Source organism: Bidens hawaiensis, unplaced genomic scaffold (assembly GCF_021521415.1).
Source record: "Bidens hawaiensis isolate Kalapana, Puna unplaced genomic scaffold, B.hawaiensis_p1.1 tig00006534_1, whole genome shotgun sequence".
NCBI classification, from domain to species: Eukaryota; Viridiplantae; Streptophyta; class Magnoliopsida; order Asterales; family Asteraceae; genus Bidens; species Bidens hawaiensis.
In genome coordinates, this window is record NW_027491439.1 from 620,520 (window position 1) to 724,358 (window position 103,839).

Consider the following 103,839-nt stretch of genomic DNA (forward strand, 5'->3'; position numbering starts at 1 on the left):
GCATAGTTAGATGGATTTTATTAACTATTTAAAGGTGTATAAATGTCATGTTTATAATCACCATTCAAGAAGAATTGATGCTAAATATAATCAATTATTGGGTTGGTTGTGGTTTTTCAACATCGCATAAAGTATATATTTAGGTGTTCATATATGTAATCTGATAACATTATACTCAAGATTATTGCCTATATGCACATTGATCATCATCTTTTAAACATTGTTACACGAAAAATTATATTAAGTTCACATTATCCACCATGTGTAGTACATGTAGTGAAACATGAAGAAAATACATTTTATAAGTCGTGAAACGTGAAAATTGTGTAACATCACGTAAATTTCGGGCCAAAAATGTCAATTTCCAAAGTCAAGTGACCAATTCTGCCAATTTTTAACCTACAAGGACTAAAAGTATAAATTCTGATTTCCTGACCTATCGCGGTACGCGATGGGCCAAAGGAGACACCCATCGCGTACCGCGATAGGGTAGTCTGACACGCGTGACACGTGTGCCACGTGGCAACGCCTGCCGCCACGTCTCACCACGTGGCTCGGCGCCTGCCACGTGTTGACACGTGGCAGGTCTAGGGGATGACTGCGCAGGCCTACGGTACGCGACGGGCCAGCCAGGGGACTCATCGCGTACCGCGATGGGGTCCGATTTCAGCCCTATAAATAGCAGCCTCCGGATCTTCATAATCTCACACCAATTTTCACACACTTACTCTCTCACTACTCTCTCTCTCTACACCTCGTAAAGCGTTCCCTCGATTCGAATTGAAAACCGTGTTCCGTTGCCTCGTTTTCCGTGCCCTACACCTCGATAAACGTGCCACTTTCCGACGACGTTCCGAGTAAAGAGGAGGTGCTGCCCAGACGTCCCGATAGCTACTTCGAAGTACGTGCTATAAGAGTTGGTGTCTCGATAAGCGTGTCAAGGTTTGATCAAAGCGTGTGTTGATAAGAAGGATAGAGTCGAAGTGTTGCCCGAGTGTGAAGGGTATTTCTAAGCCAAGCAAGGTAGGCATAATGCCCGACCAAAATAATAATAAAATATTATAAAGGCTTAATACCCAAGTCGATATTATTCTCGATAAACAAATAAATGAATAACAAAGAAAATAAAGAAAGAGAAATAATATATATATGAGTATATATATGTGTATAAATATTCTTTGTTATAAAATATATTATTTAAGTATAATGAGTATACTTAAATAATAAAGAAATAAATACGTTTCTTAATGAAGAATAAACATCGGGTTTTTTATAAATAAACTAAAGGTTTATAAATTACTATTAAAACTAAAGGTTTTAAAGTAAAAAAAAGAGAGAGAATGAACTAAAGGTCTTAAGCCGGATCGTGTATCTGACTAATGAATGTTATACTCGTACTATAGGTGCGAGATAGCGAAGGAAAGACTAACGTACGGTGTTGGAAGCCGATCCCATTGAATGGTGAATACGCCCCACTTTTACAAACTTGTTTTCAAACAAATAAACGTGTTATGTGTAAAACTTTACATGAGGCTACATGTCTCTAAAAACATTATAAATAAGAGTATAAGCCAGCACTCAGGCTATGGTATAAGTTTGTTTGGATCCTTACATATGTGGAACGCGGTGGGCACATCGCACCACGCTTTGTCACGACCTCCAGCCACAATGGGCCGGACCTAATTTACGTCCGAGTGGGGAATGGCCGTGTGTATATTTATGGTACCTAAGTTATGTCATAAACGTTGCGGTGTTTCGCTGAGGTGACCTAGTGCAGAGACTCAAGTTTATGATGATTGTTTTAACTTGATTATTCCTAAGCCAAGATAGGCCGAGACTTACGTGGTCTCGAGGGGTAATTAAGTAAAGAAAATATTTTAGCGTCAGCATATTCACCAGCATTCGTTGCTGACGTATTTTATTTAACATTTTGCATGTAATCAGGAATAGAGCTTGCAAGACGAAGAAGCTCAAGAATCTGATGGCTCGGATAATTTTGTGTAAATATAAAATATGGTGGTTTTGTAAAACATATAAACAAGTAAACTTAAAACGAGACTTTCGTCTCGTCTTTTGTATTGTAAATATTTATAATATCGATCCTTTGTTTTTATAAAGTCTTCCGCTAAAACCCGTAACTCTTATTTATTTACAAATACGATACCAACTATGGATCATACCCCTAGGCCTAGAATGGGGGTGTGACAGGTTGGTATCAGAGTCATCGATCTTAGCGAACTGGGTATCATAAAACAATACCCAAGCTTTGATTCAAGCATAGGAAATATTTACTTGCTTATTTGAATATGGATAAGATTGGTTGGTAACCTTTTCTTTCCCTCTCCTCAATCTAAACCACCTATCAAAGATGTCTTATGAGAAGTTAATGGAATATTATGATAAGGAAGCAAGAAGAGCAAGGAAGTATTACAAATTTCCACAAAGCATCATGAGTAAAGACTACTTCGAGTCATTTTTCAACAAGGAACATAATCAAAATCCCAATCCAAGTCCAATCTACCACCTTGACAACACTCCACACGAAGTATATCAACCACCAAGGCATTCAAGCTATCGTCCATCAAGTCTACCTATGTACCAACCATCGGAAGTTCCGATATATTACCCATCGGAGACTCCAACTTATCAACCTTCGGAAATACCACAACAATTCCCGACCGGATATGTACCACCAAATCCGCATCCTTCGTACGCTTTCCTCTCAAACTTACCAATAAAAGAGGAACCAAAATCTTCTTTATCCGACTGGATGCAATGCCACTCCGATCAGCGAAAGTGGCATACCGGTAATTCAACCATGGATTCCGCCAGCTCACAACACAACAAGGAATGATCATCTAGCAAGCCCAAGATGAGGGTGACTATGCCATACGAGAAGATTCATATGCCCGCAATGACCAAGGAGGAACTGGAAGATAAACAAGAAAAGGAACCGGAGGAAGAAACCGACCCCGAGGAAGAAATGGAAGAGGAACCTGAGGAGGAGATGGATCCTGAGGAAGATGAATTTCCCGACAACCCAAATGAAGAAACCACACCGGAAGAGGAACAACACTCAACTCCAAGCTATGGGTCTGTGGATCCATACATTAAATTTCTCCAGGAACTCAAGGGTAAGGCGTCATCAAGCTTCCCACCATACCTAGGTGAGATTCCATCCATTGAAGAGCAAGCAAAAGAAATTCAAGAGCAAAATGAGGCTGCCAATGCTTTCTTCAATTACCAATCAGATGAGACGGCAACTCCATATCCTGATCCCAAGAACCACTACGACATTGTGATGATGGGTTACCGCGACCCACCTCCAAGATATGGGTATCCGACTGACATGCCTCAGTCCCAGGAGGAGCATTTGGATCGAGCCTTGCACGAAACTGATGACCTTAGGAAGAAGATTGTTGTGGATGAGAAGAAAAAGAAGAAGATAGGAGACAAGCTTCTTTGCAAATGCAACAAGCTCACCAAAGTTGTGAAGAAGTTTATGAAGGATTGAGAAGAGAAAGTTTATGTGTGTAAAATAGTTTGTATGATATGTGTATAATATGTATCATAAGGATAGGATCTTATATATCGTTTTAACGATATATAAAGTATGCTGTAAAATGATATACGTATCATTTATGATACGTATATGGATGTGAAATAAATAAAACTTGTATAATAAGAAAAGAAATGTGTGAAATTTCAGATAAAAAGAATAAAAGATAAAATATGTCTCGACAAAGTGATAATAGAGAGGCCTCCCGAAAGGAAGCCGAAAGACATAGAGGAACCAATTCCCGATAAGTGTATGAATCAAATACAACAAATGATCAGAAAAGTTGTTCGAGAAGAATCCAAAAATAGAACACGATCTAGACAAACAAAACACACTCAATCTGAAAATCCTTCTCGAAAATCTCTTTCTAAACCTCGTACTCGACCTTCAAGAGAGGAAGAGAGCGAACATGAATCAAACGCTGATGTAGGGGTTCGTAAAAAATTTAAGAAACTCAAGATAGGAGGATGTTCCTTTAAAGACTTTAAGTATTACGGACCGAAAGAAATCCACGGTGACAAGGGAGCCATCAATACCGTAAGGTGTCTTGAAGAGATGGAGACGATTGTTATCACGAGCAAATGTACGGAAGAGGAGAAGATACAATATTCGGCCTTGATGTTCAAAGGTGAAGCACTGGAGTGGTGGAACACATTGATCATGAGTTGAGGAAAGGAGGTAATGTATGGTTTGACGTGGAATGAGTTCAAGGAGTTATTGATGTCCAAGTTCTGTCCGATGCACGAGACAGATCAAATTCAAACTAAGTTCTTAGCTCATAAGGTTGTCGGAACAAACCTTCGTGAGTATAACATGAAATTTCACGAGTATTGCCGATTAGTTCCCCAGCTGGTTACCCCCGAGTCCAGCAAAGTTACACGTTATATATGGGGACTACCTCGTGAAATTCGTGATATGGTGAGATCGCACTTGCCACAAACCGCTAACTCCGCGATGGAGTTGGCTGGGTACTTGATGGGCAGAATGATCCGCAACAAGGAGGAAGATAGAAAGGTTGTACCGACACATGACTCAAGAAAGAGTGGAGATACCCATTTCAAGGGTAAAGATCAACGAAGGTCTAGCTCCAATCTCGGCATCCCTCAATGAAAAATTTGCAAGAAATATCATAGAGGTAGATGCAACCTTGCTTCACGAGTCTGTGAATCATGTAACCGATCCGACCACGCTACGGCCGACTGTTGGAAGAAGAAGATGACCTGCTACAATTGTAAGGAGATGGGGAATCTTAGCTTCGAGTGTCCCAATAATAAGCCCACGACGGGTGGTGCGGGAGGTAGCGGTCAAAAGAATAAGCCCAAGAAGGGAAATGCAAGGGTCTTCGTCCTAGACACAAAGAAAGCGGCCGACATGCCGAAAACTATCACCGGTACGTTCCTTGTTAACAACGCATATGCTAGAGTCTTGTTTGATTCAGGTGCCAACTTAAGTTTTATAGATTATAAGTTTTGTAGTCTATTAAACGAACCTTTAATCAAACTCAATAAAACTCTAAGCGTCGAGACCGCTAACGGCGTAACTGTTAAAATTACTGAAGTTTTAGAAAACGGAAAAATCTTATTAGCCGGTTATGTTTTGCCAATTTCATTGTTACCCATGACTCTTGCTGGTTTTGATGTTGTATTGGGAATGGATTGGTTATCCGACAACCATGCTCGTATCCTTTGCAATAGCAAGACCGTTGAACTTCAAGCCCCTGATAAACGAACTATTAGAATTGAAGGGGATAAAGACGCGGGCCGAGTTGCCCTAATCTCCATGATAAGGGCTAACAAATGTTTAAATCAATGATGCTTAGCATTCATGGCCTACGTCACCGAAGAATTAAAGCCCAAAGAACTTAAAGACGTTCCCATTGTTTCCGAATAGGCCGATGTATTTCCCGACGAATTCCCCGGCATTCTTCCCGATCGAGAAGTAGAGTTTAGGATCAATCTCATTCCTGGTACTGCTCTGATCGCCAAGGTTCCGTATCGCCTCGCGCCAACCGAGATGAAGGAATTGAAGAAACAATTGGACGAACTTCTGGAGAAAGGATTTATACGACCAAGTTCATCACCGTGGGGAGCGCCGATACTATTCGTCAAGAAGAAAGATGGATCCATGCGTATGTGCATCGACTACCGAGCTCTCAACAAAGTTACAATCAAGAATCGATATCCACTTCCTCGAATTGATGACCTTTTCGATCAACTTCAAGGTGCTAGCTTCTTTTCAAAAATCGATCTTCATTTCGGCTATCACCAACTTAAAGTTCAATCCTAAGATATTCTGAAAACAGCCTTTCGAACAAGGTATGGCCATTATGAGTTCACCGTTATGCCATTCGGACTTACTAATGCGCCAGCTGCATTTATGGACATGATGAACCGAATCTGTAAGCCTTACTTAGATAAATTTATGATCGTTTTCATCGACGACATACTCATTTATTCTAAGTACAAGGCCGATCACGAAGTCCATTTACGAACTTTACTTGAAATTCTTCAAACCGGGAAGTTGTACGCCAAGTTCTCGAAATGCGAGTTCTGGTTGCACGAGTTACAATTTCTTGGTCATGTTATTAATGTCAATGGAATTCAAGTGGACCCCGCTAAGATTGAAGCCATCTCTAAGTGGGAGATCTCAAAGTTGCCAACCGAGATTCAAAGTTTCTTGGGATTGGCCGGCTATTATTGAAGGTTTATTGAAAACTTCTCTCGAATCGTTGTTCCCTTAACTTCTTTAACTCGCAAAAACGTCAAGTATGAATGGGGAACAAAGCAACAAGAGGCGTTCGATATACTTAAACAAAAGCTTACCCAAGCTCCTATTCTGGCCTTGCCAGAAGGTACCGAAGACTTTGTTGTCTTTAGTGATGCATCTCATTCCGGCTTGGGATGTGTGCTAATGCAACGAAAAGAAAGTTATCGCTTACACCTCTCGTCAACTCAAGGTGCATGAGAAGAACTATACAACTCACGATCTAGAGTTAGGTGCCATAATCTTTGCACTAAAAATATGGAGGCACTATCTTTATGGAGTAAGATTCATCATGTACACCGATCACAAGAGCTTGAAACACATTTTTGAGCAAAAAGAGCTTAATATGCGCCAACGACGCTGGATGGAAACTTTAAACGACTATGACTGCGAAATTGTCTATCACGAAGGTAAGGCCAACGTTGTGGCTGATGCCTTAAGTCGTAAAGAGCATGAAAAGCCAAAAAGAGTCCGAGCGTTAAGGCTAGAACTTCAAATTGATCTTATTGACCAAATCAAATATGCTCAAACTCAAGCTATCCACGAAAACAAGATCTCCGATGAAAAACGTAACGGCACCATTGACTCGTTAGTTAAAGGTGACTATGGTATCCTTAGAATGGGAAACCGGATTTGGGTACCAATCATTGGGGACTTGCATGAGAAAATCATAAATGAAGCACATAAAACCAAGTACATGATGCACCCCGGTAGTGACAAAATGTATCAAAACCTCAAGTCGAACTACTGGTGGAATGAAATGAAAAAGGATATCGCTTCGCACGTTGCGAAATGTCTAACTTGTTTAAAAGTCAAGGCTGAACATCAAAAGCCTTCGGGAATGCTTCAGCAACCCGAACTTCCCGTATGGAAGTGGGAGTTAATAACCATGGACTTCATAACCAAACTCCCGAAGACGACTCGACAACATAATGCTATTTGGGTGGTCGTCGATAGATTAACCAAATCCGCACACTTTATTCCTATAAACGAATCGTACTAAATTGATAGATTAGCGTGTATCTATGTAAACAACATAGTTGCTTTGCATGGAGTACCACTATCAATAATTTCCGATCGAGACAGGCGTTTCACGTCTCACTTTTGGAAAAGCTTCCAACAAGCACTCGGCACAAAGTTAAACCTTAGCACCGCCTATCATCCACAAACCGATGGGCAAAGCGAAAGGACAATTCAAACTTTGGAAGATATGCTCTGAGCATGTGTGATAGACTTAGGAGGAAGTTGGGATGACCACTTACCCCTAATAGAATTTTCGTATAACAATAGCTATCACTCGAGCATTCAAGCCACACCATTCGAGGCGTTATATGGTCGAAAATGTAGGACGCCCGTATGCTGGTCTGAAACTGGAGATAATCAATTGTCTGGACCTGAAATAGTTCAAGAAACCACCGAAAAAGTTCTTCAAATCCGCGAACGACTTAAGACGACACGTGATCGCCAAAAGAGTTACGCTGACGTTCGTCGTAAGCCGTTAGAGTTTAGCGTCGGTGACAAAGTTCTTTTAAAAATCTCGCCATGGAAGGGCATAGTCCGTTTCGGAAAGAAAGGCAAACTAAGTCCTCGATTCGTTGGACCCTTTGAGGTACTCGAACGAATTGGTATTGTCGCATACCGTTTGCGACTACCCGAGGAAATGCAATACGTGACGTATTCCATGTTTCGAATCTACGTAAATGTCTAACTGACGAAACTCTTTCAATGCCTCTAAAAGATGTAGAAATTAACGAGAATTTAAAATTTATCGAGAGACCAATTCAAATTGAAGATTCAAAAACAAAGAAACTTAAAAGACGAACCTTGAAAATCGTGAAAGTAAGATGGGACTCACGAAGAGGGCCTGAGTATACTTGGGAACTCGAGTCTGAGATGAAAAAGAAATACCCCCACTTGTTCTTGTAAACAATCTCGAGGACGAGATTTATTTCAAGGTGGGGAGGATGTAACATCACGTAAATTTCGAGCCAAAAATGTCAATTTCCAAAGTCAAGGGACCAATTCTGCCAATTTATAACCTACAAGGACTAAAAGTATAAATTCTGATTTCCTGACCTATCGCGGTACGCGATGGGCCAAAGGAGACACCCATCGCGTACCGCGATAGGGTAGTCTGACACGCATGACACGTGTGCCACGTGACATACGGTGGCAACACGTCCGCCACGTGTCGCCACGTGGCTCGACGCCTACCACGTGCTGACACGTGGCAGGTCTAGGGGATGACTGCGCAGGCCTACGACGCGGTACGCGACGGGCCAGCCAGGTGACCCATCGCGTACCGCGATGGGGTCCGATTTCAGCCCTATAAATAGCAGCCACCGAATCTTCATAATCTCACACCAATTTTCACACACTTATTCTCTCACTACTCTCTCTCTACACCTCGTAAAGCATGCCCTCGATTCGACTTGAAAACCGTGTTTCATTGCCTCGTTTTCCGTGCCCTACACCTCTATAAACGTGCCACTTCCCAACGACGTTCCGAGTAAAGAGGAGGTGATTCCCAGACGTCCCGATAGCTACCTCGAAGTACGTGCTATAAAAGTTGGTGTCTCGATAAGCGTGTCAAGGGTTGATCAAAGCGTGTGTTGATAAGAAGGATAGAGTCGAAGTGTTGCCCGAGTGTGAAGGGTATTTCTAAGCCAAGAAAGGAAGGCATAATGCCCGACCAAAATAATAATAAAATATTATAAAGGCTTAATATCCAAGTCAATATTATTCTCGATAAACAAATAAATGAATAACAAAGAAAATAAAGAAAGAGAAATAAACTATATATATATATATGAGTGTATATATGTGTATAAATATTCTTTTTTATAAAATATATTATTTAAGTATAATGAGTATACTTAAATAATAAAGAAAGAAATACATTTCTTAATGAAGATAAAACGTCGGGTTTTTATAAATAAACTAAAGATTTATAAATTACTATTAAAACTAAAGTTTTTAAATTAAAAAAAAAGATAATGAACTAAAGGTTCATCGAGATGAATGAGACTAAATGTCTTAAGCCGGATCGTGTATCTGACTAATGAATGTTATACTCGTACTATAGGTGCGAGATAGCGAAGGAAAGACTAACAGACGGTGTTGGAAGCCGATCCCATTGAAAGGTGAACACGCCCCACTTTTACAAACTTTTTTTCAAACAAATAAACGTGTTATGTGTAAAACTTTACATGAGGCTACGTGTCTCTAAAAACATTATAAATAAGAGTATAAGCCAGCCCTCAATCTATGGTATACGTTTGTCTGAATCCTTACATATGTAGAACGCGGTGGGCACATCGCACCACGCTTGGTCACGACCTCCAGCCACGATGGGCCGGACCTAAGTTACGTCCGAGTGGGGAATGGCCATGTGTATATTTATGGTACCTAAGTTATGTCATAAACGTTGCGGTGTTTCGCTGAGGTGACCTAGTGCAGAGACTCAAGTTTATGATGATTGTTTTAACTTGATTATTCCTAAGCCAAGATGGGTCGAGACTTACGTGGTCTCGAGGGGTAATTAAGTAAAAAAAATATTTTAGCGTCAGCATATTCACCAGCATTCGTTGCTGACGTATTTTATTTAACATTTTGCAGGTAATCAAGAATAGAGCTTACAAGACGAAGAAGCTCAAGAATCCGATGGCTCGGATAATTTTGTGTAAATATAAAATATGGTGGTTTTGTAAAACATATAAACAAGTAAACTTAAAACGAGACTTTCGTCTCGTCTTTTGTATTGTAAATATTTATAATATCGATCCTTTGTTTTTATAAAGTCTTCCGCTAAAACCCGTAACTCTTATTTATTTACAAATACGATACCAACTATGGATCATACCCCTAGGCCTTGAATGGGGGTGTGGCAAATTGCCACACCCCCATTCAAGGCCTAGGGGTATGATCCATAGTTGGTACCATGTTTGTAAATAAATCAGAATTGTGAGTTAATGCGGAAGACTTTATAAATACATAAGGATCATATTTATAAATATTTACAATACAAAAGACGAGACGATAGTCTCGATTAGTTTTACTTGTTTATAAGTTTACAAAACCACCATATTTTAATATTTACACAAAATTATCCGAGCCATCGGATTCTTGAGCTTCTTCGTCTTTCAAGCTCTATTCCTGATTACCTGCAAAATGTTATAAAAATACGTCAGCAACGAATGCCGGTGAATATGCTGACACTAAAAATATTTTATTTACTTAATTATTCCTCGAGACCACGTAAGCCTCGGCCTATCTTGGCTTAGGAATAATCAAGTTAAACAATCATTATAAACTCGAGTCTCTACACTAGGTCACCTCAGCAGAACACCGCAGCGTTCCGACGTACTTAGGTACCATAAATATACACAAGGTTATTCTCACTCGAACATACTTTAGTTCGGCCCATCGTGGCTGGAGGTCGTGACCAGGCGTGGTGCGATGTGCCCACCGCATACCACATATGTAAGGATCCAGACAAACGTATACCACAGCCTGAGGGCTAGGCTCATACTCTATTTATAATGTTTTTAGAGACACTTAGTCTCATGTAAAGTTTTACACATAACACGTTTGTTTATTTGACTTTTAGAACTTGACATTTTTAGCCCGAAATTTACGTGATGTTACAAAAAAAATTTAATTCATAAATCGTATACTTTGTCTAATACATTAATTTACATGATAATTGAGACCTTAAAATGATGATTACAAATTCGAAAATACTTCTTTGTATACAAAATTTGTATCATATGTTGCGTTTAATATGAAGACACCTTTCGGACATGCAATCCTATTACCAAATTGTGTTTGTCGCATTTCAAACTACAATTGTATCACATGTTTCGTTCTGATTTGACATGAGGCAATCATTGAATACGTATAGGTCATTTTAAAAATGGTGACTTTGGTTCATTCAAAACAACTTCAATAAAAACTAATATAGCCTCAAAGGCTTTTGGAGGACCTTGCATTTAAAGCAACTCGGTTTATCATCATCAATGAATCTTTTAGATTTATTATATGGTATGTTAAGCTACACGTAATATCAATCATGAGAAACATTTTAAGAATCACAATTAAAATATCATACCTGATTTATTTAATTTATTTTTACCTTTCATTTTGTTTATTTTTTTTAAATAATAGAATTTATTTATTTTTGTAATTTGACAAATCCCGTTTAATACACGGATTCAAAAGCTAGTAAAATAATATATAATAAAGTTCTTAGTCTCACCAAAGTTTTATTAACAGCTGCTTCAATATAAATTAAATTTCTCACAATTCGATCTTCAATTAAACTATAATAACATTTCACTGTCAGATTAAAAAAAAAAACTACATTACATAAAATAAGGACTAACTTCACGCTACACACAAACAAAGACCATACACAATTACAAAGTTAGGGTCAAACTGAATGGATCTATTAAACCTGAGTCGTAGTATTTTATTTAGATGTGTAAGTGAGTATGTGTGTATGACATAAATTATATTACTATATTAGGGGTTTTTTTGCAACCTAGAGTATGTGCTGAACGCCTGAACCGATAAGAGATTTGAAGATTTGAATGGTTAAGAGATTTTTAGCCAATAAGTGTTGAGTACGCCGATATGGCGGTGAGGGGTCAAGGAGGTGATGCGCAGATGGCAGACCTAGGGTAACGAACACATGTGAAGATACAAATGGGTAAAATTTTCATTCAACATCAATTTAAAGCTTTAAATGTAAAATGTTTGCTGATTGATTCAGATGTTTCATTCTAGCAAACCAAACACATCTAATGCTAACTGATTGTGGTGCAGCCTTTTAATAGAATTATCAAAGAATTATTAAGAGGCTATCAGTTAGTAATGTGCCGGTCTAGTATGTAAGCATTCAACATTAAAAAATAGGTCTAATGAGAAAGTAAATAGTAAATATGATATAATAACATGTTTGGGATTGAGTTTGAAAAATGATTATGGTTTTTCAAAAAGTCATTTTGAAAAGCTAAGATTTGAGGCTTTTGAAAAACTGTTTTTTAACCCTTTCAAAAGGCTAAAATAAGAAAAAAAAATTATGATTATCAAACACATTTAAACCTTATTGTTTTTTTTGAAAACACTAACAAGCAAATAAACATTTTTCAAACTTAATTTCAAACATGCCCTAAATATGATACAATTAGATTGTTAATTAATGAATATTCATTATTAAATTGTTATTATCAGTGCAGGGTTCGTAAAACTTTAGCTCAAATTATTGAGAATGTAAAGGTTAGTGTTTATAGTAACACAATGTATATAAATAAATCATGACTTATTTTAAGACAAACTAACAAGTAACTAACTTTGAGTTGTAATTTTACACTTAAAAAGTTTTGTCATGTTCAAGATGTCTTTAATGTTGGCTTTGAGGTGACTAGCATGTCTTATCATTCTAGCTTTGTGATGAGTTGTGGGGTTTAACAACCCTAACTGGAGTCTTTCGACTTTATTGCAAAAGCATAAATCAGTCATCCGATCTTCATTGCATGACTGATGATTCTAGGTGGCTAGTTTTTCTTATCATTCTATCTTTCCAAAAGGTCATATAATTCAGTAACCGTAATAGGATTCATTTATGTATTTGCATTTTTAGCATCACACCATTTGTCTATTTTATTATATCATTGAGTACATGAAAGGGATTCGAAGCCAAAGTGATACTTGTCTTTGATTGAATACTTTTCAACCTCTTACGTTACTTATTTTATGAATAGTTATTTTACCACTTCATCGTCTACATTCAAAATTGACTAAACAATATCAAAAGTTAAGTATCAAGGAGGTGTCGTGTCCACTGGTTCGATACTTGGTTCTTATAATTACTAGACTGTAAATATGTAATATGATAGGTACACTTGCTGATTGTGTGTAGTTGAAAATACCTTTATATAGTTGTCGTATGTAGTCACAATGATCTTACGTAAACAACTTTAAGAAAACACCAGTCTAGCCGGGCAATTTAAAGGCCAATAGTCTAGTCTGATGCGGCATTCAATGGTGCCATCAGTGTAACCATAAAATTTTTTATACGAAAGAAGATTGACCAAGTTATCTGAAAGAAGAATCATTGTTGTAAACGTGTGTAGGAGCGTTCCAAGCAGAATCAGGGCACCCAACGGTTTTGGTGAAGGGATGACAATGTCGACAGCTGCCATTGTAGAATGAAAGGGCGATTGGGAGGAAAAGGTGAAAAAAATTTCAATATCAAATCAATAACATTTAAGATTTATAATAACAAAACGGATATGCTTTATGACATAGTCTAATTTATTCACCAGTAAGTAATCACAAATTAAGGGGCTGCTTGTTTACATCTTAATGAACCCATTCAGATGAAAACATCTGATTCATTCAGACTTCATACTGTTTGGTTTCAAACAGAAAAATATCTGAATGACTAAAATTATGTCTGAATCATTCAGACTTACTGTTATTGCTGAATGGGACAGATGCCCATTCAGATCTGAGTGAACCAAACAGCCCCTAAATGATGATACATAAAAATAACAAATTAGTCAAGTAAACTGCTTTACAAGTTTATCTCTAATAATTAATAAATCCAGCAAGTTATATTTATAATGCAAACTAGGTTATTGTCTCGTGGGCGCTACAGGTGGAAATATAGAAATCGTCTAATAAACACATATAATTTCAAACGGCAGTATTTCCCGTCCTCAAAAGTAAGTTAATAGAACTTGTCTAAATTCGAAGGAAAGACAAAGTCTATTAAATCAGATATCGGATATAATTAATTGTTAATTAGAAGATCATCAGAATTTATACATTTATCTGCCGTCATTTGAAACCCCCCCCCCCCAACATTCCCTTCACCTATATCTAATAGTCAATTCGCAAATTATTTTATCTCTTCAACATGTAAGGATTGACATCTAACTGTGACCCTCGTGTTTTTTTGATATTTTAAGTACCTTGTGCTTTTACAAGGTGTGGGAAGAACTACTTGAAGTGTAATTTAAAATAAACATAAAGAAAATTCTATGCAATTTAACTATTTATTTAACAAAAGTATCATAAATTTAGTATCTACAACTCCCTAAATACTTCCTTGTATATAAGGTTTATGCTTTAATTTGTAATTAATCAATTTAAAGGTTAAAATTAAATTAACTACGCAATTGATGAATATAAAGTAAGAAATTACCTTGTATTCAAATTCCACTGTCAAGTTCCTGGTATGTAATTATAATATCAAAATAGTTTATAAAGCTTTCGATAAATAAAGTAAAAAACCTTATACAACAAATACCAAATAAATTGAGGTTTTTACCTAACACCCGATTAGAGATTGAGCATGAGATGATAGTTTATACAGCCTTTTGATATCTTATTTTCCATTAGTAAGATACTAATAACGTATTCATTTTTTTAATACATCCAAAATGTGAATAAAATAATTTTTAGTGGTTCTTAAATATTTAGCAGTAATTGAAGCTTACTATTGTATAATAGTACTATTTCTCCTAATCATTATACCTCCACATGGGGTGTCATCACCATAAAACTGCCTCAAAAAAGCTTTTAATAATTCCTACAAAAGTCAATGATATAAATTTAAGTGAATATATTAAATAAATTAAATATGAAAATATGTTATTAAGCTTGGTACCAAATGTTGTGAAACTGAATCTCTTAATTTCTTAAAAATAAAAAAGTCAACACATTTTCCCATTTATATAGAGAATAGTTAAAGATTTTAATTACAATGAATTCATAAACTGATGATTTTGCATAATTATAGTAAATTGAATGATATGTGGTTTTGGTAATTGAATGTGATTTTAATCCGGTTATTCAAATGATTTTGAATTTTGGGATATTTAATGATATTAAAAAAGTTAGTCTCACCATTTCTATTATAGAAAGTAATTAATTTTGATAAATGACTATCATAAAGTAAATTAAGAAAACTATTAAATGATTTATCATAAACTAAATTATCCCTTCTTTATTAAACATCATTTTAATAAAGAAATATAGTATATACATAGGCTTAATTAATTGTATCATATCCCGTATAATAAACATCATTTGAAGTTAATTTATACATTTATTTTTAATTAGTTGACTCAATTAAAATTTTCAATATCATATCATGTCTCTAATAAAAATTATTTTAATATATAAGCTTAATTAGTATACATTATTTTTTTATAAAGCTAAACAAAGTTATATTTTAGGCTTAATTATTTATGTTATTGTTAACTGGGTCTAATTTTAGATGTATGGGAATTGACAATTAATACCAGTTACCAAAATTCATTGAATTCACAATAACTTGAAATATTTAGAAGAAACTAATATTTTTTTATTTAATACATGAATATTGAATAATTATGACATGAGCTTATATTTATGGATGGTATTCAAAAAAATAAAAAGGGTTGAAAAAAATTAGTCAAATTAGGAATGAAAATTATGTTTAAATATGTAAAACCTATTCAGTATAAATGTTCAAATTGAGTCAAATCGTTAATTTATTCAAATTGTTATTTAAACCAATTTAATATAATCAAATATGTAAATGTTATTTAAACCTATTCAATATAATTGAACTTTGACAAACAACAATATAATATTGATTATCTTACTATAGATAATTTAATGTATTATAGAATAATCAACTAAATTTCATTTCGGGATTATATAATAATCAATTAAATTACATAAATTATGAAAAATAAATAAATACAAGAATACTAACATAAATATAAATCAATATTAAACAAAAATAAAAGACATCTTATCAAACAATTCTCAATCCATGAAATTAGCTATACCAAGTTGGGGACAATAACCTGAAATGATAAAATTAAATATTAATATTAATATCACAAAATTAATATATTACAAATTATGGAAGATTTGAATCATGTTAAAAAATTTAAAATTGATGTTATAACTTACAACCGGAAAATTTGAATCGCGTTAGCGGAAAAAACGAAATAGTGAAGATCTCCATTGAATCTTCGATTTTTGTAACATCCTAAAATTTATAATGTTAAACAAAGAAAGTTACGTTTAGTGATTTCGCGTTATTAATTAATTAATGTCGAGTAAAGAATGGATCATGGGCTTAGATTAATTAAGATGGGTTAAATGAGAATGGGCCTTAGGTCCATGGGCTTTAAGGGATATAAATATCCCCTAAACCAACCTAAAACCCTAAACCCTCATTTCATTTCCATCATAATCTCTACACACTCAAAAACACACACATACACTACACCATATTCGGCCGAGAGAGAGAGAGAGACATCCGAGACCAAGAATCAAGCCGACCATTATTAGATCTTCAATATACGAGATAACCAAGCAAACCGCGACCACACCGAACGTATAAAAGGTATGTTCTTGACCTTTAAAGTTTACGTTTTATTGAACGTTTAGCCTTTTGAATGTCCTTAAGCTTAAAGATCCAAGCTTTATAGTATATACGGGATATATATACGACCGAAAATGGTTAGGGAACGTTAGTGGGTGATGTCGAACCATAACAAGGGTATTAAAATCGCCAAAATGCTTGATAAAAACCAAACCCGTAGCTGAACTAGGCAACTTCGCCTGCGAACTGGGCAACTTCGCCTGCAAACTGATAACTTCGCCTTCAAAGCTTAACTTCGCCTTCAAAGCTTAACTTCGCCTACGGCCAAGTTTGCCTAACTGGTAACTTCGCCTAAGGCCAAGTTCGCCTAATTGATAACTTCGCCTACGGCCAAGTTCGCCTAATTGATAACTTCGCCTAAGGCCAAGTTCGCCTAATTGATAACTTCGCCTAAGGCCAAGTTCGCCTAATTGATAACTTCGCCCACGGCCAAGTTCGCCTAACTGATAACTTCGCCTAAGGCCAAGTTCGCCTAACTGATAACTTCGCCTAAAGCTAAGTTCGCTTAAGGTTTAACTTCGCCTAAAGTTAAGTTCACTTAGAAAATAGATTAAAAACCTAATGAAAAATTTGTTAAAACAGTTAATGGAAATAAAATTTTTCCAAGCTGACCTGGCAGCTCGACCCCAGCCAGGGGCTCTGCCCCTTGGACCTTGCTAGGGGCTGCCGCCCCTAGACCCCGCTGCCAGGGGCGCTGCCCCCGGACCCCCGTTCGTTGTGGGTCATATAAAGATAGAAATACAACATGAGTAGTAGTAGTTAATTGATACGTATACTTGTTATACAGTCAGCCGTGCACAACTGAAGAAAGGGATAACTATTAACGGAGAGCGTAACAGGATTCAGGTGAGTTTCTAGCCCCATTTATGTGTTATGTTTTCGGGGCTGTGTGCATACTCGATATGTTTGTTAATACGCTTATCCTAAGAGATAAGTGTATGCCTTATGTGAATAATGTGATATGTATGAATGATGGCTTGACGGTACGTGAACGATCTTCGGATATTGCACGTACTGTCAGGTTGTAACGCTAAGTATAAGGTAAGTATGATATGTATGCTTATGTGTATGAATGTGATAAAGTTAATAAAAGAAGGAAATGATGGTTGTATGGTTACGAATAGGGTACCAGGCCATAATAATACTCGAGGTATGATGTATGGTTGTATGGTAACGAAGAGGGAATCGAACCCTACTAATATTCGAGAACTAGGGAACCGAACCCTACTAATATTCGAGGTAAGAGGGTACCGAGCCCTAATAATACTCGAGGTATGATGTATGGTTGTATGGTAACGAAGAGGGAATCGAATCCTACTAATATTCGAGAACTAGGGAACCGAACCCTACTAATATTCGAGGAAAGAGGGTACCGAGCCCTAATAATACTCGAGGAAGGAGGGTACCGAGCCCTAATAATACTCGAGGAAGGAGGGTACCGAGCCCTAATAATACTCGAGGAATGTAGGGCGTAATGCTCTTTATAACGTAAGATATGAAAGTAAGTTAATACAAAAGAAAGTATGAAAGTATGAATGAAAGAATATAAGTTTATGTGTATTGTATAGTGTATGATTAACTAGAACTCACTCAGCGTAGCTGACTTTTAGTATGCACGCAGGTGAGTAGGATGATGCAGCTCGCTTGAGGATACACGTGGCACTGAATAAGAGGCTGGCATCGGAAGACTCAAGACGTTTAAGTTTAATGTTTCGTTCATTTTGAAAGACAAAATGATGTTTTAAGACAAGACGTGTTTTGTTATGAAATGTTTTATGAAAGCTTTTATATTCCGCGAATGTTTTAATTAACTCTGATATTTAGAACTGCGTTTATGAGTAAATCCAACACGAAAGTAGGGCTACCGGTAACGGGGCCTTACAATTTTGATATATAACCTAAAAATATTATAAGAAAAAATCATATAAATATTAATATAAATACAAACAAAAATGGAAAATTATCAGTTTAATCTTGGATTTTGATATAGAATCTAAAGATATTATAACAAAGTAATATAAAAATTAAAATAAATATAAAACCTTACCGGAAAACTGTAATAACTTCAACGTATTAATTTAATATTGGATTTTCATTACAGCCTAAAGAGACTATAAAAAAAATTATATAGCAATTAAAATAAATATAAAATATTACCGGAAATCTTAACGGAAACAATAGAACCTTACCGGAAAAACGTATAACAAAATTGGCCATTACCGGAATATAGGAGACGGTTAAGGAATAAGCAGAGAGAGAGAGAGATTAAAATGGTTAGGGATTTGTTAGTGTAAGAATTACCGTATGAATGGACGCTACAAAAACAACACAAAATAAAAACCTTGACACAAAGCTAATCGTTTTTGCTAAAGAGGGTTTGATGGTGTAAGAATTACCCTATCAAATGTACGTATTTATGCGAAAAAAATTAGGGAAGACTAAATTATAGAAGGAAGGTATACAGGTAATTGATTAGAAACAAAAATTAAGGAAATTTCAAAATTTTTCAAAAAAGTTATAGTAAGAATGAATAGATGGGAAATCGTAATTAATGGATTTTCAAATTTTGAATTCTCTAAAATGCAATGTTACATAATTAGATTAGTATAAATGTAATATTATTTAATTTAAATTTAAATGTTGACTATATTTAAACATACCGAAATAAACTTATTAATGTAAAAATATAAGTTACTAATTAATTTATTTACAATAATATAATTAATCATCAATTATAACACCATATATTATGTAATGTAATTCATATAAGGTGTGAAAATAAAAGTTACTAATTTTGTTTTTATTTATTTACATTAACAGAATTTGAATACAATGGAACACTAATTATCAAATCCAATATAATCAATTAGAATATTTAAAACCAGCACCAATTATTTAAATCAGTCAATAGGTCAACATTTGTTTTTATAGTAAATCTTAAGGATGGTTAATCAAATATTTAATCAATTGAGACATTAATGATTTGAATATTGAAATTGATATATATATATATATATATATATATATATATATGTATATGGGTTAGTTTCATTACAGAACTCCAAAAAACTTAAGAACTTTGAGAACTCATAACAACCAACTATTTTTTTGAAATTTTTTTATATATTACTATTGTCAGAGAGTAGTTTTATTATATTTCTAAAATAAATTTTTCATTACATATGTAAATCACAAGTTTACATATGTGTAAAATTTATGTAATAACAAATTTACATATGTGTAAACAAAAATTTAAATATGTCTAAAAAACTAATATTCATAACTGTAATCGTAAAGATAGATATAAAAACTGATAAATTACACTCAAATAACATGAATATACAAAATTTTTTATAAAAAACGTTAGTTATTAAGAGTTCCTTCAAGTTCTTAAATTATTTAAGAGTTCTATAATGATATTCATCCACATATATATATATATATAATATTGGTTCCATCTTTATATTTATGTAAAAGTTATTGGTTCTAATTTTATATTTATGTAAAATAATGATTAATGTCTCGATTGACTGATACAACTTTTAAACATTGGATTTGTAACTCAATTGGTAAACAATAATAAGTCAATGGGTCAACATCCGTAATGATAGTAAAAATTAATGATTGTTAATCATAACAAATAATCAAATCAAAGAATTTACAATAATTAGTTCAAATTTAGAAATTCCGTAATTAAACCATTTCCTTAATCAAATGGGTCAGTCTTTTCTAAATTTAACATGAATGGTACAAACCTTTACAATTTTATGAATTTGATATATTTAAATAAATATAATATTTTAACAAATATACCAACGTTAAATCGGTAATCTCTCTATATTATATATATATATATATATATATATATTATCCGTAATCTCTTCTATTAATGAAATATCAAATAATTATCTAAATTTTATATTATATATTATCTAAATTAACAAAGGTTGTGAAGGAAATCAACCAAAAATAATAAAATATTCAAAATGAAATTTTGAATATTTGGTTTTCGAAACTATTACTACGACTATAAAATATTACATTAATTAGAATATTCAAAATGAAAAAATTAAACATTAAATAAAAGATGAAAAAGAATACTTTAATAACATTGATGAATCTTATTTTAATATATTATTGATTTATTTTATTAAGATGAAAATTAGAGAAACCATTGATATACATGAAAAGTATAATAACCAACCAATAGGAATGGAGAATTTTAACATAAAGTCTATTGCTTTAATAATATAGTTAGATAAAAAAAGATTGCCTACATTGAAGACTAACACAAAAAAGTTAATCCAAAAGAGATATATATGAACTGCGACACATGTGTCTAATGGGAAGTCGTATACTTCACTCATTTTCATTAATCTAGTTTTGCGTTCAAAAGTATCAAGGTAATTAATTACTTATTTGTCAACTTACATATCAAATGTTAAATTTAGTTTTTACATCTTTATTTAACTTTTACTATAACCAATATAGGTTCAATCAACTTGCAACCATATCAATTGAAAGGAACATGTCTAGTCGAATATATGAAATTTTAAATTTTAGCAGTTTTCAAATCAGTTAGGCTATTTTTAACAAATGGTTTGATTTTACTTAAACCAGGTTAAACTGTTTGGACCAAATTAGAAAAAGAGGAAACAAGATTCAAATAAGAAAGTGGGCTATCAATTCACCATCTTATATGTCAATTAGTATTAAGTTAAACAAATGATTATATTTACAAGAAAGTCAACACTAACTAAATAACAAATACATATACGTCGTATATGTGTACACGCCTAGATGATATATTGATAGTGATGAAAAAAGTGATTAATATTCTGAACTTGTTTACATTTATTTTTTATCTTTTCTATACATTTGAACTCTTTCGGTCTTCTCTATGTTTCTAAAATAATTATTTTGTTATCCGGATTTAAAATCCAATAGAATTTGATATTTAAAACCTTGAATTTTAGGATTTTAGTATATCTTAATTCTTAAGTCTCGTTTAGTTCATAAAGCAGTATTGGTTCTTTGGTTGGTCTATTCTCTACTTTACCTTTACAAATTATACACACTTGATAGTAAAAATATTAAAAAAGAAAAAAATAAAGTAAAAGGGAGCCGTGGATGTGAAGCATGGAACCTACCACCTCAAATACATGTTTACAAGTTAAGAATAAAGTAACAATATGAACACTTGGTTTAAAACATTATATGTCATATTATAATATAGTTTACTTTAGAATATTCGAAATTTTGGGAAGCTTAACCACTCTTTCAAGTTTCAACTATTTGTGGGCTAATAAATTTAGACATATTATCCACTTCGATTGTAACATCTTAAACTTACTATTAGAGCTTCCTCGACAGTTGAATGTAATCGAAACAACCACCAACAATCGCTGTCTATCATCACTAGTCACTACCATAGATTTCGTGACCACCATAATCACCACCACATGTACCATCGTGTTACACTACACGCCACATCTGTCTTCAAAATGATTCTAGCTCTCTATAAGACAATTATATTGGTGTATTTAAAAGCCCTACGAAAAACGATCCATCATATAGTTATCTTTCAACATTAATTATCTGACATCAATAGCATAATCACACAATCCAAAACTATCATAAATCACAACAGTCAATAAAAAAACCAAGCATAAATCATTAACATCAACCGAGTCACTAGTGCTGGAAACACGAATATGATAAGAAAACACACCATCATCGAAAAACATTTACGAGAGCACTTACTTAAAAGGAATCATATTACACATCAACTAAAGCAACACACGTAAAAAACAAAGAAAGATAAGAAAACATAAATAAATTACTAGTTTGTTATATTGTAAAATATATTTATGTTATCTAAACCTAACAAACACATGTAAAAATCTTTATCCAACAAATTTTTCTTTAAAAGAATTTAAAATTTTGGTAGCACATACAAACACATATATATGATACATCTACACATTATAATAAGAATAATAATATAAGGAATTAAAAGTGATATTAGAAAACAAAAAAAGGTTTGTTTAGTTTAGAGTTAGGTTTGATCAAAGTCCATCTTTCCTTCTAGGAAGCATCCATCCATTTATTTAACCACTTTTTATATAATAATAATAATAATAATAATAATAATAATAATAATAATAATAATAATAAGCCTCTTATTTACATTTACAAATTACAATACAATCCATGAAACCCTAATATCATCTAATCAAACAACACACACACTTGTTTAATTAATGGCGGTAATGGTTGATTCTGCACCAGCTACGGCATCTTCACTGGCTCCTGGCTTTCGATTTCACCCGACGGATGAAGAACTCGTACGCTACTACTTGAGAAGGAAGATTTGCGGCAAGCCGTTCAGGTTTGACGCGATTTCGGATGTCGACGTGTACAAAGTCGAGCCTTGGGATCTTCCAGGTCAATTCAGTTGAATTTTGTGTTAATTGTGGGATCTTAATTGTTGATCTGATGCTTTGTTACTCAATTAGTCAGTTATTGTTATGAATTTTCTGTTAATTATGTGAATTTGGTGTTAATTATATCAATTTTGTGTTAATTATATTAATTTTGTTGATTATATGAATTTTTTGTGTTAATTATATGAATATTTTGTTAATTGTTTGGATTTTGTGTTAGTTATATCAATTTTGTAATTTTTGGTTGATTGTATGAATTTGTGTTAATTATAGGAGTAATTTGTTAGTTATATGAATTTTGTGTTAATTAATTATATGTTTTAGAACCAAAAAAGGTTATGAATCTAGGAATGATCTTGAAGATATGGATGGAGTTCATGTGAACCTAAGCGGAATATTCTTCGAAAAGAACTTATATGTCATAATATACGTCTGGTCAGTGGTTTGAAAAATGCTTTGAATTGTTTTGTACCGAGATCTTAATCGTTGGTCTGATGGCTACTCAATTATCCAGTTACTTTTATGGATTTTGTCACTCGTATGAATTTGTGTTATTTTTATGAATTTTGTGTTAATTTTATATCAATTTTGTGTTTATTGTATGAATTTTATTCTTTAAAATTTTATGAGTTTTGTGTTAATTATATATGAGATTTTTTTATTAATTTTATGAGTTTTGTGTTAATTATATATGAGTTTTTTATTAGTTATATGTTTTAGAATCAAAAGAAGTTATGAATCTAGGAATGATCTTGAAGATATGGATTGAGTTTATGTGAATCTAAGCGGCGATACTTAGTATATCTTTAATATTCTTCAAAAGGAACTTATATGTCACCCTATACGTCTGGCCAACAATTTTGAAATTGCTTTGATTTTTTTTTTGTGTTAAACATAGTGTGTTTTTTTAACTTTGTAGAATCTGGCCTGATGATTCTATTATTTGGTCAACTTTGGTGTGCAGGTTTGTCCAGGCTCAAAACCAGAGACCTTGAATGGTACTTTTTTAGTGTTCTGGATAAGAAGTATGGGAATGGATCGCGTACTAATCGAGCAACTGATCGGGGGTACTGGAAAACTACTGGGAAAGACCGGGCTGTTTACCATAGGTCCCAACTGGTTGGCATGAAGAAAACTTTGGTTTATCATATTGGTCGGGCACCAAAGGGCGAGAGAACAAACTGGGTTATGCATGAGTACAGGCTCATTGATCAGGAGTTGGAAAAAGCTGGAATTGTCCAGGTGAGAGGATTATTTACTCTATTATAACGTAAATATGCATGCATACTGCATAGCATATGGTTGCAGATACCTTAACTTTTGGGGATTTGCATTTGCAGGATGGATTTGTTCTTTGTAGAATCTTCCGGAAGAGTGGTTCCGGGCCCAAAAATGGTGAACAGTATGGGGCACCATTTGTTGATGAGGAATGGGAAGATGATGAGCTGGCAATGGTACCCAAACAAGAGTTTGCTGAGGAATTGCCTGTTGATGATGATGCGTATCTAGATGCAGATGACCTTGAGCAGGTTTGAATATTTTCATAGCTGGTAGCTGTCATCTTTTATAACATGCCTTCATTTAATCTTACCTTAATTTTAAAATTTAGTTAACTGCTTAGGTTTGACAAATCTATTGATTTCTGTCTTCTGTTTCTTTATTTGAAGTTAGCGCTGGCTTATTTAACTTACGTATATAACTATGACATTAGTATGTCATACTATTAGCAAACTAGCTTATGTTGTAGTAGATTTTAAAGGCTAGTACTCAAAAGAATAGATTGAATGTTAACACCAAAGGCCACTTGATCTGTGTATGTAAATAAATAATTGATGTTATCACCAAAACAAAACATGTTTCCAAAATTGTTATCAGTTTTGATTATGTGTATTATCTTATGTATTCATAGTTCTTGTGTTTTGGATCAGATTCTTGGTTCAGAAATACCAGAGGAACAGCATCCTCTTCAGTTGGAATACCATCAAGGCGATGATGTCAGCAGTGGTGATGTATCCACAGAAGTGGTTGATGACCAACAAAACTTCTTGGTTGGTGAGGCTGAGGATCCACCTCAGGCTGACCAAGAAGACAAACCAAAGCTGTTTGATTTGCCAGTACAGAACGAGTTGGACCCCACATCCGTAAAACATGAATACATTAATGAAGAAAACAATACTGAAGATTTTGATGTGGATTACCTGCTGGATGAACCATTCTTTGATGCTTCTACCGGTGACTTCAAATTTGATGGAAATTCATTCCTTGAAGCCGATGACCTCAAAAATGAAGTCAAGACAGAACCCGGCGTTGACATGTTTGATGAAGTTAAGACAGAACCTGGCCTTGACATGTTTGATGAGTATTCATCGTATCTTATGCCACCAATGGATAACTTGGAATACAGTTTTGATTTATTAGATAACGAGAATATTCTCAAGGTAAACACACCATCACACTTCAGTTTCTTCTCTTATTTGGTTTTAATCATATGTTAAAACTAACTTGATTCTGTATTTCAATTATTAGAATCCAAATGATGAAACTCATAAACTGAGTGAAGTTAGCCAGGAATTTTTTGGAGTGCAAAACAGTGATTTTGCTTCCACTTCAAACCAAAAGCATCCAGATCCAGCAGAAGGTAACATGGAAGGAACTCAGGAGACTTATGAAACAAGCCAACAAGGACAGAATAACAACATTGTCCCGTCTTCAACTCAAGAGGATGCGGATTTGTCAACAGGTAAAGTAGAATTCTTGTTTCTTCTAGAGGTGGTGATTTTGATTTGTTTACACATGACTTGTCGATTCTTGTTATGTTTTTTCATTAAAAGGCCGAAAGTGCATCGCCAATGCGTAAAACTTCATAAATTGTTTTATTCTAAAGATCTGATTATTGCCAGTATAATATGATTTTTCTGTAACGCACTAAATATTTAAGGGCACACTGCATAAAACTGGAACAAAGCAAATATACTTTTTTTAGCAAACAACATCATTTCAACCGATTCTAGTATTTTACCTGTAAATTGCTGATGTGACACTGGTTAATCCTATGCTAGCTTAGCTTCCATATATGCATGCTACAAAATGTTATTGTGAAAATATATATATTATCTACAAGTTTGAAAAAAGGATCTTTGCTTGTACTGTTATATTTCCAAATAGTTATTAAATGTCAAATCAGATGCCACGTGGCATATATTAGTTAGCTCACCTGTTTCGACACATCTACTGATTTAGTACATTGTCTACTTTGTTTGCAGATTTTGCATACCCATTTCTTCAAAGGGCAAGTTACATGTTGGGAAACATATCAGCTCCACCCACATTTGCATCTGCGAAGTATTTGGCTGCTGCTTCACAAGCTTCTACCTCGGTCCGTGTTACAACAGGCATGATCAGAATAAGAGATATTACTTTCACAGGAAGCAAGCTGGACTGGTCATTGGGCAAAAATGGTCATCTCGACATTATTCTCTCATTCGGGTTGGAGCAAAGTGAGGCCGATTCAGTAAATTCTCATGACCGGAAGCCCAACTCTTCTGTTTCGCGAAGCTTGCTGTACTCCTTGTTTGTGTGCATCATGGTTCTTTCGTTGAGCTTCAAGATCCGCAGTCTGGTTTGTCCCAGGTCATACATGAGCTAAATGGTCAACAAAAACCGTCTGATTACAAGCGTATTTAACAAAATAATGTTATGGAGGTACATGATGCCTACGGACCGAGCTAATTGTGGTGATTGAAAATGTTGTTTTTGTTAGAAGTTGGTAAGAACATTAGAAAGACATTGACTACGTGTTGAACTGGAAGGAATCAGTACTTCACTGTTTCATGTCTCAGTTACTTTATTACTTGCGTTTTTAATTAACCGGTTTTAATGCGTGTGCGTGTCTAATTATCCTATCTAATCTTTGATGTGGTCGTGGTTTTTACCAGTTTGAACCAAGCTTAGAATTAAAAAGTATCATAAACCGAGAAATCGAGTCCAATGAACCATAAATTTTGTGCTATTTCAGACGTTTAGTCATTTAGATCATTTTTGGGTCTCATACTCTTTCAACTACTCTTTCTTCAGATATAATAAAGGTACTTTATATGGCGTTATTGTATTTTATGGAATCCAAATCTAAATGGAATGGTTGTGGCATATAGAGTGAGAATGAAATCTTAGGTAAAAATAATTACATGCAAGTATAAGTTTCTAAAAATCCGTCAAAAGAAAGAGGGCCTTTCCGTATTGGAGTGTGAAGAGAATTCGCTAGCACATCAAAATCTAGTGGATCGGGTTTCAAACCCATAAAAAGATTGGGTTGAGACATATTATGAATCTAAGACAACTATCTTACTAACAGTAAGAAAGTGTTAAGACGCCTCTAAAGTTTATAAATATAAGCTTCTTTCTGTCTGTATTTTCAACAAAAGAGATAGAAGTCATATAAGGTAGTAGGGCTGTAAACGAGCCGGGTCGAGTCGAGCCAGAGTGTGCTCGAGCTCGAGCTCGAACTTAATCGAGCTGGCTCGAGCTCGGCTCGTTTTCTTTATCGAGCTGAAAAATCGAGCTCGAGCTCGGCTCGTTTAAAGTTCGAGCCGAGCTCGAGCTCGTCGAGCCGGCTCATTTAATTTTTTTTTTTTATAAATTTTGATATATAAAAGATAAAAATTATAAATTTAATATACATATTATATAAAATATATAAACTACAGAATTTTATAACATTATATGTTTTTTTTAGCTATTCTTTTATAAAGTTTTAGGTATTTAATGGCATAATATATGTATAATTGTTATTTATTTATTTCTTGATATGCAATTATTATATATAAATATTAAAATTTAGGGTTTAATATAACCGAGCCAACGAGCCGAGCTAACGAGTCGAGCCAAGACCAAGCCACGAGCCGAGCTGACATTGGCTCGAGCTCGGATTGTTTAGAAATCGAGCCGAGTCGAGCCGAGCTCATTTAGAATCGAGCTTTTTCGAGCCGAGCTTTTTTCAAGTTATTTTAGAGCGAGTTTCGAGCGAGATACGAGCCGCGAGCTTTTTGAACAGCCCTATAAGGGTAGATATTTTTATTAAAATAGACCAATATGGTATTTCAATTAGTAGAAAATGATACATTTGTGAATTTATAAGTCGAAATATATAAATGATGAGTGTTTAAAGAGAAATATATAAAACATTTTCAATTATAGCCATAATAACACTTTATCTTTCATTATGGTCAATCCATAATAACACTTTCATAGAAATTTAAGTAGAGTTAGTGACTTACATCACATTTGTTAAAATGTATATTTTTGAAGAGTGAAGTTAACAATCATCCTACCAAAATTTACATTAACTTTTTTACTTTTTTTTCCCGCTTCAGACCCATTATTTATTTATTAGGTCGTGATATTGGCACACCCATTAATCTATTTTGGCACCCCCAATATGCTCCATATTGTCCAATATGGAGCATATTATGGCCTAAATCAAACACAAAAGTTCTTTATATCGTACATGATCATACCTACACATAATCAAATGCAAAGTGGATGGGTCCCACAAGTCTAATCTCTCACAATATGCTTCATATTGGCCAATATAAAGCATTAGGCTTTCCCTGTTTCCTATTTGGAGACAAAAGCGTATTCCCTCCTACCAACTCATAATCACATGCATATGGTCTCCAAAGCGTATTCCCTCCTGCCTACTCATAATCACATGCATACCACAAGTCAAGTTTGTCTTTCTGTCTATATGCTTTATATTGGCCAATATGGAGTATATTAGGTATTTATATAACACCATAACACCATCCATCACCTGCGAGAAACATTCATTCACATTTCAAAACCTTTTATTTTCACATGTAATAACACTCATTGTCAAAATTGTCACAATGTCGTGGTGGGACGACAACTATTTTTTCTTTGAAAATTTTTAATGAGTCGGTTGATCATGATCTACCACCGCCACCTCAGCGGTAGCCGCAGCCGCAACAACCTCAGTATCCTCAACACGTCTATTTGAATTTGCCCCCGGCTGCACGGGCACTCACTTAGAACTATGGTCGCCTGATCGACCACATTGAAAACTTGTTGGGGTGGGCGGTTGAGACGGTTAAAGGATTTGAGGCACCCCAACGGATTGCATGAACGACAACTACCATTGCCACGATAGTATCCGGCGGACAGTAAGGACCCGCCCGCCGCTCAGGATCCACATGCCGCTCAGAATTCGTTGGCAGCTCAAGATCTACAGCCACAGCTTAGGTTGTTGACTATGTTAAATTTCAAATATCAGTTGTAATTTTATTATGTATGTACAAATTGATTATATATTTATGCAAATTTTAGTTGTTCATATCTTTAATGTATGATTAACATGTTCTGAATATTTGGTTAGCTACATATGTGTCAAAAACGTAGTTTCAATTACTTCTACTTAGTTTCGATTACTTCTATTTTTTAGTGTAAAATTAAACATAATCACTCAAATAAAATATATTTTCATAAATAAAAAAACTTAAAAAAAATTAACAGTTTTTTAACAACAAAATGACCAATATGGACCATAAAGTACTTCTCACCATATAAGTAATTTTAACATTGACAAAAAATTATTACATTGTGATTTATATGGTCCATATCTACTAATACGATACATATTGATGCATCTCATCGTATAAGCAACTTCAACATTGATAAAAAAATTTATTACATTGTGGTACATATGATCCATATTTACCATTATGCTACATATGGGCATAGCCGCCCGACCAAAACTAACAATGGCTAGTTTTTTTTAATCTATTTGGTGGACTAATATGCCTCATAATAATTAATATGACCCATATCAAATATCATAATAGAAAAATGGGTGTCCAAATAGACGGAGCCTTGTTTTTAAGATGAAAATAGCTTCATGCTCTTGTTTCTGACAATTGTTATCACTTGAACATATTTATAACTAGTTTTGCACCCGTCGCTTTGCGGCGGTGCATTGGTATGCACTCGGTTGTTTTGAACTAAGTTAGTTATAATACCGACACTAATTTATGAAAAACAATCAGGTCGCCAACGCAGAAAACAGTACGTAATGACACTTTTTAGCTTTGTTATGGTACTAAAAAAATTAAATTAGTAAACGTCCAGAAGTTTATTATGACATCGGAACTAAAACAAAAGAAACTCATATTGCTTATGAGAAAAATATAATATACTTAAAATGACAGGTATTCGGTCAGTAACACCCGAGTATTACAGTGGTGTGTCGATGCCAATTCGATCGGTTTTGGTTATATTTGTTACGGTATATGATACAAAAAAAACGTAACCTATCTCCAATGATGTTTAATCGGTCAGTAAAACCTTGGCAAGTTAGTGCAAATTTGATAAAAGAAACATGTTTAAAACGACGTTTATTCAGTCAATAAAACTCAGGGATTGCAGCAGCAAGTCGACGTAAATTCGTTTAGTTTCAATTCGTTACAATAACGACACTAAACAAATTACATGTTTAAAGATTAAAATAACAATTAAACAATAAAAAATAATAAATGCCAAAAAGATGAAAACCATTAAAATAAAAAGAAACACAAAAAAAAACATGTAAGGCTGAGGGGTGTGGGGCTTCAACGGGGGCGCTAGAGCCCCTCCGCTCGCTCCCCCAGGCGCTAGCACCACACCCCCGGGGCGCGAGAGGGGCGCGAGCACGAAAAACAAAGCAGGCGCAAGCACCTTCGCGGGACGAATATGGCGTAAAGGGGCATGGGAAAACGTGAAAGAGCCGTTGGAGCTTAAAAATGAGCCGTTGGGCTCTTATTTAATAAAAAAAAAAGTTTTTTCTTCCTATATATAACCCATTTCATCTAAAACAATTATAACCCATTTTTTTTTTAATGTGTGTTTTTTTTAATAATTTATGAGTTTTTTTAATAATACGTTTTTTGAATATATTTATAAAAAAATAAAAAAAAAAATCCGCTGGAGCCCCTCCACACCAGGGCCAGGGGCTCCAACGGGGGCTCCAACACCCCCATTATCCAGTTTCTCTCTCTGCCACACGTCACAATATTATTGGCTGGAGCCCCCACTAGCGCCCCCCTTAGAGCCCCCCATACCCCTCAGCCTAAGTGGTAGTGGATGAGATGACAACAAAGTTGGTATAACATGATAAGCATAAAGAAGAATTGGGGAAGCACAATTCTCCCAATTTTATTATTATATAAATTATGGGTGAATGTCTGCTTCAGCTATTGTAAGTCATGCATATGTGTGTTTGTACCATGTCAAATGAAATTCATTGACACACACGTTGTCGCCGCTTACTGTTGCCGGGTTTGATTTTGAAACCCTAGGTGGCGGTGGTCTGGTAAGGGTATGGATATGAAGTTTTTCCTCTTTGTTTTCCACCGATTATGGCAGCAGCCTTTTTTGTGGTTCCTCACCACCGCCGTGTGGTGGTTCGGTGGTGTTATTTGCTGTTGGATGGTTCCATTTTTTTAACCCTAGGCGACGGTGGGCTTATGTGGCAGTGGTGTTGTCTCACCACTACCGTGTACCCGTCCGGTGGGGTTATTTGCTGTTGTTTGACGGTGTCGGTGGTCACCGCTGCCATGTACCAGTCTGGTTTGTTGAATCAATCATCATTCGCATGCATTTACAATTCTGATGGCTATCATTTCGAATATGCCACTAAGAATAATAGAAGAGGTGGGGAGGACGTACGAGTTGAAGAAATATCAATACTAAAAGTTGAGCTGAATACAAATTTGTGGTGGGCTACACATGCATATCTATGATAATGAATGTAAGCTACAGAAAAGATTTGTTTGCTTTGACGAGTGGCATGGCAGTATTGGAGGACGGTGAGTGTGTGACATATATTTACGTCGCCACTCGCAACCTCTGCTGCAGCCGTGATGGTGTAATCTTTCTCTGGTCACAAGACAGTTTTGAGTCTCGATAAGTTAATATTGATTGCTTGAACATAGCTATATTTTCATATCAGGTATGCCTCTTATTGTTGACAATTTCCTATTATTTTAGTTCACTTTATGTTTTAATGTTTAGTATGGTTTGGTTAATATTTTATATTTTCTTAATTTTTATGATCTAGGAAGCAGCTACAAAGCGATTTTGATGATGTTGTTTACAAGCAGGTATTTTTTCTTGGTTACTTTACATGATTATTAATTTTAAGTAATTCATGATTTTCACTTATTTTGCAAGCTATATGAGATTCATGAGACTTACAGGAGATGGACATACTAAAACATTTAACTCCACATTTGATGAATTACTAAACTATGGCAAATCTGTAAGTAACCAAATAGTTGTTGATGATTTTTTTTAATTATTGATTGTTAAATATATGCCATTTTTACATATTTTTGTAGTGTGTGGAGATATATAGGGCAAACAAAAATCTTTTAACTTTTTACCTAAAAATTGAAGACAAACTTTTTTAGTAATTTACGTGACTCCAATTTCAAGGTATTCAGGCAAACTTTTATTGGATTGAAATTGAAGCCGTTCTGTATGATGGATTCATACACGAGGTATGCTTTAGTAAATTATGTAACTCCATTTTCAAGGTATAAAACTTAAGTGTTTTAATTTAAAATGGGTCGGTCAATGTTTGTTATATTTCTTTCTATTGTGCCAAATGGGTCAACTTATTCATGGCTTATAACGCACTTTACGGTATTATTTGGCTAAGAAGGTAGCTGGTGTTGAGGAAAGCAGCAGGTGGCAATGGTAGCACCTTCGGATGTGGAGGTCATTTTCATTTTTCTTTGCTGTCTTGAGTTGATTGTTAGTTTCGTTATGATGGTATAGGCGTACAAGTCGGTTAATGAATGAGTTGTAAGTTTTGTGTTTAAGAAGCCTTTTGAGTTACCATAGTTGATATATAAAGGTGTACAAATCGGTCAACGCGCCCAAACTGGTTTAAAGATTATATATATTTATATATATGGTATATGCATATTCTTGAAGTTACTTTAGACCAATGGAAGGTAAATCCAACAAATTATTTATTTTGATAGTAAGTTTCATCTTGAAAACCATAATAGTCTACAAAAGTTTCAAAACTTTCAGTATGTTAGATTTTAAGAGTGACATCGATTTCAAAAGTTTCAATTTGTTATCTTGAAACCACAAAAGTTTCAAAAGTTTTAATATGTAGATTTTAAGACTGATACAGGATGCTGGACCAATATGCACATATTTACCTAATTACATATACTAAAATATGATGTTTGATTATTAGTTCTAATTCACTTTTGAGATAAAGTAGGAAACCTTAAAACTGATTTAAAATCAAATGCTTGACAAATATCAACCTAATGTGTTGGTTTCATTATGTGTCAGGATCTACCACAACTACTTGAAATGTGCTTGGCTTTTGACTACTCAACAAAAACGAGTCTCCCTCTTACGGTTGCTGGAGTTTAAACCAAAGATATTAGTGTGTAGCCGGAGGCGATTACTCATGTTTGCTGGGTTTTCGGGTCAAAATATGCTCTTACCTCACCCAGCCCCCCAACGCGGGGGGTTCAAAATACTAGTTAACAATAATTTTGTCCATACTTCATAATAATCCTCAACTTCATATTATTAATGGATTTAATAGTACTTGAGTATAAACTCAACTATTGTACTTTATTCATGCATACAAGGTAATTTAAAAGGTAAAGTTACTGTTATAACCATTTTCAGCAGAATAAATCATGATTCCAGTTTTTAAGAAATCTCTCAAGTTCTGATTACTTGACATTCAACTAATCAACTGAATCTACCTTGACCATGATACCTTTTGCCGACAACCATTACCATGTTCACTGATATTCCTAACCTCCGGTGATCACAATACACATATAAACACGCTGTACTTGCTTCCCGTATGACACTCACAAATATCACATAATAACTGTTATAAGGTTAGCAAAAATTCTCCAACATCAGGGCCACATAGACACCTTTGAGGACATAAGTGACCGATTTTAGGAAAAGAGGCTGCAACGGCGTTTATATATCATTGATCGAATAAAGGGACTCATAAAACATAACGGGTATTAATATAGAAGCTCAAAATTATAGCTGAAAGAAGCCGTAAATCGATGAAAACCAACCAGGAATTATAACCAGACCATTCTACAGTTCTACCATTTGCTTTTGAACAAGCCAGTCATTAATAATCAAATGAATAAAATTGTAACCGAAAAAACAAATAAACAATTTAATATAAAAGTTCAAAATGTAAAATTACCATTACATGGTGACAAAAAGCTGTTTTGTATAAGGTGAAACAGTTTAAGAAGTGTATTGGGTAAATATTTGTTTTTATAAAGATGGAATATTTAGTCTTTAAGGTGATTCTAAGCATGAAAATTTGAACCGTTTTCACCAAATCTATCCAGCTATCCACCTCCAAACACCACCCGAACCTTGGGTTTGGGTAGTTGAAGCAAGCTCCATATCCTGTTCGATAGCTGAGTTCTGTGAACGAAGTTCTTGAACCTGTTGCTCAATGGACTGCATTGATGATAGCTTCTTCTGTAGATCCACGATCTGTGCCTGAAGTCACCATAATCAATATGTTATTATTAGTTATCATCTAATGCACCGAAAACAATTAGCATGATTCGCAAAATGAAAGTTGCTATATCTAGGGGTGAGCAATTATTTGAAGTAGCCACCGTTAGAGAGAAGACACATTCTATGGGTTATGAATATAATACAGATTACAAAAGAAACAAAGAAAAAAATACCTCTAGATCATCACATCTTGATCTCTCAGAAGCAAGTTGATTTTGAACAGACTGCAATTCCTGCAGTGATTAGAAGTTAGAATGTAAGATTAAAACTTAAAAGAATTCAATTAGCAATCACTAGTGATGGCAATTTATATCCAATTACTTTATGAATGGTTTGATTTTGGTTATTATTAATCATAAATGGATAACACAAAAAGAAAAAAAATGACTGCTAAACAGGGAACATGTTGAAAGTAAACAAAATTGTTGTAATAATATTTAGCAACATCAGTTATTTATTAAACCATTTATTTAAGACAAAGAAAAAAGTCTTTTCGGGTCAACCCAACCGGACACGGTCCATACTAAAATTGGCCCACTTTGCCCGAACCCATTTTGATCATTTACCTTGGATAAGTCAACACTGGTACCCTTAAGGTCTTCAAGTTTTTCCAGCATCACAGAATTTTCTGCTTCAACCTCTTTAATGTTTGATTCCAATGTTTTTTTCTCTTCTTTTATCACACTAATTTCAACTGAAAGATCAACACTAGGTTTCAAACCGATATTTGTAAAGTCTATGCTTTCAGATTTGGCTAGAGCATATGCTGCAGTAACAGAAGCTGCTGCAGCTGCAGCTGCAGCTGCTGGCGACTGAAAGATCTTTGGATGTTTAGAATCTGTTGGTTTAGGTCTCATCACAAATACCTTTGTTCATAGAAAGCACGTAACGGTTATGATTAGAAACTGATAGTGAGATCAATAAATGATAAATGAAAAAAAAAAGAATAATTTTGTTGAAATCCGTAATTATCACGATACCTCATTGCTGTATTTCCCATTATAGCCCCCAAAAGCAACCAAATACTGATCACCGTCTAAGAATGCTGATGACACAGAGAGCCCCTTGTTTCATGTCAAACAAAGAAATTTTTCAAACAGAATAAAATCACAAAATACTGAATAAAAAATACAATTTATGTCAATTCTAACTTTAATGAAGGCATAAAATTCTAGCTTTGATGAAGGCATAAAATGGTTACCTCGCTGGCGAGCGGGTGTCTTCCATTTACATTTGTCAAAACTGAGATAACAAGCTTGTTCATATCCATCACCAATGTCTCTAAGGCACCTGCAACAGTAGGTAAAATGCAGGTTGTATAAATAAGTGAAATACAACTTATTGATGTATTCATATATACAGTAGTACCATTTCTATTATCGCCACCACCAACTATAAACCACTTTTCATCAATAGAGACACCAGCATGACCTGCCCTAGGAGACACCACATCACCTTGAATCGGTGGTTGAGACCATTCTAACTGCACTTTAGAAGATATTTTGTTATTTTAAAAGTAAGAGTTAAATTAGAACTAAACGCCTAAACCATAAAAAGGGGCTCACTGTCTCCAAATCCAGCACGTGGAGATCATTGAAGAAAATTGAATGTGTACATCCGCCAAATATTTGGAGGTAACGGTTTGCATGCACTGTTGAAGTATGATCAACTCTGGGTGCTGGAGGAGTCTGTCTATTAAAGCAGAAGATATCAATGCATGAACGTGTCAAAGCATGCAATTAGGTTTGAACTCCTACATACATTCAAATCAAGAAAAAAAGAATATACATACATATATGATATATATGTAAATAGAAAGAGATTGCTTGTGAAATAAACTTACATAGTCTCGACAACATTCCATGTCATTGTCTCCAGATCTAGAACATGAACATCATTCATAAGTTGTCTATGTTTGTCTTCTCCACCGAACATCACAAGTTTTGAACCAACCAATGAAACAGAATGTCCATCACGAGCTACCTATAAGACACAATACAAAGTAAGTAATGATATTGACTGAATTTGAAAAATAAATGATGTCATTTTCATAATGGTCATACTGACTGATACTGCAGTGTATGCAAACAATAACTAGTGAGTCAAAAATTTTGAGGCTTGCTAATTACCGGAACTTTTCCTGTGACTTCCATCACCCCACACACATGTGATTCAATATCGATAAAACGCACTACAAGTTAATCAACAACCACAAAGTTTCAGTTAGAACTATATACTTGTTCACACCAGAAGTCAGAACATCTCTGTGATAGATCAAACCTGTCACATTATCAGATGCATCCTTTGAATGACCACCAACTAAGAGGACTTTGTTTCCCCACTTAACCTACATTAGAGGGGTATTAAAGAGAGCACATTTAGTGAAAACAGAAACTAGTTGAAGCTACATGTCTACAACAGAGATGAATGAAAATAGCTCACCGTACTATGACCAGATATGGCAGGGAAAACTTCTGGTAGTGTACTATCATTAACATTTTCAGTATCCACCTTTGTGCTTAGTGCAACTGTTGACCAGCTTAAAGTCCTCAAATCAAATGCCTGCCACCATAAGTTATGGTACATAACCACCTTAACGAATATAGTATTTACTTGTAATAAGAAAATATACACTGACATAACAACATGATACCTGAACATCAGATAGGTATCGCCCGTTACGACTTCCACCAACAATGTATAGCTTTTCATCTACAACGACTGCAGCATGCTACATTGAAAGAAGAAAAGGGCATTGAGGTAAAAGAACACCAAAATAATCCTATAAGAAACGAGTAAAAAAATATAATACAGCTGAATACAGGTGAAACTGAAACTGTTGCTTTGAAAGTTCTAAAAAAAAGATTTGAGTGAACCTTATAACGGACTGGCGGTCGTTTCCCAGCTACTGGAAGGGCAACCCATTGATCATATTCTAAAGCTGAACGCCAATTTTCTCTATCTGTTTCCATATTAGCCTTCCTAGAGGTTAATCATCATAGACAATAGTCAGATTAGAGAGCTCAACAATCATTGAACAGACTAATAAGTAAGAAGTGCAACATTAAAATAGGACCTTCCTGGCACCAGAGATATTCAAACTTTTATCTAGTTAAATAGTTCGTAATGAGCGAATAAGTAAAATTAGCTTGAAATTAAACCAAAATATGCAATGTTGCAATTTGAATGGCACATGCTTTAGACAATTCATCAGTTAATTAATTCATTTTCAAATCAAACTTCCTATCAGGTCTTCAGCTAAACAATGCACATGTGAGTTTTCTCATCTATTTCACAATCAACTCAATTAGAAGAAAGACAGATCCTCAGATCCACTGCATTTTAAGTTTTTAACACAGAACATACATCAGTTTCCTGAATCCAAATCCAAAATATTTCTACAAGATTAGACATCTAAGATCTAAAGCCTTGTTGAATGTGAGCACTAAACTCGATACATTTCTAATCAGCGCCATCATTATCCTCTAACTCTAACTCATTCTCCACTAACATCTAAACCTAATAATCTTCCATTTGCCAGCACAAATCAACAACTGTTCAACATTTAATCCAACTGAATGGCACATGCTTTAGACAATATTTTCAAATCAAACTTACTCTCATATAATTATATAAACCAGTTTCCAAATTATGTCTTCAACTAAACAACATACATATGCACTTTCTCATCTGTTCACAATCAATTCAATTAGCAAATGAACAGATCATCAGAGATTCAGATCCATTGCATTACAATTTTACAATCAACATACATCAGTTTCCTGAATCCAAAGTATTTCTACAGAATCAAAGATCTAAAGCCTTGTTGAATTTGCACACTAATTTCATACATTTCTAATCAATTTAATCATTATCCTCTAATAAACCTAATTCAGTCTCCACTAACAACATCTAAACCTAATAATAATCACCAATTCTTTAAGTTCATTCGGTAGATCACACATACTGTATGTATAATATACAAACATAATCGTTCAATACTAAAGCCAATTGAACAGAGTTTCATCACTTACATTAACTACATACAGTAGATCACACATATGATAATATTATATCAATTGTTTTAAGCAATATATTTACCTGAATTGGTGTAAATATTGTTCGAATTCGAGTTACTGATGATGATAATGTACTGGCGTTTTGATCTGGTAGACGTCAAGTAGTAATGTAATGTGATGTAATGTAATGTAGTCTTCGGTTGAACTTGTATTGTAGTTTGGGTAAAAAACTGAATGATTTACAGCGCTGAAATTTAAGAGTCCAGAGTATGGTACAAGTTGGAGGATTTGGATTTTGAAGTAACTTGTTGCGTGCGTGTAACAAAATAGTCAAAAGAATTAGATTCATTTCCATTATTCCACGCGGAGGATTGGAATTTTACTGAGTTTTCTCGGAAAATTGAAGTAAAAATTCTAGGGAGATTTCAATGAGGTTCGTTCTATATGAGTACCTCAAGGGGTGTTTTTGAGATTTCATGTGTACAAAACGAGTATGAAAAACGAACCTTATATTTTTAAAAGATTGATAATAATTGTAATATTATAATAAATAAAACAAAGTTATTGTAGCAATAACATATACAAACATGAATCGGATGTGGCTCAATGGTAGAGCACTCATTTTACTTGTGGGAGATAGGGGGTTCAAACCTCACTATCACCATGGAGATATGCCAGGGTTCGAGTCCTGATCTCACCCGGTTCCTCGCTGTCGTGCCGTTTGGCGGGCGTGGGGGTCGGGTTTTATCCGGGGAATCCCTCAATAGGTGGACCGCTAGGGGCTCCGTCCGTCCGGACTCGTGGCCGGCTCGGGTTGCCTTTAGCCAGTGGGAGCCGCGTACGGAGTACCCGGCGTTACTTAGTTGGTCGTTCAAAAAAAATAACATATACAAACAAAAAATTATATTTCAATTATTGGGCCCAAATTATTTATCAATCAACTATAACTATTAGAACTTCGGCCCAGTTTATCAATTAAACAAATTATTGGGCCCATTTTATCACTAATCTATTAGAAATTAGTAGAGCTCAAATCCATAATTGTAATTATATTTAGACTTTTTGATAATTTATGTCCTTTATAAGCTCAGACGCCTATATAAACATAAGTTACTTTTTATACATATATCTTTTTTATAAAAATTTGTGTGTTCTTGTCAGAATCGGCTTGACACGATGGACAATCCCTGCACGGGGTGAGAGCCAGGCCTGTCAATGGATGGGGATAAACACGTTTATATGTTGGATGATGGTATAATTTGGTAAGAACCAAGGTGGATTAGAAGGACCATAATAAGTTTATATGGTCTATGTTTTAAATGCAAAACTGATATAGAATTTAATAACAAGAGGATATCAAGCAATAAAATCGTTGGGGGATAAAGGAACACTTGTTTTTGTTGTTTTTGTGGATGAAACGTAGATCAAAATTCCAAAGGTTAGACCATAAAAGTTGGTGTCATTCTAATTTTTATGATGTAATTTTGTAATTTGTATTTTTTTCTTGGTATTCCTAGCTTCTTGCTAGGTAACTGATTCGTATTACATAGTAAAATGCAATCACTAAATTAAAAAGCTTCTTTATCACGTTTGATGTAAATTTGAAGGAAATGATGATTGGAATTTCGAAAAAAGTTATAATTTTCATAACCAATGCTTTAAAAATTCGACTGATTGCACTCATCATGTAAGACTGATTGGATTGGCCAAAACATTTTACCTTTTGGTTTAGTTAGTAAGTTATGAGTCGTATAAGTTGAACAAGTTAGATTTATGTTGACATATTTAACCGCTCAGATGGTGTGTTTCCTTGCTTAACCCAGTCCATTTAACTGATTCTAACTTGATTTCTTTTAAAATAAATATTAAATTTATAACTTTTAATGTTTTAAATGGGTAATGTGTGAAGCACTTAAATATTATGCATTTGTTGTATTTATATTACACAAGATGTCATTTATAACATTAAATATAATGCGAACACGCTTGTAAGAATATTCTCTTTCTTCCAATACGTTTTTAGTGTATTTAAATCCTGGCATATACATTTTGATATAAGACTCTTATTTAGGTCAATCATGGTTTCTAAAATTCTAACTATCAATCAAATGGTTTGAGAAATTGTTTGAAAGATGAAACCAAAAAACGGACCAAGATTCAACAAAAACAACGTGCAACAAAATAACGATCAATGTATGGGTAATCGGTGGCATCCATTGTGAAGGCTCTTTTCGTTTTTATCAATCAAAGCTCACGACTTTCCGATCATTTATAGAATTATGGGTCATGTATAACTTTCCGGTCATTTATAGAATTATAGGTCATATTTAACTTTTTAAACATCTTCCAAATTATAAGAAAAGCATTAGTAAGTGATAAAAATGTTGTGAATGTTCTTATTGCAATTCTTTCAAACACTTAAGTTATAACTTGTGAGTGATGATCTCTATCAATATCAGGGAGAATTTATAAATGTGGTCTCTACATTGACTAAAGATAAAGATAAGTAATTGGTGACACATACAAATTGTATAACTATGATTTGTGGAATGTTGACTATACATCAAGTGGATATGTGAATGTTACGAATACGCATGAGGTGTGACTTGAACCCTCAGTGTTAAACATATAACAAACATACATATCCAATAAATCTGACTTTTATAAAAGTATTAGTCTAGTTTGCGAAAGATCAGGCAAGAACAACTTTTTTTTTCTCAATGATAGAGATGTTGCTCTACATCAGCTCAATACGGCTAGGCTAAACACCCCGTGTACATAAAACTACATGTATAGACTACATAGGCCTGATTATCAAGTGAATATAGTTTATCTCAAATTTTAGATATATTGTTACCATGATGATAGAAAAAGCTCATTTGGTTATTAAATTTTCCAAATTAAAAACCCTTCATTGTTACACACGTAATCAAATAGTAAAAAATGATTCTAAATTCTCTACATTTGCATTGGAAAATGTCAAGTCATTTAAATTATTGAGTACCAATAATTTAATTGACAAAGATGTAAGCACCAAGAAACTCTAGTGTAAAGACTTTGTTTTAATTAAACCCAAAGACTTGTACAAATTGCCAAAAGAAGACTTTGGGAACAAAACCCTTAACATAATGTGTCTTGTACGATTCATATGGATATCCTATAAATTCTATTGCTTTCCCACCATTTTACAATCTCACACATCTTCTCATTAGAGAAAATGGGTGATGAACTTGAAGAATCCGATGTAGTTTTCGTGCATGTTGAAGTATCGAATAAACATGATAATTGTTTCAAATTTGAAAAGCGTGAGCCTAAGAGGTTAAAGAGAAGGAAAACAAAGAAGAGGAGGATAGCATCGGCTCCAATTAACATACCGGAAAATAAATCAAACGTATATGAAGAGTTGTCACTTGAATATGATTTATTTGAAGAAGACGACGCAAGTGAAGGACATATAATTCCACCTCATGTAACATGGGATCGGAAAATAGCCGAGAATGTAGCATATTCGATATGCACCCGACGAAGAGAGACATTGAAGATAAGAGACATCATTCTCAAGATGACTGGATTTCATGAAATTTAAATGTTACGTTGGTTTTTCGGTTTATGGAAGAAAAAATGATTGTAGGATATTGTTTTATATATTTATTTAAAAGAGAACATTGTTAAATTTTAAAAGTATATATTTTATGAGTATTGAAATTGTATATTTATGAATAAAATAACGATTCCAAATTCTTCAATCATTGTTATGGGATATTCTAATGGATTTCTTTACACTATTATATGTAACAACCATGGTTAGTATGTGATATAAAATAAAAGTTCAATGGCTTGTTCACTCGTTTTTGAACTATTCAACGTTTGTATAGTTTTCTATTCTTCTGCATGAATTAATACCACGGTTACTTTAATTTTTTATTTTGCTATATTAAAGTCTATTTTTAAAAAATTACAAGTAGCCTTTAACAAAGTTAACTTGTTACCCCTTCAAATTAAACTGACAATAATCATAAAGAGGTTTTTCCATTTTGAAGTGTGAAAATATGGACGTGAGTAATAGTTTAATCTATATCATAAGATGATATGAACATATAATTATGATACTACATTGCGAATGTGACGTCTCAGCAGCATATATCAGAATTAAATTGTATAAACCTGTTTTCCTAAAATGACAACGCGTGTCAAATTAGTTTTTTATAGGATTAACTACTTTGTTTAAGTATAAACTTTTTATAACTTAACACTTCTAATTAAACCCGATTTTGAATTACTATACGATGGAATGGAGAAGTACGTGTATAACAAATAGTATATTGATAAATAAAATCATACTCAAAAGAACGGTTGGTAAAATAAAGAAAAAAGATAAGATAGAGAAGTTTATCTGAATTCATGATATATTTTCGGTGTGTACTATAGTACCTTGTTTTGATTGTACTGCACTATGTCATTTATAACTCCCAAAATCTTAAAACCTTAAAAAGAATTCCAGATGGATAAGTTCCAAACAATTCACAAAATAAAATGAATAATTGACAAAATTAAGCTTTTGCATGTTTTCTTTGAACATTTAGAAGCATGTAAATAACACTCAAAAGTCAGAACCAACAACGCCAAAAAAGTATTTGAATTTCAGTTTTTGGATTTAGAGTGTTGAAGGTATAAAATCAAAACCAACATTTAGAGAGTAACACCTCATTTTGTGATCGCTATGACCATATCAACCAATGAATTTCAAGTTTTTAGTCAAGAAAAAGAAACCAGCATTTAACATTGTCAAGAAAAAGAAACCAACATTTAACATTGTCTGAATACATTCATACTAACACAACTCGAAGATAATGCACATCCATCAAATTGAACTTGCACCACTCAGGATTCAAGCTTGCTAAATTGAGTGTCTTTTTGGATCTAACATCTACATACAAGAACATAAGATGTTGAAATTAAAACAGATAATAACTTATTTGCGCTAGTCACGATCTGCATCCTCAATTTCTTCATCCTCTGGCGCACCTCGGAGATAGAGAACATTGTTGCATCTGCGTATCCAACACAAACGTCAATCTTTAGACAGAAATTTCAATTATAATTGAAATTATAAAATTTTAGTAAAATGTATCAACACTAGTCTTAAAAAAATATTTTATTTTGAAACAAACAAATCTGACCCGCATAAAACCTACTCGTTTTGACCCGTTACCCATCCCGCTCATTTGCAGCCACTAAAACAAAAGGAAAGAGTAGGAACAAAAAAAATTTCTGTATCACATATACACTACAAACATTGAACGCGGTTCTGCCAATAAGCAGTATAAAGCAGGAAGACTATTTCAGTATGATTAAATTTCTCATGAATACAATAATGTACATAATCGACGACTTGAGTAAAGAATTAGAAATTTACAACTTATCTCTAACAAGCCAAATAGCTCAGAATTTGGTAACTTGTCTAAAAAGTAACCGACCTAGCGCATCAAACGTGTTAATACCTAAAACTTTAAAAGTCACCAAAAGAGAATTCAAAATTTCAAATGTTGCCAACCTTTTAGAGCTTATACAAACAAATTAACTATCAGTTTAACAGTAAAGCTTATAAAATCACGTTTAATGCATTAAACTTTTATAAACTTGAACAAAGAGTATATTTGTTGGCATATCAACCCAATTTGGCTCATAATTTATTAGCATGCAAATTACATATTTCAACCCATTACTAAACCCTACTTTGCCCCATATCATAACTCATGTATAATGTACAAAAGACACTCAATGAAACTCAAAAATGGCATCAAGAGAAAATACTCAATGAAACTCAAGAAAGAGAAGTAATGATTTTATAAGCTATATAAAAATTAAACACACCTGATCAGAATCTCTCCAAGGTTTCCAGTAAACTGGCCATCAATGTATTCTTCAGAGTTTGACAGCTGAAAAATAAAACAAATACTAATATTAGAATCATAGATTATACCCCTTTCAGAATTTCAAAACTTTAAAATTTGATAAGTATGTTTTTGGGTTGTTTATGTAATTGCAAATAGTACAAGTTTATTGAAAAAGAAAGCTATGAACTGTTAAAATGTTTTACACATCTGAAAACTATAAATTTCTTTTTAAAAAAACGGAGACGCAACAAGCAACAAAATAGGTAGATTTACAAAACTCAACCGCTAAAAACAAGCCCCAACCATCACTCTCATACCCATACCCCAATCTCAAAATCCTCAAACCAAAGCCATACTCAGAAAGTCAGTAGTATACCTGCAAGTTCATGTATGAGTCAACAGAGACAAGAAAGCCTTTGTACTCCATTCCCCACTTGAGCTTCACAATCACAGACTTCCCAGTCAAGTTGTTCAAGAAAGGTTTAGGGTTAACCGGTACCGTCTGCAATGCTTAAAAAATTTAGTTCCCAATTTTGGATAGCAAGTTAGAAACATGACAAATCTTCAACTTTAAACATAAACACTACCATCACAAAAGGTCAACCTTAACCACACACTAAAGTAAACATCAGTAACTTGCACAACAATCAAAAAAACAAATTTTAAAAAACATGCCCAGATTCAGCGGAAAATAACACTATTGTGGTGTTATCCAATGCTAGTGATGAAAGTTATAAACTTAAATCACAAATAGTATTATTCTACATATTTTATAATATATTTTTTATTATAAAATAAAATTTATAAATATAATAGGGGCTCATTTAGACTTGCAAGCAGCTCAAGCTCAAACTTATTTCCGGCTCATGCTTATTTAATCTCGACTCGATTTGAGCTTTTAGCAAGCCAATCTCAAGCAGCTTAGAACGGCTTGACTCATTAACACCCACCCCCTATTTACAAGTTATCAAGGCCACTTGTAGTTGTAGAGGTTGCAAAACGGGCAGGTTAGGTAACGAGTCAATATGGGTTCGAGTCGAATCAGTAGTTTTTTTTCTGGGCGAAGCGTACGGGGTTCACTTAAAAACATTTTTTGACCAAACAATCAGCCACCTATATTATTCTTGTAATATATGCTTTTACGTTTAATAATTGTTAGTTGTGACTTATTGTAGGTTTCTTTTAAAAAAACAAGGATACAGCAGCACTTCTGTGAAATATTTGTTAGCTTCTGTAACCAAGATCCAGCACCCAGACAAGTTAACAAATCACCAATTCCCATTTTTTTTTAATAAAAAACTTAAAATATAAAATTCTACGGATTTAATAAAAAAACTTATTTAAAAATTCTGCTTTCGCGTCCTTGCATTGACCCTCAAGATTTGCTTGCATTTGAAAAAGCATTGAGAAAGACCAGCAGCCCTAAGGAACAGAAACTGCTAACCAGTGGTAAGCACTCACTGTTCAAAAAGGTGTGAATGTTTTCACAAAATTTATTGGTAAGTACCTTCTTTATTAGTGTTTTGAGTTAAATATCTTAACAGCTATAAATTGAAGCCTTAGAAAAACGCCTCAAGGCTCGTTTCCGCTTTTTTAAACCTTGAATCTTCCATTTACATTAGTAGTGCAAATGAACCAAGCCACTCGCAACTACTCAAGCTCGAATTAATAAAAAACTTGAAACAAGTTGAGCTTTCAATCTCGATCCGAGGCCGAGCCTCAAACAAACCTCTTTCAGTTATCAAGCCCGAGCTCGATCCTTGTTTGGGAAGCTCGTTTAGGCTCGTTGAGCCTTAACAAGCCTCGTGTATTTCTAAATTTTACCTCTTTTGAACTTATGCATATTAACTTCACACTGCACAGTCGAGCTAAAGCCAAGCTTCGGCTTGGTTAAAGCACTACACGAGCTTGAGCCGAGCTTAGGCTTGTTTAGAACTTTTCACAAAATATATAAAAACCATTAACAACGCATATAAACTAATTAATAACAAAAATAACTTCAGAAAATAAGCTCGAAACAAGCCAAACTCAAACTCAAGCTCAAGCTCTCGTAAGTCAGTACGAGCTCGGCTCATTTTACACCCCTAATTTGCACTTTACAGAAACCTAATTTATATGTTCCATTGACAAAACCCTAGAAAATCAATTCATGATATTGACTGTACATACGCACACACAATTCGTAAAATCACAAATCGCCACAGGTAATATCTTCATTCTAGCTAGTTGAACCCACTTGAACGATAAACACACGATTCGATAGCCTAAATTTGACAAACAATGTAACGATTGACATCATACAGTATACATAAACAATTGCTGATATTAAAAGCCTCAAGGATCGATATACTTACCGCCATATTCGTAGAGAAGAAGGTTTAGGGTTTTGGCAAATGCGCCGTTAACAGAAGCAGACGGAGACGGAAAAGAAGATCCAACTTATTATTATTATGGTGGGTCTATTTATACTATTATCCTTGAGTTATCTTTTTATTACATTACCACCCCCTTGTTGTTCTTCTAAACCTTATTCAACCCCATTTTTTAAAATAGATATGGAAACGAGCCGAGCTTCTCGCGAGCTACCTGAGATCGGCTCGTGAAAAAGTTTGATCGAGCCAAACTTAAATGAGTCCAAGCGCGAGCTCGTGAATCTAAACAAGCTTATCAGTAATATAATATTATTATACATATATTTATGTACATTTAATAATTATTAATTAATCTATGTAATTTAATGAAAAATAACTAAATACTATACATTATGACATACATGAAATTACAATGGAAAAAAAGTATATAATATAAATATTAGTAGTAGTGCCCGCGCGTTGCGGCGGGAATTTAGTTAGTAGCGGGTAGGTTTGTTATTTTACTGGCATTTGCTATATCAAAATCTATATTCGGTATTTAGCATTTGCTAGTTGGAAACGCACGCAACGCTGCAATGGTAACAAGTTTTAATCTTAGTTACATAAATCCATAATGTGATCAATATTAAGATGTTAACTTTATAACTTAGTAAAGGGTTATTCTATAAAGAGAACACCTTTGATATTCATCTCCCATATTTACAATAAAAAGAGTGTACACCCTTTCATAGAGCTGAAAAAGAAAGTAAAGAACATAGATAATTCTATGTATTTGTCCCTATTGTAAATTACAGACCATTTGTTAGCAGAAAGGAAGCTTTTCAATGTTCCAACAATTAAATATTGTTCATAACATTGATTGTATAGTAATAATATCCAACGGAATTAAGGTAAGGACAACATCAAATCATATGTATGTGATCTATAAGGTTTAAAATAAACCATGATCAGTAAGGTTTAAATTATGACATATGAGTCACAAATCAGTAAGAAGCGAGGACTCTTAGTAGCAATCCACAAAGCTTAAATTATGATCAAAACTCCACACTCTGAAATAAACTACAAGGAAAGCAAAAAAAATCTGAATGTACTAAGCTTACGCCGAAGAGTTATGGCAGACTGAACTTCTTTCGATTTTGGTGCACATTAATTAGTTAGAAAGAAACAAAAAAGCCGTTAACATTGGATCCAAGGTTATATTGATAAACTACTTAAGTATATGTTAGTTAATAAAAGCTCATAGCCAAGTATCATAATCGACACATAAGCCTTAGTCGTTGATTTGGCACAAGGCTATGCACATATATATTTGAAAGTTGATTTAGAGCACATTCTCAAGCTAGAATCATCACATTCATTATTGGTTTAAAATTTTAACACCATTGTAAAGGATATACGGTACATGTTATCAATAAAGTTTATTAATTAGTAATAGAAAGAAACAAAAAAACCATTAACATTGGATCGAAAGTTATATAGATAAATTACTTTAGGATAGGTTAATTATAAAAGCTCATAGCCAAATATCATAATCAATACATAAGCGTTAGTCGTTCAAGATTTAAGTAACCATGATTAAGTATACTTGGTTCTTTTGGTTGGATCTCGGTCAAGAATGGGGTCAACTAAATGGTTAAGTTGCTCGGTTTTAGGGGCATGTTCCACTTTTTCTCAGTTTTAGGGGCATCGTTTAGTCTATGTTTCGTCTTCATGTTTATCCCGTTTTATATCTCTGCATATCCATGCTATCAAAATCATTATTAAAAATTCATCTTTAATGGATTTAACACAAGGCTATGAATATGTATGAACACATTCATCTTTAATGGATTTAACACTAGGCTATGGATTTAAAAATTCATCTTTAATGAAAAACATAACAATGTACAGTTTTATTTCCAATTAGACTTCGGTGAATATTTTAACATGGATGAACACATTTTGCCAGCCTGGACGAAACAGATAAGTGAATCTGTGCATCAAAATTAAAATACCATGAGCCAAAAGGAGAAAATAGGGGAGCTCCTCATAAAGTTTTAATAAAGAAATGCCATGTTACATTAGTTAAAACAATAACCATTTTGTCTTCTAAATTAGGTAAAAATTCACCGTCGATGCTATGCAAATCATATACGTTTTTAATAGAAAGCTGAGTTGAAAAAACAAAAACTTCCAACTCAATAACGCTAACATGTATACAACAATTAAGTAAGGAACATGTATTATAGTCATCCGAAACAAAACATTCGCAGTGGAACAGTTTAAAAATAAAGGACAGAAATGCCCCTGCAAACCACAACAAAATATTTAGTTGGTCATTCCCGCTGGTCACGTACGAACACGTAGCTCGTTCACCTCGACTCAGCACTGAGACCGGGCCCAAAACAGTTGAACCTGTCATCCCATTTGAAGTAATTGTTCTTGCAGCCACCATCTCTACTATTTGGTCGTCTTTTCTGGCATGTAATACATCCTATGCAAGTGTAAAAATCCTCGAATCGTACAACATATGTCCTCGAAATCAAACCCTTGCTTACCGGTTTTGTGAAGCTGTAGAGAGAGAAAAGATCCAAAGTTAAAGCTACACTTTTAATATATTTAACAACTTGGGATATCTGCAACAACGAAAATAATATAATTATAAAATTATATTAGGACATATAAGATTAGCAACTAAGTTATTTAAAAATTGCTTATACAATATCAAATTTCTTTTAATTGACAAAAGCATTGATGTGTTAAAGAAAACAATAAAGATAGGTATATACTTTAGCAAGATCCAGTATCACCAAACAAGATAAAAGTTTAACAAACAAACCATGTCCAAATAACTATTAGATTTACCATCAAATTCTTAATAAAGTTAAGAGATTGCAGAGTTACTAATATGACAGATATAAGTCAAATACATTCATTTTGATTCTCTTTAATGTTTATATGATGGTAGACTTAAATAACATTTAACAGCCATAACATTATTAGCCCTTGATCCGATCATTCAATCGCTTGATTGCAAACACTGACTTAATTGCAGCTTTTAATATCATTAATTGGATTAAGATGAAACATCGTAAGCATTCAGTCAGTGTTGGAACCGAATGGAAAAGGGAACGTTGTAGTCAACGAAGAACCTGCACATTGTAGTGTTTAATAGGTTTTTTTTTTGTTTTCCAACTATGCCCTCACACATTGTATAAGATGTTCTTAACATGCCTTTGATTCATGCTTTATAATATATATAAACAGTATATAGTATAGCACCATAACAGGACTTGTATTAGTTTTAGGAGTTTACCCTTGTAGGATATAATACATATTTCATACACTCATATATTCAGTTAGTGATATAATTATATCCTTTTAATAAACAGTTTATAAACGTGTCGTGTATTTGTTAACCCGTTAACACGATTAGTTAAACCATTTTGACCAGAACCCGTTTATGACCCGAGCTTTCGCGACTTTCAAAACACCATCTATCACGAGTAAAATAAAAATGTACCTTTAGAAACCTGCACGTGAATCAGATGTTGTAAATATTGGAACCTACAAAAACACAAGAATACAGTTTAGCTAATGAATTGTTTTAATAATAAGATGCGTTAAATTATTATTACCTGAAACTCCATGTATATTGGTGGCCTGGTCCATGACTTGTTTTCTGCAATAGTTGAAACCGATTCGTCTGCAGAAAGAGTTGATAACGATTGGCCTAGAAATTTATGTATTAACCGTTAAAAGTTAAATTTATCAATGGTGAACCTAAGAGGCGTCAACAGGTTTAATAAAATGATTAGAAAAGAAATGCAATACCAGATCAACAACATAATCATCAAACGATTTAGCCTGTGTTACAACACGGTGCTCCAATCATTCGAGCTACATACATGTGTTGTTTCAACCTACAACAAAATAAGATAAAAGGTTGAAATATTGCATTCACACAGACTAAAATCAGAGGAAAACATATTGATAACCTGCACATACATATTCAATGAAGAAAACACAATTCTAACCAGAAAGAGGAAGTCACAAAAACCCCACTACTCGTGAATCAATCGGTTCACTTGCTTGTGCGTGTTGTTGAGGTACAAACTGAAACCCTAGAGAAAGAAAACTAATGATTCGATTGAATGACTGATGAGGGTAAGCGTTGATATATATTATGTAGGATTGGATTGAAACGTTGGCTGTTAATGAATTGAATAACCGAATTAAACGTCATGTAACTGTACCAGAGCATTGAAGTGAACGGAGTTTATTATTACACCAGAAAACTCACCGGGAGGGTGACTAGGGATGGCAAAAATCCCCGAATCCGACGGGGAAACCCGAAAACCGGCTTATTTCGGGTCGGGTCGGGTTTTGTTTTTTCGGTTTCGGGTCGGGTTTCGGAGATTGTTTCGGGGATTGTTTCGGGTTCGGGTTCGGGTTCGGGTTTGGGTACCCCCGCCCCGACCCGCCCCGATATAATATATAAATATAAATATAAATAATATATATATATATATATATATATTAAAAACCTAAACCTACTGAAAGTCTCAAACCTAAACCTACTGAAAGATTGAATCTTTCATCCAGACTACCACCGCCGGCGGCCGCCGCAGCCACACAATCGCCTCGCCGTCTGCAGTGTAGGTTTACAATCTCAATCTTTCATCCAGACTACCACCGCAGCCACACAATCGCCTCGCCGTCTGCAGACTCCGCCACCGCAGCCACACAATCGGTCAATCGCCTCGCCGTCTGCAGACTGCACCACCGTCTGCACCACCGGACCACCCTCCTCCTCCTCGTTCTCATCCTACCACCTGTAAGATCCCTAATTCTCTTATTGATTTCTGCTAGCTAGCTATTTCGGGTTTCGGGTTCGGGGACGGGGTTCGGGGACGGGGCGGGTCGGGGGGGGGGGGAAAACCAAACGGGGAATCCCCGAATTAAACCCGACGGGTAATGGGGCGGGTACGGGGATGGTTTTTGGTTTCGGGTTCGGGTTCGGGTTAAGCAAAACCCGCCCCAAACCCGCCCCGTTGCCATTCCTAAGGGTGACCCCAATTAATTTATGGCGTCGAGGAAGAGTTGCCTATCTTAATTATAATGTTTGTAATATAGATATAGATAAACATATAAAAAGAAATTAGGAAATAGTAAACAAGTCGAGCCCTAACCGTCTAACTGAGCTCGAGCTTCAAAAACTACTTATGAGCCAAGCTCGAGCTTTAGAAATAGAGATCTAAACGATCTGAGCCTGAGCTTGAGCTCTTTGTAAGTTAAACGAGCCGAGCTAGAGCCTTGTTGAGCTCGTGCTCAGCGCTGCTCGTTTGCACTCCTAATATTTTAACAACCAAATATTTTTTTAGAAGAACAATAGGGGTGGTAGTGTAATATTTACATGGACCTTTTTTTCCATTGTAATATAAATAAAATGGTAACATGTGACCATATGTCTGCGATCGCATACAACGATGTGTAGCTCCAGCCCATCATCTCTTGTTTCAAGGAAAATCGGTCACTCGAAGTTCCATTATAAGAAAACCCGGTTGAAATCAGATTCAAACTTAAGACATTTCAGTCTCTCGTCTAAATCTTCATATTCTCTCTCATGTCAATTGAGTTATTGATAATTGACTAATTAAAGCTCATTTAAAAGAGATTCAAATTTTGTTTTTACATTTAAAAACATAATTAAACACCTCAATATATTATTAAACTAATCAAAGGTTTGAAATCGAATCATATATATTAATAAGTTCATAATTTATAACATCATATTTCTTTATTATTTGCAAAACTTTTATATTAGAGAAAATTTCTAAAATGTCCTACTAATGAAAAGAGATTATATATATTTGTTCTCATAAATATATATTTTCATAAATGTTCCCTATAAACACATCTTTGACGACATATTTGGTCTCAACGCGTTCACGACCTGTTATCAAATGCGTCTTTCACGACATGTTAACCTCCACCGCAGCTACAGATTGATGTGGATCTGCCACTTCGGTTGCTATTGCCTTTCTAAGGGCGTTCGAATCCATGCTCAACTTGACCATTTTGCTATTAGTGTAGGGCCCCTACCATAAGTTATGTGATATTGTTCGGTAGAAAATAAGGACTAGCATATACAAATTTAGAATCACTTAATTCCATTACAAACGACTTGTTGTGTTAGGATTTTTACAGTTGAATATATATGAAAACTATAACTAAACTGTGTTTACAATTTTGTTAAAAATAACAAGAGATAATAAAGATGATATAAAGTATTGTAAACCTTCATTGATGCTACTTGGTACTCCTTTATGACATTGTCTCATTTCTCTAACCACACACAACTTCCTCATGTGTAGGAAGTGTCTTTATCTGTAGTAAGTTGTTCAACATCACGTTAGTCTTCATTTATAGTAATAAAATATCAGTATTAATATCTCATCAACAATTTACTCAACTTTTATTAGCACTGAGTTACGATAGCAATCTTAGTATTTAACACTATGTTGATCTTTGACTTCTTCAATGGTAACTTACCCCACCAAGTTACGTATTCTATAGTCACTAACTTGCAACAAAGTTATGTATAACTTTTGTATGGTTTAACCATTTTAGTTTTTGCTAATTATTTAAATCAATTACTAGATATAACTTTTGAACATTTTATTTTATGAATTGATGACGTTATTGTTTAGCCGGCTTTGAGTTTGATACAAGAAAATAAGTGAAATAGCATCCTTCATTTATTTAAGTATGTCCTCTTTTTGTTTACAACAATTCCACCCGTTGGTAGCTCAAGACACCAACCATTCAACATCCCCAAATCCATTGATAAATGATATCACTTAAATTAAATGAAAGATCCAACACCACCACAACTAAACATTTTCGTAACTATGTTCCTTTTGTAAACCTCTCATGTTTAGAACCACTTATTATAGTAAATAACTTGAAGTTTATGTATTTAATCTACCTATCTCACAATACAAAACAAATTAACAGTTTATTGGTAACTCCAAAACTTTGAGATTTGTTTACAGTGATAGACCCAAGATTTTTTTGCTAATGGGGTCCCAATTTTTTCGATTTTCAAAATTTTTGGGTCTGTCGTTATTCGAGTCGGGTCGAGGCGAGGAACATAATAAAACACGGAAATATGATGTTATTGAAAACGAGTAAGTAGAAAGAATCTAGATTAGAAACTTGATAGAACATACACTTTTAATTCATTTTTATTCATACCCGAAAAACATAAACGTAAGCTGTATGTATGGTCTTACATAAATGACCAAAACATGAACAACTCTAACACAAATAAATGATTAATTATAATATACATACACAAGATTAATAATAAAGAACATGCAAAACCCATGTTGTCATTATATGTGTTGCATGGTGATAATAGCTATATGGGAGAAATAAACAAAAAAGTCAAATACTCTAACTAAATAACTAATATTGACTATGATATAAAAAAAACAACAAAAACAGAGTATGGTGAGGATTGCAACCTCTCAAAGGGAAAACTAGGGATTTTCCACTTGACTAGTTCAGTCATAATAGTATTGGTTCCAAGTATTGATTTTTATGGGGCCTTACCAAATTTAATATACCGGCTCTAAGTAATTTTTAAAAATTATTGGTGCCTCGGGACCCCAATCGAACCTACGTGAGTCCGCCCCTGTCTGTTTAACACGACATAAACATGTTAACTCTTATGTCACTACCATTGATTTAACACTTCCTCTTCCACAATATACTACCACCACAACAAAATTTGGCTTTTAACATTCTTCACCAGACCCTTTTCAACCTGAAAAATAAATATTATTTTAAATAATACTATTTTCTCAGTCAACTAAAATTTAATTTAAACTCATATTTAAAATAATAATTCGAACAACTTCATATGATCAGAGGTCAGTAGACCCCTTGATCCTCCTCCCATGGTTCACCCCTATCTCAATTGGTATCCAAAGAAGCCGTACGAGTTTGTTTCCAATGTGTTTGCGCCCCTTAATTTTTCAATTTTTTTTATTTTATTGTAATTTTCCTGAGCGAGCCCTGAAATTTCGAAACCAATCCCACAAAGTTTTGACACCGACAAAATATAAATTAAATTCAAAAATATTTTATATGTCTGTTCTAACCAACAAATATAAAACTATTAAAGATACGATATTAGTTATAACAGTAAGAGGTGACCATAAACCTGGTGAGACTAGCGATACCTGAATTGGATTAGACCTGATTATTTACAACAGGGTTAGTTCTCGGTTGTTGATAATACCATTAGACTGGTCCGGGTCGGCTCTCGCGGGTCTGGCCAATTTTCTCTTTACAAACTGATCAAGACCGTTTCGAGTTAGTTTAAACCGGTTTGATTGAAAAATACCCAAACCGCTATACAAACCAGCAGTTTGGTTAGGCTTTCTTTAACACATCTACAATATTTAGCCCATTAAAACATGTACCACAATTTAGCCCATCAAGACGTGTCCGAAACCCATTACAACTTTATATATTTCGGCTGTTACTACACCGAAACCCTAAACCCTACTCAATCACTTCTGCGATGATCTCTTCGTCACTTGATAAATTGATTCTGCTCAACTCAGTAGTAAGTCACTCATCTTCAGTTAGCCAATTCGTTTTTTATGTTTCATTTCATTTCATTTCATTCAGTAATAATCAATCATCATGTTAGTAATTAGTTAGTTAGTTGATTCAATTATGATGCTAGTTAATCGTTATGCTAGTTATGTGTTTGAAACGTACGTATAATATAATAATAATATTTTGAATTTTTTCACTTTACAGCAAAAATGGCTGTCAATGCTATGTATGTACCTTTCTGTGACTAATCAGCCTTTACTTTCGAGTCCGCCTTCATTAAAAGTGAGATCATTTACTACTGGTTCTGCTTCAAGTTTCATTTCATGTTTATGACTCTACACATTTGTGATGCTTTAAATGTTCATTTAAAAAGATTAGTTGTATATATGTTGTGTTTATTTTCTTGATGATAATGTGTTCTTACGGACCCTAGCTATGCACTTGATGACAAACCCGCACAATGGCAACACATGGGTGAAAATAGGTGCGTAAGATGTAGGATGTTAACTTGGTATTATAAGTTTCTTGTCATTATTGAAACATGTTCGTGTTTGTAGATGATGAAAAGTCAATACAATGCTTTCTGGCTGGTTTGATTATTAGAAGCTTGAGTATCACTAGTATGGCAAAATTACCATTATAATTCTAGCAAATAAGAACTCAAACATTCGTGGAATAATTCCCTCGTATGGACTAAAATTTACTTCAAGCTCATTTATTTCACCAAGCATCGTGTGTGTCTTTCCACTTCCTCGTCTGCATGAGTATACAAGCAAGTTGGAAAGACACACACAATGCTTGTTGAAATAAATGAGTTTGAAGTAAATCTTAGTTCATACTAGGGAATTATTCCACGAATGTCTGAGTTCTCATTTGTTAGAATTAGAATGGTAATTTTTCCATACTATTGATAACAGCAGATTTTTTGTCACACTTTCAGTTCTTCGTAAGCAATTTTACATGAAAAATTCATTTTTCATGCATATATACAGGAGGAAAGTCGAGTAGATGAAAGCTTAGCATACAATTGCAAGTGTTCGTTTCTAGAGATATACAACGAACAAATTAACGATCTCCTTGATCTTTCTTCTACAAATAGGCAAGTAAGTTTAACCATGTAGTGATGTGACATTCGTCAATTTCGGGTCAGTTTTGTTATGTAAACCCGACCCGTTTGTAACCCGAACATTTCAAATATATAAAATATTGGATCTTGTCATTTAAAATATATAAAATATTGGTTTTTTTTATATTATGCATTGTTTGACCATTTAAACATACCCATTTTTATGCAAACCATAAAAGAATCTTTATACCCAACCCTTCACTCCTTCCCTATTTATACACACCCATCTTCTTCATTTTACTCTTGCTACATCTTCAAAAACTCTCTCAAAACTCCATAGATTCAAGGTTGTTATTTCTTATGTATTCTTGAAGTTTTGACTTCTCAAGTCAAACTAACTATAGTATTTCATTCTAACTTGTTCATCTAACATTACTAACTCGTGAATATGGTGGTACAACATATATATAATACACACCCCTTGTTTCCTTTATTTGTTACTTCACCGACTTTGGTTGGTTAAGTTTCGAATGTCATAAGGCAAGACTTCATGGAGGACTTCGTGTTCTTGATATATATTTACACACACATAACTTATTATACATATCACTTATGACTACTTCTAACCCTTTAGTTTGTTCATCTTATTTACAAGTTCCATGGTATGGGTTTGTATAAGACTAACCTCGGTTTAACCGAAACTAGTCCAAACCGGAAACCGAACTTTTGTTTACTAGTTTTGTTAAAATAGTTGTTTAAACATGTTTATTGCTAGATTTGAGTTTCAAAAATCATTTTTACAAGTTCTTTGATATTAAGCATATGGAATCCATCTATGAACTCGTTGGGAGATGGAAACCGAACTAAACCGAAACTTTTGCTTAAAAGACTTGTAGTTAACTTTTTTTGTTGTAAAATTTAAGTTTTCTTCATTTATAAACCAATATACAAGTTCTATGATATTTGGGCATGTAGAAAACATCTATGAACTATTTGTGAGATGGAGACCGAACCAAACCGAACTATACCGACTTTTACTCGCTTAAGACACACAAGTGTGTTTTTAGCTATCAAGACTTGTATATTTCTTTAAAAAATAGTTTACAAACTGATTTTAATTATTTTCTTAAGTACTTGGAATAGTTGGATCCAACTTGATCTCATAACATAGTTTGGACCGACAAAACCGAACACTCGCTTAACGTGCGTTGTTAGTTCTAAACAATAGATCTACATACTTGGTTAAGTTGTAACATCCTAAAATTTATAATGTTGAATAAAGAAATTTATGTTTAGTGATTTCGCGTAATTGATTAATGTCGGGGAAGGAGCGGGTCTTGGACTTGGATTAATTGAGATGGGTTAAATGAGAATGGGATTTCAGGGATATAAATACCCCCAAATCCCAAAATATCTTCATTTTCCCCCACCCTCCTAAACACACACATACACACACACCAAGCACACCCAAAACCGCCGCCGGCCGGGCCGAGAAAGAAGGAAGGATCGAGCGAGGTCCGGGTAAGAGAGAAAGATTAGTGGTGATACCAAGATAAACGAGATCCAAACAAGCTCAAAAGGTATGATTCTTGATCTTGGAAGTTTAAAGATCCGAGCTTTTAGTGTATAAACGACCGAAAATGGTCGGGAAGTGTAGTGGGTGGTATTGAACCTTAACAAGGGTGTTAAAATCGCCCGAAATGTTGATCAGAAACCGAAACAGCGGACATTTGGGCAACTTCGCCTTCATCTGGGCAACTTCACCTTCAAGCGATGAACTTCGCCTGCAAGCTAAGTTCGCCTGATGAACTTCGCCTGCAAGCTAAGTTCGCCTGATGATAAGTTCGCCTGAGGTTTAACTTCGCATAAAGCCAAGTTCGCCTGAGGTTTAACTTCGCCTAAAGCCAAGTTCGCCTGAGGTTTAACTTCGCCTAAAGCTAAGTTCGCCTGAGGTTTAACTTCGCCTAAAGCCAAGTTCGATTAGAAAATAAATTAAAAACCTAATGAAAAATGTGTTAAGACAGTTAATGGAAATAAAATTTTTCCAAGCTGACCTGACAGCTCGACCCCAGCCAGGGGCTCTGCCCCATGGACCCTGCTAGGGGCTGCCGCCCCTAGACCCCGCTGCCAGGGGCGCTGCCCCCGGACCCCCGTTCGTTGTGGGTCATATAAAGATAGAAATACATTATGAGAAGTGATAGTTAATCAATACGTATACTTGTTATACAGTCAGCCGTGCACAACTGAAGAAAGGGATTACGATTAACGGTGAACGTAACCGTGTTCAGGTGAGTTTCTAGCCCCATTTATGTGTTATGTTTTCGGGGCTGTGTGCATACTCAATGTGTTTGTTAATACGCTTATCCTAAGAGATAAGTGTATGCCTTATGTGAATAATGTGAAATGTATGAATTATGGCTTGACGGTACGTGAACGATCTTCGGATATTGCACGTACTGTCAGGTTGTAACGCTAAGTTAAGGTAAGTATGATATGTATGCTTATGTGTATGAATGTGATAAAGTTAATAAAAGAAGGAAAGGATGGTTGTATGGTTACAAAAAGGGTACCGAGCCCTAATAATACTCGAGGTATGATGTATGGTTGTATGGTAACGAAGAGGGAATCGAACCCTACTAATATTCGAGAACTAGGGAACCGAACCCTACTAATATTCGAGGAAAGAGGGAAACCGAGCCCTAATAATACTCGTGGAAAGAGGGAAACCGAGCCCTAATAATACTCGTGGAAAGAGGGTACCGAGCCCTAATAATACTCGAGGAAGGAGGGTATCGAGCCCTAATAATACTCGAGGAAGGAGGGTACCGAGCCCTAATAATACTCGAGGAATGTTGGGCGTAATGCTCTTTATAACGTAAGATATGAAAGTAAGTTAATACAAAAGAAAGTAAGAAAGTATGAAAGTATGAAAGTATGAATGAAAGAATATAATGTTATGTGAATGGTATGATTATGTGATTATCTAGAACTCACTCAGCGTAGCTGACTTTTAGTATGCACGCAGGTGAGTAGGATGAGGCAGCTCGCTTGAGGAGACACGTGGCACTGAACAAGAGCCTGGCATCTGAAGACTTATGATGTTTTAATTTTAATGTTTTGATGTGAAAAACAAAGGATGTTTTGAGACAAGTTATGGAATATTGTAATGTTTTATGAAAGTTTTATATTCCGCGTAAATGTTTTAATTAACTCTGATATTTAGAACTGTGTTTATGAGTAATTCCAACATGAAAGTAGGGTTACCGGTAACGGGGCCTTACAAGTTGGTATCAGAGCAAAGTTCGAGAGATTTAAGCATCCTACATGCTTAGATTCGAACAGAGAATGGGATTTAAGTAAGAAAGGAAAGAAGATGCCAGTCCAAGAATGCCATGTGTCGCTCAAGCAAGATCAGTAAAGGTAAATTGTATGATTAAATGATATATGTTAATGAGAAAGAAAAGATATGTGAACGACATGGATAGGAATAATTGATTGTTTGATTTGACTAACTGCTTAAGTAGAACCAGCACAAATAGACTCATAAAGGGAAGTGTATAGGACACGGAAAGCAACGTGATCAGCTAGTCACAGCTGGCCACTGTTATTACCTGTTAGCCTTGCTATCCTTGTACTGAATAGTTCCTTGAGTGATGAAGTTTGTGTTTTCCCCTTAGAATACAATGGCTGGAGCTGGAGACATTGTTGGAGCTGGAGGTCGCACTGGACGACGCGGCAGGCCTCGTCGTGTCCAGCAACCTTCGGTTGAGACAGCTTCCAACACCGAAGCTGAAGGAAGCGCAGCTGGAAGAAACCCGGGAAACAATGAAGGAGTTCAACTGGATCCCGCCATTCAAGCAGCTATTGTTCAAGCTGTGGCCACTGCTGTGAAGAATATTACCCCGGGAAGGTCTGCTGGAAGCCGTGAAAGAACTGTTGAAGGGGCCGGTGGTAATGGTAGAAAGGATGATGAGAGGGAAAGGGGTGACTCAAGTGAGGTAAGGTCTGTGAAAGATGATGATAGGGAGAGGGGCCGAGGCGGTTGCAACTATAAGTCCTTCAAAGGTTGTGACCCGCCTAAGCTGACTGGTTTAAGAGACGCAATCGCTACTCTTCAGTGGATAACCGCCATGGATAAGGTTATCCGCATTAGCGAGTGCCGTCCCGATCAAGCGGTAGGCTATGCTACTCAATCATTCGAGGATGAGGCTATGTATTGGTGGGAGAGTGTGGAGCAGAGGAAGACCCGTGAAGAGATCAAGGAGATGAAATGGGACGATCTGAAGGAGTTAGTGAAAGGGCGGAGATGAAGTTCCTAAACTTGAAAGCTGGGACAATGACACATCGTGAGTACACCACCGAGTTCAATCAAATGTCTAGGTTGGTGCCCGATATGGTCAACACTGAGGCTAAAAGGATCAAGTGTTACGTGAGGGGATTACCACAGAGAGTCCGCATGTTAGTCAGGACAAGTAAACCTGCTACTTTCGATTCTGCTGTCGAACTCGCAGAAATGGTCTATGCAGACTTGACTGCGGATGATGTGGTGGTGGGAGACGAGAAGAAAGAAAAGAAATGGGTCGCTCCTGCTAAACGACCCGGTACCCAGATGTGGAACCCTAAGAACAAGCAGCCGAGAGTTTGGGAGAATAGGTCGTGCAAGACCTGTGGCAAGGCACACAGTGGTGAGTGTAGGTGGGGAAATGGTTCGGATACATGTCATAAGTGTGGAAAGATTCATGCCGGAGAATGCAGATTTGGGTCGAATGTTTGCTACAAGTGTGGGAAGGCAGGTCATTATGCTCATGAGTGCAGTTCTAAGCCTGCATGCTACAAGTGTGGTAAGACAGGTCACTTTGCTAGGGAGTGTACCGAGAGTGAAGCTGGAGGTAGTGGAAGGAAAAATGCCGATCAAGCTAGGCCAAGAACTAGAGCCTACATGCTGACCCAAGAACAAGCCAAGCAGATTCCGGATGTTGTCACAGGTACGTTTCTAGTGAACGGTGTTTCCGCTACTGTATTATTTGATTCGGGCGCAAACAAAAGTTTCGTAGCCACACCATTTAGTAAACTAGCTAAAATGAAATGTTGCCGAGTGTCTGAGACCCTTATAGTAGAAACCGCTAGTGACACTTCGGTTAAAATAATGAAAATGGTTAAGAACTGTAGGATAGAATTGGAGGGACATGAGTTCCCTGTTACCTTGTACGTTATGACCTTGGGAGGGTTCGATGTGGTTTTGGGTATGGATTGGTTGTCTGAGTTTGAGGCTCAGATAGTGTGTAAGAGTAGGATGATAAGGTTAAAGTCATTGGATGGTAGTGCGGTGACAGTTTATGGTGATAAGGAAAGTTCTGGGCTTAATGTCATTTCGATGATAAAAGCCGAGGGTTTGCTAAGGCGAGGGTGTTGTGCCTACCTGGCATATGTCGTCAACGTTACGTCCGAGACGAAAGAAATGAAAGATGTTCCTATTGTGCGCGACTACCCAGAAGTATTCCCTGAGGATCTTCCGGGGTTGCCACCGGAGCGAGAGATAGAATTTCAGATAGATTTAATACCAGGGGCCCAACCTGTCGCGAAAGCGCCTTACCGTCTAGCACCGTCTGAGATGAGAGAATTGATGTCCCAACTGCAAGAACTCCTCGACAAAGGTTTCATAAGACCGAGTGTTTCCCCGTGGGGCGCACCAGTATTGTTCGTGAAAAAGAATGATGGAAGTATGAGAATGTGCATAGATTATCGTGAGTTGAATAAGCTGACGGTAAAGAATAGATATCCGTTGCCAAGGATTGATGATCTGTTTGACCAACTGCAAGGTTCAAGTTGGTTCTCACGAATAGATCTCAGATCAGGCTACCATCAGCTGAAGGTGAAAGAGGCAGACATCCCTAAGACAGCGTTCCGAACGCGGTATGGACATTACGAGTTCCTCGTAATGTCATTCGGTTTAACCAATGCTCCTGCAGCATATATGGACATGATGAATAGGGTGTGTCGACCGATGTTGGATAAGTCGGTTATCGTCTTCATCGATGATATATTGGTTTATTCAAAGAGCGAGTCTGAATATGCTGAGCATCTGAGAGAGGTACTGGAGACTCTGAAGAAAGAGAAGTTGTATGCCAAGTTTTCGAAGTGCGCGTTCTGGTTAAGAGAAGTGCAATTTTTAGGTCACGTGATTAATCCTGAAGGGATTACCGTGGACCCAGCTAAGATTGAAGCGATAACGAATTGGAAGACTCCGCAGAATCCGACTGATATACGTAGTTTCCTAGGGTTAGCTGGCTACTATAGGAGATTCATCGAAGGTTTCTCCAAGATAGCCGCACCGCTGACCAGTATGACCCGAAAGTCGATAGTATTCAATTGGGGAAAGTTTCAGGAAGAAGCCTTTGAATAATTGAAGAAGAGACTCACGCAAGCTCCAATCCTTACTCTACCCGATGGTGACGAGGATTTCGTTGTTTGTGCTGATGCTTCGCATCAAGGATTAGGTTGCGTGTTGATGCAACGAGGGAAGGTGATAGCTTACGCGTCTAGACAGTTGAAGGTCCATGAAAGTACTTATCCGACGCACGATTTGGAGTTAGCAGCTGTAGTGTATGCTCTTAAGATATGGAGGCATTATCTGTACGGTACTAAGTGCACTATCTATACAGATCATAAGAGTTTAAAGTACTTCTTCGAGCAGAAAGAATTGAACATGAGGCAGAGAAGATGGTTAGAATTGATAAAGGATTACGACTGTGAGATTAAGTATTACCCCGGTAAAGCTAACGTGGTCGCTGATGCGCTAAGTCGTAAGAATGAGGAAGTCCTTGCAACAGTGAAGTCATACAAGTTGATCATGAACTCAAGTCTTTTTGAAGAAATCATCAAAGTGCAGTCAGAAGTGTTAGTAGACGAAGGGTTAGTAAAGAAAGAAAGGATTTATGGCCAGCAAGACGAGTTGGTGGAAAACACTCATGGAGTTAAAACTAGGTTCGACCGTATGTGGATCCCACGCCATGGTGATCTTAGAAGTCGAATCTTAGATGAAGCTCATAAGTCAATGTACTCAATCCATCCTGGAGCTACAAAGATGTACCAAGACTTGAAAAGAGATTACTGGTGGCCAGGAATGAAGAACGATGTAGTGGATTATGTTGGTAAGTGCTTAACTTGCTTACAAGTCAAAGCCGAACACCAAAAGCCTTATGGGAAGATGCAACCTCTAGAGATACCTGAGTGGAAATGGGAACACATCACCATGGATTTCATAACTAAGCTACCTCGTACAGCTAAGCAACATGATACCATCTGGGTGATTGTGGACCGTTTGACCAAGAGTGCTCACTTTCTGCCCATACGAGAGGCCATCTCGTCAGAAACGTTAGCAAGCTTGTTCATCAAGGAAGTTGTAACCAAGCATGGAGTACCGTTATCAATCGTGTCTGATAGGGATACACGGTTTACTTCGAGGTTCTGGAAGAAATTCCATGAAGCTATGGGGACGAGGTTGAACATCGGTACGGCGTATCATCCTCAAACTGATGGACAGACTGAAAGGACGATCCAAACCCTTGAGGATATGCTACGTGCTTGTGTTTTAGATTTTGGTGGAAGTTGGGATGATCATCTGCACCTGGCAGAGTTCTCCTATAACAACAGTTACCATTCAAGTATTGGTATGCCACCGTTTGAGATGCTTTACGGTAGACGATGTAGAACCCCGGTGTGTTGGGGTGAGATTGGTCAGAAAGAAATGGGAAGCCTAGAAGTGGTTCAAGAAACGTCTTCAAAGTTCGATCAGATCAAAGCAAGAATGAAAGCCGCTCAAGACAGACAAAAGTCTTATGCAAATAAGCGGCGACGACCAATTGAGTTTAACGTTGGTGACAATGTGATGCTTAAGGTCTCGCCTTGGAAGGGGATTATCCGTTTTAGGAAAAGAGGAAAGTTGAGTCCGAGGTACATTGGACCGTTCAAGATTGTAGGTCGTGTGGGTGAAGTAGCTTATAAACTGGATTTACCCGATGAGTTAGAAGGAATTCATTCAACCTTCCATGTTTCTCATCTGAGGAAGTGTCTAGCTGATGACACATCTCACGTGCCATTAATGGACATTGAGGTTGATGAACAATTGAACTACATCGAGCAACCGATAGAGATCGTTGATCGCAAGGAGAAGCAGCTTCGTCACAAGATTATACCCTTGGTAAAAGTGATATGGAAACACCGCAAGGGATCAGATGCTACTTGGGAAGCCGAGGATGAGATGCGCAAGTTTTACCCTAGTTTGTTTATGTAATAGTTAGGTTTCGGGGACGAAACCTCTTTAAGGGGGGAAGACTTGTAACATCCTAAAATTTATAATGTTGAATAAAGAAAGTTATGTTTAGTGATTTCGCGTAATTGATTAATGTCGGGGAAGGAGCGGGTCTTGGACTTGGATTAATTGAGATGGGTTAAATGAGAATGGGATTTCAGCGTTATAAATACCCCCAAAATCCCAAAATATCTTCATTTTCCCCCACCCTCCTAAACACACACATACACACACACCAAGCACACCCAAAACCGCCGCCGGCCGGGCCGAGAAAGAAGGAAGGATCGAGCGAGGTCCGGGTAAGAGAGAAAGATTAGTGGTGATACCAAGATAAACGAGATCCAAACAAGCTCAAAAGGTATGATTCTTGATCTTGGAAGTTTAAAGATCCGAGCTTTTAGTGTATAAACGACCGAAAATGGTCGGGAAGTGTAGTGGGTGGTATTGAACCTTAACAAGGGTGTTAAAATCGCCCGAAATGTTGATCAGAAACCGAAACAGCGGACATCTGGGCAACTTCGCCTTCATCTGGGCAACTTCGCCTTCATCTGGGCAACTTCGCCTTCAAGCGATGAACTTCGCCTGCAAGCTAAGTTCGCCTGATGAACTTCGCCTGCAAGCTAAGTTCGCCTGATGATAAGTTCGCCTGAGGTTTAACTTCGCCTAAAGCCAAGTTCGCCTGAGGTTTAACTTCGCCTAAAGCCAAGTTCGCCTGAGGTTTAACTTCGCCTAAAGCTAAGTTCGCCTGAGGTTTAACTTCGCCTAAAGCCAAGTTCGATTAGAAAATAAATTAAAAACCTAATGAAAAATGTGTTAAGACAGTTAATGGAAATAAAATTTTTCCAAGCTGACCTGACAGCTCGACCCCAGCCAGGGGCTCTGCCCCATGGACCCTGCTAGGGGCTGCCGCCCCTAGACCCCGCTGCCAGGGGCGCTGCCCCCGGACCCCCGTTCGTTGTGGGTCATATAAAGATAGAAATACATTATGAGAAGTGATAGTTAATCAATACGTATACTTGTTATACAGTCAGCCGTGCACAACTGAAGAAAGGGATTACGATTAACGGTGAACGTAACCGTGTTCAGGTGAGTTTCTAGCCCCATTTATGTGTTATGTTTTCGGGGCTGTGTGCATACTCAATGTGTTTGTTAATACGCTTATCCTAAGAGATAAGTGTATGCCTTATGTGAATAATGTGAAATGTATGAATGATGGCTTGACGGTACGTGAACGATCTTCGGATATTGCACGTACTGTCAGGTTGTAACGCTAAGTTAAGGTAAGTATGATATGTATGCTTATGTGTATGAATGTGATAAAGTTAATAAAAGAAGGAAAGGATGGTTGTATGGTTACAAAAAGGGTACCGAGCCCTAATAATACTCGAGGTATGATGTATGGTTGTATGGTAACGAAGAGGGAATCGAACCCTACTAATATTCGAGAACTAGGGAACCGAACCCTACTAATATTCGAGGAAAGAGGGAAACCGAGCCCTAATAATACTCGTGGAAAGAGGGAAACCGAGCCCTAATAATACTCGTGGAAAGAGGGTACCGAGCCCTAATAATACTCGAGGAAGGAGGGTACCGAGCCCTAATAATACTCGAGGAATGTAGGGCGTAATGCTCTTTATAACGTAAGATATGAAAGTAAGTTAATACAAAAGAAAGTAAGAAAGTATGAAAGTATGAATGAAAGAATATAATGTTATGTGAATGGTATGATTATGTGATTATCTAGAACTCACTCAGCGTAGCTGACTTTTAGTACGCACGCAGGTGAGTAGGATGAGGCAGCTCGCTTGAGGAGACACGTGGCACTGAACAAGAGCCTGGCATCTGAAGACTTATGATGTTTTAATTTTAATGTTTTGATGTGAAAAACAAAGGATGTTTTGAGACAAGTTATGGAATATTGTAATGTTTTATGAAAGTTTTATATTCCGCGTAAATGTTTTAATTAACTCTGATATTTAGAACTGTGTTTATGAGTAATTTCAACATGAAAGTAGGGTTACCGGTAACGGGGCCTTACATAAGTGTTAGTATGTTTTAATGAGTTATCTCATAACAATTAATATTTTGGAAAGTTGACTTTGGGTTTGACCATTTGTGAAGACCCGAACCGACAACCCGAACACTCGTTAAAAACCCGTTTTAGTATCTTTAGCCTAATGGAACTTGCATTTTAGCATTTTCTCCACCTTATTACTTAACATTGGTTAAGTAAATATTAAGGTTAGATACTTTAACCCGGTTTTGAGCAAACTTACATTTTTTTAAAAGGGTTATTATTATAAATTCTTAAATAGTTACATTTTAAACCTTGAACTTTAATTGATTAGTTTTTGCAACAATTATTTTATTTAAATATCTTCAAGACAACCTTTCTAAATCCAAGACTTTCTTTTATTTAGGCTTCATACGTTAAACTCGTCGTTCCGGCAAATCTCCAAATAATCAATCTTTCAAGTTTATTACTTGAACGTGAGTAACTTCATACCCCGTTTTCTATCTTTTATTTTGGGGGTGACATTTCAACTTATCTAAACTAAATGTTTTATACTTGGGTCTTAAACCACAAACGTTGTTGTATACCTTACTTGAATAATTGCTCGATTTGGTGTTCTATGCTTATTTGACTATGTGTTTATCGCTTTTGGATGGTGGAACTATAAATCCTAGACCATTTGGCAACCCCTCATGGCAAGGTGTCGTTAACGTAATGCAATTAACGATAACTATAAAATCCTAAACTATTTGGCAACCCCTTATAGTTGGGTGTCGCTAACTTGTTAGCGATAACTATTTATCCAAGTTTATAGCTATTATTTATGGTTTTGTATACTAGTTTTGTGGCTTTTCATACTATATATCTATTGTTCAAACTTATGAATTGCTCACCAACCTTTGTGTTGATAAATTTTATTTTATGAAATGTTACAGGTTTGCATCTAGGTTGATTATGGAGTTCGGTGAAGAAAACATCACAAATACCGTCAGGATATTAGCAAAAATGAACAATATTTGATTTGCTATATTTTGTTATATTTTGTTGTATTTGAGTTATGAATATTTGGTTATGTGACATTTTCGATGTTGTGAAATGAAACGAGTTTGTTAAATATTGTCGCTTTAAATAGTGTCATGCGCTTATGAGCAATCGTTGCACCCCGGCATGTTCCGCCGCCTTTGGTCGGGGTGTGACAAGTGATCTTACAAGTGGGATCTTACAAGTGTTCTAAAAATGCTACTGTTTCTTATGCAATTTTTTTCAGGTTCGGCAAGATGTTTGGTGAAATATATGAGCTTGAAGTAAATCTTAGTCCATACCAGGGAATGATTCCACGAATGTTTGAGTGCTTATTTGCTAGAATTAGAATGACAATTTTGCCATACTATTGATAACAGTAGATTTTTAGTCACTTTCAGTTCTTCGTAAGCAGTTTTACATGAAAAATTCATTTTTCATGCATATGTACAGGAGGAAAATTGAGTAAATGAAAGCTTAGCATACAATTGCAAGCGTTCATTTCTAGAGATATACAATGGACAACTTAACGATCTCCTTGATCCTTCCTCTACAAATTTGCAAGTAAGTTTTACCATGTAGTGAGTGATCTTGCAAGTGTTCTAAAAATGTTGTTGTTTCTTATGCAATTTTTTTTCAGGTGTGGCAAGATGTTAAGAAGGGTGTTTATGTGGAAAATTTGATCGAAAATGAAGTTAAAACTGTGGGTGATGTCCTGAGTCTTCTGAGTCGGGTACTATGTGCTTTCCTAATAAATTGCATTACTTTGTTATCTTTATATCTTGTCTCATCAGTTTATGTTTTCTGTAGGGTTCTGTTAATAGGAGAGTTGTCACGACAAATATGAACAAAGAAAGTAGCCGGTCACATTGTGTTTTCACATGTGTAATTAAACGTAGGTGGGAAAAACATTCAAATCTACGATTTGCAAGGCTAACCCTCGTTGATCTAGCTGGTTTAGAAAGGTGTTGCATTTAACCATGCCAAGTATTTTTTATGATCTATTGGTTTTATTATGTTTTTGCTTATCCAACTTTCTTCTAACAGCCAAAAAACTTCGGGCGCTGAAGGTGAGCGTTTAAAGGAGGGTTCAGTGATAAATAAATCGTTATACAACCTAGGGTATGAACAGCTTCCTTGGGATCATTGCTGCTTCCTTTTCATTTTATTTTTCTTGTTTAGTTGAGGCGGCAAGATGGGCGGGGCGGACAATTGTCAAATCTGGTCACATTCGTCCATGTCAGGGAGACTAAAGATTTTTTTTTATTAGAATATTATTTTATATTAATGTGTTAATAGGGATTGTAAATATTAAATTTTTTAGAAGAAATCACTTTGAGAGATTGTTTGAGTTAAAGTTACAATTAAGAGACATTGGACCTGTTTGTTGTTTTGCTAACTTTTGATTTCACCCATTTGACGACATGTTAAGAGATATAAGATAAGCCAAATTGACACATTTATTAACAAATGGTCAAATTTTTCATCTCTACATTTGTATTCCTACTTTTTAATCAAAATCCATTTGTCTAGGATTAGTAAATAATTATTTTTATTATTATTATTTTTAAATATAATCTAATTCAACCCTTCAACGCGTCTTTCACGACATGTTTTACCTCTCAATTATTTTAAACTCGAAACCTATTTATACTTTAAAACTTTAAAATTATTTACCCAAGTAATTTCGTTTTTAAGACTAATAAGATGGTACAGAGTATGGACTTTTGCCCTCACCTTATATTTTCATTCGAGCCTTTTTATAATTGATGTTTGCCACTTGGCTCATCTTCTCGTGTGTAAACATTATACATTAATATGCAAAATAATAAAAGTAACACAAGTTTCATACCATCTGACAACATTTATAAACCTATTCAACAAAATGACTTAAGAGTTCAGACAATGATTATAAAGGTAGGGTATCAAAAAGACTCAAATACCCTTAAATACTACCCACGGGTCAGCTGAGGGTCCCTCGTAAATCACCCGCAGGACATACAGATCACCCGCTTAACCATCCAAGAAAGAAACACCCTTATGGGCCTATGGCATATGCGGAAACATCCTGGCACCCCTCAGAAGTCGTCCGCAAGACGAAGTATTTGTCCGCATAAATGACCAAGAGCCAATGCCCCGGGACAGCTGTCAATAACTAATTACCTTCTAGAAGATCTACCAAGATGCTTTCTTGGGTAATAGGTGATCTCTCGGCCAATCAATGAAGGACACCTGGCAAGGCCGTTATAACCGTGCACATGGCCAGGGGTTATTTATCACCCTATCTCATAAGGACGCGTGTCCAGGTTGTTATACATGCACATGCAACGCATAATTGAACCTATCATTTTAGGACACGTGTCCAGGTGGTTACGAGAGCATCTTCTGAAAATGACAGCTGGCCCAATCACTTTCCTACACCCTTCGGCTATAAATACCCTCTCAATCTCCATGAGGTAGATATTCACTCCCACTGTACTCTCACTACTTACTTAGGTACTTTATCTTCGTCGGAATTGTACTTATTGTCACACCCCGAAAATCTTATCTTAGCAGCGGAAGACTTAACTAGGTTAATTTCGGGTTATGACAGATGCCGATAGCCAAATCACGAAACAGAACGCTTAAATATATAAAAAGGCTTGTTTATTCATCAGAGTGCACGTGTCATATTTTACATAGTTTATTATTATTACAAGCCTACAGTTCCACATCATCAAAACACACGCGTTCTCGGTTCCATCCCATTCAGCTCTCGCGGTGCCTTCATCTTTCTCATTTACCTGAAAAGTATGTTAAAATAATTTTGTCAACACGAATGTTGGTGAGTTTCTCAATTTAAAACCGGGGTGTAACAGTTCTCGGCTTTTACACCCATTTATTAATCATTCTTATCAATGATAATTTTGTTATTCACCATTATTTTCAATGGGAATTTAATTTCCTCTTTTTCAAACATAGTTATATATTTCTTAAACAAAACGTGTTAGTTGTAAACGAGCAAAGAGTACAACACATGTATGACTATCATTATAATAAACTCGAAACATACCAAAATCAAAATATTCCCACATTTTCAACCAGAGCGACTGGAAGAGTGGGGGGCGTCGCCCCGATAGATCTACCAATATTTTTAGGCCCTTTTCCTAGGTTAACGGTTTTTCCTTTTATAATGACTCGTCCCATTTAACACAATTTGTAAAATATATAGCCCTTTTCTTTACATACTTTCCCCCCAAAAACATTTATAAATCATTAAAACATTTAAAAGTGGGGATTTACGAGAAAACTCACCTTTTCGGTAGATGATCAGTTATTCCAACTTGAATCATGTCCTAATTTATGTAGCACACAATTAATAATTTATTCATATTTCAAGTTGTTTCTTCAACTTAAAATATTTCACACATCTTATTTCTTAAAAAAAATATTCTTTTGTTCGTGTGTTTATTTTAGTTTTAACGATACATTGGCGATTCCGTTCAAGTCCAACTCCTATATGATCATTCAACACACACATGGTCTCTAAACTTATAAATTTAACCCAAGTAGCAACTAGCACATTTTATACATAAATATGCTATTTAACAAATTTCAAGCATAATAGACAAATCTTAATTTACTAAATAAAAAAAAAATCATTTTTCATGTGATATAAAATGTTTAAGATTTTTAAATGTGCAGATCTCAATGCATGCTCATGTCATATTCATTCCATATATGCCAAAATCTAACTTTTTAACATTCTAACATACTGCATGTTTTCATATTATATATATCTAGTCATCTTATCATGATTCCTTTACATTTACCCAACAATTATTATATCATCTTTCATACAAGACATTCAAATAATTAATCTATTTTAGTTTCTTATTTAAGTATGTTTATGAATTCTAGCATGCATCCTAAACATTAAAACTTGTACACTTTAAGAAGCAAACATTCTTGACTAGTTATCTTATTCAACCATTTTGACTACTTCATACAATGGTTCTATCTTATATTAGCATAATCAAACTATTGCACAACTAGTGATTTCTTATTTTTACCAAACAAAGTTTCTATTTTTCTCATATCATCTTAATGTCAATAATTTATCCATAATTTTCGATCCAAGTGAAAAAGCCATTTTAATAACATACAACTATGATGTTTAATTTCTAATATGGACCTAATTAATGTTAACAAGTTTCAAGCATACCTATGTTCATGTGCAAAACCAAATCATTATTTCATCAAGGTATACTAATGAGACTATATATATTTATTGGAATCACACTATACTCAAATAAAACATTAATCCCATGAAGCTAATAAAATCACGTATGTATGTATATATATATATATATATATATATTACCCCAAATTTGAACATTAAAATCTATAATGTGGAGACTAGTATATATATGCAAGAACACATACATATACTTGTTTTAACAACGTGACCCATTTAAACAGAATGCAAATAATAACTTAAACAAAACTTATCACACGACCCAAAACTATAACATGCATGTATAATTAAGGTTTTGCATTATTTATATTTGATTAAACAAATAATATTGTACTCATAGCATGTATGCATGTGGGTAAGTGTTTGTTACCCACCATACACACACATTCTAACTCACGACACGCACAATCATGCATATTAAATATATATATATATATAGATCTTTTATTATTGTGTGAAGCATTTTAAGCATCCAAAAGCAAGATTATATATTATCTAAAATGGTTACCTTAATTTTTGGACGAACAGTGATAGGGAATGTGAGAATGATTATAATCTCCATGTGACAGCTTGCTTATGCCTCCTAGAATGCTCCTATCCTTTCTTGTTATCTCCTAAATAACTTCAAACCTCCATTCTTAGGTGTTTTCTTTGAGTGCTTTTTAATGGAATAAAAGAAAATTTCCATTCTTAGGTGTTTTCTTTGAGTGCTTTTTAATGGAATAAAAGAAAATGATGGAAATGGTGGGGTGTTATGGTGGCTGACGGTAGTGAGAGAGAGAGAGAGTGGTAGTGTGTTTTGGGATTTGTGACTAGAACTTGATGTCTTGCATTTTGAAAAGTAAGTTAAAGAGTAAAAATAAAATATTTGGTGATGGTTAATAGAGTGTTCGTTTGATTTTTAAAGAGAGAAGGAAAGTAGTTTGTAGGTTGATGAGTTGGTGATAGAGTAGACATGTGTAAGTAAAATGAGTTGATTGGTGTGAGGTGGAGGTGTTCCAGGTTTCCCATAAGATACTAATGATTATTAGAAAGATTTCTTACAAAACAATGGATTCCGCCAGTGGTATACGATTTAGGTGGGGAAAATATGGAGGAAATTTTGTGATGATGTGGCTTTTTAAACAAAGTCTTAAGCTTTTAGTTTAACGTTTGTCGAACTTTAACTATCTAAACGAACTCCATTTCTAATAAATTTTGTCAGACTTTATCCGATTTTGGATTCCTGACGCAATAAGCCTAAGAACATAATTTTTGGTGGTGTTGGGTTTTGGCTCCATATGGTGTCCGCTACCGGCTCTCAGCCACAAACTTATTGACTTTTGCACAACGAAAAATCCTAAAATCAGGTTCGTCACTTATGTCCACTATTTTTACTAATAATAAAATTTTCCGGGCTGATCCCGACTATTTTGGACTTTTCAACTTCCCGGGGTATCGCCAGTGTTCGTTATGCGCAGTGTCCGCTACGCGACAAATTTAAACTTTTTGAACATAAACAGTTTTAACACACATATTTTGAAGACTTTGGAATAAAATATTATTATTTTATTTATTACAATATTTTATTCGGATAAGCACTGTTACATAAGTCGCGGTTTTAAGGCTAATTTTTCCGGGGTTTCACACTTATTCTCACGCCGGAGGGTGGTTACGGGAAGACCTCCCCTCTTGTCCTTCCCGTAACGAGCTCACAGTGTCAGTTTTGCAGGTTCCGGTCATTGGACTTGTATCGTACTAGGTTGTTATCTGTATCTTACCCTGTAGACTCATTAGATCTAGGACCCGTCAAGGGGAGTAGATCCGTGTTTCTTCAATGATTTAAAAACAAAAAAGGTTTTGATGACACTAGAGGAGTAGAGGTGAACACAACTGGATTTTCCCAAACCGAAACAGTTTGGTCAATGTTTGGTCAAAACCAATTTGACTCAAACCGGTTCGGTTTAGAAACTGGTTTAAGAGTAGAACTTGTTCAAACTGCCCAAACAGGTTCGCTTCGGTTTATAAACCGGTTTCATGCAAAAAAAAATTAGCTGTAGGGGAAAAAATGGTTTTGAAACCAGTTTGATTGTGAAATGTAAGAACTGAATACAAACCGGCAGTCCGGTTCGTTTTGGGAACCGGTTCGACTGAAACAGGTCCGGTTTGGTTTCCGATTAACCGGTTCCAAACCAGTCTTTATGTGCATCTCTAGATGACACCTTCATTAATTGCTTGAACATAATCTCACTGAAAAAGAAACTGTATAAACTCAAAAATTAAAGACATGAACGAACACCTTTTGATTGATTACAAGAAACCAACAAAAATTACAAATAGCAGTCCCAAAAAGAAGAACAATAGGTCACCACCAAGAGTTAACAGTCTAGATCTTTTTGGTAGGAAACAAACATAATATGGTGCCAAGAATCGGCCTAACCGTCATGATCACTTGTGAGTAGAATTCAGATTAACAAGTTGCAATCTTCTAAAAAGATGGCCGCAACGTTGAAATAAGGTTTTGGGCGAGCTTAGGCTTCTTCATAGCTCTAACATCCTGCAGCGCTTCCATAATAACAAAAATAAAAAATAAAGAAATGCTTGGACCTTAAGCTTATGTGTTTTCATGCATATAATCTATAATAATTAAGAAATGCTCTCCTAGTATAAATACATATTTAGTATTTTTGTGCAGAAGCTATACTTGAATAAGAACATTGGGTAATAAGTAGATTATATGAAAGATAACTATATAGTTGGTGGTGTGCGTACATACCTCATGTGAAACCATTGTGAAAGTGGCGCCTGGAGAACCGTCTAACAAATAGTTTTTAACTTCAGTACACATAGTTACTTTTGGTTGTGTTTGCTCTTTTTGAGTAGAATAAATTGAATAACTCTTTGGATGAATCTTTAAAATCTTTAAGTTGGCAAACGGAGAAGGTAGATGTGAGATTAGTTCCACGGATGAACAAAGAATCTGCAAAGACACATAAAATTAGTAATGCAATCTAATAAGTATATTTTCCGGAAAATCTTTGTGAATGATAACCTTAAGGACCAATACAGCATACCCCAATAATTTCCATGTTAAGTGTAAGAAATTTGACGCTATGAAGCTGTTGAAGCAGGGAAACAATTTTATGCGCGTTGGCTTTATCATCAGATGGTAAGATGGTCAGAAAGTACGTATATCCACCTTCTCCAAATGAAGGTCAGCAGGAAGCTGCAAAGGATAATAATGACCTTCACACCGCAAGTAGGCGAGGTCAGGTGCGGAACGCACATGTATTCCTTCCCAATTTCTTATGATTAGATTCTTGAGTTGAGGTGTAACCACAGTAAATCGATTGAAACCGCCTTCAAGTGTAAGATTAGATAATTGAGGATGACATATACTGAATTTACTACCATGTCTTCTTTTCAGTATGCAGTACCTTAAGGTGAGATTCTTCAAGTTAGCAAAGTTAGAGAAAAGACCGGCCGACTTGTCATCATACAACTTGACTTCCTTAAGATTCAACGTTGTTAACGCTAGCAAGTCCCAAACAGATGGGGCCATTGTGATTTCTTTAAGAGTAAGTTGTTGGACATTGTAGGATGCGGCATAGTTCAAAATGATGTCTGAAATACTTTTAAAAAGCGTCTTGTTAACAACCCTTCCAAGTACAGAGAGCGTGACAGAAGACACTTGTATTTGATTATTTCGGGCGGACAGTACACCTTTAACAAATTCGAAGAACTTGTCGTGCGTATTGAAATGCTTATCTGAGAAATTGAGATCCGGCATTGAAGTCCAGATATACCTCCATCTAGATGACAAAGTACTTGTCCTGACTGCATGTTTAGTATCCATGCGAGCAAGTATTTTATGGATAAGATCGCCTGGCAAGTTGCTTAGTCTATCAACATCTACATTCACCCCAATTTTACCATTCCCAAAATCCATTTTCCTAACTTGAGGATCTTTATGTCTTTGTTCCACTTCCATTGATTATGTAGTTTCTGTTTAATAAACCATCAGGATCATGTCAAGCTACAATTTGATTGCATGTAACAATGAGTACATGGGATAAATTTACTAGGAATAAGCTTAACAACATTTTATCATATAGCAAAACAGAGTTGACTGAAAATACATATGCAGTAGTGAAATAAATCAACCAAGGACTAGTAGAACAACAAAACAACTGAATAAGGAAGGAATTGCAACGTTATAATATTAAAAAGATGTGATTAATTGTCAAATTCTAACAATGCTAGTTTCTTTCTAATTCATAAAGAATCGAGATGAGACTTAAACAACAGTGCACAAAAATATTGATTGACCTTGGCATAAAAGCTTTCAGCTCGGGTGTGAGAAAAGCAAGATTAAATCTGTTTAGCTTCATTTAGTCATAATATAAGGATTAAATTCAATTAAGCACATGTACACTGCAGAACTAAGAATAAGGTTGTTGTAATAAGATAAGAGAATGCGAACCTTGTTCATGGTCCGGTTTTTAAGTCAAACCGCTAAAATAAAGCGAGCAAGCCAAAACCGAACCATTTCAGAAAAACAAAAAATCCATTTATTTATTTTATTCAAGAGAATTCTGCAATTTGTCTCCCTGGTATATGGACCAATTCTACAGGTTTGACACTGAAAATGATTTTGCGAACTTTGGACCATTGTGATATTTGGGCGGGTCAATCTGACTCCTTCCGTTAAATATTTTCATTTAAGTCCATTTATTTGCAAGGTATTTTAGACTTTTTACAAATGTAATTTTGGCCAGTCACATATGTGCCCCTCTGTTAGTTTTATTTTTAAAAGCTTGAAAAAACCAGCTTGCCGGGAAAAATGACAATCCGACCACCGGGTATTATCTTCTTCCTCCTTCCTCCTTCCTCCATACTCTTCCCCCTTCTCCACCCTCCTTCCTCCCTCTTTCCTTCCTTCGTTTCTTACCCAACTCAATTTCCACAATTTCCCCACAATTTCATCACCCATTATATATACTCGACACCCTCACCCATCACCAACACCATCACCGCCATCTCCATCACCATCACCGTCGCCATCACCATCGCAATCTACATCTTCATCATCAACACCGATCCACGCCGCCATCCCTATCCACATCCGACGCCGCCATGGTTTTCGTGTTCATTATTCGGTTCACATGTTTAATCGGAGTCCCACTAGCAATAGGTCTCCGAATCCGGTTTCGGATTCGTCAAATTTCCGTCCGCGTTGTGGTTAACGCCAGTGTAGTCCGGTTGGCGTTCCGTAGAACGTGGAATGTCGACCCGCTTCTCCTACCGTAGTGTTCAGGGTGTTCGGGTTCGACTTCGGCGCGTAAAATCCCGAAGATTATAATTCGGGTGTTTTGATATATGTGTTTATGTATTGTGTTTATGTGTTTATGTATTGTGTAATATATATAAAAGAATGGTTGTGTTCATTGTGTGTTCGGGCTCGGGTTTGGGGATAACTAAAAAACGAGTCGGTTCGTCGTTTTTTAGCTAAAGTTACAATAAAAAACGACCCGTTTCGTCGTTCTTTAGTGAAAAGTTTGTTAAAAAACGACTCGTTTCGTCGTTTTTAGTGAAAAGTTTGTTAAAAAACAACCCGTTTCGTCGTTTTTTAGTGAAAAGTTTGTTAAAAAACGACCTGTTTCGTCGTTTTTGAACAACAAGTTTGTTAAAAAACGACCCGTTTCGTCGTTTTTGAACAAAAAGTTTGTTAAAAAACGGCTCGTTTCGTCATTTTTGAACAACAAGTTTGTTAAAAAACGAGCCGTTTCGTCGTTTTTTAGTGAAAAGTTTGTTAATAAACGACCCATTTCGTCGTTTTTGAACAAAAAGTTTGTTAAAAAACGACCCGTTTCGTCGTTTAAAAATATTATATACAGTATAATATATGCAGCATATATATACAGCATATGTATATCTACGGACTATATATACACAATATATATATATATATACTATACGGCATACATACAGAACATATATACAACATACATATACAGCACATTGTGGTACTTAATATATATTAGATATTGTGTAGTTTTATTAAATGGTAGCTCAGTCCAACTGGTTTGTGTTGTTTGTTGTTAAACCTGGGGTCCGGGGTTCGAACCCCACCCACTAAACGAAATTTGGATATTTAGTTTTAGGTTTAATTATAGACTCAGGGGTAAAAAGGTAATTTCACCGTTTTTTGGTAAGTCAACTCACGGTCAACTGACGGCAAGGAATCAGATTGACCCGCTCAAATATCACGATGGTCCAAAGTTCGCAAAATCATTTTCAGTGTCAAACCTGTAGAATTGGTCCATATACCAGGGAGACAAATTGCAGAATTCTCTTTATTCAAAACCCATAAACACTATGCAGTAACGTCTTAAGGGAAATAGTAAGATAAGCAACAAACAACACGAGACATGATGATAGAATTGCAGCCCCTAATTTAAGTTCAACTTGGAGGTTATAAAGTGTAGTGAAAAATTGACGCTAAATAATAATCAAACTATGCATAACACCGGTCCATATGTTGAACAGAACAGAACAACGATGCGTCAATATCGCCTGATGCGTTTAAATTCTATATTATTATTATTATTATTATTAGTAACACAAATTAGTAAACACAGAGCACTCACTCGTTAAACACCATGAAATGAAATGATAACATGAGGGGGCAACATACAGCGTTACTGATGAATGAATATGAATAGGGCTTTGATGATTGATCGCATACAATTAAAACCGGGTCGAGTATTAGGCTGAACCCGACCCGGATCCGAGTTTATCCGGAACCAATCAGATTAACAAACGCCAAGCTTAATGCTGACTTTTCACATTAAAGTTTGTAACAACTGGCCCGACTTTGTAAATGAACCGAACGTTCGGTAAACTGTTCATTAACTGTTCGATGAGAAGTTCGTTTATTTAATAAACAAACGAACATGAACAAAAAGTTTGTGTCCGTTTAATTAAACGAACACATGTTCCGTTCGTTTATGTCTCTTTACTTATGTCCATTTGTGTATTAATAGAAAATAATTAAATATTATATGGATAAGTAATCTAATTAAAGGTTCTGTATTTTTTAATTTGTGTTCATTTAAGTGTTTTCATTTATGTTTGTTTGTGTTCGTTTATCTTTGTTCAGTTATGCTCATTTAGATTCTTAAATAAACAAACGTTGATAAGAGCCGATTCGAGATGATTAATCTCCCAATAGATAGACTTTTTGAGCGGGTTAGACTCCAAAGAAATAAGAGAAAGAACAATACATTTTACTTCAATATATTTTCTTCTCCTTCGTTCATATATGAAAGGCCTTTTTATAGGTACACACAATGAAACTAGCTAGACTCGCTAATCCACTAACATGACCCATTACCTAAAAGTTGTAAACTAACTTAATACAATAAATTAGAAAACAATAAAACATGCATGAGACGTGGGTGAGTTGCATGTTTTTTGAGGGAAACATGGGTACGTATCAAACGCAAATGTTCATTTTTTTAATAAATAAACACGAACAGACCCTTGTTCGTGTTCGTATCCTTTTGTTATTTTTCAATCAACTTTGTTGGGTTCCCGTCCAATTTCCGTAAAAATAGTCCTTCAAAATATTTGAATAGTATAATCAATTATCCAAGACCTTCAAAAATCCTTTCGTTAGTATTTGAAAGTTTTTACTTTGAAATATAGAAAATGAGGCATGTATTTTTATTCAAAACATGTTGACTGTGGCCTAAACAAAAACTTTGTTAAAACTACTCATTTTAACATGCTAGTCAACCAGCTCAATTACAACCGTCAAACCACAAGAAAGGGGATACATGCAAATTAGAGTTAGCAAGGACAAGAAAGAATTTGTATTTTTCGTTCAACAAACCATTCTTCATATCTTTTAAATGATCGACTTCCATTGTGGGATCGCCCACATGGTATAGGTGGAACCGCATAACATACTTAGAGCATTCAAATTAAACCATCAAATTTCGTGATTGGAGTTTCTAAAATTTATAGAGTGGTTTCGATTGTTGTGAGTAAATGAGAGAAAAAATACAGTGATTTTTCAGTATATTTGAAAATCTATTGTTTGTTCCCTATAAATTTTTTAATATTAGTTTAAAGTGGTTGTGAGTGAAAAAAGAGAAAAATTAATGATAACTATATAAAAAAAAATTATTTAATCGAAAAGAAAATCTAATATTTTTTAGTGTAATTTTAAATTTAAAGACGATGGAGGTGATGAGAATGCTCTTAGACGTTAGTTCTTAAAGCATTCACATTTCATTCATCATTTTTATCATATAATTTAACTAAAATTCATAGTTTTCAAATTTAATATTCATTTTAAAAAATCTCTCACAACTCATCCACCATTTTTTTAACTTACTCACAAACAATTATTTTATTATATTTCTTGTTTTATACACTCACAATAATTTAAAGAATGTTGAATAGTAACTCTTTATATATAAAAAGTTGGTATAACAACTTTTTATAATGTAGGGTTGAGATAAACAAGTGGTGGATTGGATGAAGTTAGTTTTTAGTAAATTTTTTTAGAATTTAAAGTTGAGGAAAATATGATGGATGAGACGAGTATACTTTTAGCTTCAATCTTAAGCAATAAGTAAATTTGATGTAGTTTCGAAATGCGTACAAGTAGTTCTAACGTTTTAACATTTTCTATTAAAAAAAATCAATAATTGATTCGTAGCCTAGTACTTGAATGGATTATAAAGAAAAAGTATTAATAACTTATGTTGTTATTCAATGTGAACTAAATTAATTGTTAGTGATTTTTGTGTCGTGTAAGAGAGTCGTTTAATATTGGGCTTGTGCACATATAGAAACAAACAGTTATACAAGTGGGTGGTGGGTCATCACAACATCAATAATGTGTTTGTTTTGAATGTATGGTGCATCTTTCTCCACCGTTACTACATCTTTCAAAATATTCCATCACATCCTCCATAAACTCCACTTCAAACACTATAACCAACCAACAACAAAAAAAACCTTAGTCCACCAATCACTATGGAACAACAATCTCCAATAACTAAACACATAATCATGCTCCCATTCATGGGTCAAGGTCACCTAATACCCTTCCTAGAATTAGCCTACAAGATCCTTAAACACAATCCCAACTTCACTATAACCATAGCTAACAGCCCCTTAAACATTAACTACCTTAGTTCAACTGTTAACAACCACCCTCAAATCCACTTTCAACCACTCTACTTCAATAGCTCTGACCATGGCCTGCCTCCCAACTCCGAAAACACCGATAACTTACCCTTTACACAAATTATTAAATTGTTTCATGCCTCGGCCGCCCTCGAAACCCCGTTTCGTCGGTTCCTAGACGACTTCGTTTTCAAAGGAAACCCGTCGGTACGTTTTTATTTTTACTTTTTGCATAGTAATGTTATGACTCTAAGATCAGCCGCTAATGTAGTTTTTAAAAGATTGAGTTTTGCAATTCAAAATGGGTAGCGGTGCAGCTCGTTGTCCCTTTGTCTTTTGTTTCAACATAATCACTGTTTCGATGTAATCAATACCTTGCTTATTTATTAATAAAAGAAAATGTGAAATGGAGACAAAAAATAATTATTATTTTGAACGATATTGATATTATTATTATTATTAGTAGTAGTACCACTACTAGGGTTGTGCAACGGTTCAGAACCGGACCGAACCGAACTGACCCGGAACCGTTAGTAGCTAAATTTAAGAACCGGAACCGAACTGATTAAAATCTTAACGGTTCGGTTCCGTTCCGGGTTTGACGGTTCTCGTGTAAACGGTTCTTGTCGGAACCGTTTGTCAGTTAAAACAAAAAAATCAAACCATTTAAAACATAAAAATAAGAGTTCCGATATATCAAGACTAAAAGTTTAAATCATAAACTAACAAAAATAAAAAGGTTTTAAAGTTCAACCCATAAAACGAACAAAATCTAAATAAACAACTTCAAACTTCATTCGATATTTATCATCTCAATCTTCTCATAAACATCTAAATTAAACCAAGTGTTAGCAATTAAAAAAGAAACAAATAGATTTAACTAATAATAATATTTACCTTTTGTAAACTCGTCAAAATTTTCAGGCTCTTCCTCTTCGTTTAGTTTTCAGGTTCTTTTAGCTTTATAAATATAAACTAATTTTTTTAATTTTAAATCTAACCCGGTTCTCTAGCGGTTCTTTATCTGGACCCGCGGTTCTAACCGGGAACCGTTTAAACCAAATTATGAGAACCGGAACCGGACCGTTAAGAACTTAAACGATTCGAATCTAGCGGTTCCAGTTCGGCTCCTCGGTTCTAGCGGTACCGAACCGTTACTTGCTCAGCCCTAACCACTACTACTTTTTTCACCCATGGAATTTGAATTTATTATTATTAATTAACGATATTTATAACTCCGTGATACCATTAGGTTAAAGACACATTTATAATATCGGATGTGTTTATGGGGTGGGCTAATGAGGTGGCGAAATGTTACGGGATTCAGAATTACACATTTAGCACTGGCGGCGCGTATGGTACCGCCGCTTATTGTTCCATTTGGATGAATCTTCCTCATAGGGATTTAGTTAATGGTGGGACCCACGATGAGTTTTCGGTACCGTCGTTTCCGGAATCTTGTCGGTTTTCGATCACGCAACTTCATCAGTTTCTTCGAGCTGCTGACGGTACGGACGAGTGGTCGAGATTCTTTCAAGTACAAATATCGTTGTCTCTTTGTTCTAACGGTTGGTTGTGTAACACGGTTGAGGAGATAGAGCCGTTAGGGTTGGAGGTTTTGCGAAATTATGTGAAACTTCCCGTGTGGTGTATTGGGCCGCTTATCCCATCTAAAATGTTGAAGAAGGATTCGGGTTTGGGTTCGGATACGGGTTCGCGTATTATTGGTCAAAGATCCGGAAAACAACCCGGTATCCAACCGGAAGAATGCATCGAATGGCTAGACTCGCAGTCTACGGGCTCGGTGCTTTATATTTCATTTGGGTCTCAGAACACAATAAGTGAAAGTCAAATGATGGAATTGGCGAAAGGGTTGGAAGAGAGCAAAAAGCCTTTTATTTGGGTGATTAGGCCACCGGTTGGGTTCGACGTGAAAGGTGATTTTCGACCCGAATGGTTACCTACTGGTTTCAAGGATAGAATTCGAAAACAAGGATTGGTGATTCATAATTGGGCACCTCAGCTAGAGATACTGTGTCACCGGTCAACTGGTGCTTTCTTGAGTCATTGTGGGTGGAACTCAGTGATGGAGAGTTTGAGCCAAGGTGTTCCTATTATTGGATGGCCGATAGCGGCAGAGCAAGGGTATAATGCGAAGATGTTGGTGGGTGTTTGTGTGGTGTTAGCGAGGGGGGTGCATAGTAAGATCACGAAAGAGGAGGTGAGTAAGGTGATCAATGTGGTGTTGGATGAAACCGAAGGTGGAATAGGCGAAGATATGAGAAAAAAAGCAGGCAAATTCGGGGAATTGATTAGGGCCAGTGTTAAAGATGACAAGGGTTCTTCTTATAGAGCAATGGATGGTTTTTTGAGCACGGTTCATTCTTGATTTAATGATTGTTTTATGATAAATTATGACATGAAGAAGATTGCAAAAAAAGTAATTTTGAATACATGATGTGTAGTACTCTAATTATTCTAGATATAAATTTACTATAATTTTATTCTTCACACGAGTACATGTAAAAGCAATTGCAGCAAATTATTGGAAAAATTAACATTTTTTACAGCCTACCGTTAAAATTGTAACTTTCTAAAACCTACCAATAAAATTACAGTCTATAACATATTTACTAGAAAAATCAAACATATATGATGGAAGTCAGAAGAAAATATATGATAAAAGAAAGTAATACCAACAAAAACGTCTTTAAACGAGTCTTATACTCCTATAAGTTATCTATCAGCAGAAAACATTTGAGAGTCCTTCAAATCATGGGTCGGTCGGCCTACAGGCCATACCAACGAACCTAGGAAATGACTTCACAATGGCTTTGGGATATTCCTTGAGCAAATAGGCCACCACAAAGGAATTGAGTTGGGGTGCAGGCATGTTGGGTGGTGGAATGAGGTTCAGAACCTTCAGATCTTCAAATGGGCATTGTTCTTCAGCAAGCATACTTACACATTTTGTGAGAAACTTTGAGCCAAATTACAAGGATAAAAGGAACATAAGAAAATAGGGATGTATTAAATAACTATATTCAACAGGGATTAAATTAAAAATTAGAATGATCTGATTAAATCAACCACATAACTTATGGGCAGTTCAAAAAGCTTGTGGCTCGAAGCTCGTGCTCGTGGCTCACTCAATAAAAGCTCGAATAAAAGTAGCTAAAAACTTTATTTGAAACAAACTGAGCTGAGTTGGCTCAAATTTGTAGCCGAGCCAATCTCGTCCCAAGCTTGGCTCGGGTCATGGCTCTGCTCGTTGGCTCGATCTTAGGCTCGTTTAACATCAAAATCAAGATCGAGCCTAGCTGTGACATTCGTCAATTTCGGGTCTCGTTTGTATTCGTTTTTGTATTCGTTTATCATGTAAACCGACCCATTTTGTAAACCAAAGCTTATGATATAATCAAAATGGGGATTTTATGTTACAATATTGTTTTACACTTGTTGGGTCTTGAAAACATTCTTTTTTGTCCTTAAAACTCCTTAAAATGACTTAAACCAAACTTTGGGGACTATTATTGCCATTTACCAAAAACTTGTTTGACTATTTCAACCATCACATGCATCTTTACCCTATTTGTATGAGCTATACTCTTACCATTATAAAAGCAAGGCTCCATACACCATTTTGGTTGTTCATCTTCTCCAAAATCTCTCTCAAATCCAAGTATTCATCTTCAACATTTTGTTACTTTGATTTCTTAAGGTCAACTAACTATAGTCTTTCATTTTAACTTGTTCATCTAATATTACTAACACTTGAATATGGTGGTACAACATATATATAATACACACCCCTTGTTTCTTTTATTTGTTACTTCACCGACTCCGGTTGGTTAAGTTTTGAATGTCATAAGGCAAGGCTTCATGGAGGACTTCGTGTTCTTGATATATATTTACACACACCTAACTTATTATACATATCACTTATGACTAACTTCTAACCCTTTTTAGTTTGTTCATCTTATTTACAAGTTCCATGGTGTGGGTTTGTATAAGACTAACCTCGGTTTAACCGAAACTAGTCCAAACCGGAAACCGAACTTTTGTTTACTAGTTTTGTTAAAAATAGTTGTTTAAACATGTTTATTGCTAGATTTGAGTTTCAAAAATCATTTTTACAAGTTCTTTGATATTAAGCATATGGAATCCATCTATGAACTCGTTGGGAGATGGAAACCGAACTAAACCGAAACTTTTGCTTAAAAGACTTGTAGTTAACTTTTTAGTTGTAAAATTTAAGTTTTCTTCATTTATAAACCAATATACAAGTTCTATGATATTTGGGCATGTAGAAACCATCTATGAACTATTTGTGAGATGGAGACCGAACCAAACCGAACTATACCGACTTTTACTCGCTTAAGACACACAAGTGTGTTTTTAGCTATCAAGACTTGTATATTTCTTTAAAAATAGTTTACAAACTGATTTTAATTAATTTCTTAAGTACTTGGAATTGTTGGATCCAACTTGATCTTATCACATAGTTTGGACCGACAAAACCGAACACTCGCTTAATGTTCGTTGTTAGTTCTAAACAACAGATCTACATACTTGGTTAAGTGTTAGTATATTTTAATGAGTTATCTCATAATAATTAATATGTTGGAAAGTTGACTTTGGGTTTGACCATTTGTCAAGACTCGAATCGACAACCCGAACACTCGTTAAAAACTCGTTTTAGTATCTTTGTCCCAAAGGAACTTGCATTTTAGCATTTTTCCCACCTTATTACTTAACATTGGTTAAGTAAATATTAAGGTTAGATACTTTAACCCGGTTTCGAGCAAACTTACATTTTTAAAGGATTGTTATTATAAATTCTTAAATAGTTACATTTTAAACCTTGAACTTTAATTGTTTACTTTTTGCAACAATTATTTTATTTAAAGATCTTCAAGACAACCATTCTAAATCCAAGATAATATTGTTATTTAGGCCTTGCTCGTTAAACTTCATCCATCCGGTTATTCATCTTTTACCGATCAAGTTTTATACTTGAACGTGAGTAACTTCATACCCCGTTTTCTATCTTTTGTTTTGGGGTGACATTTCATACTTATTCAAATCAAATGCTTTATACTTAAGTCTTAAACCACAAACGTTGTTGTATACTTTACTTGAATAATTGCTCGATTTGGTGTTCTATGCTTATATGCCTATGTGTTTATCGCTTTCGGTTGGTGGAATCTATAAATCTTAGACTCCTTGGCATCCCCTTGTAGCAAGGTGTCGTTAACGTAATGCAATTAACGATATTCTATTAAATCCTAGACTACTTGGCAATCCCTTGTAGCTAGGTGGCGCTAACGTAATTCTATTAGCGATTGTCAATTTATCCAAGTTTACAGCTATTATTTATGGTTTTGTATACTAGTTTTGTGGCTTTTCATACTATATATCTATTGTTCAAACTTATGAATTGCTCACCAACCTTTGTGTTGACAACTTTATTTTATAAAATGTTACATGTTTTCATCTAGGTTGATTATGGAGTTTGGTGAAGAAAATGACACAAATACCGTTAGGATATTAGCAAAAATGAACAATATTTGATTTGCTATATTTTGTTATATTTGACTTATGAATATTTGGTTATGTGACATTTTCGATGTTGTGAAATGAAATGAGTTTGTTAAATATTGTCGCTTTAAATAGTGTCATGCGCTTATGGGCAATCGTTACACCTCGGCATGTTCCGCCGCCTTTGGTCGGGGTGTGACACTAGCTGAGCTGCTTAGATTAACTTCGAGCTCGAGCTCGAACCCACCCTGGCTCGACTCGTGAACAGCCCCACTGCCGCCAATTGAAGGCCACCTAAATATTCACTCACCTTTACGCACCATTGTCACACGATGTTTAGGGATGACAATGGGTCGGGTTTAGATTGGGTCTAGGTAATCCCAACCCCATACCCGATTAAAAAGCTTATCCCATAACCCCGCTCAAAACCCAATGGGCATCGGGCATACTCCGCAGATTTTGGGTATATTATATACCGATTATACTTCAAATAAATAGAGCTTATAGTAAATTGTATATCCTAAAATAAATAGGGTATATTATATTATACTAGACGGGTGCCCGCGCGATGCAGCGGGAAACACAGACCTTAGTAATCATGTAATAGATTTATGGGCGTTTATTGTTTTATTTAAACATGAAACCGTACGTTTGTTGGTATATTTGGATTAATCATTCTTATTTTAAACTCAAACTACTATCAATGTACAAACCAAATCGGGACCGAATCGTTGATAATGATTCGGTTTGGTTGGTTTCAATTTTCAATGTTCCGGTTTCAGTTTTCGACAACAAAATACCATTACTAATGATTTGACTCATGGTTTAACTCAAAACCATCAAAATTGGACCACAAAAATTGTCATTTTTATAACTTAAACAAACTATGGCAATATCATACTCAAATTAAAGAGAATTAAACGCTCATTTTTATAGTGCAATTTTTTTAAAAAAATATTATCGTACGAAAAAGTTATGATCGTTTGAAAATCGTGTGGGAAGTTGGGTTAAAAGTGAAATTAAAAAAAGTAAATATACAAAAGATAAAGGTTAAATTTATAATTATTCTCTAAATTTACAAAAGCATCAATAAAGTTGAAGGATTAAGATTGTAACTATCATTGATAAACGCGTGATATTTAAGTGTGTAATTACCACATTGTCCCTCTTTGTAGTTGTACAATGTGCTTAAATGATTGTAAATCCCTTAAAAACCACCGTCTTAATTTGTCAATCTTTCACTCATTATATATAGTATAGATTTTGTATGTACTTTGTAGCATCTGCCCCGATCCGACCCGACCCAGGTACCCGTTTCTCTGACCCGATCTCTTTCTTTTATGATTTAATATTTATTTATACTTATATTTTACTTTTAATAATAATGTATATTTTACTTTCCCGCCTCTTCCTCTCTTTCTTTCCGCCGTCCCATCCCTCTTCTCTCTTTCCGCCTTCTGTTCCCTCTTGTCGCTGTCCCGCCCTTAAGCCTTGTTTCCCTCTTTTTCTTCTAACTCTTTGCTTGTCCTTTGTTCCTTCCCGCCTAAGGTTGTCTGCGCAGCTCCACGCGCCAGACTCCTTACAAGGAAGCCTGCGTGAAGACCATCTGTTCCAGCGATACGCGAGACGAACTCTTCTCGCAGCGCGCTAAGAATTGTAATTCTTCTCGCAGCGCGCGAAGAACGGTAGTTCTTCCCGCGACGCGCTAAGGATTTGTAGTTCTTCTCGCAGCGCGCGAAGAACGGTAGTTCTTCCCACGACGCGCTAAGGATTTGTAGTTCTTCTCGCAGCGCGCTAAGAACGGTAGTTCTTCCCGCGACGCGCTAAGAACGGTAGTTCTTCCCGCGACGCGCTAAGAACGGTAGCTCTTCCCGCGGCGCGCTAAGGTTTGTTCTGTCAGCCTTCGCCCTCGCGCGTGCGCTCAAGCCTTCTCGCGCTAAACCCTTTGAGTTTTCTTCTGTTGAATCTAGCCGTTTGCTTTTGTGATGTCTTATCTTTTGAGCTGTTGATCTAATCTGCTTTATGTCTGAAAAGTTACTTTCGGCGCAGCATGCGCACCAACCCCATTGGTTGGCAGAAAAAGTGACTGACATTATCTTTTGAGATCTGCTTTTTCCTTGCTTGACCGGTACCTTTATCTGACCCGCCCATGCCTTTTTACTGTTCCCTGTCAGCCTTTTTCTCTTTTTCCCTGCTGCCATATCTTTTGATATCTTTTGCTTTTGGAATCTTTTGCTTTTTGAGATCTTTTTCCCCTTTTCTAGGGATTGTGTTCCTTAGGGTTTCTCTATAAATAATAGTATTATTTTTCCTAACACTACACACACAAACACTTAATCTCTCCTGTTCTCTCTTGCTCCTTGCTCTCTCTGCCGTCTCCTCTCTCTTTGCCTCCGTCTTCCTCCCTGTTCTACCCTGCTTTTCCGGTAATATATATTATATATAATAATTTACTTATTAATTATGCTAACTTATAATCAAGACTTAAAACAAATCATTAAAACAATAATCTTATTTTTAGGTTAACTTGTGCTTGTTTAAAGTTGGTTCTTGCTTTATCTTACACCGCATCGTTTATCAAGTGAGTAATCTCGTACCTAATCCCTTTTTATTTTTAATATTTTGGGATGTTCATGTGTTCGTACAAACTTAGAGTCTTAAACTTGTTTATGAACTTTAGTCGCGCAGTATCCCATGTGTTGAGGACGTTTACTTGGCTGTTTATTTGTATGTGTGTATCATTAACCGCTTTGTTCGGCCTATTCCGAAGTTTTCATGGATCCATTAGATGAACACGGGAGACCTATCGTTTACGGTTTTCTTTGTTTACACTTGCACATATGTTTTCTCGTTTTTGTGCTCAATTGGGAGCACGGATTGAACTATGAACTATGAGCTATGATCTATTTAGGCTTGATCACAATCTGATTGCACCCTTGTTAAACACCAGACATACACGTGTTGCGCGCAGATTTATTGTTACCTATGTATTGTATTAAACTTGATTTCTCACCAACACGCAAGTGTTTGACGTTTACTTTAACACATGTTCAGGTTTGCAGTAGCTGTTTTGGAGTTCGAGGACACGTAGGAAGTTCTTTATTTTGGACCTAGATTAAAATGTATCAAGACAAGTTATTGCTGTTTTATTATTATGATTTATAATATAATGATTTATGTTGATTTATGCTATCTTGTGTTTACTTTGCGCGTGCGCGAATGAATGTATTTATTAAATATTGACACCCAATAGTGTCACGAGTAATGAAACAATATGTGGCGCCCCGATGTATAATCCGCCTTTGGTCGGGGTGTTACAGATTGGTATCAGAGCTCGTTGACTTTAGGATATGTGGTTAGACGTAACGGCCTAGAATACCTAAGAGTCCCTTCTCGCGCATGAGAGAAATCTCATGTTTGCGCGCTTATTGTTAATTACTCGTTGTTTATAAATATGCTCGCGCTTGCGCAGTATATGACTTTATGTTTTATTCCGCGATATTTCGATTTTTATTGATTTTACTTACATATTCGTTTGTTGGATTTGAAAATCCGAAAAGTCATGGTGATACATGAATAGTTGATTTTCAATTTCCATTTACGATTATGTTCTGAGGTTGGAGACTTGAAAAGTCATGGTGATACATGAATTGTCAACCTCCAATACTCATTTTCTTGTATGTTTTATATTGAAGATTGAAAAGTCATGGTGATACATGAATCGTCAATCTCCAATACTCGTTTGCTCGTATATTTTAAATTGGGAATTCGGAAAGTCATGGTGATACATGAATTGTCGATTTCTGATTCGAATTTGTTATCTTTATTAAGTCTGCATTTAGGGTCATTTATTTTACTTTAACTTTTGACAGTAACTGACTCCGTGAAACCAAGCTTTTCGAGGCTATACTTTGCGCTAAAACCAAGATATTAACTAAAATTAAAACTTTTATAGAATGCCTCCGCTATCAGCTCGCCATCTCAAAAAGAAAGAAGCCTCGCGCAGACGTTCGCAGCAACGTTCCCAGGAAATGGCCGCCGCAATAGCCCAAGCTTTGAGCCAAAACAATACCAACACCTCTGGTTACAACATTAAATCCTTTAACGCGGGTAACCCTCCAAAGTTCACAGGTCTTGAAGGAGCCACCGTGATGCTCCAGTGGCTTGAGAAAATAGAAAACACTTTCCTCCATACCCAATGCCCCTCAGACAGACGAACCCTATATGCTTCCAGTGTCCTGGAATCTAGAGCACTTACATGGTGGAATGGAGTAGCTCATGCGCGTGGCGCAGAAGCTGCTTCTAGCATGACATGGGAGGAATTCAAGGAAATTCTGACGCGAGAATTCTGCCCTCCCAACGAAGTTAAGCGCCTGGAGGAAGAATTTTGGAATCTTAAGCAATATAGCGGTGAAGCGCGCGAGTACGCGACGCGTTTCCATGAACTAAGCCTGCTTGTCCCTCACCTTGTTACCCCTTCCCGCCGAGCCATCGAGAAATTCCTTGGGGGTCTCCCCATGGAAATTCAAGATTCTGTATGGGCCAGAAACCCAGTAACCCTCTCTGACGCCATCGAGTTGGCCGCTGTGCTCAGCGACAACCATGTCAGAGCAGGAACCCTGTTCCTGCGGGGAACAGAAAAGACCAAACTCACCAAGACTGCCCCTGAACCAACAGAAACCAAACCAGAACCCTCAAACCGTAACAACCTCAAGCGCAGGCGCAAGGCCTATGCGCTTACCAACCCGCCCATAGTCCAGCAACCCATCTACCAACCTCCAGTTTATGCGCCTAACCCACTGTCAGCCTACCCAACACCTCCTATAGTCCACAACTATGCCTTAACCAATCCAGCACTCCCTGCCCTGCCACCTAAGAAACCTTATACAGGAAATCAACCCTTTTGCCCAACCTGTAGACTTCACCACCCAACCCAAACCCCGTGTCGTCAATGTAACCGATGTGGCCGCGTTGGTCACTCTGTTGAGTTCTGTAGAATCCTTCCCGCCAATCCAATTGCGCCAACACCACCAGTCTACCCGCAGAACCCTCAACCAACCCACCAAAACCCACGACCCAGGTCGTGCTATAACTGCGGTGATCCCAGTCATTTCCGGAACGCGTGCCCAAGGCTACAAGTTCAGATTACGCAAGCGAATCCGGTGAACCAGATTTCGAACCAAGTGGCACGCGGACGAGCTTTTAATATAACCGCGCACCAAGCGCAAGCGAATAATGACGTAGTTAATGGTACATTTTTGCTTAACGGATTTTATGCTTCTATACTTTTTGATACTGGCGCCGATCGAAGTTTTATCTCTCGCGCCTTCGAGCAGAAGCTTGCGCGACCGCGCGATAACTTAAAAGAAGATTTTTCAGTTGAATTGGCTAATGGCGAAACTGTTTTAATTAACTCAGTAATTAAAGATTGCACGCTTAACCTTAACGAAAACGATTTTCTGATCGACCTCATCCCCATGCCTCTTGGAAGCTTTGATGTCATCATTGGTATGGACTGGCTTACGCATAATCGCGCCGAAGTTATTTGCGCCAAGAAGATGATTCGCATACCTCGAGAAAATGGTGATCTTCATATCTACGGCGAAAAACCCTCCCGCGGTCTTAAACTTATGTCTTGCGCCGAAGCCCAAAGACTCATGCGGAAGAAGTGTATTGCATTTCTAGCCCATGTGGTTAAACCTGCTGAAGAAAAGAAGCTTCGCGATATCCCTGTTGTGCGTGATTTCCCTGAAGTTTTTCCTGATGATCTTCCTGGTATCCCTCCCGCTCGTGAAGTCGAGTTTCGTATTGATCTTGTCCCTGGTGCTTCCCCCGTAGCTAAATCTCCTTACCGTCTTGCGCCCGCTGAGATGCAAGAATTGGCAAGCCAACTTCAAGAGTTGACCGCTAAAGGATTCATTCGCCCTAGCTCTTCGCCCTGGGGTGCTCCGGTGTTGTTCGTTAAAAAGAAAGATGGATCGTTTCGCATGTGTATTGATTACCGCGAGTTGAACAAACTCACCATTAAAAACCGGTATCCCTTACCGCGTATTGACGACCTCTTTGATCAACTCCAAGGTGCCTCTTGTTTCTCGAAGATCGATCTCCGCTCTGGCTATCACCAGTTGCGCATCCGCGATGAAGATGTTCCGAAAACTGCTTTTCGAACTCGTTATGGCCATTTTGAATTCTTGGTCATGTCCTTCGGTCTAACCAACGCACCCGCCGTTTTCATGGATCTAATGAATCGGGTGTGTAGGCCTTTCTTGGATAAATTCGTGATTGTGTTTATCGATGACGTTCTGATTTATTCTAAGACCAAGGCCGAGCATGAGCAACATCTTCGGTTGGTGTTGCAGAAGCTTAGAGCTGAGCAACTCTATGCTAAGCTTTCCAAGTGTGAATTCTGGTTTGATGAAGTACAGTTTCTTGGCCATGTTGTGAACAAGATGGGTATTCATGTCGACCCATCCAAAATTGAAGCAATCAAGAACTGGATTACGCCGACCACTCCTTCTGAGATCCGTTCCTTTCTGGGCTTAGCTGATTATTACCGGCGTTTCATTTCGAACTTCTCGAAGATCGCTTTGCCTTTAACCGCTCTAACGCACAAAGGTAAACCGTATATTTGGGGCTCGAAGCAAGAAGAAGCCTTTCTGACGCTCAAGCGTTTGTTGTGTGAAGCTCCTGTCCTTGCGCTACCTGAGGGTAATGATGATTTTGTCGTGTACTGCGATGCCTCCAACCAAGGTCTCGGTTGTGTTCTTATGCAACGAGGCAAGGTTATCGCTTACGCATCGAGGCAACTCAAGGTTCATGAAAAGAATTATACAACTCACGACCTCGAACTTGGTGCAGTTGTATTTGCCTTGAAGATCTGAAGACACTACCTTTATGGTACTAAGTGTATCCTTTACACTGACCATAAAAGCCTTCAGCATATCTTTGATCAGAAGGAACTTAACATGAGGCAACGCCGATGGAACGAACTCATCAGCGATTACGATTGTGAGATCCGGTATCATCCTGGTAAGGCTAATGTGGTAGCCGATGCGCTCAGCCGAAAACCCTGCCAGCTTAACTGTATCTTGCCGCGCACGCAGCTTCACTTCGCGCCGATCCAAAGCAACCTTGAATCGCGTATTCGTGACGCGCAGCGCGCATCCATCAGTAATGGTAACCTTCGCGCCGAGTTAGCGTGTGGCGCGGAAGCGCATTTTGTGCCCAATCTGAGTGGAATTCTTTGTTATCTCAATCGCATCTGGATTCCCTGTGATGAGAATCTTCGCGCTGATATCCTGAGTGAAGCGCATAAATCTCGGTATTCTATTCATCCCGGCGCTGATAAGATGTACAAGGATTTGCGCATTACTTATTGGTGGCCCGGTATGAAAAAGGATATTGCTGTGTTCGTAGCTAAATGCCTGACTTGTTCTAAGGTAAAAGCTGAACACCAACGCCCATCTGGTTTGCTCGAACAACCAGAAATTCCTACGTGGAAATGGGAATGTGTAGCGATGGACTTTATTACCAAGTTACCTTTGACAGCAAGCAAACATGATAGCATTTGGGTAATAGTGGATCGTTTGACTAAGTCTGCTCACTTTCTGCCCATTCGTGAAAACTACCGTGTTGAGCAACTCGCGCAGCTTTATGTCAAGGAAATTGTCTGCCGCCATGGTACTCCTTTGAGCATCATATCCGATCGCGATGGCCGTTTTATATCTCGCTTTTGGAAATCTCTCCAATCTGCGCTAGGAACTCGCTTGGACATGAGTACGGCATATCATCCTCAGACTGACGGTCAGTCTGAGCGAACTATTCAAAATCTTGAGGATATGCTCCGATCTTGTGTTCTTGATTTTGGAGGTAATTGGGATTCACACCTGCCTTTGATTGAGTTCTCTTATAATAACAGCTATCATTCCAGTATTGGTATGGCCCCATTTGAAGCACTTTACGGTCGTAAGTGCCGCTCCCCGATTTGTTGGAGCGAAGTGGGTGAAGCTCAAATCACAGGACCCGAACTTGTTCAAGAGACAACCGATAAAATCGCCAAGATCCGTGATCATCTGCTGACTGCCAGAAGCCGACAGAAGAGTTACGCAGATCGTAGGCGGAAGCCTCTCGAATTTCAAGTTGGTGATCTTGTTCTCCTCAAAGTGTCGCCCTGGAAGGGTGTTGTCCGCTTTGGGAAGAAAGGTAAGCTTGCTCCTCGTTATGTTGGTCCATTCAAGATTCTCGCGCGTGTGGGAAAAGTTGCCTACAGACTTGACCTGCCGCCCGCGCTCAGTAATGTGCATCCAACGTTCCATGTATCCAATCTCAAGAAGTGTTTAGCTGACGAGAACCTTCACATTCCACTTGATGAAGTTCAAGTTGATGAATCTATGCATTTCGTTGAGAAACCTGTTGAGATTATGGATCGCGAGGTTAAGCAAACCAAGCGCAGTCGTATCCCTATCGTGAAAGTTCGCTGGGAGTCCAAGCGCGGAGCCGAGTTTACATGGGAAAGGGAAGATCAAATGAAGATCAAGTACCCGCACCTGTTCTCTGCGCAACCTACTTCGAGATAAATTTCGGGACGAAATTTCTTAAAGTATGGGAGACTGTAGCATCTGCCCCGATCCGACCCGACCCAGGTACCCGTTTCTCTGACCCGATCTCTTTCTTTTATGATTTAATATTTATTTATACTTATATTTTACTTTTAATAATAATGTATATTTTACTTTCCCGCCTCTTCCTCTCTTTCTTTCCGCCGTCCCATCCCTCTTCTCTCTTTCCGCCTTCTGTTCCCTCTTGTCGCTGTCCCGCCCTTAAGCCTTGTTTCCCTCTTTTTCTTCTAACTCTTTGCTTGTCCTTTGTTCCTTCCCGCCTAAGGTTGTCTGCGCAGCTCCACGCGCCAGACTCCTTACAAGGAAGCCTGCGTGAAGACCATCTGTTCCAGCGATACGCGAGACGAACTCTTCTCGCAGCGCGCTAAGAATTGTAATTCTTCTCGCAGCGCGCGAAGAACGGTAGTTCTTCCCGCGACGCGCTAAGGATTTGTAGTTCTTCTCGCAGCGCGCGAAGAACGGTAGTTCTTCCCGCGACGCGCTAAGGATTTGTAGTTCTTCTCGCAGCGCGCTAAGAACGGTAGTTCTTCCCGCGACGCGCTAAGAACGGTAGTTCTTCCCGCGACGCGCTAAGAACGGTAGCTCTTCCCGCGGCGCGCTAAGGTTTGTTCTGTCAGCCTTCGCCCTCGCGCGTGCGCTCAAGCCTTCTCGCGCTAAACCCTTTGAGTTTTCTTCTGTTGAATCTAGCCGTTTGCTTTTGTGATGTCTTATCTTTTGAGCTGTTGACCTAATCTGCTTTATGTCTGAAAAGTTACTTTCGGCGCAGCATGCGCACCAACCCCATTGGTTGGCAGAAAAAGTGACTGACATTATCTTTTGAGATCTGCTTTTTCCTTGCTTGACCGGTACCTTTATCTGACCCGCCCATGCCTTTTTACTGTTCCCTGTCAGCCTTTTTCTCTTTTTCCCTGCTGCCATATCTTTTGATATCTTTTGCTTTTGGAATCTTTTGCTTTTTGAGATCTTTTTCCCCTTTTCTAGGGATTGTGTTCCTTAGGGTTTCTCTATAAATAATAGTATTATTTTTCCTAACACTACACACACAAACACTTAATCTCTCCTGTTCTCTCTTGCTCCTTGCTCTCTCTGCCGTCTCCTCTCTCTTTGCCTCCGTCTTCCTCCCTGTTCTACCCTGCTTTTCCGGTAATATATATTATATATAATAATTTACTTATTAATTATGCTAACTTATAATCAAGACTTAAAACAAATCATTAAAACAATAATCTTATTTTTAGGTTAACTTGTGCTTGTTTAAAGTTGGTTCTTGCTTTATCTTACACCGCATCGTTTATCAAGTGAGTAATCTCGTACCTAATCCCTTTTTATTTTTAATGTTTTGGGATGTTCATGTGTTCGTACAAACTTAGAGTCTTAAACTTGTTTATGAACTTTAGTCGCGCAGTATCCCATGTGTTGAGGACGTTTACTTGGCTGTTTATTTGTATGTGTGTATCATTAACCGCTTTGTTCGGCCTATTCCGAAGTTTTCATGGATCCATTAGATGAACACGGGAGACCTATCGTTTACGGTTTTCTTTGTTTACACTTGCACAGATGTTTTCTCGTTTTTGTGCTCAATTGGGAGCACGGATTGAACTATGAACTATGAGCTATGATCTATTTAGGCTTGATCACAATCTGATTGCACCCTTGTTAAACACCAGACATACACGTGTTGCGCGCAGATTTATTGTTACCTATGTATTGTATTAAACTTGATTTCTCACCAACACGCAAGTGTTTGACGTTTACTTTAACACATGTTCAGGTTTGCAGTAGCTGTTTTGGAGTTCGAGGACACGTAGGAAGTTCTTTATTTTGGACCTAGATTAAAATGTATCAAGACAAGTTATTGCTGTTTTATTATTATGATTTATAATATAATGATTTATGTTGATTTATGCTATCTTGTGTTTACTTTGCGCGTGCGCGAATGAATGTATTTATTAAATATTGACACCCAATAGTGTCACGAGTAATGAAACAATATGTGGCGCCCCGATGTATAATCCGCCTTTGGTCGGGGTGTTACATACTTGAAATAAATCGGGTTGGTAGGAACACAATCGGGTATATTATGTACCTTATATACTAAAACTAAAATAAATAAAAAAAGAAAAATAAAATCAAGTCGGGTATATGTTATCGGGTATGCAAGTATACCACCAAATCCCATACCCGTGACAAATTTCAAAGGTAATCCCATACCCGATCACCAACCCCAGGTTTCGGGTGTTCCTATAGTTCAGTTTTAAATTGTGAAACCGCTTAAATTGGTCATTGTTTTGGTTTTGCGGCCAGTTTATGCATTTTCAAAACCATCTGGCGCAGTTCGGTTTACGGTTTATACTCGTAACCGGCCAGAGAAAACAGAACCGGACTCCAGGATTTCGAGCTCACATATTTAAATTCGACTGTTTCATGATTGGGTTTTGCTTAACAAAACAATAGAAATAGCCTGTATTTTTAGTTTTTTAATTATCAGAACTGTATCACTTCTTTATTTTGATCTTATTTTAAGCTTTTTTTTTTAATTATAATGACTCAAATAAGTCCAAACCGTGAAACAAAACGCTATGGTTTGATTTTAAGCTTCAACGGTTTGGTTTTTGTTTACAATGAAAAACCGTTGCTAACGCTTTGGCTCCAAAAACCCGGATTGTTAACACCCCTACCCAAATGTAGTTTTACTTTTACCGACTAAAACATACCGAATAAAACAACTCAGGTCGAGTAATTAATCTGTTAATGCGCAACAACTTATAAAATTTGAGAAAACACAAACTATGACATTGAACAAGTACCTCAACAGTTGACGGGGATAAATGAACACACTGAGCGCGTTTCAGACCCGCAAAAATACCCATCAAATTATGCTTCTGCAGTTCAAATTCAATACCCGAATACAAAGTATAGACATGCACCGTGTGCAGAACAGGCAGATCATCAAACGGCTCGAACACCATCGGAGTTAACCCCTCAATCTCAAGCACCGACAGTTTCGGAGTCAAAAGCACAAGTCTCTTATATGCAACCGGCGTAGGAAAACACGACGAAATCGTCAACCTCGACAGCCCCGGAGCCACCACTTCAAGACCCTCCAAACCACTCCTCATCTTACAATTCACCAAAACCAATTCCCCCAAATTCGGAAAACACGAAAACGGCTCGGTCTCAACGATTTTTACCCGTTCAAGGCGTAAACTAACCAACCCGTCAAACGTCGGAAAATAACCGAATTCCATCATCCCTTTCAACGACAAACGCGTAACTAAATCACTCGAATTAACATTAACATTAACACCCGAAACCGGATAATATTTACCAACATGCTCTGAAGTATCAATCCTCAATTCACCCACACCGAGCGAAACCGCATCGCGGAACACCCTACTCATTGTCTTGTAATCTTTCACAGCAATATTAAACCGATCAATCTTAATTAATCGGTCACGCAGAGTCAAAACCTTACGAATGAAAAAATCATTCGCACGAAAGCATCAATATTATTATTATGTGATATATAAAGGATCAACGTTTATCAAAAAAATTATGTGATTGCTCACCATGTTCATATTCACAGTTGATGTTAATAACAGGCAGCAATCTCCATATATTAACCCACCGTTTAGACAGCACAGAAGATTGAACTGCTAGTTTGGTATCAACATATGACAGTATGCTGATTAACAGATCATCAGACAATGGAGTGAGTCTGTCTTCTTGCTGATGACCGCCATAGCCGTAGCTGTAGCCATAACCATAGCTTCCCTTAACAATTCGCTTCATATAATAATAATAATAATAATAATAATAATAATAATAATAATAGCTTGATAACCCTTGGGTTGAAGAATTGTGATATATACAGACCACTGGCAATATATATCGGTGTGTAATGTTGTGAGATTTTAATTGTTATATATTTTTATTTTAAAAAAATAGTGAATAAGGGTGGTTATTAGTTAGTAGTGATTTACAAGCCATTAAAGCATTAATTGTAGTTTACAAGTTTGTTAAGCGTTAATGTACAAGTCATTTAAGCGTTAGTTTTTTAAGCAACTTTCTTTCTTAATGTTTTTCACTTAAGGTCTTCAAAAATATGAATTTTTTAAGATACGAATATATTGTTGCGACAAACTTATTTTTATTTACGTTTTGATGTTAGTATTGTTTAAAACGAAGTTGAACATGATCATGTATAAGTCATTGAGGCATTGCGAACAAATTACTAAAGCTCTTTTATTTTTATTATTATTATTATTATTTTATTTTAGATGTTTGTTTTTAACTTTCTAAGTTGTTTTAAGTTTTACAGTACACAAATAGTTTTGAAGCTATTTTAAATTATATAATTAGTTTTCATCATAGTTTAATCTACGTTTTGATGTAAACTTTATTCAAAATCGACACGCCATTACATGTTTATTTATAAACATTTAGATGTGAATTTTTTTTCGTAGGATTAGAGTTTATGTAAAAGTTGTCAAAATCGACCACTTGGTATCTATGTCTTGAACCCACTGAGGAGCACGAGAAATTAGCCCATAGGTTTTTTACAATTTCGAATTGGATTCGATTTGATTCCAACCGGGCGCTCACTCTGGACAATGCCCGCATTAACATTTGTTTAAAAATATTATATAAGTCTTTTTAGTTTTCATTTCATTTAAGTTTTTCTCAACAAATATGTAATTATATGAAGTTCAAACAAATATAAATACAAAAGTTTGTTTCATGTTAAAAATAATTGTTTGAAGCATGTTATTTTTGTCCTTACGTGTAGGGATGGAAAATGGTACCGGACATCACCGGTACCTGTTTCGGTATTGATTCGTATCAACTATTGATTTTTCAGGATATGCACGGTTCGATTCGATTAGTATTTACTTAACTTTTTTCTACAATACCAGTATAGAACCAAATATTTTTGTACCGATATCGTGTTTTTAAGAATTAAGATTAAAACATTCGGGATCGGTATTGGTCGGTATCAGTATGATACCAAACTTATTCCTGGTAAGTATTAACGAAGTATTCATGATAGTCTAGCTATCACATATAAAGTATGGAAAGAATAAATTTGTTACTAACTATTAACGAAGTATTCATGATACTTTAGCTATCACATATTAAGTATGGAAAGAATAAATTAGTTTTTCCATTACGTGGTCAAAATTTGTTTTGATCATGGAGAAAGAGTATCTCTATGTTTTTTACAAGATTTTTCAAATATTCTTTTCTTTTATTTTAGTCTCTTTCTTTTACATGTCACACAACCTATAAATAAAAAGGTTTTAAGTTTGTTTTATAAAATATAGATAATATAATTACATTTTCTCTCTTCTTTATTCATAATACTCTAAACTACTATCTACATTATAAAAATATTTCTCACAAATTACGAGGGACTAGATGTGAATACTCAGATAGGGGAATATTTAGCTTAACCCTAAACAATTTCATAACAAAGTATGAGTTAATAACTTGGTATGAGTTATTTCTTCCCATTATTAAGGGGTAGAGGAGTGCTTCACTAAACTACTTTAGTATTTATCAATCTCATAATGTCATGTCAACATCATTATTCACCACTCTAAATGCACTTAAATCATGGGTAATGATGCCCCTTCAACTCTCCGAAAACTAACTCTCTCTCTCTCTCTCTCTCTCTCTCTCTTTTAGTCTTAGTAACACATTTCATTCATTTTCTCTCTCTCTCTCTCTCTCTCTCTCTCTCTCTCTCAGAGTCTTAGTAACACATTTCATTCTCTCTCTATGTAACCTTACACTAATGGTAGTAGTGTACCTCGATTAGGGGACCATACCCGATTGAAGGTGTGCATACCCCCCCCCCCCCCCCCCCAAGAGAAACCTTGCTATAAAAATATGCTTTGTAGTGCACGGTCAGTTTGGTTTGATCAAAATGTTAAGAGTTGAAAGTATGAAAAATGTGTTAAAACTCTAAACGTAAATTAAGAATGGTTAGTGTGATTACTGAAGATTAAGGACGAAAGATTCAATTTAGTATGAACATAAATGACTAAAAATGAAATTTACTCTTACATAAATTATTTAAAATGAACACTAATACATAAATTTACTCATATTTAACACCTATATATTAACCATAACATATGGTACATTTCTACAATGAACAAACAAAATCAAATTATGGTACAACACAAATTTTGGTCAACAGAGGCTTGACTCTAAAGCGAATTCTAAAACAGAAACATTTTATTTGAAAGCAAAAAAAAAGCAATAATAACGTTTTACATAAAACCCTAACTCATGTGAATATGACAATACCCATTTTTTAAAATGGTTTCTAAAATGCACACAATCACACGTTTTATATGTTAATTGATCGAGTTTTAGTAAACACATAACTTTCAAAGTATGAAGATTAGTGTTCTACTTAAATTAAACCTTAAAATTGGAGGTCCATAAGTATGAGCTCATAAGTTTCAACAAAATTTTATTGTATTTTGCGAGTTTACCAAAGAAAACCAATTGATCATAAATCATAACAAGACAAAAGTACATATTGATAGTTGATACCAAAAGTTAACCCCAAGACAATTATCAAACCAGACAACCAATCAAGCTATCGATTCGATTTATGTGTTCCACTTGTGGGCTATGGCTGTCATTTTTAACCGCAACTCGAAACCCGGCCCGAATAACTATTAACCCGTACCCGTACTCATGAAACTCGAACCCGAATCTAATAAACTTGAGTACAACCCGAACTAATATGAGTCGACTACCGATTACTTTTTAATGGGTTTCGGGTAAACCCGAATAACCCGTTTGACTAAGTATTCTATTCAATTATTATATAACCTGCCTTAAACAGTTACACTATTCAATGAATATCGATGCCTACCAAATTCCTTTTATTAGTCGCCTATTCCATTCCGGTTCCAACCCCACCTATCGATTACTATTCAATATTCATTAATATAGAGATTATATATGACTATTTATTCAATCAACTGGTCGGTTTTTCAAGCTCAATTCATCAGTCGACTGGTTATTTATCCCATCAATCGAAGCGCTCTTCAGACTCTTTCGATTGGATTATGTGGTTTGTTATTTGATTATGTAAATTAAAACTTGAAGATGATATACTTGCTTGAATTTTAGCACATGCATATTTTTTTAGTTTTTTAGGTCAAATACTCGAAACCTGATTAACCAATACTCATAAAACCCGAACCCAAATAACCCGGGGAGATTGGGGTCGGGTATGAGTACTTGATAAAAAATTCTCGAACCCGACCCGAAAAATCCAAATCTCATAAGTACAACCCAAATGACACCCCTAAACTTCAACCGAAAGTCAGATAATCTATGTTCCATTTCCGGTTCAACTGGTTAAACTACCGGCTCAATACCCGTTTTCAAAACAATATGTACTAGAATCCCCACATTGTCAATGCCATGTGCAAGACAGGCCATATCACCTTTTATGTAGAAAAAGCCACGAGACAAATTTAACTTGTCTCCTACTTTAGCTGGAGGATCATATCATCAAAATGTATTTCATGCCTGATTAGTTTTAATATGATAAAAGTATATTAGGTAAAAACAAACAAAAAGTGGGTAAAATCATAAGAAATTCAATACATATCAATATATCATTGTTGATCCATTTGTTAAGATGAGGTACGTAAATAATATGTCAATAAAATTTCATGGAAAACCGAGTGTTAGTAAAATAATATTACATGTTTATAAAGTAGCAAAAACAAATTTAATATACGTCTTTAAAACCGTATTTGTTTAACAGTGAAATATCTAGAATACGTTTAGTTAAGTTTAGTAGTTAACGATCTAATTATATATTTGGTCAAATATAGTTTAAACAAAATTTTAATTACAACTAGCATAAGTGTCCGTGCGTTGCGGCGGGATCATATTAAGGTGTTGCCGATGATGTGTTTGTTGGTATATCCGTAGGACCAGTTGGATCAGTCGAACCACACTCAAGAACCAGATAAGTATATATATTTTTTATATAATTTAGTATATAAATTAATATTGATGAACCGTTAAATTGAATAATACCATAAACTTTGTTTAGAGTAAAACTAACTGAAGTATTATCCCTGACTTCCTTGATC

General features: G+C 35.9%; 7 protein-coding genes and 1 long non-coding RNA gene across 11 annotated transcripts; 3 read left to right on the forward strand and 5 right to left on the reverse strand.

Annotated features, from left to right (window-relative positions):
• The first annotated feature begins 23,004 nt into the window (after nt 1-23,004).
• On the forward strand, nt 23,005-27,049 carry LOC143632843 (NAC domain-containing protein 53-like). Of its 3 annotated transcripts, none has more exons than XM_077101268.1 (7): nt 23,005-23,222; nt 24,186-24,463; nt 24,562-24,750; nt 25,150-25,545; nt 25,582-25,659; nt 25,748-25,961; nt 26,485-27,049. In XM_077101268.1, the coding sequence occupies exons 1-7, from the start codon at nt 23,039-23,041 to the stop codon at nt 26,865-26,867; spliced, it is 1,722 nt and encodes a 573-aa protein (XP_076957383.1). In that variant the 5' UTR covers nt 23,005-23,038; the 3' UTR covers nt 26,868-27,049. The 3 variants fall into 3 exon arrangements, with proteins under 3 accessions (XP_076957383.1, XP_076957382.1, XP_076957381.1); XM_077101267.1 differs by having other exon boundaries at nt 25,150-25,512; nt 25,549-25,659; XM_077101266.1 differs by having other exon boundaries at nt 25,150-25,659.
• A 7,179-nt stretch (nt 27,050-34,228) lies between these two features.
• On the reverse strand, nt 34,229-39,023 carry LOC143632844 (acyl-CoA-binding domain-containing protein 4-like). The gene is made up of 14 exons (XM_077101269.1): nt 38,912-39,023; nt 37,687-37,792; nt 37,464-37,541; nt 37,253-37,372; nt 37,091-37,157; nt 36,940-37,001; nt 36,654-36,793; nt 36,376-36,502; nt 36,179-36,293; nt 36,012-36,100; nt 35,791-35,874; nt 35,377-35,676; nt 34,984-35,043; nt 34,229-34,789 (listed from the first exon to the last, which is right to left on the reverse strand). Exons 2-14 carry the CDS (start codon nt 37,780-37,782, stop codon nt 34,625-34,627), a joined length of 1,503 nt encoding a protein of 500 aa, XP_076957384.1. The 5' UTR covers nt 37,783-37,792; nt 38,912-39,023; the 3' UTR covers nt 34,229-34,624.
• Nucleotides 39,024-42,046: 3,023 nt separating this feature from the next.
• On the forward strand, nt 42,047-42,415 carry LOC143632799 (protein S40-2-like). The gene has a single exon (XM_077101222.1). It carries the CDS (start codon nt 42,047-42,049, stop codon nt 42,413-42,415), a length of 369 nt encoding a protein of 122 aa, XP_076957337.1.
• Nucleotides 42,416-43,558: 1,143 nt separating this feature from the next.
• On the reverse strand, nt 43,559-47,158 carry LOC143632759 (putative small nuclear ribonucleoprotein F). The gene is made up of 4 exons (XM_077101187.1): nt 47,081-47,158; nt 45,103-45,228; nt 44,704-44,768; nt 43,559-43,880 (listed from the first exon to the last, which is right to left on the reverse strand). The coding sequence occupies exons 1-4, from the start codon at nt 47,084-47,086 to the stop codon at nt 43,811-43,813; spliced, it is 267 nt and encodes an 88-aa protein (XP_076957302.1). The 5' UTR covers nt 47,087-47,158; the 3' UTR covers nt 43,559-43,810.
• A 3,127-nt stretch (nt 47,159-50,285) lies between these two features.
• Nucleotides 50,286-51,311, reverse strand: LOC143632761 (uncharacterized). 2 transcript variants are annotated; one of them, XR_013153573.1, is made up of 4 exons: nt 51,086-51,311; nt 50,912-51,000; nt 50,716-50,810; nt 50,286-50,644 (listed from the first exon to the last, which is right to left on the reverse strand). It is a non-coding gene; the product is annotated as an uncharacterized LOC143632761 (long non-coding RNA). The 2 variants fall into 2 exon arrangements; XR_013153574.1 differs by having other exon boundaries at nt 51,076-51,311.
• Nucleotides 51,312-75,178: 23,867 nt separating this feature from the next.
• On the reverse strand, nt 75,179-76,332 carry LOC143632800 (F-box/FBD/LRR-repeat protein At5g56420-like). The gene is made up of 2 exons (XM_077101223.1): nt 75,531-76,332; nt 75,179-75,321 (listed from the first exon to the last, which is right to left on the reverse strand). The coding sequence occupies exons 1-2, from the start codon at nt 76,330-76,332 to the stop codon at nt 75,179-75,181; spliced, it is 945 nt and encodes a 314-aa protein (XP_076957338.1).
• A 4,970-nt stretch (nt 76,333-81,302) lies between these two features.
• On the forward strand, nt 81,303-84,006 carry LOC143632845 (UDP-glycosyltransferase 92A1-like). The gene is made up of 2 exons (XM_077101270.1): nt 81,303-81,752; nt 82,798-84,006. The coding sequence occupies exons 1-2, from the start codon at nt 81,393-81,395 to the stop codon at nt 83,932-83,934; spliced, it is 1,497 nt and encodes a 498-aa protein (XP_076957385.1). The 5' UTR covers nt 81,303-81,392; the 3' UTR covers nt 83,935-84,006.
• A 192-nt stretch (nt 84,007-84,198) lies between these two features.
• Nucleotides 84,199-99,703, reverse strand: LOC143632846 (FBD-associated F-box protein At5g60610-like). The gene is made up of 3 exons (XM_077101271.1): nt 99,262-99,703; nt 98,512-99,197; nt 84,199-84,525 (listed from the first exon to the last, which is right to left on the reverse strand). Exons 1-3 carry the CDS (start codon nt 99,494-99,496, stop codon nt 84,319-84,321), a joined length of 1,128 nt encoding a protein of 375 aa, XP_076957386.1. The 5' UTR covers nt 99,497-99,703; the 3' UTR covers nt 84,199-84,318.
• Between the last annotated feature and the right edge of the window lie 4,136 nt (nt 99,704-103,839).

Bases quoted from the DNA above. Each gene is read 5' to 3' on its own strand.
- LOC143632843 (XM_077101266.1), top strand. From the start codon at position 23,039: ATGGCGGTAATGGTTGATTCTGCACCAGCTACGGCATCTTCACTGGCT. The intron at 23,223-24,185 runs GTCAATTCAGTT...TTTGGTGTGCAG, and splicing joins CGAGCCTTGGGATCTTCCAG to GTTTGTCCAGGCTCAAAACC. The intron at 25,962-26,484 runs GTAAAGTAGAAT...CTTTGTTTGCAG, and splicing joins GGATGCGGATTTGTCAACAG to ATTTTGCATACCCATTTCTT.
- LOC143632844 (XM_077101269.1), bottom strand. From the start codon at position 37,782: ATGGAAACAGATAGAGAAAATTGGCGTTCAGCTTTAGAATATGATCAA. The intron at 37,542-37,686 runs GTTCACTCAAAT...CTTTCAATGTAG, and splicing joins GACCGCCAGTCCGTTATAAG to CATGCTGCAGTCGTTGTAGA. The intron at 36,101-36,178 runs GTACTACTGTAT...CTACTGTTGCAG, and splicing joins TGGTGGCGATAATAGAAATG to GTGCCTTAGAGACATTGGTG.
- LOC143632799 (XM_077101222.1), top strand. From the start codon at position 42,047: ATGGGTGATGAACTTGAAGAATCCGATGTAGTTTTCGTGCATGTTGAA.
- LOC143632759 (XM_077101187.1), bottom strand. The intron at 44,769-45,102 runs GTATACTACTGA...TTTATTTTTCAG, and splicing joins ACTCATACATGAACTTGCAG to CTGTCAAACTCTGAAGAATA. The intron at 43,881-44,703 runs GTGTGTTTAATT...TTGGATACGCAG, and splicing joins CTTGGAGAGATTCTGATCAG to ATGCAACAATGTTCTCTATC.
- LOC143632800 (XM_077101223.1), bottom strand. From the start codon at position 76,332: ATGGAAGTGGAACAAAGACATAAAGATCCTCAAGTTAGGAAAATGGAT. The intron at 75,322-75,530 runs GTACTTTCTGAC...GTGTCTTTGCAG, and splicing joins TTTGGAGAAGGTGGATATAC to ATTCTTTGTTCATCCGTGGA.
- LOC143632845 (XM_077101270.1), top strand. From the start codon at position 81,393: ATGGAACAACAATCTCCAATAACTAAACACATAATCATGCTCCCATTC. The intron at 81,753-82,797 runs GTACGTTTTTAT...TGATACCATTAG, and splicing joins TTTTCAAAGGAAACCCGTCG to GTTAAAGACACATTTATAAT.
- LOC143632846 (XM_077101271.1), bottom strand. From the start codon at position 99,496: ATGAAGCGAATTGTTAAGGGAAGCTATGGTTATGGCTACAGCTACGGC. The intron at 99,198-99,261 runs ATAATTTTTTTG...GATGCTTTCGTG, and splicing joins TGAACATGGTGAGCAATCAC to CGAATGATTTTTTCATTCGT. The intron at 84,526-98,511 runs GTACTTGTTCAA...TTTGGCTCAAAG, and splicing joins TATCCCCGTCAACTGTTGAG to TTTCTCACAAAATGTGTAAG.